This window comes from Sturnira hondurensis, unplaced genomic scaffold (assembly GCF_014824575.4).
Source record: "Sturnira hondurensis isolate 20B ecotype Veracruz unplaced genomic scaffold, ASM1482457v3 Scaffold0000780, whole genome shotgun sequence".
Taxonomy (NCBI): Eukaryota; Metazoa; Chordata; class Mammalia; order Chiroptera; family Phyllostomidae; genus Sturnira; species Sturnira hondurensis.
This window is the reverse complement of record NW_028073411.1, coordinates 4,995,332-5,139,510: the sequence shown is the minus strand read 5'-3', so window position 1 is coordinate 5,139,510 and position 144,179 is coordinate 4,995,332. Positions and strand designations below refer to the sequence as shown.

Here is a 144,179-nt window from a genome sequence, read left to right as displayed (position 1 = left end):
TGGTGGAGATGAGAGTAAATGCAATGATTATTTTTAGCCCCTTTCCAGATCTCAGAGTCACTTTATTTCTCGAAGAACATAAGAATATATTATTTGAAACTATCCAGTATATGTCTGAAAGTAAAGATCTTGAGAAAGAAATAAAAACTGCAAGGAAAAACTCTACTACATCCACGAGAAAGACAAAAATCCTTCAAAAATATGTGTGGCTCTTTACGTGATTTTTTTCAGCCTCCACACCTCAATAGCCAACTTTTTTATGCTGGCATCTTGGGGAGAGCCTTACGCATGATGTCAAACAGGAAGGGAAAGGAAAAGACAAAAGAGCAATGCTGGGCAAGCTGTGTAGGTAATCACCTAGTAATAGGGACACAGAAGAAATGTTACATCCAGAGGGAACCACAGTCTGCGTGTCCCAGTAGCCATCCCCGTTGGAACGCCACGATCCCCTGGGAGGTGTGCTAGAAAGAGCGTCATTGGAGTATCACCTCTCATCATTCAATATAGTTTTTCAACCCTTTCAAAATTGCATTGGAAAATCTATATAATGTGTGCTTAGATTAATGAACTGTTTGAATCTGGATCAATAAGCACTCGAGGCGCCGTGCCGTTGACACCTGCTGGGAACATCCAGAAGAATGCCCCACGGAGGGCAGAGCCAGGCGGCACTCTGTAGCTACAGGGGTTCCACTTAATAAACAAGCAATCTAATATGTGACCTCTGCAGATTAATTTCCTGAGAGCAAGTAAATAATCTGGATTCAAAATTTCCCTGATTATGCATATAATTACAGTATCACTTACCAATTAGCACATTGATTTAAACCTTCTTGGGGTTATGTGTTTAAGAGGAGAAAAGAGATCATTCTGTCATCACCCAAACGCTCAGAAACACTCTCGTTCTGCGAAGAATCGCAGGGAGCATCACTTTCCACCCACCTGATTTCTTTTATCAAAAGAAAAGCGATGCTGGTAAGACTATAAAGGATGCTTTAAAATATCTTCGACCATAATTATTGTCTCAGTCGCCGGACCACAATGACGCCCATTAGCAAAGGTTTGTTTGTGACATAATAACAAAGTCTTGCAGCAACTTCATCATCTCCTGAAATATTTCTGTAGAACCAGAGATTCATAAAACTGCTTCGCTAGCTTGGGTTATTATTATTTTTTAATTTACTGCAACAGCAACTAGGGCATAATTTATCCACCATTAGACAGTTACATAAATAGACAAAGATATATGGTGGAGGTTCTTCTCTACTTTAGACAAATATAATAATTAATGTTTGTTTGCTGTTTCTTGTTCCTACATAAAATTCCTCACTAAAAATGTTAATCTCTCCCTTCATAAGGCCACACGGCGATGGGGTGGGGGGAGATACAGATGAAATTGCTACATCGCATGCATACATATGTAAAAGAAGTTAAAAACAATAAATCAATATGGCAAATAAAATGAAGCCTGCTGTCCAACAGTCAAAGCCGTCAAAATGAGGTTTCATTATTAAGACCTTTATGCCCCTACTGTTCGGCTGCATAAATTCCTTCATATCGTTTGCATGCTTCCAGAGACAGAACCCACGACTGGGATTAAATTGTCTCGGTGCCACATTCCCAACTCCTTCCCTGTGTATTACTTCCCGCATAATTATTTGAACCTCCACAGAAAATGAAAGTTGACTGAAGCCAACCACAAAATAACAAGCTTTCGCATGCAGAAAACCACTCTGGTATTTTCTCTAACAGTAAATATTTCGAAAAGGAACGCTGGTGCCTTGGCAAAATAAAGATCTCACTAGTTCACACGCCAGCACTACTGTTTTCTCAGTCAGATCAGTAACACAAATAGTCATAAATGTGATTTAAAATTACAACTCTGGGGAAACACAACCAGTTAACTTGGGACGCCATGCTTACTCCTTCTGCCGGACAGGTGAAGCCCCTAATGCTTTCTGAGTCCAGGATACGTAAGGTTGACGTTATGATTGTTCCTGAGACATAATAGCTGATGAGTCAGAAGGCTAAGAAAATAAACAAATTCAGCTCCTTCCCAGCCTTACTCCCTAATTTAAAGGGGAGAGAGCTTGGCTCTGTAGGGTGGGAAGTCCCAAGTGCCATTTCCAAGTGAAAGGAACGTCTCAAATAAACCTCAATCCCCTTGACAGCATGTGAACTGAAAAACAGCAGCTACATACCAGCCTCACCCCCAAACAAAACCCGGTGAAATCACTGAGCATTTCGGCCACTGTAATCCAACTCTGTGAAGCTCTGGGGGTGTCAGCCCCTACTCAATAAAAACCAAAACTGAAAATAGTACGAAAAAGGCTCCTAGTAGCCATAATGTATACTTCTGTGGTCATTACCGGTCAGATAATAACCGGCAGTGACCTTAAAACCATACATTATGGTTTAAGTATGGTTTAGTGCTCATTGCAGATGGGGAGCTTAGCAATAAGCAATACAATCTCGCCATCAATGCTCAGACTGTTCCGAGGCTGGCTCGCAAGCATGGATCTTTCCTTCTCCGGCATTATCACACCAGGAATCTTATAATGATCTGAAAAGTATGTACCGTAGGGTAATCGTGCTATGCTGCAAAGATAAATACCCAGGCCGATGGAATCGAAAACACACGGAGAAGGCAGGTTCCTACAATGTGTTTATAATATAAAGACTCAGGAAGAACATTTTGACCTTTTCAAGCCTCAGCCTTCAGGAAAGCTGCAAGGATCTCAGTTAATGTACCACCACCCCCTCTGCGAAATGGGATAATAACAATATTCCCATTTTGCCGTCAAAACAGTGAGGTGCAGGTGAATCACGTGACCTGTGGGGGGGAGACAGGGTAATAACACTGAGAATTACCTGCTTCGTGCGGCAGGGCTGGGCTCTTGCATGAAGGTACATTCTTTACAAGTTTTAAATGCCTTCATCATAGATCGAGTTCTATGTCTTTCCTGCCTCTTGAAAAGTAGGGGATTTTGCAAATTTTTAAAAGTTCTCTTCAAATGTTCAGGGAATGATGCACCTGTTTTCTTTTTCGTAAATTTTCTGCTCAACACATTCTTTTTACCTGAAATCATCTTTGCCAATGTGTCTCTGGCCAAGCTGGAAGACTGCACAGTGTGAGAGCAAGCAAGCCCTAAAGCCTGTTCACATGTTCCATTCCAAGACTCGAGTTCCAACACCTTATCAAGAATTACCAGCTCTCCGAAGGAGCCCACTGGTTATTTCTTGGCAAAGCCATAGTGGATAAAGTACAGAAAATTGGGCACTTCTTAGAAAATAGATGAAATGAAACCAGTCATAGCAAAAAAAATTTTTTTTGAAACACAAAAGCAGGAAAACACTGACATCAGCATCCTCCTTCCTCTCTTTCTCCCCAGTGAACCAGTTCATCCGGGCACCCACCTGCCCAGGGTCCTTCACGTTGCAGCTAAACTCAGGTTCTTACCCCTCAACCACAAGTTTGCAGCCTGAAGCTGTGAAAAATCTCACTAAATAAATGTAGGGCCTTTTTTGTTCCTGTTTTTCTAACTACCAGCTTTCTTGTTCTCTCCTTGCCTGCATGGAAGACCGTTTTATTTAACTGATTTTTGGTAGGGTCTTTTCTAAAGAAGCTAAAAGTCAATGTTGTTTCAACGCTTTATTCACTTCATGTTGCAGGTACAGACCTCAGAGTCTATGATGCTAGAGGCAATCTACCCAACACCATCAGCCTCACAGCTAAACAGGCCGTAGGTAGCTGGGCAAATATCCGCCTAGGGCAGTGGTTCTCGGTGGGTGTGATGTTGGCCCTCAGAGGTTCATTGGTCAATGTCCAGTGACATTTTGAGTTGTCCTCTGGGACAGTGGGAGTGGGGGTAGTGGCATTTAATAAATAAAGGCCAAGGAACACAAGGGAAAATAACCCCACAATACAGTGATGGGGCCCTAGACACCAGCTGTGAGGAGGTTGAGAAGCTGGTCCAGACCCCTAGCTGTCCAGGACAGGCTTGCGCATGCGTGCCTGCACCTCCCTGCTGTCTGGCTGGCGCTGGGGGAGAACGGGGAAGGCAGTCTATGACAGGAGTCAGAAGACCGCCCAGTCTCTTTCTTCCTACTTTATGTTCTATTTTCTTCCATTTCTTCTCCCCGTGTCTCTTCTATTCAGCACGTCCCATTCCCTCTCTCTTGTTCTATTCTCTATTCTTTCTCTTTGCCCTCAAAAATGCTTCATTTTGAGAGTATTCCAAATTCCAAAGCAGTTAAAGCTTTGTGACCTTCACAACAACCCTATAAGGAAGTCTCATACCCCTGTTCTACACAGGGTGAAAATCAAGCTCACACAATACAAGCACCTTGTCAAAGATCACCAAAACTACTGAGTTGCTAAGGTGAAAAACCCAATGTGGGTCCAGTTGTGGGGCCAAGTGCTTTCTCGCAATAAAGGACACCCTGGGACAGTATTTGGTCATGCTGCAAGGAGGAGGCTGACTTGGCCCCTGCTCTAAGCTTACTTCCTAAATATTCATAAGTAGTGAGTAAGAATCATGTAACAGGAGGGAAAGTTAACTTCACTTTGGGACGACACTTTCCTTCTCTTCCCTTTGGTGACTGTAAGCCAAGTTCATTCAGGGGCTGGGAAATGAAAGTGTATTTATCATTACCTATACAAATGCCTTATTATAAGAGCCATAGGTCATAGGATAATCTGAGGCTTTATGAGGACCAGGCCCAACTGATCTTGGACACAATACCACAAGCCACTGACCTTATTAAGTGATGAGAGACTCAACACAAGGGCAGAGAATGTCATATGTCATCACTTCTGGCATATGACAAAGCACACACAGAATTTCACTGCAAATTCTCACCTACTTCACCTGGAACAGTGGCATTGGACACCCTGTGGCCAGTGTCTGGTCTCAGGGGCACTGGGCCAAGGTGGTGAACATATGAAAGTAAACAAAGACCTCAAAAGTGAGCGTATACACGCCTTTCTTTGAAGTGCCCTGAAACGGATGTGCATCTTCCGGTATGCACACCTGTTCTCCTACAATCCTGAGCTTTTCTGTGCACCAGGCCCCATGCTGGGGCCAATGACACAAACATGACGTGTGCTCACAGTCACCCTCCACATGGTCTAATGAGGGACACAAGACACAGCTACAAGTAAACCACATTCCAAAGAGATCACTGCCACACAGGACGATCAGAAAACTCAGGGGTCGCCTCACAGAGGAGGGGAATAAACAGCTCTGCCCGGGGAGAGTGGACATCGAAGCTGAGATGTGAAAAACGAGGAGAGGTTTGCTTCCGAAGACAAGGGCAGCACAGAACGCAGCATGGTCCAAGGCATGACCCAGACGAAGAACCAGACCCGCTTGGAGACAGGGGGGTCTTTTCTTAGACGTGATATGAGAAGCATTTTCTCGTCCTGGGCTTCTACTTAAGAACATGTTAAGGAAGACTGAGGCAAGACGGAGAAGGGACTTACATGCCAAGGAATTTAGACTGTATCTTAGGAGCCAGCAATTTTTTGTAAGTCTTCTCGTGCTGCCCAGATAAGACATACGTTTTACATCACAACTTAGTGCACACACATATGTATTTAGAACTGAAAGAAATGTTTACAAAACAACACTCACACTTTCTGAATGAAATGCATTCTGGGGTTTTCCATTTCATGTTTTTGAATGTTTGACGCAAACCCCATAAAACAATTTCATGAGCCACACATCAGCTGTCCCCTGCAGCTGTTAAGCCCTGCCGCAGGCCGCAGGGAGGCAGGAGAGTTTTTAAACTGGGAATTGACAAAATCAGAAAAACTTGGGACGATCACTTTGGCAACAAAGTGAGAGGTGGATTGGAGCTGTGAACCCTGGGGTGAGGGAAGCCTGCGAGAAACAATAGTCCATCAAAGACATGATATGAACCTGAACAAAGGCAATGACTCCAAAAATGGAAAGCAGGGCCCAGTTCTGGAGCCATCAAGTCACAGAATCCACTGCCTTGCATGACTTATTATAGCAGAGAGGAGGGTAAGGTTTCCAGATAGAGCGACGGATGGTATGATGCCAACACTACCTGGGACAGAGAACACAGAGAGTAGAACAGGTGAGAGAAGGTTGCCAGTATGGGCTTGGTAAATGTGAGGTGACTACAGGACACCCCCCGAGAAATGTCCAAGAAATGGCTAGATAGATGCTTCCAAATCTCAGAATATATGTCTGATATGGGGACGTGGATGCAGATGTAATTAGTGTAAATATGACTGTTAAAGCCTTGGGGGTGGATGTCATCTCCTAGAGGAAAAATGGAGGGAGAACAGACACGTCACCCTGGGAAGACCACATTGAAAACCCAGAAAGAAGAACCAGAGGGCCGGTCAGAGGCACTGTAAGAAAGAGCAGTGGCTGGCACCTGGAGGCTGGACCTCATGGTGGCCTCGTCACTGTCCGGCACGACACTTCATATTCACCTCCACATTTATTTACTGTCTGCCTCCTCTGCTAGAAATGACACATTTCTGTACTTTCGGAACCTAGAATAGTGTCCCCAGCACATCGTAGGATTCCATGAATCTATGCTGAGTGAGTGACCGAATAAAGGAGTGAAAGCCAAGGAAAGAAAGTATTTTACAATATGGGAGCTGTCAAAAGAGGCAATCGCTTAAAAGAATCAAGAAGGAAGAAGAAGACTGAAATAGGTCATTAGTTTTGAAAATTAGGTCATTGGTAACATTAGCAAGAGTCATTTCAATAAAGTACTCAGAAAAAAGCTAAATTGTTATGGTTTCAAAGAAAATGGGCTGAGGGCACCAGTTGCAAGGGACTCAAAGGAAATGTCAGGAGAAGGTTAATTTGGGAGAGAAGAGATGGAAGCAATCTGAGATCATGTATACATTTCCATGACTAAGGAACTGAAGACATAAAAGGGTGTGAGCAGAGGAATAAGGCCGTGAAAAGGGTGCAAAGAGTTAGTAAGTCTTTGAGTGAAGACAAGTATACAACGAAGAGGTCGTCTGAGTCTTGTTGGGCTGCTATGATAAGACACCATACACTGGGGTAGCTTATAAACAACAGAAATTTATTTCTCACAGTCCCAAAGCCTGAGAGGCAGAAGATCAAGGCACCAGCAGGTGCAGTAACTGGGGAGGACCTCCTTTCTGGTTCAGAGAGAGCAACTTCTAGCTGAGTCCTCAGTGGAAAGGGCAAGGGATCTCTCTGGTGTATCCTTTAGAAGGGCACTAATCCCATTCATGAGGGCCCCACCCCCATGACCTAATTACCTCCCAAAAGCCCCGCCTTCTAATATCATCACAGTGGGGCGGGGAGGGGGTAAAATTTCAACATATAAATTTGGGAGGGGAAATGACTCATACAGACCAAAGCAGAAGTGGACTTCAGTAAGTTCTGTGTGTAATAGAAAAAGAGGGAAGCAGGTATGGGTTGCCATGGGTAAATGGGCAGGCCTATGCCAGGAAAATGAGGGAATCCCCAAATAGAAAGACTTTTTTTTTTAAATTCTGTGAAAGATGAGGCAAGATTACTTGCAGAATACACATTTTGGATGGAAATGGTGGCTAACTCGGGGAGCTCACAGAGATTTCAAGAAGCCCCAGAGACCTAACCCAAATGGGAAACCATCACTTCAAGGTGGTGTCCCCCAGCACGGCCACGGGACTCCCTGTAGCGAGGCTGAGAGTCCAGGGCAGACGCAGGGGAAGAGATGGACTCACCACGCCTCCACCCATGGTGGTGAGAATTATCCCAAAGGGAAGCCTACCCTTGTCCTCTACCAATAAGAGCACCAGGTCCCAGTTTCAGCTCTGTTGCCCCTTCCGTGTTTCGGGGTCCTGAGCATGTCCTCCTACCTCCTTGAACCCCATCTCAGTCACTGCATCATACTAGTCGCACTGGCTGCAGTGCAGCTCCCATAAGGAGCTGTATCTGAAGGAGCTCCAATGTATCTGAATGACTTTCACCAACTCCTAAGTACCTCTCAGGTCACTCACCGTGTTTCTGCCCCCAGCCGGTCTTTTGCCCTCTTTTATAATGTGGTTCAGCAAGGACAGACCACACACCAGCTAGGCACCGGCCAGGCTCCTTCTCTCTAACTATTCTCCTTGCTCCCTGGGATTCCCATTTTTACCTGCAGCATAAGAACAATTTACAGAGGAGACCCTTACCTCATTCAGCATCTATTTAAATTACTTCCCCATGAAAAGAACTTCTGCCAACTCGAATGCCTTAGAGATGGAACCAAGGAGAGAGAAATTTGCTTTTGTTAGCAAACTCCATAATTACATGGCGATGTGTCCACCTGGGTAATAGCTAATGGGATTTTTTTAACTTTCCATATAAATATTTCAGTTTCGTACCATGCCAGATTGACTTTCTCTCAATATTAATTGCCTCCATAGTCTTAATCTATAGCAACATTTCTAACCCGCATTCCTGTACGTTTTCCTTTCTTTCCAGGAAACTGCTATGGGATGACTTAATTTAAATTTTTTAATGCCATGAATAAACAGTATCTTCCTTTGCTCTACGGGGGACAAGCAATTCTCTGGAGGGTGACTGTCAACTCTTCGACAGTTTACTTCATGAAATAGGTCACCGGGTTTCAGTTTGGCCTACAAGGTTCATAAACTGGAAACACTCCCACCTCTTTCACCCTCCGCTAATTGCCATTATCTGCAAAAGGAACCTACAAAACCCCACCTGAAACACTCCCTTCCGGGGCAAGGAGTTTATGAATGAGGTCTCTTGCCTAAAGGATTCTCGGGCAGCCTTTTGCATAACGAGTCTCCTCCTCCTGCTGATCCACAGATCCCAGACAATACCGTCACCTGGGAGGCTGCGCTGCAGCCGTAAATTATTCGTTTTTTGCATCATTAGAGCAGCTTCTCTGGCCACACAGTCCATCTCTGTCCTGCGCCAATGCAAAAGGTCAGCTTAGGCCCCTCGCTTTTTAAATAAGCTCCAACTCCTCACCGTTCCTGAGCACATGTTCCGTTCCCTGGATAGCCCGATTTTTACTGCTGAAACTCAAGAAGCTATTAAAGTCTCCTCAACCTGGCAGAGCCCCAGGACCAGATGGTGTTCTCCTGGTTCTTATAAAGCCTTTATTAACAAAATGACACCAAGCCTCACTGGCCTCTGTAATGACTGCTTTCTCCCACCCACAGAAGACCCTGGATGAGGAGGACGACCTGTTGATTGTTATTCTTGTCATCGCCGTCAAAACATTTTTCAAGCTCCAAGATGCCCTCAGTCTTCTCTTGAGTCCCTCTGACCCCTCGCAGGGTACTAATTAGAACTGCCCCCTCTCCCCTTCCCCCAAAGTACTTCAACCTACGAGAGGCATAAACAACAGACTACAGAGGGGGTTTGCGATGACCTCACCACCCTCTTTTGGGATCATGCAATGATTAAGCTCAGGCGGTCCCCTCAGGAGAGTCTGAGCTGTTGAGTGCTCGGCTGGCACTGTGAGATCTGTAGGGAGGATTCGCTTTCAGTCTAGAGTGGCTTTCCACCGTGAGCCCACGCAGCGTGCCACCCGTGACTCCAAGTGTCACAGCTGTCAGGTGGCCTGGGGGAGCTGAGGGAGTCAGTGACGGAATTGAGAATTTCTCACCTCTGGATCACTAGTTCAAATGCAAAAGGCCACGGAAAGCTGTTATCTTCTGGTGAGCTTTGGGAAAGTTTCCAGGCCATATCAGCTGCCACCCATGGCACCTGCGTGACAAATTCTAACTGCACAGTGTCTCAAGGAAAAGCTTGGAAACTCACGCTCTCTGAGGTCATGCCGTGCTTGGGAAAGCACGAGGCCGAGGGACTGAATTAGGAGCCTTTCTCCACCTGTTCTGTGACCTCCGGAGGGCAGACTTGGCCAACACCAAGCCATTCAGAAATGCAATTCCCCCTCATGAGTTCTTCAAATGACTTTTAAAGTTCGACAGTTTTCCTCACCCGCTCACCTAGCCCTTGTCTGCTTGTGACAGGCCCCTCCCTGTAATTGTGTTAGCAGTCAAAACACTTAGAATTCCCCCAAAACTCAACTACATCTTGGGGAAAGTGGGCAGAGCCCCAAAACGTTCATGTAATGAGGCGTTTTCTCAGCCCTTGAGCTTTCCAGCTCAGAACGCTTTCTTACTGAATACTTATTTCCAGAAAAATAAGTTTTATTTCCAAAGATATATGGCAGGTGACACAGAAACATCCCTTCTTGTTAATTCACTGTCCATCCTAAGATGGCTCTTTTAGATTGAACTCTTTTTCCACTTTCTTTACCCTGTTGGCTTCTCCTCCTCCTTAGAAACTTCTCCAGAAACTCAGCTTCACATCTAGAAGTCGGTTCCTGCCTTTGGAGGCAGAGCCGTTCTTCCTGCAGTGGCATGAGTAAGCCAGGGAAGCTTCCAGATCCTACCTCCCCCATCACCCAGAGCCAGCAGAGTGGCTGATAACGGTAAAAATGGCAGCACCGACCACCTGAATGAACGCTCTGCACTGCAGCTGCTCACCCACTTCACACAGAGACCGGGTCCCTCCCCACACTGGCTCTTTGTTCAAGCCGTGTCCCCTTCCCGGAAGCCCTTCCTACTTGCCATGGCTCGTGAACTCCTGTGTTTTCTTCAGCTCTCGCCTGACTCATCACTTCTCCCCCGGTCTCCCTAATGAGGGCAACTATCCCTGTCAGAGAATGGGCACTTACATTTCTGGCTTGATTATTGTCACCTGGCATCTAGACTGTGAGCCCCGACAGGGGCAAGACATCCCCGTTGTTCTTTCTGCATCTCTGAACCCAGTGCCAAGCACAGGACTGGCACGCTCTGGGCACTCGGTAGGCATGTGTCTGTCAAAGGAAGCCGTGACCTCATTGAGTGCTCACAACAACCCAATGAAGAGGTGATCTATTGAAACCTCCGTTTCACTAACGAGGATGCTGAAGCTCAAGATAAATCACTTGGCCCAAATCACACAGCTGATAAGGCCGTGAAAATCCCAAGCTCTGCTCTTCTGCCCATTTTGTGCCCCCTGTTCTCCCCAGGCTTCAGTCCGTGCTGTGCTATTCAACACTAAAGGTGGGAAATGCACTGGCCCTGACACACTGTTCTTGTCCATCAGTTAGCAGGGTGGGCACTCGGACCCCCTGCACACCACAGCTCGCACTACTGATCAATTACCCTCCCACTGAGCCAAAACAAGGCCTCCGGTTCCTTACACACTCCTTACACATTCTTGATCAACAGAAGGTTCCAGCCAGGGCCAGGGATAGGGTGGGGCAGGTGAGGCAGGAGCCTTGGGTGCAACACTGGAGAGAGCACCAAAATCTCAGTAGTCAGGACAGTAAGTGAATGCAGTAAGTTAAAAACTGGCAGAAAAAAAATGAATACACAAAATGTCAACATTTTAGGTAAAGACAGGATGGGTATTCCCATGCCTTTTCTCCTGCCTCGGGTTCCAGTGTGGCGGGGTAAGGCACTGCTCCACAGAGCTCTCACGGGCGAGCAGAGGTGGCAGACAGGCTGACGCGCATTTGCTACCCCACAGCACATCGGCCCAGCGAGAAATGTCTGCCTGGCTGGCTTTCTGGAGAACTCGGCAAAGCAGCATGAACACATGCGTATTCCGTTGACCACTATGGGATGCTATCCTTCTTCCCCAGCAGATGTGGAACTACAAATCTGAAAGTCACAAGAGCTCCCTTTCTTTAAAGACTGGGTGTTTGTTTATTCAAGCAGTAAGCAATAAACAAACATGAAAGATAATGTCAGACTGAAACAATATGAAGGAGAGAGATGTTTCAGAAATAATAAACAAACAAACAAACAAATAAATGCAAGAAAAAGAAAGAAGAGAGAAGATGCTTCATTGCAAAGCTGCACGGACCACCTCTCACCCGGCATTCTTTGTGAACCAGCGCCCCCTGGAGGAGTGGAGGCCACAGCTCTGATGATGACATGGACAGTAAGGAAGGCCCAGAGGGGCCACTTCAGCCAGGGTAGTCAGGGGGAGCTCTCCCAAAAAGAGACCTGTATCCCTGAGAACCGTGGGCATAGCCAGCTCAGTGCTGAGGGAACAGGAATGTCCTGGGCTTGGCAAGCTTTTGGTGTCTGTCTTAGCCAGCTCAGTCTGCCATAACAAAATGCCACAGACTAGGTGGCATTAAACAACAGGCATTTATTTCTCACAGTTCTGGGGGCTGAGAAGTCCAAAACCAAGGTGCTGGCTGATTTGGTTTCTGGCAAGTATGCTTTTCCTGGCTTTCAGAATGCCATCCTCTTGCTGGGTCCACACATGGCAGAGAGAGAGAGAGGGGGACGCAAGCCCTCTGGTGTCTCTTCTTATACGAAGATTAATTCCATCACGAGGACTCTACCTTCCTAATCTCCCCAAAGCCCTATCTCTGAACCCCATCACACTCAAGAGGGGGCTGAGAGCTTCAACATACAAATGAGGGAGTGTAGGGCACAATTCAGTCCATAGCGACATTCAAGTATTAGAAGGGACCCGTGAGTACATAGGCACAGTGACCCAGGGAGAGAGCTGGCCAGCCTGCAGCCTTGAGGACCACAGTGAGGAGTCTGGGTTTGACTCTTAAGGAAGGAGAAGCCACAAGAGGGCTTCAGCGGGAAGGCGGTTAATCCAATGACCCTCTGGCAAGGCTCCCTGGGGTGAAGAACTGGTTGGAAGGAGCAGTACAGGGAGCAGCCAGACAGGAGGAGGACCCTGTGGGATCCAGGGCTGAGCTTGCGGGTAGCAGAGGAGATGGAGAGGAACAAACGGGCTCCAGCTAGAATGGTAGCACTTGCTGATGGGTCTGATGTGGAGGGACAGGGGAAGAGAGGACGTCCTTGGTTCTGGCTTAAGCAACAGGAGAGCACCCCTGAGGCGACGCAAGGCTGAGGAAGACACGGGTGTGAGTCGGGGTTGGAGTGAAGGGAGCCGTGCCCACCCGCTGTGGAGCAGGTGTTCTCTGCCCGGCGTGAGGGTGGACCACCAGAGGGGAAAACGTGCCTTCCTGCTGGTACTGCCTACTGGCGGAAAGCAGTCGCCCCAAATTTCCACCTCCATCAATCCTCCCACTTGTGTCTTACTCGTGGCAATAAAGTTTATTCCCAATAATACTGCTGCAATTTTTTATTCATCATCTTGTGTTTCAGAATTACCATAGCGGTGAAATTTATATTCAACAGCATTATTACAATTTCCAGCAACTAATGAAATTATTGTTTCTGTTTGTGATGTGTTTTTGAAGCTAAAATGATAAAAATTTCCTCTCAGAAATACCACGGCAAGGTGGATGTCCTCCAAGCCTGCCATAAATGACGAATGACGGAATGCGTGTAAGCAGTTAAACTCACTTCTTGGAAACCTGGCCTTCTCGTTTCTAGCACCGACGGATCTGGGCCCTTTAGTAAAAGAGACGTGAAATACTGATAGCTGAGACTCACAGTCTAGGACAGTGACCTCCCTGTACCTCATTAGTAAAATAAAACAACAAATGGAGCACATACCCCCAGGATTAAATTATAAAGTAATGGGATATAATTATAAATCACTTCCATAGCACTAATATATACATTATCGTGTATGAACCAAAAAGAACTCAAATAGGGTGAGATTTAAAAAAAAAGAAAATGACACAGAAGTTCTAATACGGTCTTCCCTCTTTCCATGGCCCTTATATACCTGCCACCCCCCCCCCACACGCCCCACAGTTTGGAAGGAACTGGCCTTGAACTCTGTCCCCTCCCCCGACCCCCACCGTCCCCCACCTCTGATTCCCTGCAACCTTCTCATTCTTTGACAGAACTGATTGGATCATGGATTTCCAACCCCAAAGGGCTGAGGTGCAGAGGCCATGGAGGATCGTTCCATGTGTTTGGGCAATTTCTGAGTGAGAAATTCGACAGAACAAAGGGCTTTGAAGCTACCAAAATCGAGTTTGGAAATCACCACTCCACGGAGCAGCCCGGGCGCCTCACGCATTCCAGTCAGAGGCCGTCTGCATGCTCCCTTCCATCTCGGCACCGAGATGGCTTTTTCCTGTTACCTCCTTGCCTTCTTCCAGGTTCAAGCTAGAAGTCGTTAGAGCAGCCTCCAAGGACCGTTTATAAATTGCTGTTGCGCAGACTCTCCTTCCTGTGGACCACGTGGCCACTCTCCAGGTTGCTACCACAAGTGCTTTCATGTGGAAAAAAAGATTTCCAGAAGAAAATAGGAAAAATTCCAAGAGAGCATCAAACAGCTTCCAAACAGCCGGCACAGGGACTCTGGTCACTCTGTCAAGACTCCTGTCCTAACTGTTCTGATCTTTCCCATCGAAGATCCAAGACAGATACCAATCAAATGGCCCATTTACACAAACAGCACCTGGGAATCTAGGCCCAGATCTGCTGAGAATTGACTGCCCCATCACACACAAGTGACCCAACCCTCTGGGTCAGACCCCATACATCCGAAGAGACTTTTCCCCCAGAAGGAATTCTCCCAAAATAGAAGATGCCCCTGACTCTCACTCTGACCTTCTGACCTCCTTAACCAACCTGCTTGGGAGAATTTTCTCAATCCTTTGATCCTAGTTTAAATCCCTTGCCTTACATCAAACCCAAAGAGAGGTATCTCTCCCTTCTGGGAGTTCCTGTAACACTGATTATCCGTGCAATTCACTTCCCAGTTAATCATGGGAGGCCCTGTATCGTTGCTTATTTAAACACTGTGGTGGCGGCTAACTTCTCATACGTCCTTCCAGGATCCCAAGGTAGACCACAAGTATCTGTAGGGGAGGAGGTCTTTTACATCTTCCCACAGGCAATGAGATGGCATTTGGAACATAGTAGGTGCCCAACAGAGATTCGCTGACTTCAAGTTTTTTTCCAAGAGTATGGTCAGCTTTCTTTAATTCCTGTGAAAGGGAATAGCAACACCCACCCTACCAGGCTGGGCTGAGGAGGGAGGCGGCTAGTTCACGTACAACACAGGCTATGAATGACATCAGTCATAAACCACCCACCCCAGACACATTCACTGCACAGGAGTAGATGTCTGATAGTGTTAACTAATTTTTAAAAATTTTACTTCCCTGCCAGCATTTGAACACCAGGAGACTTCACACAAGTCACACTAACAAACCTGGAACACTGACTTCTGTTGAAAAACCAGGGCTCATCACTCCACATGCATTCCTCCCTGGTCACAATGGACAGGAGCTAAGAAGCCGCTGCCTCCTCTGCAGAAGCCTGGGTCTTCCTGACTCACAGTGGTCTCCTCACTTCCAAGCAATCTCATGCAATACTGGATTAAAATTTGAAACAACATAAAATTTCTTGTTCCTTAAAACATCATCCTTGTGTGTTACAGAGACACTATGGACTGGTGGGGACTGTGACAAACTGACAAGGCTACGCCCCACTCACCTCCCACCCGTCACACTTGGTTATGTGTCCCTGCCTAGCTCCTAGAGTCACCTGGGCATCTTGCCCCTGTTGTGTCGGAAACCGTGGTTTCCTGACCCACTTCCCCTGTCCTTCCATTCTTCTCACTGTGATTTATTTTGTCTCAACAGAACCTAATTGATTCTGTGTCTTTGATTTCTCTTTCAGATTTGTATTCCCCTGCCCCTTTCTGTCCACGGGATCCTGCTGGCAGGACGTTTGAATCAGACCTTACCTCATTCTCGCAGTCTAAGCTACCACAACCCGACTGCTAGGGAGCAAGTCAATGAGCAGTCCGGGCAGGGAAGCAGTACCAGCAGCACCGAATTAATTCTGCAGGCCTACGGGGCCTGGCCGCACTCTGGAACAGGCCAGGGGACACAGGAAGTAGCAGGAGGACAGCTGCCCTGAAGGCAGGCTTTGCTGCCTCAGTGCAGGGCTGGCCTCACACCTGTCATGCCCACAGCCCTGGCTATTTGCCAAAGAAAAGAAGGAAGGAGGGAAGGACTGCAGAGAGAAGGGAGGATGAGGAGCCGAGGAGAGAGGCAGAAGAGACTCCGAGATCTCAACATGTGCATCCCTGAGACAGTTCTTAGCCCGAAAGTACGGCGCTGCCTGATTGTAGCCAAGCTACAAATGCAAATTCAGCTTGTCCTTAAAATTCAGTACCACTGGGATGAAAAAGAAATGCTTCCCCAAGTTGTGACATTTAAGTGGTCATGCATTTTTCAGCATATCAGATATGCAAAGATGTTTATATCCACTCCCTCCTCCGTCATGTTTCATTTAAATGGAGTGGGGGGGGGGGGAAGTCCTCACAGAGATTAATTACATAAAATAGCATCATGGAAATCAAAGTTCACCGGAACAGACTTTAGAGGTTAAAGAAAGTAGAAACATAAACTACATAAATAATAAAAAATAAAAGCAGAAGAGTAAACTGAATAAATACTCTTGTTATCTCCACCTCGTGCTGTTCCGCCTCCAAGCGAATTTTTATCTTGTATTATATTTCTAAAAACCCAGAAAGAAAAATGTCAGTAGATGACAACATGAAAAGGTTCAGGGGATGCTGAGTTCATCTAACACCGTTAGCAGGAAGGGAAAAAATTTTTATTTAAAACAGCAGTCTCTCTTTTTAAAAAATGTGTGGCTGCATGGATAGTTTAATTCGTAATCTTACACGCGTGCAAAATGAAGTTCAAAAAGGTCTCAGAGAAACCCCAGATAAATTCGAGATCATCCATTTCCTTCTCGTGTTCATAAGGAACAGCTTTAACATATAAAACAACGACAGCCATGATAATGACCTTAACGTGGGCAATCCATTTGCTGACAGCAGGTGACAATTCGCCCTTCCTGATAGTAATCTGTTTTTTTGGCAAACAAGAGAGACGGCTACGTGCCACATACATTCATTTTTATGGGGAAGACATGTTTTATAAATCTGGAGATGGGGTGGTACAGGTGTGGAATTAATTGCCCAAGTTGCAAAATGTGTGAGAGATGGTGTGTTAAATCTATGGCACACGGTGGCCCTGACATGATTAAATGTTCACTTCTGTTAAGTAACCACAAGCCTGTATTTCCAATTATGGTGGTGAACTGCTTTCTGCTGAGTGGATTAGCTTCGTACTTCATTCTGCTGGTAGTTTTATGATCAGAGATCTTTAATTTTCCCAATTCAACTCTTAGGGCCGCAAAGACAAGCTGCCTGACTTTTAAATAATATATTTCCCTTTTAAATTTCTGCCTCCTACCATTTCCTAGGAGTGCCATTTCCTGTCACCATAATTATAATAATTTGTATGTAGTTCCTCGGATCACATTTCTAATTGAGTCCTAAATTGGTTAACCTCATGAAGTTATTAATATGCTTTTTTAACCTGCGCAAATTATATATTTGTCTGGTTGGTCAAATAATGTTCACTACTGCATACATCCCTTACCTCTCTTCCTGCAGTTTAATATCACTCTCTTGGTCCAAAAAGCATGCATTTTTTGATAATATGCTAAAAGTTACAGAACGGTTCAGAACTGGAAAGGAAGGTCGTGGTGGGGGACTAGCAAAGGCACGGTGCAATGCGAGATTACATGGCACTAGCTCTGGCTTTGGGGAGGGGAGCAGGCCGAAGCACTGAGCCCCAGGGAGTGCCTGACCGGGTCTGGGGGCGGGACCAACGAGCATGAAATTAAACCAAAGGCAGTGGGACTCTCAAAGGGCTTTTAAACAAGGGATGACCACAGCCAGATTTTTTAAAAACTTTGTTTTCAGGTGGGTCTGTTATGCATCTACTGCCCTTGCCCCCCACAAAAAAGTTGATGATGGTGTCAGCTAAAACTCTGTCCAAAGGACAGGCCAGTTGTGAGAGTTGTTTCTACCCCAAGGTAGAAACTGTCCAGGTTAGGAGATAAAACTAATGCGTGAAAACAGAGAACAATTCAAGGTCATTCATAATCGATTCACGAACTGTGTGGGTGTCAGGGGAGGTGAGAGCAGTGTAAATTAGAAAGTCAGGATTGGCCCCCGAGAGATCAGACTTGAACTTGAGAAGCGAGTCAGGAGACTGTGGCCTGGGTGAGTATTTGGTGAGCAACTGAGTGTGTGCGCCCAAGGGAAAAAGAGGGAGACATGTACTTGGGCAGCCTCACACCAACCTGATGTGACAGGGCAGTGTCCCCCGTTGAAGGCGTCAGCTCAGCCAGCCTGCCAGGCCCTCTCACAATCTCCAGAACGCACCCCAGGACTGAACAACCAGCCCTCCACAAAACGCCCGTTCATGTTACGACATACACCCCACTCATCCAGGACCCAACCCCATGCAGTCAATGGCTTTCTCAGATGTGAACATTAAATCAGATCTCAAGACCGATCGTCTGTCTGTCTTGAAGACTCATCTAATCCCCTTTCTCTGACTGGTCTTTTATTTAAATGTTTCCTAAATCATGTGTCAGGAGGCCTGTGTTGATATAAAATCGATATCTTCGCGATTCCTTTTTGTCTGTTCTGATGACGCAGCCAGCTTGTCAGTACTGGATTAGTGCGTTTTAAAAGGGCTTTGTTCAGAATACCAGCCCTGCGTCTTATTGGGATAAAATTATAGCCATTTGCATCTTTCAGATTCAGTTCTTCCAGACCTCTCAAGAAATGTGCTGGTATTTGCTAAGCTTTGACCTTAAAGCATCTCACAGGTTAAGAGCACATCTGGAACTCATCCCCAAATCTGGGAGGAGGACACAAAAACTATCAGAAAACGCCAACATTACAGATTTCTGGGTTTATTGAGCAGGAACGGATTTGCCACCTTCGCCAAATAGTATTCGGAGAATCTGGAGAACATTTTAAGGTAAAAGGTGATCATTCAACACCATTGAAATGATTCACTCCGTATTGTCACGGTCTGAATGTTTGCACCCCCCCTTCCCCACGCCTAGGTTGAGATCCTGACCTCCACATGATGATGGGGGTCAGAGGTGAGGCTTGGGGAGGAGATTAGGTCACCAGGATGAAGCACACGTGAATGGAATTAGTACCTTTATCAGAGACTCTGGAGACCTTTCTTGGGTTTGTTTTTGTTTTTGTTTTCACCACATGAGCACTCATGGAGATGGTGGCCATCGATGGAATAAGAAGCGGGCTCTCCCTAAACCTCCCATCTGCCAGCACCTTGATCTTGGACATCCAGCCTCCAGAACTGTGAGAAATAAGTGGCTATCATTTAAGTCACCACGTCTATGGGATTTGTGTTCCAGGAGTCCAAACGAAGACAGTTCAGGCAAAGCAGTTTCCTTCAGCCCACTGCCTATCACCCAACATCCCCTTGCCCTGGAACCTGGCACGCTTCAAAGGCAGATGAGAAAGGGGACGTACCTTTCTCCACATCCTCGACAACACATGTTGTCCTTTTGTTTTTGTGATGACAGCCATCCTGACAGGTGTGAGGTGACATCTAACTGTGCTTTTGATTTGCATCTCCCTGGTGATTAGTGAAGCTGAGCATCTTTTCATTTACTCGTGGGCCATCTGTGTGCCTTCTTTGGAGAAATGTCTGTTCAAGTCTTTAGCCCATTTTTAAAATCTGGTTATTGGGGGTGGGGGTTGCTATTGAGTCGTAGGTGTTCCTTATATGATTCCCTCAAAGGATGGAAAGAGAAAAAGACACTCTTCACACAAGAATCACACAGAAGGGATGCTAACGAGAAGCACGCGGGGCCAGACTGAAAAGTAAACCTCTCCCTGCACAGATAAGGTGAGGCTATGCTCTGAATCCTCGTGTGCCCTCAAAATTCATTACATAATTCTCTATGGAATGGTTTTAGCAGCTGGGACCTTAGAGAGGTAATGAGGTCATGAGGGCTCAACCCCCATGATGGGATTAGTGTATTGCCTTTATAACTGAAGAAGGCATAAGAAGTCTCTTTCAGACACGTGAGGACACACAAGAAGTTGGCCATCTGCAACCCAGAACAGGGCTGCACCAGAACCCGACCATGCTGGCACCCTGACCTCAGACTTCCAGCTCCCAGATGGAAAGAAATAACTGTCTGTTGTTTATAAGCCACCCAGTATATAACAGCCCAAACTGACTAATGCCGATGGGACAAATGTCCCCCGTTTTTGCAATACTTTACAAGCGAACATCTGACCACTGGATCTAGAACACCAGAAAGAGAAGAGCAGAAGAGCAGCCCCCCAAGCAGGTTAACCACTCACTTAGGTTAACGACTCTCCATCTTTAGCCCCGGCCTCTGCCACCTCTCTCCTGTCTCACATGAGAGCCTGCACAGGTTCATCCGGGCCCCGGATTCATTTTTGCCTCCTCCGTGAGCCCTCCACCTCAAAGCAGCCAGAAGTGACCCTTGGAAATCCTAACTCAGGCCACAACCTCAGCGCCCCTTTCACAGAGAAGAATTCTGAATTCCTTGCATTGCACCTGCAGTCTCTCGGGATCTGGGCTCCACTAGGCTCTGTCCTTATCTCCAGCCACACCCACTCACTCAACCTCTACAGAAGCTCCAACCAGACCCGCACCAGCCAGACCTGCACTGGGGGACTTTCCTTGACCACCCCGAGTCTGAACACCCCCTCTGCCTCAGGCACACCCCATCCCTGTCCCTATCGCTCTTTTTAAAATAATCTTCATAGCATGTATCACTCTCAGAAATGATCTTGTGCCTGCGTTTCATTTTATTATGTTTATTCTGTCTCCTCCTACCAGATCATGAATTCCACCAAAGCCAAGGTCTTTCTCACTCACTGTTGTCTATCCAAGTTCTCAAACAGGGGCTGGAATGTGGCAGAGCCTCCAAAAATACTTGTTGAAAGAATGATTGAGCTGCAGAGTTGCAGGTTTTCAGGTAGTTACGCTCAAAAGATTTTCTTCCCATTTATAAACCCAAAGTACTAATTTCTACCTTAACATTACTTTTCCACTGATAATAGAAATAATAGTCACCATTTGGTTTTGAAATACCACTCTATGTTAAATACCTAAGCAATTTGCATTTATTATAGGTCAACCAAAAAAGAACTGGATATTACCTCTTCTATAATTGGATTGTATTTTCTGAAGAATCATGTTATTCTGGAGTTTTGCCTTCTAATTTTCCTTGGTCTTATGTGTTTTTATTCCTTGCAAATAAATGGGTAATTTTTCCATTTTGTTTGTAAATCAGGAAAAAAATATTAAAATCTGGAGCAGACAACAAACCTTCTAGACATGACCTGACCTGTGTGCATTAGGACATAGGGCTTCCTGACAAGGAAATAAATATGTTTTCCTGAGAAAATACTTTACTGAAACTTACCTTATCACCAGTGTGATCTGTGATAACAGATCAAAAGACAACAGAGGAAAATGTGGGGACACATGGATATTACGGTTTCCCCAAAATTGTCCTGGTCAGCACCTGTTCACAATCATCACTGCAGCTTCCGAAACGCCAGGCACCTTCCCAAGCCTTTCAAATGTATCATCTCATTTAACTCTTGGAATAAACTCAGAAGGTAGTACATCAGAAGGTACTGTGTAGTGGAGACCTCCACTGTCACACAGCACTTGGGTTTTCTTCTGGAATTTCTCTACGGGTAGATTCCCACACAGAGCCGTCAAAACTTGAAAGCAACGCAGAATCCTTACACAAACCTGCCTGGGAAGATATAAATGTCTCAGAGATTCTTTTCTTCAGAGTGAAAATGGAAGAATCTGAAGCCTGGATGACACTCACTGGTAAACACGATGCCAGCATCAATAATCGTGTTGAATTCATCATTACAAGTAACCTTTCTCTCTTCCCTTGATTTCATAAACACCGCTTATTAAGTCTGGGCCAGATGCCTGCAGACATCTTTGAGGACAGTACTTCGTCATCTGAATATTTGGCCATTTGAAGAAGAGAAAAAAAAAGAGCTTTCTCCAAATTCCTCACCCTAATAAATGTTTTCAAGGCTTAATGCATGTGCAGCGCTGTGCCTATTACTGCCCCTCAGATGGCCATTCACAAAGGCCTCTTCTGTTATGAAAGACTTCCTCAGAATCCCAAAACTGTCTAAGAAAGCAATTATTTCTTTTCCTAACTCTTCTAAGTCTGCTCAAAGACAAGAAACTACAGGGAGTTTGATTAGAATCACGAATAGATCTCAGAGTGATAGTAAAGGAAAGTAACAGAGCTGCGGTAATCGGCACTTCAGCTTGGGTTCCTAATCAAATAATTATTTTCATTATTTTGTTTAATCTATAATACTCCTTCCCAGGACATGCCAGAAACTTTGACTTCCTGCCTGCATAAAAATGAATATTGTATCCGTATTTGTGTTGTATCTTATTAACTGGAATTAAGTTCACCACAAAATAAGGATTTCAAAGTTTTCTCAAACACCCAGGGCTCGTCATATTTTCCCCTCCAGCTATAGAAAATTAGATAGCTGTTCCTTTTTTGACTACTGATCAACTTTTTAAAATGCTAGCTTAATATCCGCATCCAGCAAGACCTTAAAGGTACTTTCAACAAGAGTCCCTCTTACAGATGTACATAGGTCAGTTGCTTCTTTCAGTCCAATCATTCTGCCTACATTCCAGTCATCACCCACTATGTCATGAAGTACCGCATGGGATCAAGAGAGTGGGTTATGTGGAGGTTAGTTTTATGTGTTAACCCGGCTGGGCCATAGCGTCCAGCTATTTGGTCAAACATCATTCTGGACGTTTCCATAAAGGTGTTTTTAGATGAAATGACCACTCAAATTGATAGACTTTGAGTAAAGCAGATTGCCCTCCATAAGGTGGGTGGGCCTCATCCAATCAACTGAAGGCTCGAATCGGAAAAAAGATTGATTTTCTCTGTGCAAGAATTCTGCGAGCACACGGCCTATTGACTTGAAGGGCAACTCTTCCCTTGGTCTCCGGCACACGGACAACTCTGTGCACGTTGGACTTACCAGGCCCCTGCGATTAGATGAAACAATTTCTTAAAGCATCTCTCTCTCTCTCTCCTTACATGCACAAACACCCCGTTTCTTCTGCTTTTCTGGAAAATCCCAATACAGACATTTTCTGGAAAGTCTAACGTTGCTGTCAGTTTGCAATGCAGTCTCAGCTTCTCTCTTTGGGTAACACGCCATGTTCTCATTGCACAGGTGGGTCGAAGAAGTTCCAGTCTCTGGACCACACCCCCTCAACCACTCTGCACTGGGTACGACATGATTTGAATGAGTCAAAGCGAGGATCGTCTCCCTTCCTTCCTGATGATCAGCCGAACGGCACTGGGCCATGAAATTCAATACTCTCTTCTAAAATGACAAATCCTGAAATCACTTCGTTTCTGGACAACCACCTCCCAGAGTTCATTTTACTTGTGTTTTTCATTCATTCCAATGAACCACTGTGTACTGGAGGCCTCCTGTCCTGCCTGCCGGAGACACAAAGACGAAGTGTGCCACCCTCGGAGAGTTTACAGTCTAGGAGGGAGCCGTGAAAATAATGACCAACACAGAGACGGGGGAGGCAGCGTGGAGAATCTGGTCAATAATGTCAAGGAAATGAAATACGGGGCCAGGCGGGTCCTCGGGGCAGTGAGGGGGACCGCCGTGCAGAGTGCATCGTGTTCTGGCCACTCTGCCGTACATCTGAAACTGCCCCATAATGGTATTGAATGGAAACTATGGTTGAAAAGAATGATAATTATAATGGTTTAATAAGTTATCTAGTGTCCAGTTGCTGGGGTATACACCTAAAACTAATATATATTGTATGTCAACTATAATTGAAAAACGAAAATTATTTAAAAGTAAAAATAACAGCCTTAACAAAGCTGAGCCTGAGATTTCTATCCTACCCTACCCTACAGTGTCACTATCGTATTTGGAGATGGGGTCTTTGCAGGGGTGATGAAGTTAAAATGAGGTCATTAGGGTGGGCCCTAACCCAATGCAATCTTCCTCCTTATAAGGAGAGGACATTTGGACACGGACACAAAAGAGGCAAGATGACGTGAAGGGGTGTGGAGAAAAGCCTGGAACAGATCCTTCCCTGGTGGCCTGAAAGAACCCCCACTGCTGACAGTTTGAACTCTGACTTCTAAAACTGTGCGAAAATAAATGTCTGTTGTTGATGCCGTCCCTAACAATCTAATGCAGAGATTGAGCTTAAGAATTATTTAGCCCAGTGGTTAACGACAGGAACAAATAAGCAAGTTACCACAAAGGCAAAATTGACCTGACTCAATGACTAATAGGAGTGAAAGAAGAAGGAAAGCAGCCCTGGCCACGTAGCTCAGTGGGTTGGAGCACCATGCCAAGAAACCAAAGTTGCAGGTTCGATCCTTCGTGAGGACACATAAAAGAGGCAACTGATGAATGCACGAGTAAGTGTAACAACAAATCGGTGTCTGTCTGTCCGTCTGTCTGTCTCTCTTTCCCCGAAATCAAAAAATAAAACTTGTTTTTTTTTTAAAAAAGGAAAGCCAGAGATACCAGTTGCCTTGAGTTGTGGGTGTAACAAATTAAAAGAGCAGTCATTAATTCTCTCACCAGCCACCCCCTTTCCCCACCCTGACACGCACACGCACATGCATGCCCTGTGATGTGGCCTTGCAGCTCCTCCCGTCAAATCTCTCTCTTCACCCCCTCGATCTGGGCCGCCCTTGCGATCTGCTCTGACCAACAGAATGAGACACAAGGATGCTGCCGGAGTGCCCAGCCCAGGCCTCAAGAAACTTTGCAGCCTCTTCTCTCTTGCTTTTCCTGGGAACCTGTGGTCACTACTAAGTGAATGGGCCTGGACTAGCTGGCTGGACCATGGATCCGTGAACGCATGGCTCACTCAGCCCCCTGGCCCCGGCTGACAAGCAGCCACTGCCAGATAGATTTACGACAGAGGCCTNATGTGGCCTTGCAGCTCCTCCCGTCAAATCTCTCTCTTCACCCCCTCGATCTGGGCCGCCCTTGCGATCTGCTCTGACCAACAGAATGAGACACAACGATGCTGCCGGAGTGCCCAGCCCAGGCCTCAAGAAACTTTGCAGCCTCTTCTCTCTTGCTTTTCCTGGGAACCTGTGGTCACTACTAAGTGAATGGGCCTGGACTAGCTGGCTGGACCATGGATCCATGAACACATGGCTCACTCAGCCCCCTGGCCCCAGCTGAAAAGCAGCCACTGCCAGATAGATTTACGACAGAGGCCTTCACCTGCCCGCTGACTGCAGACATAACTGAACCCAGCTGAATCCAGCAGAAGAACCGCCTGGCTTATCTCAGCCTCCATTCCTCGCCTGTATAATAGTGCACTTAGAAAGATTGTTGTAAGCCACAAAGTGTTGGTACACCGTGAAAGATAACTGATATGTAAGATGAGTACTGTCGCCTTTGCCCAGAGTGATGTTAATGGATAAGGAATTCTTTGACATAATGTGCTTGAAATACCAACGGGACTGTTAAGTAGTTGGCTGGCTAAATGGTTCTGAAGCTAAGGAAAGCAAGCTTGCTCAGAAACCCAGGTCTGAGAGACAGTCACGCGACTGATTTCTGTGCATGGGTAGATCACCGTGGAGAGCAAGAACAGAGTGAAAGAAGGAGAGATCCAGGTCGGAACCCCCGGAACAACACATTCCAAGGCAGGCAGAGCAAGAGAGTCAATGAGGGAGCAGAGCAGACACGATGAAAGACAGGAAGAGGTCACCAAGCAAAGTCAAAGAAACTTCTTAAAGAGTCAAAGTTACAGAAATGCCTCAAAAAAAAAAAAAAAAAGCGGGACTACTAAGAGTCCCCAGCACCTGGGAATTGTGAAGTCATTGCCAGAAGGATTTCACCAAAGCGAATCCTCACCTGGGAACAAGGCCAGTAGTAGACAAGGGAGCGGAGGATGGTGGACAGCGTCTGCATTACAGATATGAACAGTGGGTGAGCGTGCTGGGCCATACAAAGCTTACTGCATGGCACTGAGTTTGGGGACAATAAAATTAAAGTGGCATTCCTTGGCATGACTGGGTTTTTCCTACAGCAGGAAACAACTCGCATGCAGGAGCCAACAAAACAGTTGCTCGGACTAACCCAAGATCGGAATTTTGTGGACGGACATAGAAGGGCAACAGATTGAGTGCTTTGAGGTTTTGGCAAGAGATTGGTTAAAGTGATAAACCGTGGAGTCTGGGCAGGCTAAAAAAAGTGAGGGGAAGGGTACTGTTGATGAAGGAGGAAAGGGGGAGGGTAACACAGGGACCAAAGACATTGAAAATGAATGGGTGAGGGAACTGAAAGGCTATGGAGCTATTATACACTAGAGTTTAAGGTTCCAGAACATTCTAAAGGATGAGGCCATGGCATGGGCAATGTGACTGGGCTACCGAAACCTAGTGCAGGTGGAGTGTTGTAGCCCTTAAGCTGAAGCCACTGGGTATGTCCCCCACATGTGAATGCTGACGATCACCTGGTGAAGGGGGCTGGGCTAAAGTGGAGGATGTGAGCCAGGTGTCTCAAGTGTCTGAGCCCTCATGGGACAAGTAGAAGTGACAGGGAGATGATAAGACAGCCAGGAGGAAGGGTAGGATGTGGTCTGTGGGAATTTCAGGAGGGCTACAGGGGCCCTACCATTTTGCATGATCGTGGCAAAATAATGTTCTGGAAGCTACCAGGGCCACAGCTCCTCAAGGTCTGAGGGGTGTGAACAGTGAACAGCCGCTGCCCCCTCCCCACAAATGCACTCACTTGGGGAAGCATCAGACTACAGCACAGGCGAGACTTGGGGAAAGGGAGCGTCTGGTTAACGGACCTAGGGTCCACAGCACTGTTGGAAAGCTGCGAGGGCAACTGAGAAAGGAAGTCGGGCAAGCTGGAGAGAAGTCAGAGCTACCTTCCCTGTGAACTTGGTCGTTGTCACTTTTGTGTAAGAGTTTTCATTTTCCCACACATCTCCTAGATCTGTGGTGTCTGGGTCCAGACCAGACCTAGAATAACGACGGGGCAGTACGTAGTCCGCACGCCGCTTCCCTTGGCGTTTTCTCAGGAGCGACAAGGGATGCTGCTCAGAGTCCAGACTCACTTTGAGTTTGGAAGTTTAAGTAGTTCTGTGAGGGAAACAAGAAAGACGTTTCCCTCGGCAGACTTCACAGAACACAAGCTCGTGGGCATCTGCAGAGGTAACGTGCCCTGGAAAGAGAGGAAAGGGCTTAGCTAACGACGGGGTTAGAACTCTCCACCCGGACCGTTTGCCGGGCTCATCCGACCCACGTTTTGTTCTACAGGGCCAAAGAATTTGCAAAAACTGAAGACAAAAGAAGGTCGTCATTGTTATAAGTACGACCTCTTGCCTGATATGGCCATGAAAGAGGTTTGTTTTGAAATTTTCAAGTGGAGAAAGAAAAATACTGTAACAGGAGGATTTATTTTCTAACAGCCTCCTTGACATGTAGCTGCTGGTAGTGTAAGGTGCCAACATCTTCTCAGAGGCAATTAGCACAAAAGTCTTAAAAAGTGTTATGCCCTTTAACCGAGAAGTTCTATTATGGGGTATTATGCTAGAGAAATAATCATAGACGTGCACCACTTTAGCCGTAATCGGCAACCAGCTAAACACCCAGTAATGAGGTGGGTGGCTATGCAGATGATCCTGTAATCACACAACAGAACACCACAGAGCCATGGGAAGGAGTGTGAAGCACTGCATGGCAAGCCGGTTATGATTGATTTGTCTAAAATCACGTTCTAAAAATCCTGACATTAGAGACCGACTTTCAAATGAAATATAGCCCTGACCAGTGTGGTTCAGTTGGTTGGGTGTCCTCCTGCAAAGCAAAATGTCCAGGGTTTGATTCCCGGTCAGGGCACATGCCTGGGATGTGGGTTCGGTCCCCAGCTGGAGTGCATAGAAGAGGCAACCGACTGGTGTTTTGCTCTCACATTGACGTTTCTCTCCCTCTTTCCCCTTCTCTCTAAAGACAAATAAATAAAATCTTTCTTAAAAATGTTATATAAAAATGAAATACATAGGCCTAGAACAAAATCTGGAAGGATATATATTAAAACATTATCTGTGATTAGTTTTATGTGTTTGTATTATATATATGATTTTAATTTTCCTCTTTCTTTCTGAAATTTTCCAAGAAAAACTTCCAAAACAAAAATGTACAGCCCTGGCTGGACTGAGCACCAGCTTGCAAACCAAAAGGTCGCCAGTTCAATTCCCAGTCAGGGCACATGCCTGGGTTGGAGGCCAAGTCCCCAGTTGGGGGTGTGTGAGAGGCAACTATCCGATGCATCTCTGGCACATCGATGTTTTTCTCCCTCTCTTTCCCCCGCCCTTTCCCTCTAAAATACAAATAAATAAATTCTTTTTAAAAATGTATCATATCCGCAATAAGAAAAATTAAAATATGGTTCTATCAGTTTTTTGGCCTGTGATACTCAAAAACAGTACCCTAGAAAATCAAGCTTAAATATATTTTTAAATTAAGTAGTAAAACATAAGGAAAGTGTTTCCTGTATCTGAAAATGCAAAACAAAAGAGTCGTTGGTCCATATTTTGAGGGGAAAACTCCCTTCTCAGCAAATGTCCTTTTGATCTGATGCTTAGAGGGACACCCCGCCCTCTACATTCTAACCACTTTGGAATTAGGGACTGATATTCTTCAACTCCCAGAATGACTCAAAGGTTAGGTGTCTATTTAAATAAGCAACAAAGACTTTAGTTAGCACTTATTTTGTGCCCTATACTCCATTTAATGTTCTAGGTGATGCAAATAATGTTTTTTAAAAAGATACTTACAAACCAACTAAGACAAAAACTATAGCTATTTACTCTAAATACAGTAATAAGGCCTAAAAACCATTGATAACAACCAGCATTCAAGCAGAGCTTACTAGCTTCTTAAATACTCTTTCCACCCAAGGGTAAGAGGAGTCACTGGCCCAAAATCCCTCAGAGAAAAAAGGGATACGCAAGTGTTTTCGAAGGCTCTCGTATTACAGAATGCTCTCTAATCACCTCGTTTAAACAGCTCCGTCATGTTCGGGGGAAGACTCAGGAGCCGGGAGTGGCCTCCGTCAGTGCTGGTTTGGGTGCCCTGAGAGGCCGCTTGATAGAACGGACTCAGAGAAGGCAAGAGAGTTCACGCGGGTCTGGTCGCCGGACCTGGAGTGGGGCCCCGCAATGCAAGTGTTTACTGTCACGGTGAGGAAGCCTTTTAAAAATAACTGCCTTAAGTGAGTATAACGTCTATTTATTTAACATTTATTTTACTTCTGGGTCTGTATTCAACTCTACTATAATACAAAAATGGTCTCTTGTCAGGAGAGAAACTCTCCATTCACCATAAAGACAATGACTACGAGAGTACTTTACAGTCTTGGCTGCTGTGGCTCAGTGGATTGAGTGCTGGCCTGTGAACCAAAGAATCCCCAGTTCGATGCCCAGTCAGGGCACATGACTGGGTTGAAGGCCAGGTCCCCAGTGCGGGGCCAGTGAGAGGCAACCACACATTTATGTTTCTCTTCCTCTCTTCCTCTTTCCCTTCCCCTCTCTAAAATAAATAATATCTTTCTTCAAAAAAGTACTTTACAGTTTACAAACACTACCCCAACCTCATCATACTTGATTATACTAGTGCAAGAAAAGAATATGACCAACATTTGAGAAAATGAGTGGTATTTATTTTAATACTTGAAAACAAAGAATCAACCCACTTTTCGCTAGCAACTTGTTCTTTACAACCAGTTTGATTAGGGAAAATTATTTCTAATGCAACTGTTACCTAGCAGCATCAAAAAATCAATTACTAATGGAGTTCTACTTCCTTTTATGATTTTTTTTTTGCTCTTTTCACAAAGCAATATAACCCTTTCACTGGGACTTCTCAGAGAGAAGGAAGTAAAAGATTTCATTAGCATGGCTGTGGGGGCCCCGGAGTGTGTCCCCAACTTCAGGCGCGATTTCATTCTCCAGTTTGGGTGACTAATTTTAATCCAAAAACAGTTTAGTCATCTATCGAAGTGCAATCAAATCCAAAATAAAACTTTACATTTGATTCACTAAGTAAACTGTTCTCTGGACGCTGTCAGCAGAGCAGATTTAAATGAAGCAAAGGATGGTAACTTTCCAGTGAGTTTGAAAGCTTGCATTCTCGCTTGTGACAGACAGAACAACAGGGTGGAAAGCAACTCTGCTCCTAAATCACCCACTGCCAGGACCCCAAATCTGCCAGCTCCTTCCCCTTGGTAAGTAAGAGAGAGGGAGGCAGGCGGGTGAGAGAATCAACAGCACCAAGGGAACACTGGAGATATTCCCCTTAGAAGCTCACACTTGGAACTTTCCAAAATTGAAACCATGAGAAGGGCAGACCCTGCCCCTCACCTGTTCTGTTCTCTATACAGGTTCTTCACTTTTCCTTCCTGGCATTTCACACAGTGTAAAGGAGATCATGGTAGGTAGGTGGAGAGATAGATAGACAGACAGATGATAAGTAGGTTCGTACATGTATATGTGTGGATATAGATACAAAAAAGATTTAGCACAGCAGCCTCCACTTATCTGTGGGCTCTCTTTCAGCGGTTTCAGTTACCCGCCAACAACCAAGGTCTAAAAATAATAAATGGAAAATTCCAGAAATAAGCAATTCAATAAGCAATTTCTAAGTTTTAAATGGTGCATCATTCTAAGTAGCGTGATGAAATCCGGCACCATTGAACGGGCATGAATCATCCCTAGTCTGGTATGTCCAGGCTGTTAGTGCTCCCTATTAGTCACCTAGCGGAGAAAGCTCGCATTCACACAACTTGTAATACAGTGTATTGTTGTCATTGTTCTATTTTCTTACTGTTGCTGTTCATCTCTTACTCTGCTTAGCTGATGAGTTAAACTCTATCACAGGTGTATCGGTCTAGGAGAAAATACGGTGTGCACAGGGTCAGGTGCCATCGAGGTTTCAGACAGCCACCTCGGGACTTGGAAGGGCTGCCCCGCACGGAAGGGAGGACTGCTCAATACGTCATACATTCTTATGGCTCTCGACTAGAGTAAAGCTCCCGAGGACAAGAAGAAGCACACTGCAGGCGCTCGGTAAATCTTGCTGAGTGAAAAAGGAATCAACAACAATTTAAAAGCATGACCCTCCATAACCGCTCCTTGACAAATTCCTCCTACGCCCTCCTCTTGCCTCAGGGGCCCCCTCGGCCCCACCCCCACCCTCGCTTCCCCCTGCCCGAACCCGCCTCGCGTTCCGAAGCCCAGATCGAATGCCACCACCTTCTTAAAACCGCCTGTGACGCTTCCAGCCACAAGCAGACCCTCCTTCGCCCGCACGGTCACGGCCATGTCACCCGCTCCTTTCTTAAAGCGCACAGGGGTGGCCTGAGTAGTTCTACAGTTGTTCGTGTGGAAATAGTACACATAAATAATACAGCGATTAATAAATAGATCATACAAGAATAAAACGGGTTTCGGATACAACTGTAAACCTACTTTTGCCCACTCCCTGAGTAAGGAAGCCAACCATTTGCTAATCTCTGGCGAGACTCCACTTCAAGCTCACACCCATGTTAGAGACAAGGCATTTTATTTATCTGTGCTTCTCCTCTGCCATCCACCCACCGGAAGGCAGCCAGGCGCGTCAGTTAAAGCCCGGGCTTGGAAGCCAGACAGGATCAACACACACCCTGGCTGTCCCACTTACTGGCCCTGCGGTCGTGGTCCAGACTCTTCACCCCGCTGCACCTCCACTTGCTCCTTCGTAACTTGTTATGATAATACCAATACGAGTACCCACCGCAGAGGGCTCTTCTGATAACTGAGTTAATCCACCTAAAGCACGTAGACTGCCTTCTAGAACGTTATAGTAAGTCTTCAGTACACGAATTCTGTTATCACTGATGCAATATAATTGACTGAGAATCTACTAAGCGCCAGGCACCCCGCTGGGCTGCCATGGCGTCGGCAGGTACTCTGTAAATATTTGAGGACCCACCGAGAAGAGCTAACACTGACTCAGCCCTTTCCGCATCGATCCCAAAGGTGTTCCCAAGTCCGAGGGTCCATTGAATCCTCACAGCCTTTCTAGGGATGGGCGCCATTCCTACTTTTACGCAGGAGCAAGCAGAGCCCCGTCCCCTCCGAACCGCACACGCACGTATCCGATGGGCGAGAGTCTCCGCCGCATTCACCTCCCAAGCCCTCCAACTTCTAGAGACGTTTTCCATTCCCTCCTGCAGCTCCCCCGACTTCGCATGAGGCATCTTTTTCAGCACCTGTCCAGCCTGACTCCCGTCATTAGGTACGTTCTCATGTGTTTATAATGCACCACTGATTTGTTTCAGACCAAACTGTGGGATCTAAAAATAAAGTGATGTTGAACATATTTCTTTGCATATTAACGTTAAAGAAATAGATTAATCTTTCAAAAATAATCAAAAATGAATGACCCACTCAGCATGTAGCAGTTACCAAAAAAAATGTAAAAAATTAAAAAACCTCAGGTCCCCACTTTTTCCTGCTTTATCATTTCTGAATTTACTAATTTAAGTATATACCTCATACTTTTTTATTTTAAAAATTTAGAGGTCTAGAGAGCCTCTGGTAAACCAATCATGTTCTTCCCTGGGGACGCTTAAATGAAGGCCAGATTCATTTATTCTCCAAGTCAAATTCCCATTTGCAAAAATGACATGGCAGAATTGTGCTCATCACCCTAAGAGATGGCACAAAGAACAATACATAAAGTGAGACATACAATGTTATGAAAGTTGTTTGCTGAAATTTCAGCCATTTATCTGACACATCTGTTTGTCTACTACAGGCCCAGCAGGCTGGGGATCCCCACCAAGGCCCGCAAAGGCCTTGCCAAGCCCACTTATATTCTGTCTTGGCTGAGAGTGACCCAGGGACGCAGACAATACAAGCAAGAAGGGTCCAGGCGAGAAGAGCGTGGGGAGTGGGGAAGAGAAATTCATTCTTGCTGAAGTAAAAACATAAGGTCTACTAAATCATTTAAAATGTTCCCCCCTTCAACATATGCTCACACCTATTTTGACCACTTGCTTCTTTTCTTTCTTCGGAACCTAAAAACACTCCTGCTCATCAGCCCTTGGGTGTTTCTCTTAAGCCACCAACTAGGGTTGGCGACATCGTTTCATTCAATTTGATGCTTTCCTGTTATTCCGAAAGGGTTACATACGCAAATCAATGCACATTCTGGCTGCAACACTAAATAATGAGGCACAGTGCAGGGTATGAAATGCAGTCATTCCATGCCACATTTCATTTTGGAAGAGGGAGGGCCACAGTCAACTGTGAACAATTACCAAAATCGTCAATGGAATTCAATAAATGTTGTTTAAAAAAAAACTAATTATTTGTTACAATAACCAGCTACTACCGCCACTTTGTATTTGGAGGTTTGTAAACCACTTCCATTTGAAATGTAATTGATTCCATTTTTATCATTTGTTCAAGTTTATGTGGTTGTTCTCATCCTAAGAGATGATAACATCTATTTTCAGCAAATTATACATTATAATTCCTCATTCAAAAGCCGTAACAGAAAACAAAATGCTAATTTATGCTGTAAATGAAACTACGGAATCATAATCATTCATTGTTAACATTAGGGACTAAACTGCTACTGGAAATAATAAAATCGGAGCAAAACGTGGTAGAGCTTTTTGGTGAGAGTTTTCTTTTTCTTTGTGTCTTTTTTTTTTTTTCTGCTTGTTTCGTTTCATTGTTACACAACTAACACTCTTTCTAGCACTCTCTCAGGCAAGAGACAGCGAGATATTAGTTCTTCCCCCGGATGTGAGCCGGGCGTACACTTTGCCCCTTAGCTACTCCCTGCGGCTCTGTATTTCATACGTACAGGAAGATGCGCTCACGAAGCAATCCGAAGTGCACGCTAAAGAGGGGACGCACATTGGACGGCACACCTGCTTTTCCACGTCTCATGGCGCTTCCATTGTCCCTTCGCCTCAGCCATCAACCCCGCCCCCACCCTGAGCCTCTTCTATGTATGGGGGCCCCTCTGCCCCACCTGCTACGGCCAGCTCCCCTCTGTGTCCAACAGGAATCCAGTAACTTTAACAAATCAGGTCAACTCCTATCAAGAAAAAATACAGGGAGGTGGGGCCTGGCGCCCCGTTCTACACACCATGCCGTCCTTAGGGAACCATCTTCAAGCGCCAAGGCAGTAACATCACCTGTTGGCATTTTCTCCCGACCTTTTTTTATTTTTGAACATATAATCCAAAAGAAAGAAATATGGAAATGTAACTGCTATGCAAAAATACGAAATCTCGGAAAACACCAAAAGAATCATGCTGCCTTCTGGAGCAAATCACTTTTCCGTTGCCCTTTCCTTTCCCGCCCTGCGGGGTCCACGCGCACCGCCCCGCGGGCAGAGTGTGAGCACTGGTCTCCCACGGCCTCTCCCGAGGGGCTCTGCCTTCTGGATGGCGGCTGCTAGGGGGAGGCGCCCCCACGCGCATTCCAGTCCAAAGCCTGCACTTTCACGGCTCCGCTGGGGCCCCAGGAACGTGAAGCCAGCCAGAGACCCTTCTGCCTCTTCTTAGAGACGGTCCTGCTGTCCCTACTGACATTTACGTTTCCTTCCCCTGTAGTTTGGAAGGTCGTGTTGTGAGGGATGAACCACTACAAGGCATTAGCTCGTGAGGGGCATAAATGGTAGGTGCACGATTCAGTGCAGAAGACACAGGTTGTAACGTGGCCACGATGAGAAAGGTACATTTTGGACTAAATCCCAAGCATCAATATCCACTGTGCAGTGCAGATCCAAAATGAGGTGGGTTTGCTTATAAAATGAGGAGTGAATTTACCCGTAAATAAATATGCATATATATGATAGGGTTTTGAAGCACCTGAATGATTGTCTGTATAATTATTCTATAAATGAATCTTAAAATTGTATTTCTTCAGTAGAGTGTTATTTTACTAATAATATGTAAGCTTGGAATGAGCCTTCCACAAAGACATAATCTTTTAAAAGATTTTATTTCTTTAATTTTTAGAGACACGGAAAGGGAGGGAGAAAGACAGGGAGAGAAACATCAACATGAGAGAGAAACATCTATTGGTTGCTTCTCACAGGCAACCCGTGCCCAGAGCAGGAACAGAACCCACAGACCAGGCCCGTGCCCTCACTGGGAATCACACCAGGGACCTCTGGCCTTGTGGGACAAACCCAACCCACTGAGCCACACCAGTCAGGGAGAAATCATAATTACTTGCTGTTGGGAGCTGCCTACCAGAAGACCCTGTCTGTCTCTCAAACTGCAGCAACCAGTCAAGCCAAAAAGAACAGTACATTCAAACCTTTAGTCTATCATCAAGAAAAGAAAAGAAAGCATCAAGTAGTTACCATTGCCTCACCAAGAGAGACTTGTCCTATTCACCAGAGAATTATATTTGATTATATTAAAAACCAGGGGGAAAATGAGCAAAGTTGGTGAACAAAGGAGAGGTTCACTATTTTGTGAGGCTGGCGAATGGATGGCCCCATCACAAACTGGCTGGAAAGGCGCCTGCAGCAGTAAGATGTCTCCGTGCTGGGCTGGCGAGGCAGCAGAGCGCAGGGGAAAGAGCGAGCTTGCCCCCTGGGCTCCGCCCACACCAGGCTGCCTGGAGATTCCCCAGGCTTGCACCTCACCAGCACAGACACCCCAGGCCAGGTCCTTAACTCTCTGCGCATTATTTTCTTCATCTATGAAATGGAAATAATAATAAAACAGCCTACCCCATAGGTTGCCATGGAGATTAAATGGGTCAAGTCCATGTCAAGTGTTTGGAACATCACTTGTAAATGGTAGCCCTTGTCCCCGCTCTTTGATTCCCAAGCTTTAGGTTCACTGAACTTTATCAAGAAAAGCAAATAATATTTTTACGCCGGTGCCTTAAGGAAGGTAGCCTTACTGCACCATCCCCAGCAAACTCAAGTTATTACAAGTCTCTTTTACATTTCTGTGTTCCCAGGAGAAATCCAATATTGCTAAAATTGGGGTTAGGTGAGCTGGGTATAGAGGTAGATTTCTAAAACTTATTTAAGGCAAATAGAAATGTACCTGAGAACTGTTTTGTACTTCGTAATACATCTTCGGGAAAACAAAAATGTTTACGATGTATAAATGCCCAGTTTCTATTTCTTGAACTTCACAATATTAGCTTTCTAATAACTTTGTAAAGGGAAGGCATTCCCAAATCTTGGCTCATCTCCACAGAACCAAACACTGTTACCACTTTAGGAAGTATGAAATACCCAGGAAAGAGAGGGGAAAAAATACTAAATTCCTTCTATTCCTTGGACTGGATGGAAAAGACGTGTTCCTCGGTGGGCTACTCTCTGCTTTGGCTATCCACATTCATGAAAGCCATGCCAACCCCTGCCCCCACCCCCCAAAAAAGAGACTCAGCACAAGCTTTTAACAACTTACCCACATCCTTTAATGATTCTGCACTGAAACATCTATTCTGCTTGAAAAGATAGAGTGAGTACAAAGAATTACAGGTGCTGCCTAATGAAAGTCCAGGGCTGGATTCAACACAGATGCTGCCGGCTCTGAGAAGACAGTGTGTCTCCTGAGAAGGATGCCATTTTATACTTCCAGTCTGGGGAATTTGGTGGAGGGGCAGGGGCTTGGGGAGAGGAGAAAAAGTTAAAAAAAAAAAAAAAGCACTGTCCCATGTGTTGGTAATGTCTTTTTCACAAACGCGGGTTCAGCTCCCCCGTAAACAAAGAACCGCCCAGTCGGGTGAATCGAGTCAGAGGTTTGGCCTCACGGACACCCAAGCAGTCAGCTAATTGTCTCCATTTTCCACTTTCAGTCAACTCAGTATCGTACAGACCTGGCCTGCTTCAATGTGGGCTCACACAGTGACAACTAAGAAGGTGCCCTAGGTCCAAACGGCAAGCAGTCAGACCGCCGTGTGGTCGGCTTCGAGGTGGAGACCGGAGGCTTCAGCAACTCCAGGAGGCTCCCAGGTTGAAAAGCACAGCACGAAAAGCTAAAGCTGGGTTTGGAAGCTTGCGCTGCTGCCATCCCTAGGCGTGAAACTGTAAATTAAAGAATGGCCTGTTGTCGGCCGCACTGAGCCAAATCAGAGACATTTCACATACACATTTTAATTGGGGTTTTCATTCTAATTGAAGAAATAAATTCCACCTAAACAGATGCTTTCCCCCCCACACACACCCTCTCACTATGGTATGTTTTGCACATTGGCAAGTGGGTGCAAAACATCTACAACATGGTCTACTCAGATATAAGATGGAATTTCCCAGTTTTTTTAGATGGTAACAGATGCAGTTTCAGCTCTAATACACACTGGGCTCTCTCCCAAAACACTGCCCCAATCCCCACCACCAGCAGTTTTAATAATAAAACGTCAGAATAACTAAAAACCTCCCAGTCAACAACGAGTCACGCCTGGGTTCGGTTTTTTGTGTTTGTGTTTAGTAATGAATAAATAAATACCCGAGTTGTTCCCAAATGTCCAGGTCTCTCTATAAAGAACCCCCATCTTTATTATTTCTTTTGCTTGCTTGTTTATAACCGGAGGTGTCATAATCAAGTTTCTTGTGAAAATGAAAGTAATCAAAAATGCCTTGTGATTCCAGGAAAAGAGCTTCTTAAGGAGACATGCCTGCCCGCTATTGATGTTGTATAAAAAGGCTCCTTTTACATGGTATTAGATGTTGAGAGCACATCATATTGATCTAGAAATAAAAAGCTTGATTTTTTTTCCAGTACAGGCAACCCTTACCTTCACAAGCACTTTATACACTAGGAAGAGGGTTTTATTTTTAATTGAGGTGGAGTAAACAAATTACATTTGAAGAGCATTGCTATTTTTAGGGAACAGAGGGTTTGTAAGCTTTTTTGGCAGCAATTCAGGTAAAAATCATGAATAAGTCTCACTCTTTCAAAATTGGCCCAGGCCTCTCTCTAGCAGCCCTGCCCAGAGTCCAAGATGAGATTTAAGTGTTGCCCTTGTTTTTTTGTTGTTGTTGTTTGTTTTTTCCGTAGGAACAGTTAGGAGCAGGTTTCTCGGTCACTTGCCTGTGCTCGCAGACTGAAAATGCAAGCTGGAAATCGGGAAGAACCTGGGTCCTTACGCACATGTGTTCTTCGTCCCTGGAAACAGCGATGCGGCTACACAGGAAACCGCGAGTTCTGGTGAAGCGCACTGCCTGCTTGCATTTAGCCCCGGGGACTGAAGCTTCAGTAGCACTTGAGGGCCCCTTCCTCTAATGATGTACATCGCTCATTTGTTTCTGTACTTTATCTTAAAGTTCATACCGCACCACTGGAAGGAGAAATCAATACTTGAAATGATCTCCCTCTCCCCACCACACGATCGCACTGCACTAAGAGGAACGCACCACCCAGCACCAGCCTGCGAGCTAATCATCCTCCACAGAGCAGCGGGCGCTGCTTTATCAGGCATCCTTTCCGATTTTCTTAGCAACATGAGGCTCCCTTTCCAGATCTTGCCTTTGGGGGAAAATGCTTTTCCGAACCAAGTTTCACCAACTTTACCCGAAGAAACAGGCAGTTTTCCTCTTTCTAAAAGCTGCCCCCACCCCCCCACCCCCCCGCCCCTCCTTCGCAGGTTTTCCCCTTCCTTTACTCCAGCCTCGCCCGGAACCCCTCCCTCTCGCCCACCTCCTTCGGTTTCCAAGGAGTTTGCGCGTGATTGCCTGTCTTGGAAAATCTGGCTGCAGCCCTTCGCTTTTAAACGCTCTAAAAGACCTGTTTCCTAGCTCATTAAAGATGTTGCCAATCTTCCCATCGCTGGAAAGCTGTGTGTATCACTGCGTGCTTCCTTACACCCAAGTCTCCTTTCTGTATTCCTTTGGAGGAAAACAAAGTACCCAAGTTGCACGGCCCCTAGGTGCAGGTCGGAGATACACGCCGGGGAAACTTATCCTAACGCATCTGACTCCCGGACTGGGGGTCTGGGGGACGGGGCGCTGCCAAGGAATCCTGAATCCCCGCCGGGCTTGTGCCGGATGCGCAGCTTAAGCCTTTCCTACAGGTCTCGATCCTTAAAGGCGAGCTGGGGTAGGTTTCTGACTCATCGACAATCACACTCTCTCTCTCTCTCTCTCTCTCTCTCTCTCTCTCACACACACACACACACACACACACACACACACACACACCACAGGTGCGCGGACGCCCACTCCTGGAGAGCTGGAGTTTGCAGAACCCGAGGGGTCTTTGGCTCTGGGCAATGTGTAGCCCACACGCGGAGGCGTGAAGAGCGCCAGGGCCCCGCCAGACCCGGCAGGGTGGCCTGGAGAAAGGCCGCAGCGCGGGTCATGGGCAGCCGAAGAACTCCCCAAGCCCCCCAACTCCAGCGCCAGCGCGACCACCCTGGCATTCCAGCAAGTTTCTACTCACAGCGGGGCTTCTCGTTCCCCTGTTGCCTTGCCTGGAACCCTCATTTCACGTGCCCGAGCCGCCCTCCCGCTCCACCCGGAGCTCTGCTTCCCCAGAGCGACCCGCATACTTCCTGGGAGCGGCCCAGACACCCCCACCCGCGGCGGCGGCCGAGCGGTCTGGCCAGAGCTCGCCGCCGTCTCCCTCTGCTGCTGCCGCGGTGGCAGGAGCCTCTCCAAGGCTCTCTTGACGCCCTTATGTATTATTCACTCGGATGGCCACGGCGCTTTCTGGAGAGCCCACGCCGGAGACGCCAGGTCTTCACCCGGCAACTACTAGTTCGGCGATTTCAGTTTTTTGTTTGGGGTTTTTTTTGTTTTGTTTTTGAAAACTGGGGGTAACGCGGGAGCGGCGGAGCACATTTTTCAGCTGTTTTGCTCTGAGGGTTTGGATTTTTTGCGGAGAGCTTGCGGGAGCGCGTTGAGTCCCGGGCCGAGGAGGGAGCGCGCCCGGGCCAGGGAGTACGGCGAGCAGCCCAGCGAGCCGCTGAGGCCGGCGGGCGGGCTGGGAAGAAGAGACGCCACGGCGTCTGGGCGAGCCCGGCCTAACTGAGCTCTTTCCTCGACAACCCCCATGCCCGCCGGCCCGCTCTCCTCCGGTCGCGCGCTCCCTCAGCCCGGGAATCCCCAGCGCCCCACACTGCCCACCGAGTTGCTGTGCCTTTCACCATTGCTCCTTTACCTCTCCTCCGGCCCCAACTTTGCCCAGCCTGGACACGCGCGTGCGGGTGCGCGCACGCGTACACACACACACACACACACACACACACACATCTCCTCCCTCGACTCCAGCTCCACTTCCCCGTGTAGTTTGGGAATGACAGATGCCTGTAGACTTCCACCAAACATGCGGTGGGGGCAGCAGACTACAACAGTTATTTAATTAAAAGGCATTTTTCCTCTCTCTCTCTCTCTCTCTCTCCTCTCTCTCTCCCTCTCTCTCGTTTCTCGCTCTGACTCCCAGAATAGCTTCGGCACCCCTAGACCCTGAGCACACGCTTGCCTCTCCAGATTACCAGTGGCCCGATAACACCCATCTGCTTCCACGCCCCCCCTTTCGGAGTCTGCCCCCAGCGCCCCCGCCCCCCGTCACACCGACGTGCACACCTAGAGGCCAGCGGCGGGGAGCGTTGAGGGCACGATGCAGCCACACTGCATTGCACAGTCATCAAAGTTAAGTATGTGTGGTTGTGGGGTGCTTGTGCGCGCCGGGGGAGGCGCGGGGTCATGGGCACCGGGGCATCCACTCTGCCCTCCCCCCTCCGCGGGGTCAGGGGACGCCTCCACTTGAGATTGCAGCCATTTTAGGGAAAGAGGTGGCTCGGGGCCCAGGGGGAGTGGAGAAGGAAGAGCACGTCGCGGGAGACTCGCAGCTCCGCAGCCCCTCGGTGCAACTGGAGGGCGGGCAGGCACGGGGCGCACAGGGGCGCGGCGCCCGCGGCGACTTGGGGAAGGTTGCGCTCGAGTTCCCCGGTTTTGCCTGGAGTTGTTTGGGGTAACGTGCTGGCTCTAGCTTCTTTCTTGGGTTCCCGCTGGGCTGGGAAGGGGGGAGATGTCGGTAGCAGACTGGGCACAGGAGGGACGCAACAGACCCTGGGGACTGGAGAGCTAGTGCTGGTGGAAAGGGACACCTCCTGTCGCCGGTTGGCACCGACCCAGACAGTGCAACCCACTTGGCCCCCCCAGCCTCCCCACCCCCTCCCGAGCCTCTGCCTCCCCACCGAGTGCCAAGTGAGCACGCGGCGGGGGGCAAGGGGCGCGACGTCGCCCGGCACCGAGCCACCCCTTACCTGGTTGGAAGGGGTTTCCCAGGAGGAGCCGTAGTTGTAAAAGAAGGAAGAGAAGAAGATATCTTTCGACAGCCCGCAGCCCGCCATGCTCTGGATGCAAATAAAATGAGGAAAGGGGAGAAAAAGCACACAGAAAAAAGCAACCAAAAATTTTCAAAATCAAATAAACCAATACGCGAAGAAGAAATTCTCTCGAAAATAAAGAAAAGGAGGGGGAAGGAAACGACGAAGGGAACGGAAACTCTCAGCGGAGCTCCCTCTCCGGCTGAGGAGGGATGCTCGGGCTGCCGCCGCCACTGCCGCCTTCTCAAGACGGTACCTAGAGAGGTTCGTCCTGACTTGGGCAGCCGCCGCCGCCTGTGCCGGCTGCGTGTGTGCGCGCGTGTGTGCGTGTGCGTGTGTGGTGTGGGCGCGCAGAGCGAGAGACCGCAGGGGAAGCGAGAGGGCGAGAGAATGAGCGAGCCTGGATGGAGGGCGCAGAGGCAGAGCGGCGGGCGTGTGCGCGCGAGGGTGCGTGCGTGTGTGCGCGCGCGCGCGTGTGGCTGGGTGTGCGTCTGTTTGGGGAGCTCACCGGAGAGCCAGGACCGTCACGTGGGCGCACTGACTCCGCCGGCTGCCGGGGACAGCCTGTACTACAGCCCCGGCCACTAAATCAGCCCGCGCTGCCAGACCTTTGCAGCCCCCGCCCCCAACTCCCGGAGGCAGGCAGCCCTTCCTGCTGGGCCCCGCGCGCGCCCTGGGATGGCAGGGAGCGCGGGTGCGGCCACGGGCAGGTGGGTGAGTGGGGAGTGGGTCGCCGCCAGCTGGGACAGAGGGAAAAAGCTGCCGGCGGAGACGCGCAGGTGCCGCCTTACACCCCGTGCCCTCCTGGCGAGCCTTCCTCACACCCTCTTTGAAGATTTTTCTCTTTTTCTTAATTCCTAAAACTGCTTTTCTGTACAGAGAGACCCCTCTTCCAGCCACGGAGAAATATTTCCACGCACTTGCTACGTCTCGATTTTCTTTCGTTCCCGGTGCCCCTCATTCCCCACGCGAGCACACACGCAGGCACACGCACACCCGTGGCCACCGCCTCCCATCCCAAGTGCAGACCCACTTCCTTTCGCCAGTTGCTGTGGTTAAGCTAAGTCAATGCTACATCAAACTGGGCTGGGCTGAGAGAACTGGAAAGTGGATGTAGGGGACAACACTGCCCCAGCAGGAAGGAAGGCTCCAGTTTGGCGTTCTGTAGATTTACTAGTTAAAAACGGAAGCGGATTTTGTAGCCCTTGCACTAAAACTCAGGCCCTTGAGTCACAATTCTTTACATCGAGCTATTCTATTCAGTTTATTGTGTGTTATAAAAATGTAAACACATAATTACACACACAAGATGGTATATTAGGACCAAACCAAGCTGTCTCTGAATCTGAGTAACTGGAAGGGTTTTTTTTCCCCTGCCAAAAAAAAAAGCCATTCCTTATTTGCTCCCCCAACTCTTTACACAGATATTTATAGGAAGCAAAATTCTTTTAAAAATTGGCATATATATGTAAGATGCTCTTACAAGTATTTGATTCCTCACAAATAAACGTGAAACAGACTATTATAGGCAATTTAAATTGTTTTGTTTCCAAATCCTTTTCCAAATGTTGTCCATTTTCATTCGCACCAATTGTATTTTTCTAAGAGTTTGCACTTCCTCTTGTAAATTCCCCACGTGAGACTGAAATCCTCTGTGAAATAAACATTTCCACAGCAACCCAGTGACGTCACAAACCCCGGCCCATGGTTTGGGGCGGGGGGAATAAAGCACCTGAACAGGCTCTCTCTAGAAGACAGCTTCTGTTTTCTTGCAAATAGCATTGGTTCTAGTAAAGATTCAGAAAATATATTAGATTTTGGGCTAAATACCTTTTTTTTCTTTTTCCAAGATTGACTTGTTTTCCAAACATATGTCAAATGATCTTTAAAAAAATAATAATTCAGCATCCTCTTTTCTGGGTCTCTGAAAAATGATGCTTCAAATCAGTAGTCCCTAACCACTCTGGCCATGGTAGATTTTAATAAAAGAGGAAATGATTTTTTTTTCTAAAAAATGATGTCGGAAAGAATATTGAGAGATGTAATTTAATGTACTAACTTCAGACCCAAATAATGCTGACTGACCCGGCTTCAAACATGCAATAGTTTTTAAGTATTAGACTCACCAAAATTCGATTTCGTTGTGGACGTCAGTGCTGATCTCACCAGGATTGAGTGGAGGAGCTTCTCCCTTGTTCCTTCTATTGCTCTTCGTGCCTCTGGGCCGGGAGAAAGGGACCCATTCTGCACGCGGTCCCCCGTTTCAGCCCCACTGCAGTGCCGCTCCCGTAAATATTAATTGTAAAGAGACTGGCCGATATAAAATTAGGCCCAACACCTGGGGTGTCTTAGGCTTCCTGTCTAAATAAAGTCCTTTGGATAATGTTTATGCAAAGGACTATAGGAATGTAGTGTGTAAAGTGCCTTTTATATATAGTAGTTTAGCTCAAGTGACACTCCGTTCCTGCAGCCACCTGGCTTCGGCTCAGGGCCCACTCCCACTCGGGTGGGAGTTAATTCTGTCTCCTTTCCTGTTTGTTGAATGAACGGACTCATTTCTCAGGACAATCCTGGGAGGGTCAGGGCTCTTTATCCCCGTTTCACAGATACGGAAACAGGCTCAGAGATGATAAACAACCGGCCTCAGGTGACCCAGCTACAAAATAGTAAGAACTGGATGCAGCCTTTGCGGCCCTCCTGCCCAGAGCTGACCCAGAGCTGAGTTCATCATCGCATTCCCCTGGCACAGTCATGCCATGTCTCCCCTAAAACAGAACCGATGGGTTCACTCTCTAGCTGCCCCAAATGGTGATGAATATACGTTCGTGACATGTGTTCATTTAAAAATTGTCTGCATGTTCACTGACTCGTCTGCTCTTCAAAAGGACCCTGTTAAGAAGCTATTATTATTTCTGTGTTATAGATGACAAAACTGAGACCCCATCCTAGCAAGCGGCAGAGCTGGGTCTTGAACCAAAGACTTCTGGCTCATGACTTCTCTTCCCCTGAAAGTTGGTCTGTCCATTTCCAAACACATGGATCCCCTGAGCAGGCCCAGGGCCCCCGGCGACGACATCCAGGGAGGGAGAGGCAGGAACAGGTGGAAAGAATCCCCTCTGAGCAACAAACTGGGGAGCATTTGTATAAACCAAGCCTGGCCTCCAGCCACAAACATTTGGCTCCCCTCAAATCCCCAGCCCTCTCTTCTCTAAACAGAGGAGGCCAAAAGACAGCCACCTGGAGAGACTTCTGATAAACTGCCTTCCTCTTTGCCCAGCTTGCTCCCCTCAGGCAGCCCTTCCGTTCTGAGAGAATCCTTCCTCGGAAGCTTTGCTCACCTGGCATTAACGTAGTAACGTGGAGGTTTGTTTGCTCGTTCCCAACAACATGAAAACAAGCCACCCTCTTCTGCCCCCACGGGGACCCGGAACAGATGGAGACAATCAGCCCCTGGGGAAACCGAGGGAGCTGCTAACTCATTGAGTAAAGATCACCCCGGCCACCTTGCCAGCTCCTTGCTGTGCGGTATACGAAAGTCTGAAGATCGAAGCCCCAAATGGAGAGCTCCTGATTTCCGAATCCACTGTGGTTGGTTTTCTCAAGGCAAGGCAAACCAAACTCCCTCCTACACGCATTCCTGTCTTATTGCCAAGTCACGATTCACCACACTGGAAAATGTGTGATTTGTTGCATTGATATCATTCCATTAATGAGAAAATCCATCTTTATTCAGAAACACCCCCCCCAACATAAAATAAGTTTTGCATTAATTTCACATTGGTAATTGGTTGGTAGTCCAGCTGATGCTGGGGTGTTTTCCTTGCTTATAAATGAGGTGCATTAACACACTCATACCACTAGGGTATCATTTAGTGAATGGCTGCTCTGCTCTGCAGATGCGAGAGGCCAAATTGTTGTGGATGTGGATAAAAAATGATCGTTTTGGCTAAAACTGCAGATGGGAAGCAGATGTAATGTACAGAGGAAGTTTGATTTCATTCAGTCACTTTCCTTTATTAAAATAAAGTCTGCTAATTTGTCTTATTTTAAAAAGCCCTCCGCATACCAACTGGTGTGTGTTCATTCCAGGCCAAGTGAAAACCACCTCATTCCTGCCTTCAAGAAGGTTACAGTCTCAACAAATGTTGTTAGGTCCAGCCGTTTGCTTAGTTACCGCTTGTTCTTGGTAACTGTTTAAAACGTTGCACCCTCTCACCAAAATTGTAATCACCCTGGGGAAAGACTAATGTTAAGAAGCAGTGAGACAAGGGGAAGTGGAGAGGGGTAGGGACCAATATGGCAGACAAGGAAGATGGCCTGTGACAAGCTCAGAGGGACCAAGGTGGCCAGAAGGAGGCATCCGTTGGTGCAAAAAGAAACTAAGGAACTAAGGCAGCAAATGGACCTCAGAGTAACTGCGACAATACTAACGATAAACATGCCAGGCGTGATGTTGGCACAGGATAGTACGGCTTTCATGTTGGTTCATGGAAACCCAAAGTAATTGGGCTCTCATAAGCCAAGGATTGGAGGGCAAGATGTTAATTTGGGAGGAGATCCTAGGAAACACAGGTAAAGAAGGAAAGGAAGTGGGATAAAGAAATGAAGGAAGCATTACCATGGCAACCAGAGCTGAATCCTACTTGGGAACCACTGGGAAGCAGTGGAGAACATACTTCAAAGTTTCTCCACTCAAGGGGTGAAGAAGTGAGCAAATTGATCCTCCAACCCTGGGCTGAAGGCTGCTCCCAGGTGTTACTAACCCCCCAGCAGAGCCCACCTGAGGCAGGCAGGGACAAGGCGGGGTCTGGTAGTCAGTGGAAGTCCCTCAAGCAAGCAGGTGCCAAGGCTGATGTTAGAGTCGGGGGCCATGTATGTATACGGTAGGGGTGTGGGGAGGTGGGGAGAGCACCAAGAGCATCTGCTACCCAAACATTAACTAATTGCATTTTACAAAATCTCATGACGTGGGAACTATTATATTTCCACTCCTTCCCAAGAGAACACAGTCTAGGAGAGTAAGAAGTGGCATCTGTTGTTTTTTCCCAGTTAGCATCACTCCCCCTTCTGGGAACAGCCCCTCCTTGCCTTTTCCTTTGGGAAACATTCCGTCCCCCATCTCAGCGACCTGACCTGACTCCCCCACTCCAAGCACACAGAGGTGGCCCACGCCGACCTGAGGAGCGCTCTTCCTCGGGTTCTCCCTGGAGCTATGGGCTCTAGGTGTGCTCTCTCCGCCCGGAGCGTGGCGCTGAGAGGACAGAAGCCTGGAGCCCGTCCAGGCCGTGTCCCTCCCACGAGAATGGTCCCAGCTGCTTGAGAATGAAGCCAGCCTGAAAAACCAGCCCTGAAGAGAAGCACCATAGATTTCTGACTTACGTCTTTTGAGAAACTGGATCCAGCCTGACCTGAAGCTTGACACCTCCCTGGACTTTCCAAGTGCATAAGCCAATAAACTCCTCTTTAATTATAAGCCAGTTTGAGCTTCCTTCATGGAAGGTAAGCAACTTGGCCAAGATCACACAGCAAATGAGTGTGGGGGAGGCAGTCAAACCCAGGTAGCCCTGCTTCCCCATTTTTAACCCGTAATGCTTTACAGTGGTGATCAGCACCTACACACACGAGACAGAGCTGCAAGCCATATTACCCACCTGGGCGCCTGGCCCTCCCTTGCAGCCTCTTCCCTCCCAGAAGCCAGTTTGTTTAAGAGGATAATGGGCCCTGGCTGGCGTAGCTCAGTGGATTGAGCGCAGGCGTGCGAACCAGAGGATCGCGGTTCGATTCCCAGTCAGGGCACATGCATGGGTTGCAGGCCGGTTCCTTGCAGGCTAACTACCAGCAGGAGACGCACAAAAGGCAACCATACATTGATGTTTCTCTCCCTCTCTCCTTCCCCTCTAAAAATAAATAAAATATTTTTTAAAAAAAGAGGATAATGGGTTGGGGTGTGTCTCGGCTCTGTTTGAATTGTTTGTTCCATCAGATCATTAAGTGTGTGCATGTCTTATTGATGGTCACCTGAAGAAAGGCCAGAGTGGAAGTGACAGGAAGTTTAAAAAGAAAATAGAGAGTGAAGGCCTTCAGTTTTCTGATTCACCAATCAGGGCTATTTATGGACAACTCTTGTTTTAGTCAGAACTTGTTTGCAGGCAACAACCCCGCCTTTATTAACTAGAGGGGGAAAAAAGAGTTCCATTGGCTCACCCAACTGGAGACCAAGAATAGGGGTGTCTTCAGGGAAGGCCGGAGCTACGGGAGCTCAAAGAGCGTCGGCGCAGCCGTCTCCCCGTGGGGCCTGCCGTTGGATTGGCTTCGGTCTCCATCCCGCACGGAGCCTCCAGCAGCGGCTGGCTCACCTCCTGCCTTTTACCAGGAGGCTTGACAGACAGAGTGGATAGATGCCCCTCTGTCTCTCGGCCAAACCCCTGTGGTGCCTAACCATTGGCTCTCACTGCCCATGTGCCCATCTATACACTAGGTATGGTGGCCAACAGGCTGCAGTGCCCTGACTGCCCAGACTTGCGTCACAGGACCCTCCTTGGCTCGCTTGGTGACGTCAACCCCTCCAAAGCACATGAAAAAGATTGGAGAAGATGTGGTTCCCTGGAGGAAAACTGGGGCACAGTCTGGTAATCTCTGATTTCCAGAAGAATAATGATTGGCGGCCATCCGTGGTGGTCATTCCCACCAGTGCTGTGGTTAACAGTATAGTGAACATGACCATTCCTTCCCTTTCATGGGCTCATTCTTCATTCAGAGAACAGTAACACTACACATAGAACAGCAAGGAAAATATATAACAATAAATAAAGCTCATTACAGGTTCTGATTTGCAGGCAGTAGAATGCACTTCAATACTTTAAGCAGATAATGTGAGGTAACTCATATAATTCCCCAGAGAGCCAGAGACTGGGTTTGGGTGCCACAAACAGGAACAAGCAGCCAGGAAAGGGAGCTGTGTGACACTCACTTCTTCTCTGGAAGGACAAGAAGGCTTTGCCACCTGGTTAGCCAGAACACCTGATCCCCTGAACTTCGCAGCCACCAGACATTGCTCATTTCTGCCTTTCAGTCTGGAGCAGGTGCGTTTGTTCTTGGGGGAGCCATCACATACATGACCTTACCTGCAAAGGAGTCTGGGACATGTAGTTTTTCAGTTTTTCTGGTCCCTACACACCAAAGGATTAATGAAGAGGTGTTGCAGTGGACACTGATGAGGTCCAAAATCTGCCATGGAGCAGATTACAGGAGTTCCATGGGAGAAAAACAATAAAGGCTGGACTCGAGATCTGATTCCCGGTCACCCTGGCCTGTCTCACTTGGCCGTGACATTTACTGGGGAAAAAAACAAAAACCAAAAACATCAGAGGACCCAGATGCTGAGGGTGAGATGTCCACAGAAGCCTACTCTTCAGAGTGCTCCTGGGTCGTACCTGTAAGTGCCAGGAGCCATTTGAAGACACCGATGACAACAGCACATCGTCACCGCCTGTGGGCAGCAGCTCGGAAGAAGTCTGGACCGTGCTGTAAGAACCATCTCGGCACCTCTCCCCTTTGACACGCACATCCAGTGTGTCTTCCCCTTAAAGATGTCCATCGCCATCACCTGAGGCCAGGCCACTTTCCTCTGTTGCCAGGACCTTCCAGTAAAATCCTGACGGGTCCCTGGTAACCGTTCTTGCCCTCTACCAACCAGCCCCCACCCTGCCGACAGTATAATCTTTTCGAAGCACATGGGTAATCACGGCTGCCCTCCAATGGCCCCCCTGCTCTTGGATCCAAGCCCAAATTCTTGAAACGACCCCTTACAACTCCTCCAATCTAACTGCCAGCCCCCGCCCCAAGCTTGGCATGCTCTTCTATGGTTCTAGGTGGCCTAAGAGGTCAGAAGGCCCCTCCTGACCGGATTTGTACCATGTACCTCTCCAACCCCATCTCCAGTAACGCCCTCCTCTGCTCCTCCAGGCAGGCCTCCTGGCCCCCATGCAGCCTGAGTGCTGCAAACATGCTCCAGTTCCAGGCGCATCGGGTTCCTCCCCGGCAGCACGGCTTCTCCCCTAGAGTCTCATCTACCCGGAGTGCCTTTCCCACCCTGTCTACCTGGCAAGACCTGCTCCAGACCCAGCTGGGGGTCTCCTTTGGGGGGGAGGCCCATTGTCACTGTCCCAGAGGAAATGCCACGTGTCTCTCTCCTCCCTGTTCCCACTGCTTCTGTGGGCTGTGTCCCACAGGCCACTCTCCTTCCCCTTGATTTTCCCCACCTCACACAGGACCTACCTACTCAGTAAAAGTTGACTGAACAAGACCAAATAAACTTTAAAGAAAAAAAGCAACCCCCTACATGGAAAACAGTAATAAAGAAAACGTGTTCTACTACCACCTTGAGACCTCAATTAATGTGCTTTTCTCCTCATGAATCCAGGCTTCCAAACAAACAGCACCTGACAGCCCGAATTAAATCATTTATCTTTCTAGTTCTCTGCCTTGGCTCTAACACTGGTGAATAAACCCTGGTATTTCATCAGGAACTGGCTAAAACAGAAGCTACATTCCGGGACCTTGAGTTGACGGGGTCGTGCAGCCCACACCTGCACGTGCCCAGGAGGAGAAGGGCGCACCTCCGAGCCTTCTGCTAGTCAGGTGGGGCCAAACGCCCAGTCGCCAAAGCTGGTCGTTGTGTCTCCTCACACAAACTCTAAGGAGCCATGTCTGGGAGTGCATGCACACGCACACAACCACGCACACCAGCCATGCACACCAGNCTTGGCTCTAACACTGGTGAATAAACCCTGGTATTTCATCAGGAACTGGCTAAAACAGAAGCTACATTCCGGGACCTTGAGTTGACGGGGTCGTGCAGCCCACACCTGCACGTGCCCAGGAGGAGAAGGGCGCACCTCCGAGCCTTCTGCTAGTCAGGTGGGGCCAAACGCCCAGTCGCCAAAGCTGGTCGTTGTGTCTCCTCACACAAACTCTAAGGAGCCACGTCTGGGAGTACATGCACGCACACACAACCACGCACACCAGCCATGCACACCAGCATCAGTCAGCTCCGTACACGGATTGCACAGCGCAGACAGCCTCAGCAGGAAGGAACACAACCAGAAATGCAGAAAACTTCTGCTGACGGTTACGTTCCAGTTCTTTCTAATCCACTGTCATGCCTTTTGATTTAGAGTGACCTATGGGTTACCAACCATGGGCCAGCGAGGAAAACAAGAGCATTTCCAGCCCGCCCTGTATCATTAAATACCTAGGTGAAGTTTTCCCCGGTTCCGCTTCCAGAGCCAGACAATGCTTGTTTGCATTCCATCACCATATATAAACACCCACAGGCCAGGATAACTCACCTTTGCTGTTCTGTCGCTAAACTTTAAATCAGAGCACCCTGAACCACATTTAAGCATATCAGGAGGGCCTCTGGTTATGAAGCCTGCAGCAGTATTTATTTCTCTCTGAACAACAAACATATCCTATTTACAGTCTACCTTTCCTATTTAGAGAAGGGTAACATGGCCACAGACACCCCATTGACAATCCCCACATAGGTCTACGAATCCAAACATCTTTTTTTCCTTCAAACCTTTGTCTCGGAGCTGCTAAGTGGTCATGAGAGAGAGTGGTTTGGAGGTAGCTTTCGAGCTTCCCAGGCTGAGATGTGGACGGTGGGACCACAGCCAGGAGAAGGCATCAGAGCCAGGCACACAGGAGCCAGAGAGATAGTCGGTTGGACCAGGGCTTCTCAAGCCTGACCATGCCTTCAAACCACCCGGGGAATCTTGTCACAAAGCAGAGCCTAGGGTGGTACAGCCGAATCGGGGCCTGAGACTCTGCATTTTCTCACAAGTCCCCGGGCAGTGTTGATGCCACCGGCCTGGGGCACATAACCTGAGTGATGCGGCTTTAGACCTCCAGCTCCGGGTCGGGTAGGCCTGACGGGGAATCACCTCCTTGGTAGCTGGACGCCCCTGGACAAATTACTTGGCCTCTCTGGGCCTCAACGCCCTCATTTGTGTGACAGCAATGCTAGCACCTGCAGGCCAGCCTGCCAAGAGGATTAAAGTGTGCAGGGCATGCGAGGGGCCAAGAGCAATGCCTGGCACAGTAGAAAAACATTTGGTAAGTGGTTCCTAGCGTTCCCTGGATCAGAGGCCTGCTGCGCCGACAAACTCCGAGACTGACAGAACCGAGACCACAGCCCACCGCCCCTACCACCTGGGAAGCATGCCTTGCCCACTTCATTATTTCATTAGTATTAAGTATTAAGTATTAGTATTAAGCTTTTGGTATTAAGTTATTTTCTCATTACACAATGTGATACATGTTTGCTTAAAGAAAGAAAGGGAGGAAGACAGGGAGGGAGGTAAAGAGGGAGGGACAGAGGGAGGGAAGAAGGAACAAAATAAAAAATTCTTATCTATCAGAGAGATCACGTGATATTTAGGTCTATATACCTCCAAGTCATTTATGCACACATATTTCAAATAATTGGAGTCATACTACACATACCATTTTACAATCTTGTACTTGATACATCACAGTAACAATAGAAACAGTATCAGTGACATTGACAATGACAATAGCGCCTCTGTAGTAGGCTCTTACTGTGTGCTAGTAACCCCCTCACACACAGTAAGTGTCTGAACTCATCAATTCTCACAGCACTTTGGACTCTTGTCATCCTCATTTTACAGACGACATACCCAGGCACAGAGGATGCAATGACCCACAGCCACATAGCTGGTAAATGGGGACTCCAGGTTAAAACCAGGTGGCTGGGAAGCGCAGCCTGAACTTTCAACTTCCATATTCTGCATCCTTTGCAGGTTCATCCTGACAGGGCTTTTATCGACTGACCTCCCACACTGACCACATCAGAAATACCCCTCCCTGCCATTCCGTGTTTTGGCACAGCATCATTTTTGATGGCTGCATGGTATTCTGCTGTCTATTACTCCATTTTACAGATGAGCAAAGTGAGTCTTGAAAGCTCAACAGACTGGCAGACGCTGAGGGACACAATCACAACCTGACTGGGAGTCTTGGGCTCTGTCCACCCAACAGAGGGACCGAGCACCTGCTATGCACAGGGAATTTGCTGGTCTCTGTGGAGAATGGAAGACCAACACAATTCTTACTGTTGCTGAAGTTGCTGCCCAGTGAGTTGAGCCAGGCAAAAAGATAAATAGATATACAGGCAAGTCCAGGAACAAGGCGATGCGAGGTTTCAATACGTGTGAGAAAAACCGTCCCTCCCTGGGGCATGAATACGAGTGGCAGCGAGCATTCAGGAAGACCGTGTCAGGAGGTTAGGGTTTGGAGTGGTGTCCAAACGACAGGAAGGAGGTCATCACACAGGCCTCTCAAGTCAGATTCACTTAGAGCTCTCGTCATGGAACAAGACGGTAATCCCCGGGAATGGCACTCAGAAGTATCAGCGACCAAAAAAAGTCTCCTAAAAAACATGGGACAGAGTGCATGAGGCTCCAGAGCAGAGGCTGGAGGGCGTGACTCTGGCTCTGTCCTCTCTGTGGAATTAGACAGTCTCGGTCACCTCATCTGCAAATAGGCCTGCGAGACTCAGCTCAGAACAGGGCTGCTGCGAGCTGGCAACGGAACAGCCACGTGTGGCTCCTGCCCAGAGGACGCGGAATGGGTTGTCTGCTGTTGACACTGACCCCTGGGCTGTGGTTGGCCAGGCTGGCCAAGGGCCCAATCTGGGGACCCTTGGCGACAGCGACATTAGTTAACATCAGGACAAGGAGATTCCCGAGACCTCACAATGCACACGTGTTTGTGAGCCTGTGGGGCATGGCCACTCTGCCACCATTAAGGGGCAGATAACACTGTGGACGTCAATGCAAAGTCTGCAGCTGAGGAAATCCTCCATGATGGCTCCTGGATCCTCATTTCGTCTGTTCACTCTGAGAAACGTGAACAGATGGGCTAAGAGGGCACCCCCAGCCCCCCCAATCTTTGACGTCTCTCAGCTCCCAGGTGGCGTCACTGTTGAGGCAGAGGTCTTGACGGATTCTTCCAAGAAGATCTGTGTTCATGACAATAATACTAACAATGGCTCCTACCACGTGCCGGGCATGGGCTATGCACGTCATATCCACCCTCTAAGTTCAACCTCTGACCTCCTCTTCTCACCATTTCACAGATGAGGGGACTGAGGTTCCGACAGGTTGAGAGCTGGGCCAAGGCTACACAGCCAGGCGGGCAGCAAGCTCTATGCCTCCTGCTCAGTCCTCAACCATGTACCTGGCCCTTCTGCTGCACGCCCCGCCCCCGCACGTTGCAGGCCCCGCCCCATGTCACAGGCCCCGCCTCCACCACGCCCTTGTTCCCTGGTTGACTGTGGCCTCCTCTTCAGATCCCGTACATGTCTCTTTCTCAGTGAAATGCCCGCATTATGGGCTCACCAAGCTTTGCATTCTCCTTCCCTGCGCCTGTCTCAGCTCCAGTCACACGCTGTCTGCGCGACCACCGGCTTCCCTTACAAAGTCCAGCTCAAGAGCGCAGCTCTGACCTCAGGCCTGCTGGGTCGAACGGAGTAAGCGCCACATCTTCCCAGCTGAGCCTCTCTCCACCCGTTTCCTGGTCTGTAACCCGAGGAACATAGCAATGATGGCCTCACAGGAGGATGCTGGTGATGAGTGAATCTAATGTTGCTAACAGTTGCTTAAGGAAAGGCCCCAGCAGGTAGCTTGGGACACCGGTAGGGAGGGGCCCAAAGGCCGAGCCCCCTTACACTGTAACCTCCATGAGGACAGCTATGGTGCCAGCACAGCCCCTGGCAGAGCAGAGCTGCCACAGGCTCCTGCAGAACTCGGGGAAGTGCCATTATGATAATCACTCTCCTTTCACAAACCAGCTGTTGCGTCGCTTGCCCCAGGTCACCCAGCTGACTGAAGAGCCCAGCTGAGACTGGCTCCGTTCTTTCCTTCCTGCCTGTGTGGTGAAAACCAGTGGGAAAGGGGGCAGAGGGGTCACAGTGCACAGTGGAAACATTCCCAGGGAGATGGAAGGTCGCGTCCTCTCCCCAGCCCCTGGCACAGGAATCTGAACAGTGTTGCCTCACCGGCTGTCCTGAGCAACCGGAAACAAAGATGACCAAAGAGTGGCTGAGGACACTTGGGGTGGGAGTGAGGGGACACAGGGACCATGGTAGGCCCAGACCTCCTGAGCCAGGCAGTGGGACCGCCCTCCAGGCCCCGGGCTCCTGAGCACAGAATGAGAACAGGAGAGGGACCACCCTTCTCTGAAATACCCTGGTGTTTTCAACTTGTCCTGCATTTCCCTGGGGGACTGGCATGTGGCCTGGGCCTAATGATTTCCAGTGACAGCTTTCTGGGGGGGCTTTCCTGGGTCTCCAGCTCTTCCCGGGTGCTTTCCAGTCCAGCCAGAACAGCTCCGTCCCCCAACCTTTGCCCTCTCCGACCAGACCAACCTGGCATTTTTTCTCTCTCGAATTCCAGAGCCTTGAAGACACAAAGATCCTTTTAGCTTTGAACATATGTAATCATTTATTATTTATCTGATATTTTTGTAAATGTATTCCTCAGATGGTGCCTTTGCACCTCCCGTTTCCAATTTGCACCTACCTGACATCCTTTGCACCGCGATCCATTGATGCTCTTAAGGCAGGGCTTCCTCTGTTAACACTTCTTTATAGTCCTAATGAACTTCCATGCTTCATTTACCCGAGAAGACAGCCTTCTCCCCCTTTCACATTCTCCTGCTCACAGGCATACAAATCACATGTGTCACTAATACAGTGTTGGTTTTCCCTGCGTCGGTTCTTTTAAAAAACATGTTTGCCCTTCAGCCTGCTATTAACCAGTTTCTTCCTACTTTGAAAAACTCACTCCTTTAAATTTCATCGTTCAGTTTTTTCCTCGGGGATTTTATCCTTTATTAAGAAGTCGAAACCAATTCTGGAGCAATCCCATACACCAAACAGTCTCATGAACCTTATGTGCCCCCCCCACCACCCGCAGCTGCCGGCACGGGGTGGGCACACAGGAGAGACACAGTGAACACTGGGTGCGAGCCAGGTGGTCAGCAACAACGTTTAGGAGGGCAGAGTGGAGCCTGGTGAAGTGCCGAGGTGTGACATCGGACTGCCTGGGGCCGAATGCTGGCCGTGTCCCACATCTGCTGTGTGAGCCAAAGCCAGTTACTCAGATGCTCTGTTTCCTTTTCCTTGGCTCTACAATGGGGCCGAGAGTCATTCTGCCATCTTCCAAGGTTCACTGTAAGGATTAAATAAGTAAATAAAATGGTTCCTGGCAGAGAACTTTCTCATTAAAAGTATAAATGAAAAAACTTTTCTTATTGCTGCCTACTATTTGCAAGACCATGGATACTAGTTTGGAGATAACCTTGAGTCACAGAACCAGGCAAATCTCTCCTCCGCTCACATCTAAGAATTACAGATGACTGAGGAGGGAACAGGAGGACCTAAGTCCTGGTCATCGATGGGACATTCTGCTGTGTGGAAATGGTTCATCCATGAGTCCTGTGTCACTCTGTCACTTTTGTGTGACCTCAAGTCCAGCATCTGAAAAATGGGGATGCTCCTTTGTCTCTTGCTGGGGAGAGCACCCACCATCTCTGTGCTCAAATCTATCACCTTCATTCAAGTCATTTCTTGTCTCATTAAAGGAATTGCCCCCAGATCCATGGGAACAGTTGCTAAGCCAACAATAGAAGACATCCAGTCTTCTGTGAGGATGGACGAACTCAGATGACAGAGGCAGAACTGCCCACTAGGGGGCGAGTGCGTTCATTCCTCGTTCCCGTCGTGGCTCAGTCCCAGGACTGGGAGGGGAAGCTAGCTTACACGGGCACCTCCTCCAGCCCCCTCTGGATGTGTGCGGGAACCACCACTGCCCCAGCTCAGGAAGTGGTCTTACCTCCCTCCACATTAGACCTGAGAAAGCTGAGGCTAACCGGCCTGGGATCACAGAGCTAAGCAGAGAAAGTGCAATGGAACCCCAGTTTCTTACTCCACCAGGCTGCTGGCGGGATCCCAGGAGAGGGCAGCGCTCAGCTTTGCCTGGAGGAAGGGCAGCTGTACAGAAACCTGGTAACAAGGTGTGTCACGTGCATCTTCCCCCCAGGAGCACAGGGTTATGCCTGCATTTCCCCAAGTGTGTCCCGGGGAACATAAGTCCTTGGGCAGTGCTCTCTGACATGGGTCTTGACTCATGTGAGTCCATGAAACATGACCTTCGCGCTTCTCTCTGAAATACAACATACACGTTACTTTGTTAAAGGCCCCGGGAAGTCCTGCAGTAAGGAAACCTGTTTAAGCCTGGCCACATCCCCTCGGCCCATTTGACATCAGGGTTTTTATGTACAGAAGACATTGATTAATGTTCACTTTGAGAAATGCTGCTGGTCTTGTCAAATGAGTAACATAATGAAAGGGAAGAAAAAAATGGGACTCTACACACTCAGAGTGAATTGACACAGATGTCTCAAGGACAGGTAAAGGGATGTATGTCCAAGCAAAATATGTACAGAAAGCCCAAGTTATAAAACAAAACAGAACCAGAACCAGAGAGGAACCCATAGTCTTTACATTATAAAAAATCACTTCAGCATTCACGATGACTCCCAAATAAAATCCAGAAGACAAAATAAAATGGCAATCAAGTTGTTTTGCAGCATGGGGTACAGAATCTGCACTGTGTTAGTTCATGCTCAGAGCTAAGGTCTTAGCTTAGCTCTGGAATGCGAGTTTACTCGTGAAGTTGCTGTGCTCACTAACCTAATCGGGGTTTGCTGTGGCTGCCTTTGAATGGCTTAGAGAAGCACAGTCCATGCAGTGTTATTCACAATAGCCCAGACATGGAAACAGCCGAAGTATCCACTGACAAGTGAACGGATAAAGAAAAGGACACACACACACACACACACACACACACACAGGAATACTATTCAGACATAAAGAGGAAATCCTGGCATTTGGAACAACATAGGTGGATCTTCAGGGCATTATACTAAGTGAAATAAGTCAAACAGAGAATGGCAAATACTGTATGACCTCACTTATATGTGGGATCTTAAAAAAAACTAATATAAAAGGGATCAGATTTAAGTAAGATCACCAAAGGAGGGTGCAGGAACTGGATGAAGGAGGTCAAGAGGTACAAACTTCCAATTACAAAGTAAGTAAGTACTGGAGATGTAATGGACAACATGAGGACTTAGTCAACACTGCTCTATTTGAAAGTTGCTTAGAGAGTAATCTCTAAAAGTTCTCATCACAAGGAAAAAAATTGTGTAACTCTATGAGGTGCTGACGTTAACTAAACTTACTGTGATAATCACTTAACAATAAATAAAAGTCAAGTCATTATGCTGTACATCTTAAACTTATACACTGCTGTATGTCAACTATTGCTCAAACTGAAAAAAAAAACCCACTACTTAAAGGATTACTCAGTGAAATAAATTTAAGAGAACTATTAATAAATACATAGGTAAAAGCTACCAATGCACATATACACACACACACCAAAAGGAGGGAAGGAAAGAACAGAACAGTCCACAGGGACAGATGGTTAGACCCATGGCTGGCTCTGCATCTGCTTTCTCCAGTTCAGTGAGAGGCCATTGGAGACAAGGCAGGGAGACCAGCTGCTGATTTTCAGCTGGTGCAGCTGCAAGACTGACCCCGAGTGGACCCTTGGTCAGCACAGGAGCCTAGCAGCTGGCTCTGACCTCATGCCTCAGGATGACACCGAACAGAAGCACTTGCAGCTCCTGGCTGGGTAAAGGCAAGTGCAAACCCTCTATTTCTCCTTTCTATAGGTGCAACCTAACTTCCATCCCCCTGAATCTGAGCTGGCTTGACCAAGAAAATAAACCAGCAGTTATGTTCTGGGACTTTTGAGGCTAAGGTCATTAGATGCACTGCAGCTTCTGCAGCTTCAGACAGCTGGAGCCCAGCCAGTCTTGTGTGAGGAAGCCCAGGCATCCCCGTGAAGTGGCCACGTGGAGATCTGGTTGCACTCTGGCCACAGCCGGCACCACTTCACCAGCCACGTGAGTGCTGAAGTGGATCTGCCACTTCAGGACTTCAGTGAAGTCCTGAGGCGGATCTGCCAGTCTCCTCACACTATTGCAGCCCTGGAGTCCCAACACGCCTTCCAACCAAGCCCTCCCTCAATAACCTGACCCCACATTAAGGCGGTTGCTTTAACCCACTCAACTTGAGGTCATTTGTTAATAGTCAATAGATGGCTAGAACACAAATTGAGCATCTAGTTTATGATAGGTTCCAACACAGGTGCTTTTGTTATCTGTAGGTATTTAACCATACAGATGTGAGGATTAAATTAAGGCTTGGCATTGGGCATATTAAGAAACTCATCCACCCTGGCTGGTGTGGCTCAGTGGATTGAGCGCCGGACTGCAAAGCAAAGGGTTGCTTGTTCAATTCCCAGTCAGGACACATGCCTGGGTTGCAGATCAGGTTCCCCAGTAGGGGGCGCAGGAGAGGCAACCACACATTGATGTTTCTCTCCCTCTCTTTCTCCCTCCCTTCCCCTCTCTCTAAAAATAAATAAAATCTTTTAAAAAATGAAGGGAAAAAAGAAACCAAAAGTGACACACGAAATCTGTTTTGCCTGTCTTCAGTAGCTTTCATGACAAGGGAAACCCCCAGGGAAAGGATCGGCAAAATACGCTAGGAACACTACAAGTGGGAGAAAAGTGGAGTGAGCAGTGAGTTTGTCTGGGTACCCCTCTGATTCTGGCTGAAAACAAGAAAAGTTGTAGGAAATGGGGACATTTCATGAAAATACACTCTCCTTCTGGCTGCACTGTACCACAGCTCTGGGGCTGAACAAAAAAAGAGGGAGGTGCAACGTACATTTGTCTTCGATAAGAGGGCTCATGGATTTAGCACCTACTATGTGCTACAGTTGCTCAGGCGGGCCCAGGCACATCTCCCTACATCTGCAAGTGCTTCAGTTTACAGAGTATGCCTGCCCACATGCTCATTTCATCCTGAGAGCAGGTGCTTGTCCTGGGGAGCAAACAGAGCCAAATTAATCCACAAATAATATTTATCAGGCACCACCTATGTGACTGAGAAATAGGACTCAGTCCTGCTCCCCTGCCCCACCGCTGGCTTATTTCCCGGTGTGTTCTCTGTATTTTGCACTGTGATGGCTTAAACATGTTTCCCTCATGAGTCTCTAAGTTTCTCCCGCAAACGAAGAGCCCAAGTGCAGTGTTTCGGGCAGAATAGGCAAGTGCTCCTGGTGGGAGGGAAGGAAGGAAGGAAAGGACAGGAGGGAGGGCGAGATGGCATAGGAGAAGGGGAGAGAGAGAGACCTAAAAGGGTGAAGGAGGCAAAGGAGAGGCATTTTACGAAGAAGGAACCAGAAGGCATTACCATATTACTGGTTTATAGCTTTTGGGTAAAGTACGTGATACAAGTTGTATTCGTTTCCTGTTGTTGCTATGACAAACTACTGCAATTTAGTGCCATAAAATATAACAAATGGACTATCTTACAGTTCTGGAAGCCAGGTCTAAAATGGGTCTCACAGGCTAAAACCAAGGTGTCAACAGACTGGTGTTCCTGGAGCGTAAACTGTTTCCTTACCTCCAGATTCTAAAAGCTGCCTGCGGTCCTTGGCTCAGGCCCCTTCCTGGAATCATTCCGACCTCTCTATGTTTCGGTGATTGATCATGTTCCCTCCTCTTTGCACCTTCTGCCTCCCTCTTATAAGGACCCTTATGGTTGCATGGGACTGAATAACCCAGAATAATCTCACCTCAAAAGCCTTAACCACGTCTGTGAGAACCCCACTGGAATGTAAGGTAATACATCCACAGGTTCTAGCAACTTACTAGGTGCTTTATCTTGGCTACGGTCTATGCTCTTCTGCACAAGTTGCATATTTCTATACTTAATACAAACGTACAGGGGAGATACTAATACGATCCCCATTTTACTGATGGCAAAAGTAACATGTTAGGCAACATCCTCAGTGGACCCAGAATTTGAATCCGAGCCTGTCTATCTCATCAGCAAGAGCCCTTCTTTTAACCCACTGGTTCTGAATCCTAGACGGGACTTAGAACCAAACAGGGAGTTCCAAAGAGAAAAATTCTTATGTTTGGACCCCGAACATACAGATTTTGACTGATTTGGTCTGAGGTGGGGGCCAGGTTGAGGACCACTGTTCTACCCGTATTATAAAATAGCCTCCCGTCAAAAACTGGCAGACTCTCTCATTCCGCACCGTGCACAGAAATGCACAAAGATGAATTACTAGAGCTGTGCAACAAACTAAAATAAGATGGCTGGCTTTGCAGTGTGTGGGAAATGATGACATTCTTAGGCAATTAGATGTCAATCTCAGTTATTCATACTATTTTATATTGAGGGCAATTCTTTAAAATCTGAATTTGAAAGGTGTAGCATTCTGATAACATCATTTTGGGCTGCTATTTTTTCTAAGATATAATATAAATTGGGGAGAATGAATCAAGTAATAAAAACAGAGAGCTCCGGTAAAAAGAAGTTTAGCCAACATTCCCAGTCGAACAGGAATAAGTTAACTTCCAAATTGCTAGGGGTGGCCACTGATGAGTTAGGGGCTTTGTTATGTTGAAGTTTATGTCAGAGTGACTTTTTACAAGGCCAAGGTCACTGAGAAGGCTCAAGGAATAATGGAGAAGACCTATGTTTTCCCTTTTAAATTCGGAGTAAGAGTAATTAAGCCTTAAGCTGGGCCACTCCTTCAGCAAGCAGGAACTATACTCCTAGCGTCTCTAGGTTTAAGCTGAAATTGTCACTGTACATTGAAGAAGCATCCCATGCCCTGTGAAGTAACTCTCTCCTCTGCTCGCTAGATAGCTGTGTGACCTGGGACATTTAACATCTCTCAGGCTTACTTTCTGCACTGAGCAATAGAAATCATACCTGGGGTTCTTCCCAGTGAGGTTGTTGGGACTGACTGAGCTCCTCTGTGCAAGTACGTCCAGCGCACAGTCCCAGGATCAGAGAGAGGGCTCACTAAATAGCAACTTTCCGCCTTTTCTATGAATTCTTGTTACATTAGTATAAATAGGGCATGATTCAAACATATTCCTTGAAGGATCTTGGAGTTTTTTTCTGTGAAGAGTTCGAAGGTATTAGTTTTACATAATGTATTCAAATGGTACCTTCACCATAAGCCTTGTTGATTGGCTTAGGCCCCGAGTCAAAGAGCACAAGGCACGTGAGATCTGTATGTGCTGCATGTACATCAGTCAGGATGGGCTAAGTCATACTGTCCTTACGAACATCCCCAAACCTCAGCAGCCTCTACAACAGGTCAGCTGGGAGACCTGCATCACCGGACGGTTGCCACCGCAGGAGAGGGAGCTCGGAACTGACGCTGACTCACCACTTCCACTCAGATGGGTCCCTGCCTCCTCTGCGCCATCCCACTGGCCTCAAGCCAGTCACATGGCCACACTCAACTTCAAGGAGAATGTGAAAACTCACCACGTGCCTGGAACCAGAAATAGTTGGGCGATTGCGACAACCACAGGGACCTTACAGTTTCATTTACAAAGCATTTGCCACAATGATTATCCAGTGTAATTCTCACAATATCCAAGACAGCAATTAATTAAATGTGGTAATTCAATTATAAGGTGTCAGCGAACACCAACAAAAACACAAAACCCAATATAAACAGTTTGAATAACTCTGCCCACTATTCTGAAAGCACCTTGAGTGCATGAACTAGGTGTGAATTTGCTGTTTGCTCAGTATTTGCCTGCCTCTTGAAGAGTCTTTCTTCTGAGAAGTCTCGTTTTGCTAATTTTTTTTTGTAAAATGGCTTCTGAGCGAAGGCCAATTTTACTGATACTCAGCTTAAATATTGTGATCTCTCAATACTGAAAGTAAAACCGGCCATGCTTCTTGTGGTTTTGTTTCCCTGGAAAGAGCCAGGCATGCATCTCTAACACGTCACCTTCTTTGGAAGATCTAATGTGGACTACAGAATGATGTTTGCCGTAAGGACTGACCTTGGGGTCCGACCCCTCGGAGAAAGGTCAGGCTCTACCTCCATCCTGTAGGTGAGGAAGTTCAACAGTCAGGTAACGAGGACTTACAGCAAGAAAGTGGCTCAAATTTCCATCTCCTCCAGGCAAGCACCTGTGAAGAGGTAGCTTAGATTCAGATTGATCTCAGGCCCGTGCGGCTCCCCGCAGCTGCTCCTGGCTGAGGGTTGCAGCCTCTTCCTTCCACAGCAGAAATGGAAGTGTGAGGAAGGGGCCAAGCACAGTCTACACTCTTCTTCGTTAACCTGGGCAAGGGTGTTTCAGTTTCAAAGCCTGATGGCTGGGTGTCAGGGTTTGGGGGCGGGGCAAGCAAACAGAGATGGTTTGTCATATCCACCAAATTGTGCCAACAGAACCCAAGCAAGATTTGTTCAAGGCTCAAAAATTAGATGTCCCATGCATGTCAATGTCAGGGAAAGCCTACTAAACTTCCACTCAACTGATTATATCAATATTTATCTTTTCTCCATCTGTGCAAATAATTCATGAGACAGCAGTGATGTGACCTCAATACTTTCTCTTGATGTAAAGATGAAGGGGGAGTGGTTGAATTCTAGATCCAGCAATTCTAGAGGCAAATAACCTACAAGCTTCCTGCAACAAAAAAACCTGGAAATGCAGGGGGAAATATACACAAGGTCTGGCACGAATAACGCTTTCTTTACTGCAGAATCTTACTACAAAATCATAAGCATGTAGTTCTGTAACATCACACTCAAGCACACATTTCAGGTGAAATGTTCAAAATAAAACTAAGTTACTACAGGCCTTACTTCGGCCAGACCTTGTCCGTAAGTAGAGAGACAGACCTGAGCAAATCAGAAAAAATAGGGGAAACTCCCAGGATGGGAGTGGGAGGACTGAACATTTAAATGTGAATGTGACTGGTTGTGCTTTGCCAAACCCAGCAAGGAAGGGGCAGGAGGAGTGGGGCAAAGGGGTGCAGTAGAACTGCAATTCCTACATAAACCCTGGGCCTTCAGAAGAGCACCTCCCAGGCAGCACAGACAGGGCAATGAAGTTCAGCATTGCAGGACGTGGGGGTGGGGCAAGGTGGATTAAAAAAATACTGTGGTTCTAGAGATAAGCTGGCTTTGGGGCCGGCTCTCCCCACCCTCCACCCCCACCTTCAAAATTTCAAAACCGGCTCTCACTTACTAGTCCTAGACCTTACTCAGGTTCTGTAACCTCTGAGCGCCCCACGTGCTGTGGTTGTGCTGTTGAGAAGAATTGGTAAATTTAGTGCGTATTAATACATGCTTAATCGGCACAGTACCTGGTATATAAAAGTAGTGTTCAAAAATGAAAATACGTTTTCAAAACATGAAACGCAAATCAAAACACGTTTTTCTTCCACAATTCAGATTTTTCCTCATGAAAGTCAAAAATGGTACACATTATCTGAAATTTTAATGAATAAGAGATACACTTTATCTTTAGTTGTAATAAACCAAGATTTCACACCCCTAGCAGATGCTAATCAAACGAAGAGATAAACGTCTGAAATTACCAAAGGATAAAATTCCCTCCACAGGTTAATCACTGCAATAACGTGGGCACACACACGCAAAACATTTCAGTTAACTAGTGTCCTAATTCTCTTAATGCCACTGCGGTAGTTCAGTTTATTCTTCTCTTGTGGAAAGCTGGAATTATAATAAATCCACAATGTATATAACTGCACAGGGGGAACAGGGACCGTTAGAGAGAGACAAAATAACAAACTGAATGACCTTGAAGAGAACGCCTTATCTGGGGCCATTTTCTTCAAAAATGAGGGTCTGGATCCACAACTTGAGGTCCCGCCCAGGCGGCTCTGGTTTCACTCACAACAGCTGTGCAAAGGCAACAGGAGCCCTCCCTCCCTTTGCCCCGCCTCCTTCTTCCAGGGAAGGACACTCAGTACCAGTTTAAGAGCCAAAGTTTCGTTTAGAATTTTAAAGTGCTGCATGACTGCTAAGGTGAAAACACTTCTTTTTCAAAAATCCAAAAGATTGAATCATCAGGGTACACCGGTCACCACTGCAAACCAAAGTGGGTTTTTTCCCACCTCGTAGAAAATCTCAACTGACAAAGCATGCAAGTAGCGGCAGCCTTCCTCTGAGTGGGAAGGCTCTGTGGCTGCAGGGTTCGCCGTTTCCGCTGCAGGGAGTGGGGAGGCTGCGCGTGTGAATGTGATATGCCTGGAAACTGGAAGTCTCCCTTTAACAAGGGAGGAGTCTTCCTCAAGGAGAACTAAGAACTAAAAACTACTCATTCTTAATCTGAATTGTCTTCATAGGATTATTATTTGTGGGGGGTGGTGCATGAGGATAAACCACAACTGTCAGTTGTGCTGGCAAAATTCCGATTTTTTACACTCCTGGAGTTATATCCGTTTACAGAGGATCCTTCCCCATGCACACATACAGTGGAAGACATTGTCCAAATAACTACTGACGTGAAGCGGAACTTGGAAAACTCACTTCAGAAGTCGAATCTCAGAGAATGTTAATACTTGATCCACGGCATGCACACGTCCCAAAGGCTTATCTAACAGAGGCGGTGCAATTAAATCGCCTTCACTCAGAAGGGTGTCAGGAGGCAACGACCCTATTTACCAGCCACTGATAAGTTATGACAACACTATTTCACAGCCTGTCACTGTATTTCTTTTAACCTCCAGGCACTAGGATTCAGGATTTCCTCAACACTAAGGACTTATCTCAAATGCTTTAGTGCAGAATGTTTAAAAAAGAAAAAAAATCGGGGTTGCAATGCCACATTCAGAAACGAGACGACTTGGGAATCAAAAGTGTGGAAGTGATGAGCTGCCACTTACCAGTTTTTCTAAGTTTCCTGTTTTTTAATAAAGAACAAAACTTAAAACTCAAAACACAAATCTAGTAGGCCCAGAAATTCCAAGGGAAACCCCCAAACTCTGGAAAACTTTTAGCTCACTTTGAGCAGATCTTTGTCTTTTTCAGATATAATAAAAATATTGAATATGTTGTATGACCAAGTGGTTATATTTGCTAACCAGATAAATTTGGAAATAGACACCTAATATTGCATTTCACAATGAAAATGAGTTTTGACAAAACAAGTCTCTAGATATCGTACCTATGCAAACACTATCAGTATTACATTTTAATATGAAATATAACACCTGAATGTCCTTATGTCATTGAATTGTTTTTCTCTCTTCCCTATGGGACTGGAGTAAGAGGCTGCAGAACAGTTGTCTCTCCAAACACTTCTAAACACCTTGCTGCTCCTGCATGCCTAGCTGTGTCTGAATCCCATCAGGAAACTAAAACGGGTCCAAACAAGGCAGGCCACTCCCTGGAAACTGCAACTGGCCCGGCAGAGCACGGAGCACCCAAGTCTCCCCACAGACAAGGGCGGGGGTCAACCCCTTGTCATCAGGCAGACACTGCCCTCCGCAGGTCACAGCACAGCCTCTCCTAACTCCATCACAGACAGCCTACTGCCAACTCACAGGCACCACACGGGTTACCCAGGGAAACCCACACTCCTTAGGACACACTCCTTCTGGAAACTTCCCTGCAAGTCTCCCTGACACATGATCTGGGAAGTGTGACCTGACACACTCAGGTCATTTAAACCTTGTCATTTTCATAGCAGCACTGATTGATGTTCACCCAGGAGAATGTCTTTCCAGGTGACTTAAACTAAGAATCTGAAGAGGGAGGGATTAAGTAAGACAGACCTCCAGGAGGAGGTCCCAATACATTTTTCCAAGTCCAAGTAAAGAATGGGCTTTAGTCAGGCCCCAGGAAATAATCTACTTCATCGTATTTGTAACAGTGAAATAGGAAACACTACCACTTATGGGTATCCACTGGACCAGGTATTACCTATGTATTATTTCATTTAGTGAAGTCAATTTTTTTGGCCACATCTTAAAATCAACCCTTCCTTTACAAATGAGGAAGCGGGTTAGGTAAGCCACAAACCCACCACCTAACCAATGGATAAGGGCAGCTGGGATTTAAAACCAGTCTGTTTACAAAGCTCAACACATCACATTCCTACCTCACTCCTTGGACAACCTGGTTTCTGGCCTCCTGGGTAAAAGGACCACCAGTGAGAAAGGAAACGGCGCTACTGAAAAGAGAACACAAAACCCCACAGCTGTCATATCCTTCAAGCATCCGCTGAGCAGTTGTACACCAGGCCCAGTGTCAGGTGCAAGGGACACAGGACCTGGCTCCAGCCCTTAATAGGGAGCTCAGCCTACCAGAGCCTTAGATATTTAGACTCCAACGACAGGAAAGGAAAAGACCATCAGTCACCATGATGGCTCCAAGTCATAGGGGAAGAGCATTTAGTGTGAAGAAGATGTGAAATTCATTTTGGTTCGGAAATATTTCTCATCCTAAAACCGAACAAGTGACTTTTGGACTTGGCTCGCTTCTCACTAATGTATCACCGATCCATTTGAAAGACACAAGCAAGAAATGGCCGCCCTGAAAATCCACAGTTTCAAAGAAGCAAGCCACACTATCACATGCCCGCAGTACCACGCAAGGAGAACCTGAATGCAGTCGCGTTCCCCTTCCCATTTCCTTGTGAACAGAATGGAACACCACACTCACCTCACTCAGCTGCCCATTATGTACTGTGGATAAAATGTTCTGAACGGATGAGGAGGAAATGAAGGACTCCAACCAGCCCTTTCACATGCAACTCCCCAAACACAGCCCAGGGAGCGCACATGGAGCCGCCCCGGGGGTGGAGAGGGCTGGAGGGCGGACAGCAGCTGTGACGAAGAACAGCCACATGACCTTCGACCTCGGTACTTCTGGGAAAAACGGGAATAATGCAATTTACCCCGGAGTTACGAGCTTCAGCTCTGTTCAAGGACTCTGAACAGAGTGCCTATAAGTTATTTTAAAAGTTGCTATTGCTTGCTTTCTCGTCTTCCCCAGGCCCGATCATTTTTACTGCCTTCAGTCTGCCTACCATACTGTTTTACTTGGAGAAAACAAGACTGGACTACAACTGTCCAAGAGCTATCTGTTCATTTAACAGTCCTCTGTACTAAAAGATACCAGCATTATACTTAAAGTAATAACACAAAAACTGAGGGGAAACTTGAGTTTCAAAGACTTTTCTTACCTCTGAAGAACGAAATACCTTGTACAAAAACCGCCACAAGCAGATCCTGACATTTCTTTAGGGAGACCCATCTAAAGCAGTCAGCACTTCTGTACAAACTCCTGTTTCTTTAAGGTAATTAAATGTCTCTAGAAAGGAAATGTCTAAGTACAGACCTAGACATTCACAGGTTAAAAAAAAAAACACCTTTAACACTAAAAGCCCTTTTAAATGTTAAAAGCTAAACAGCACCAAAACAAAATGTAAAGTGTATTTTAAATTACAAAACACTCATTAGTATAATCTTTGTGTAACAATTACACAAAAACCACCAAACATAAAGCTTTAAGAATGTCCAAGCAAACTTTCCCCAAGTCTTGTTGGTTTTTGTACTAAGCAGAACTGAGACTGCACAATGAAAAGCAAATAATGTTAAGCACTACTGCAATGCAGAGATGACTTCCTAATCACTTCTCTTACAATCTCCTGCAAAAAGTTTTATTGTTCTTTAAAAACTTCCAAAGACTTTACCACTTTTCTCCATGCCTACTATACTCACCCTCAACCTGGGCTCCGTTTTCAGCTTGCCCTACTCATTTCCAAGGCCATGACCACCAAGCTTGGCCTGAAGCCCAATCTCTCCTAAGACACTGGTCCAAGTTTTGCCTAAATACCTTGTAAGGTGGTTCCCTTCTTTAAGTTTCCCTCTCGATCTCCATTGTAACCAGGCAGCTCCTTGTAAAAAGCAGCCTTTGAGAGCTTTCCCCCAAATCTAGCACTCAATGCCTACAGAGGGCACCTGGCAAACTGAAGAACGGGTGCCTGCTTCTGCTTCCAGGGCACAGCCCCTACCACAGTGCAGACTAGGCCTGCCCTTACCAGACCTATGGATATTTTAAAGCCTATGTGATACCTCGCATTTTTAATCAATGGCTCAAAGGGATTTAAAACACCCCATGTGGGTCACATAAAACAGATGGTCAGACTACATCTGGATCTTTTATCTGCTTGCACTCTATAACTGTAAACCTACAGGAGGAGCTGGCTGAAGATCAAACTACCAAATGCCAACAGCCTTCCCTAGTCACAATTCTCACCCATTGCATCTATATGCAACATGAAACTGCAATGTTTTAATGGTTTTATGCCTTTGTCTCCCGTTCACCTCTCCCTGATTCAAGGTCCTATACTTGTGATCTTTGCCATTTTTTTCCCAGGTGGCAACTGGGATCTCAGTAACATGATCCGAAGCCCAGACTCACAGTTCACACACCAAGCCATTCATTCACACACACACCCTAAACCAGCTCCTTCTGACAACTCCTTTGCTTCATAGCACTTCATCTCTTTCCCTCACTCATATTCTGCTCAGGTTCATTCTCATGTCCTTGGTTATAATTTCTTCAAGTGGCTTCAGTGCACCCCTCCCACTTACAATCTATCCTCTACATTGAATGTTGATCCACTCCTACCTTAGCCTTCAAAGCCCCCCATAGGTCTGTCTCAACCTCAATTCAAGCCTCATGTTCCTCACTGTGTCAGACTGTCACAATAAATACCTGGGCCCAAGAGGGAGCCACCCGGCCCAGGGTGCCACATCAGTAAACCAAACGTAGAAAACTGCATTCCTGTAAATACTGCAGAGTCAGCCAATCCCCAAATGCCAATCAGGTACTTTCTTTTTTTGTCTCTTCCTTGTTCTTCATTCTTGAACTCATATAAGCTTTTTGCCTTCCACCCCAGTTTGCAGTACTCCGAAAGACCACCCATATTATGAACTGTTGAATAAAAGTTGTTTGTACCACGTATATTGTCATCTTTATTAAGTTTAGACATCATGTGTCAAACTGGACTCCCTGCTGCTTCCTTAAACATGCCATCAGAACCGGACTTAAATTGGCAAAAGCACAAACCATAAAAGAAAAGCCAACAAGACAAGCAACAGAGTGGGAAAACATTTGTAAAACACATACCTTATTAAGGACCTGGATCCAGAATACATCAAGAACTCTTGAATTCAACAACAAAAGTAACTGTAAGAAGGGCTAAGGATGCTACTGTCACTTTACTGAAGAGGTGTGAATGGTACCCAGGCACATGAAAAAATGCTCAGTACCGCTGAAGATAAATCACTGGTGACATGCAAACTGAAGCCATAGTGAAGCAAAATGATGTTCCTAGGAAAATGACTACAATTTTATCTTTAAAAGATCTTATGTATTTTTAGAAAGGGGGAAGGGAAGGAGAGAGGAAAACATCAATGTGTGGTTGCTTCTCATACGTCCCCTGCTGGGAACTGGCCTGCAACCCAGGCATGTGCCCTGACTAGGAATCAAACCAGCAACCCTTTGGTTCACTCACAAGCCTGCGCTCATTCCACTGAGCTACACCAGCCAGGGCAAATGACTAAAATTTTAAATCAAAGTTGATAACCATGACCACGATGAAGATGCAGAGAAACTTACAACATATACATTGCTGGTGGGACAGGAAAAGTGTAGCACTTTGAAAAACTGACAGTTTCTCAGTAAAATGTGTACTCATTACAAACCCTAGCAACCTGATTCTTAAGTACTTAACCAAAAGCAGTACGAACCTATATTCACATAAAGGCAAGTACGCAAATCACTCAGTTGTACTAGCCAAAGGCTAGAAACACCAACTTTCTAAGAGGTAAATTCAGAAACAAACATGGCACACACACAACGGACTACAATTCAGCAATAGAAAGGAAGGTACTAATACACGGCACATGGATAAACCTTAAAGCATTACACCCAACAAAAGAAACCAGACACAAAACACTAGACAGAATGATTCCATTTACGATCTTTAAAAGAAAAAAAAAACTAATAAAAGAACAAAGTTTAGTGGCTGTCAATCACTTGGAAAGGGGGAAGGAGATTAGCTACAACAAGACAGGGGGAACCCCTTGGGGTGATGAAAATGTTACATATTGATTGTGATGATTATACAACTGTATAAATTTGTCAAACTTAAAACTGTGGATCTAAAAGGGTACAGTTTATTGTATGTGTACCTCAATTAAAGCCAAACTTTGAAAACTGCCACAGCCTGAAATGCTCTTAATTGTCCACGAAATTGTTAAATGCTGTTGTAATCCCAGTATGTTTTGAGCTCCAAACTAAACCTCCCCAAAATTATCTGAATGCAAAATAGAATTCCTATAATCTAGCCAGCGTAGACCAAAAGAATTAAGTCACTGCAGCAAGAAATGCTCAATAAACTCGTTGCCTTGACAATGGCCAGACAAATGAGCCCACTTGTGCAATGGCCATCCACAAGGCTGTTCTGCCCACAGGTCCAGTACGAGAGCACCACCAAAAAGGGTGAGAGCAGAACAGAACCCCCGCCCACACACACACTTTCTGTAATATTAAAAGGAACTATAAAATTTAAATCTATGTCTAGGTATGTACCTAATCTGTCCACTTTGAGATTCAATATTGATAAAAAGCAGATCTGAAAAGAACCTGGTTAGTTTCTCACTATAAACTATGTATAATGAAGACATTCCTATCTCAATTACTTTTTAAATGTCTTTGATATTTTAAATGTTATCTGATGAGCTGTGGATGCATTTAAAATGTGGGGAGTCTCTGAAGATTAACGTTGTCCATGGTCTGTAAGGGTCTATTCTCAGCCCTGAGCCACATCTAAAACTGTCATATAATAATCAGAGGCCTTAAGATTAATGAGCCAAGGGCATGCGGTGCTTGCCGGTAAAGTTAATGTAAATCATTTTGTTATGAACCATCAATATGATGTTCACCACAAACTGCATTAACAGAAGCAAGGGCCATGTCTGGCCCCCTAGGAATTACAAGTTCCACCACACAAAGTTCTATTCACTAAAGTTCTAAAGTTCGTGCACTTTAGACCGAGGTATGGAACACAATCCAAGTAACACCTGGCTGAGGTAAAGCAGTAGTAACGTTCAAGATATCTAAAAACCGTGTCAAAGAGCAAGACTGGGGGGAAAACGGCCACCTAGCCTCAATAATAAAGGAGGCAGTCAACCCAAAAGGCATTGTGGAGCAGTCTTATGGTCTTCTATAAAGTACCTGAGCAGAGGGGTGGCCATTAAAATGACCGAGAAGAGAACCCACGTGTTTGTAGGCATCTTCCATACCCTACATGCCAGCACTGGGAAAGCTGAGTATAGAATGCTTTCCGGCTTTTGGGGCTCTGGCAAAAGAAACTGGTTACAGGACTTATTTCCCCGTCCTCTTCTCCCCCTAAGTCGTGTTCACTTCCTCAATTCCCACAGTCCAAGGTTCTACTGCATTCGCAGAAGGCCTTCTTTCCCGATCCCCGTTTGCAACAAAAGCAGTTCTACTATTTTAAGTTGCAAGAGAGAGACTTCTTCAGAAAATCTTCAAGAAAAAATGTGCCAAACATTATAGACAAAATTTCCACCTTCTTGTTCTTGCATTACATCACAGGACTCGTTCCGTGGTTGGGACACCGTGCGAACAAGGGAAACTACAACCACTGCAGCATTCGGTTGCCAAATCTATGAAACAAAAGGGCTGAAGAAAACAAGTTTTAAAAACTTGATAACATCAAGTTTAAGAAATAACATCAATGATTAAGAAACTACCAGCCTCAACAGCTGCCTTTTTGGTGAAGAAGTCTGACCACATACCTTTCTTAACATAACTCCAAAAAACAAGCAGATCATGTCAGCGACACTTAATATAGGATAAACATTTAACCAATTTAAATGTAACCTAAAATATCGATTCAGCATATAAATTAGTCCACAGGAACAAAATTGGATACTTATAGGAGCACATGAACCCCTTAAAGCTACTAGGCACCATTTAGTAACATCTACATTAAACACGTCAGTAGCCTGAAATACTCTTTAATTTGCCCAATTAACTCTCCTAAGTCACATAATACTAGAAATATACTTCAAAGTATATTTAAATCCCAACTACACACATGTAAATTTCCTTTAGTGTTTAAATACTTTTAAAGAAGCAGTGGTGGAAGAAGGGTGTCCAGACATTAATGAGTACAGTATTTAGTCTTCAAATGAAACGAAGTAATTTATTACAGGCCCTTTGATGGGTCACACCAAACATTTCATTTATGGATTAGAAAGGGTTTTTAACTTGTCTACTGCTGCCTATTACAGGAAATGGAAAGTCAAATGCACATTCTAACACACTATACCAGTTGCTTTTGTACACTGCCTAAAACATCCAATACTGAAATCAAGACCAAGATGTACAATATAACATCACTCCCCACTATCTATTCAATACAAAGAAACATTTGTTTCAGAGACCAGAGTGCTTAGAATACTTGTGGTTTAACCATTACCAGCCTTCTGAAATGAACTTTAGGATGAAGCTCTGCTTTCATTAGTCTGTTTTTTGGGATCCAATTTTGAATCAAATCTACACACTTTATCCCATTAGATCATTCTGATTAACCTAACAAAGTGCTAAGCTGGGTTTTTTAAAATAGGCTTTGCTGACTACTTTATCTAAGGAACAGTTCTGTAGGAAGATACTAAATATGTAACCAGAGTATACTTACAATTAAAAAACAAAAAATCCCCATAGCTGGGAAGAGAAGACGACTTAAAGAGACTAGAACAAAGATATCGAAGTGCTTTGGCCAAAATTAGTATAAATAGACTTTATTGAAGTCAGTGCCTCTGTACTGAGACAGAAGATTGTGTCTACATAAGCACAAGTTGTAACATTTCACAACTTCTAAAAGGAATGTCAACAATTACAACGATCATGCATACCATGGTCGATAATCACATTTTAGAAGCATTTTCAACCATTTCTAAAGAAATGCTTAAACATTGTTATATATAGAACTACTTTCAATAAACTGCAAAACATTGATCGACTTTTCCAGTATGAGCTACAGTGTCAACACAAAAGGGAGGCATAAATGTTTAATTTATGAAATCAGAATGGAATATTTACTGTAAAGAAAAATTAAAAAGCTTTCAAATAAAGGCCATTATTGAACCAACGTGAAGAGCACAACTTGAACTTTTCAGTTCGTTCATCTTTTAAAGCTGTCCTCTGAGTAAGTTCAGTTCTAAGCACTGAATTCAGTACTGTGAATACTCCTTGGACTGAAGTTTGGCAATGATGCGGTCCAACTGTCTCTTTGCTTCACACTGTGGGAAATTGCTCATGTCATAATATTGAGGGGCAATTTTCACCAACCTGTCCAGGAGGGAAAAAATTACCAAATTAACATTTAATTAAAGTTCTGGAGCTGCTAATAGGATTGGCATTACTCATTAATAAACTGAATAAACTGTGTGGCTAACACAAACCTACAAATCCAAATCAACATTAAAATTACAAATGCCTAACCCCTGTAAACACTGTTAGCAATGTATAATTGTAATAAGCTATAAATTTTCTGATGTTGGACTTTCCATAAACTTAAACTCAAAAATGCATAAAACCCTTTATTTACATTAATATAAAATCATTAACATAAACTTATTTACTCTAGAACATCATTCTGACCAATCTTTCCAAGGTTATAGAGTAATACAGGTTATATTAAGAAACATCTTGGTTTTCAAATGATTGGATCTTCTCATTTTAAAGTTTAATAACTATAACTCTATACCCTAAAGCATACACTTGACTGAAAATGAAACCTTTTTAATGTTTAGCCATACGATTTTTTCTCAACAAAGCATGTAAGATAAAATGGTAATGTCCTATACAATTTGTGTCAAAAGTCATAAATCAGTGTAGGAAAGAAGCCTCACGATATACAGCAAGTGACATCAACTAAATAAGTGCTTTCAGCCCCATCGTTCTCGGCTGATATGCCCCATCCTAAGTTACTGAATGGATTCTTGGTGGGGGTGGGGAGGGCACCACACACAAAGGGTTGGGAAGAGCTAATTTTGCTTAAAATAACAACCAGTTCTATTACATTTTGTAAAATCAAATATGCTAAGATACAAAGACAGGCATAATTTTTATGCTTGTTTAGCTCCCAAAGCACCAACATATAAATAATAAATAGTTGAGAGCCTATTATAATGGAACAGACAGAATATAAAGCCTGACTTCTGAAACCAGGGAATTTGAGTTAATCACAACAGCAAGAGAATGACTCCAAGAAGCACTCTCGATGCTAGGCATTGTAGTTTTATATATTTGGTCCCAAATCCTGCCCATGCTCACACCAACAATCGCATTGTCCTCTTGGCAAAGCAAAGATTGTAAGAAATCAATCATACCATCAGGTCAAAGCCCCGTAAGTTCACATGGAAGTACATAGAATACCAAGTTCCTCCGTGAGGGAAAGGAAGAATGCCTATCCTGTAACAAAGATTCCATTCTGAGCAAAATTCTAACAAAGACTGATGAACAAAAGATGTTGCTTACCATTCTGGCTTGATATCTGTACACGTCCGAATGTAATTCTTTGTTGTAAGAACAAACTCATTATAAAGCACCCATTCGGGCTTGTGGTCAAGAACAGTTGAGGGATGCAACTGAACCACCTGGTTATCTTTCACAGTTAGGTAATGCCCTGTTCGTTCTAAATGTGCCACCTGAAACCAAAACCAAGTTGAGTTAATGCAATGCTTCTGATGCGCTAGTTACAAAAGAGGAGTGGTGTAATGCTACCTACACATATAATTAGGAATGCGCAGGCCCCGCCTTTTGCTTTGTAGTCTCTGGCTATACTTACTTCTCACTGCCTGGCAAGAAGCAGAGATGACTGAAGTATTACAGACCAATTCCAACTCACTATCTGTGCTTGTGAGGCTTGTCAGACAAGAATGGTTTATACATCTTTAAATGACTGGGGGAGAGGGTAATAAAAAAAATTTGGTACTAAATAAAAATCACATAAAGTTCAAATCTCAGTGTCCCTAAGTAATGTTTTATTGGGCCACACATTTGTCCAAGGTTGCTTTTGCACTAAACAGGCAGGCAGAGTTGAGCAGTTTCAACAAGGACCCAATGGGCCCACAAAGCCTGATATACTGGTAAATACTATCTGGTCCTTTCCCTGCCTTAGACTATTTCAGTGGGCTCTTTAACACCAGGTGACAACTATGAAATAAATGAACAATTACTAGAAGATTCATATTTAAGATAGGAAAATAAAGGGCAAAAAATCTAAAAGGCAGAAAGTATTTAAAAGGTGCATATGCATCTTGTCTATATTTATCTATAATCAACCACATCGATGGCGCTCATCTAATATTTTAATTAACAAATGCTAAAGCAGATAACCACATAACCTTTCTAATATTCTAGTAACATAAAAAGTATATGTAAATAGCCCTGGCTGGTGTGGCTTAGTGGCTTGTGTGCCAGCCTGCAAACCCCAAGGTGGCTGGTTTAATTGTGGTCAGGACACATGTCTGGGTCGCACGGCAGATCCCTGGTTAGGGTTGTGCGAGAGGCAACCAACAGAGTTTTCTCTCACACATCAATGTTTCTCTCCTTTTTTATCCACCCCCTCTCTAAAAATAAGTAGATAAGAAATCTTTTTTAAAAAATGTGTGTAAATAATAAAAATGATTAACAATTACTGATAATAAAAAATGAACTCAATGTCAACCAAATATTTAGTAAGCAACTACTAAGTGCCGGGTACTAGTATCCATGCCCATTTTCCAACAATCTTCAACCTTGAAGAATTTGAAATCCATAATTTACTGAGTATGGCTTTGTTCATCTTTGAACTATAAAAGCAAATTTAAGATTAAAAAAACCCCCAAAACCTACCGTACCCTAGTACATAAGAATATAGTCAGGAATCTAGAGAACTTTCATAGTTTACTATTTACCTAGTTCTAATAAGCATAAGACCTTATAAGAAAATGGTGCAATAAATATTTCTATAAAATTTCAATATTTCAATATTCTTAGTTGCTTTGATTACAAATACAAACAAGGCACCAATCTGTTAACTTTTATTTTGACTCTGCATTTAGGTCCATTCTATTTACTGAGCTCATAATAGTCTTAAGGCCAGCCACATCTTGCTAAACAGACACAAAAAAGAGAATGAACAAGCAAGCAGGATATGGAAGGATGATTAAAATCAAACCTACACCAAGTAATAAGCTGATTTTTCATATTTATCACTAAAAAATTTGAGTTTCTTAAAACAATTTTAAATCCCTTAAAAGTTGAAACTTCAATCCCTATAGCATCCAATGTAACAACACACTTAAAACTAAGTAAAACATTTAAAAATTGTTTTTCATCTTTGTTCTTTTAGCTCAAAAAACATTTTTGGCCTTTATAACACTCAACTCACTTATACATACCAAAGACCCCTACAGAAAACTGAATGAAATATAGCTGAATATTTGGATTTGGGGTGATTAGATTCTACGTGGAGGATTCACCCAGACAACTACTTCCTTTTAGTTGTCTGCTATGATTTTCTGTCTCTAATAATAAAGGTCTAGATTTGAGGAAACACTAATCCATTTATCAAAAGTGTTAAGAGTTAGAACTTACATTGAGGAAATAGCTGCTAATCCCACCCCAAATTGGCCAACATATTCATTTGGTATAAAAAACACTCCATTAATAAGAAAGTAATCCTAAAATTGATTTCTATCTAACTGAATTGGTAAGTTGTCATTTACGCACTTTGTTATTCATTAGACACATAAATGTCTTAGTATATTAGTTCATTCAAGAATCTAGATACAACATTTAAGATCAACATTCACAGGCTTTATTAAACTGACTTTTATGTTCTAATGGATTCAAAGGGCTGTTATAGGAAGCAAACAGTTTCATAGAAATATTTATTATGCATTTCTGTGTTATCCACATACCTGCATAAAATACCCAGTAACCAAAGCTTTTCGTATATTAATATAATAGTCCCTGCTTGTAAAGTCAGTACTCCGACGAGGCAGATTAAATCTGTCCATAATTCGTGATAGCTGCTGGCGTACATTGTCTGCCGACATCAGAGACCTGTAGTTAATGAAGTTGTCATAACACCACTGAACCGATTCATGATCTACGAAGTTGAAGAAGGGGGGGAAAAAGGGGGACATGAATCATCCAAACAGGTGTTATCATCCAATTAAAAAGGAAAACTGTTATAAGACTAAGCTAAATAATCCAGAAAAGGGATTTATGCAAATCATCCCAATAAATGAATCACAATGTTAAACAACTTTCCCAAAAATCTGTAGTGAGGACCAAAATAGGCAATAACACTAGGGTTTCAAAACCATGACTCTGAATAAACTATTTTTTATGACTTATTTTACCCATAAACATTCACCTGATTATTTTCAATTGCTGGTCCAAGGAGAGGCGGGTGAAAGAACTTTAGTACAACGCCGTGTCTCTTATCTTCAAACAAAAGACATCCTTAGATCAGCAATTTTCAACCTTTCCCACCTCATGGCACACATAAACTATTTACTAAAATTCTGTAACCCAACAAACTACTTTTTTTCTGACCTGACTAAAATATATATATGTATAATTCATTCACACTTGGTGGCCACTGTGTTTGCTGTTACCATTTTTTACTTTGACCATCTAAAAGGAAAGAGGTCAGTGACCCTGACTAAATAGCCAAGTATTGCATGTTTTAAAAATTTACAGCACACAGGTTGAAAATCATTGTCTTAAATTATCCAACTCAATTTAAAAGTTACAACTGTCACCCTGGCTGGTGTGGCTCAGTGGATTGAGCGCTGAACTAAAGGGTTGCCAGTATGACTCCCAGTCAGGGCACATGTCAGGGTTGCGGGCCAGGCCCCCACTGCAGGTCGTGGGGGGAGGGGGGGCGGGGTGCAAGAGACAACCACACATTGATGTTCCTCTGCCTGTCTCCCCACCCTCTAAAAATGAAATATTAAAAAAATAAAATAAAATAATAAAAGTTACAACAGTGCATTTTAAATGAATACGGTGTATTTTTCTTTAATTATGCCTGAGGTAGAGCAACCAAAACTTAAAAGTATTTCCAGTTTTACTGTTACCCACATGCACCTTAGTGGCAGACAAATCCAAGTGACAAATTTTACAAGGATGTCTTGAAACCCTACTCATATGTTTGAATAAAGCCTATATTTAAGCATTTCCAAATAACTTTACTACAGATACTGACTATCAAAGCAATCTCTCCACTGATAAATCCTTGACAAGACTCCCACTAACCTAGTGTTGCTACTCTAAGAGCTCAAACTGGAGCATAATGCTTTATGTACAAGGAGACCCTTTGAAAAACAAATCTAAGAGGGTCATTGTGAAATGGGGGGAAAGGCCTCCTCCTGCTACTATGATATACGTTAACCTTTGGCATGTCTTTCTTCTTGGTTTTAGAATTCTACCAATTATAATGTCTTTTTTCAGTAGGTTTTCAGAGGAACAACAGCTATCTTAATAAATGTTGACCAATTATAAAATGAAGCCACATTTTATAAACAGAATGGGTAGGTACTTGGGGTACTAAAATGAACCTTTAAATTGAAGAATTGATGTGTTAAAGGCATCATTAACACACCTAAAATGAAAAATGAAAGGTACCCATCTGAACTTACATTTAAAACAAAGCACTGAATTATCTTCAAGAGGTGAAACAGAGAAGTATGCTTTAGAGGTAGTTTTGCTTATGCTGATGCTCTTTAAAAAGCTGAAAGGCAATGAGAATGTCGAAACTGACAATAAAAATGGGAACTTTTGGAGTGAAGCTTTTCTGAGGTTTTCAAGTTTTATAATACACCAAAGAGTACCAAAGAACACAACAAGTTTAAGTTGTCAAGACAGAACCACCAGACATTATTTATGTAAATTTGTGAGAAATAATTTCATAAATGGGAGAAATAAAAATCCAAAACCTGAAACACTGCATTAAAGTCATTCTAGGTACGCACTGACTACCATGGCTCAGTTGGCACCCCGCCCACAAAGCGAGTGGGAGCTGCTTGTTTCCAGGGGGAAAGCAGGAGAGGCAACCAAGTGATGCTTCTCTTCCATATCAATGTCTCACTCCCTCTCTCTTTCTCCTTCCCTCCCTCCCCATCTCTATAAAAATAAGTAAGTCAATGAATAAATGACTAAAATAAACAAATATCCTAGGTATGTATTTCTCACTAACACAGTAAACTACACTTAAAATCTAAAGCCAATCAATTTTAGATTGAAAATTAAGGCACTGCGAAATAACTCAAGTCTACTTGATTTTCACGTATGAAATGAATAGGATTAAGATAAATATTAGCCTTTAATGTAATTAATCATTATTTTCTAATGAAATTTATCCTCCTGACTAATCAACAATGTACTTGCTGTTTTCAAATATACTTATTATTTCAATTAATAACAACATAGTATCATTTAGAAATCAGTCGTGAAAACATTCCAGATTCAACTGGGATATGAAATGTCCAAATACATCTAGAGGTTTGATCTTAGTGCCAGTGACTAGACAGCATCATTCTACTAATGCCCAAAACTTTCTCTTACTGCTAGTCCTATTTAAGAGTAGGATAAAGCTTTTGTAGATATCTACTGATCAGTATTCTCACAGGAAGCTCCAAAGTATAAATATGTGCAAAAAGAACAAGCATTATTTAGTAATGTTGTCAAAATCTTAAGTTCCTAACTTCAAACAATGAACTGTTACATTTTTATTTAAAATCAGTCCCAACATCAATCCTACATCATATTTAATACAGTCCCAACACCAATACTAGATTTCATTTTGTAACAAGTTTGAAATGCAAATATACTGCTGTGCTAGTTATCAAAAGCTTCAATGACAATACAATACAATCTCTAATTTAAAAAATTAAAAATGTCTTATAAGAGTAATGGTTTAAAGAAACCACCTGCTCCTTTAGAAATCTCAATTTCCACTTAAAACAGTATTTAATGCTACCAAAGGACTTTGGGAACCAAGATGGAAGTGAGCCTGCACTTCTCAAGGCCTTACTCTTTACAGCAGTCGTCAGCCTGTGAGTCAGTGATGTGTCTGATGGTCAAACACAGTATAAAACCAGTGTGACACAGTTTGGCACACAACAGGAACAGAGTTCCCAAACTGTCCTAGGCTAGCAAGGACAGTCTTTAATATTATGCATTTCCAATACACAAGGCCTAAGAGGGGTAAAATAAATGTTCTGAAGCAAACTATGTATGACCTTCATCTCACACCAATCACTTTTCACTCACCTCCCTTATCTGCCCCAAATTTGTTCTACCTTGGCAGAGAAGGGTCTCACACCCTTTCTCACCTGGTATCATTGATTCTACTTAAATTCAGACCAGGATTCACAGGTAGTACCCAGGTGTGCAATACCTTGGTTGCTATGGTCTTTGTTCCACATACTGGCCCTCTAGCACTTTTTGGGTGGACCCTGAGATGGACCAAGTCACCACCACTCCTATAGAGACATGTCAAAGGACTATTTTAGAAGTCTAAGTAGAACTTTTATGAGATAATAGAAATGAGTTACAAACAAACCAAAAGGTGCAAAATGTGAACAGCAATGTTATAAATTTAAAAACTTACTAGAAGAAACCACAAACTTAAGAGTGAGGACCCCACATTTCTGGTGAAGGCAATGATAATGTGGGGCTGTCTTTGACTCTACTGTTATCCATCAGGTTAGCATACAGATATGTGGAAATCAAAGACTTGCAGAAACCATTACATGTAGTTCTTCATTTTTTCTCGTAAGTTTTCCTCTCTCTTAATTTTATAAACAGTGCATTTCAACAACAGCATCTAGCGAGAACTTGATTATTACTCTTTCCTTAATTTCAAACAACTGAAAAATGCTTTTAGGTTATTCAATATTGGGTGAAAATGTGATTCAAAGCTACAATATCATGTAGCTGTAGCATAAATCACTGAATTATCTTTCTACTGGTAGGTTATTTAGGTAGTTTCCCTTCTTTAAAAAAACCATAAAAAATAAATCTGGAATGAAAATCCTTAATCACATCTGTGTCCACAAAATACTAAAAGATAACTTCTGGGTGAAAAGGTGTATTTGTAAGGTTCTTGGTAACATAAATTCTACTGCTTTTCACAAAGGCAACAATTTAAATTCCCACCTCTGTTGTATGACTGTTCCACTAAACCAAATTGCACACACAGGTGACTTTGTTCAATTACATAGGTAGGAAAATGTTAACTCTCAGTAACAATGCATTTCTTGAAAAGGTGGACTTTGCCCCTCTTGGGAATTTACAGACCCCTTGTAGCTTGACTAAAGAACAGTCATTTACATTTTTTGCCTGTTTTTCTATTTTGTTAGTACCTGATATTTATTATTTGATTATGTAAAAGCTGTTTATTAGTAAAAGTAGTAAAAACCTTACAAGTGACACAAAACTATTCATTAAAAAACACAAAATGTGTGAATATAAACAGAAGGAAATATTTAAAAATTTGTATTTTAGAGTTAAATTTCATTACAAATTTTTTTTTCATTTACTGATTTTAGAGAGAGAAGAGAGACTGATGAAACAGGGAAGCAGGGAGGACAGCGAGAGCAGGGGAGAGGTCGATTTAGCTGTTCCATTTATTTATGCATTCACTGGTTGATTCTTCTATGAGCCCTGACCGGAGATCAAACTTGCAACCTTGGTGTATCCAGATAACACTTAACCAACTGAGCTACCAGGCCAGGGACAAGTTTTTCATTTCTCTTGCCCCATATTTTCCAGCTTTCTATAATTGGTGCCCTCTCTTCATTATAAAAGCAAAACTAAAAAAAAAAAATCAATTTCTATCTTAAATGCTACTCAGGAGTTTTTTCTAAAAAGACCTCCTGGCTTTCTAGTGTGCAGTCACAAGTAAATGAAAGTGAGATCATGATGCATGTGACATTCAGACAAAAGAATGCCATCCATCTGTTTCACACTTACTTTGTTTAAAAGCATGGTAGACATTCAGCAGTGTCAGATGATCTCCATCTATGTGGGCAAATCTCATCTTGGCCTCATCCGCAGCTTTCTTGGCCTCCGTGGGGCGAACAAAACACTGTGGGACTAAACAAGGTTGGTATGGGCCCAACACAAACGCCCATATCGATGAGTCACGCATTCACAGATAGAGGAACAAGGCCTAGCTAGGTCAGTTCACAGAGCATAGGGCAGGGCAGGATGGCCTCCAACTGCATCTTGGACTGTTTACTACCTTGATTTGGTACATCAACACCTAACCACATCTGTAAGACAAGAGGGTTTCAAAGCTACACAGTACCTGATTATTTTAACTAGGTCTGAAAGTAGGCATCAAAACAGCTATTCTGAAGGCCATCAAGATACTAGAAAGCTCGACTTATTTCAAAAACCAGTGCTGATAGCTCTACCAATAACCAGAATTACGGTGTCAATAGCCTGTTAGCTGTATGCAATTTTCCAAAAGGCCATCCACTAAATCCACTGAATGGCTATAAAAGTTATGAAGCTACACCTGACCCCTGCGGGGCTCGAAACAACTTTCCAACCAGTCTGCTGCCACATTTCTACTGTAATTTTTTCCCTAGTGATGTGGCTATTACCAACTGGTGGGTATCACTATTAGCACCGGTGAGCAGAAGCATATGTAAACATAAAAAATATCATGAAATCTTGGGTTTTGATGATAGCAGTAGTGGTGGAAGGTTAAACCGCCTCTGGGTTAAGAAAATTCATAAAGGCTGAGGCTATTCAGCCCAGTTTTCCAGCATTTTAATAAAAAGATTAGTAAATAAAGTCCCAAGTTAAAAAACAACAACAAAAAACTGTTGTTAAAATCAAAACCTCAATATAAAAGCAAAATCCAGTATTTAAAAAGTTGACAATTAGTCTGAAACAGTTATTATTTCAAGGGTCATAAAAATATTTAACTACAGTATTTGTTTAGAGCCTCAATATTAATTCACATAAAACTTTAAGTTGTTACAAAGCGTGCACTACATTTTTTGAAATACAACTTTCCTTAATTCACTTTTAGCAATTCCATAGTCACAAAAGCAGTATGAAAATAAAAATACTTAACAGCTTGGGACTTTGTCAACACATTTTAAAGCTGTTAAAACCTTGTCAATTCAAAAAGTCATAAATTATCAGTCCAAGTAGAAAATAATGGGAATAATCGACAATGAAATCATATACAGTATCGAATTACTTTCCCATACAGTTTCCCCTTTAAAAAAAATGCCAAAGAAGCCAAAGAGAGACAATGACACATGATCACAGTAAATATTAAGTCTTACTTAATGTAACTGAGGCAAAGTAATTTCATTAAAGTACAGAAACCTCTCACAGTTGTAGAAGTTAATGTGAACTAGCTACCAGTTAGTGGGAATAAGTAGCACTCCATGTGACCTCCGATTTATACTATAAATCACAAACTATTTAAGAGGAAAACATTCCAACCACAGCAATCTTTTTGTTCCATGACTTCCTCGCCTATCAACATTTCCCCCCATAAATGGCATGCTCAGTAACTGCTGCACATAAATATTTACTCCCTTAACATGCTGAAGACGATGACCAGTAAACCCTGTTTTCAGAACTCCTATTACAAATAAGACATGTAGTTTTAGAAGATTTCAACTGCATCGCAATGACCAATTTTTTAAGGGACTAGTATTCCCAAACAATGGTAATTGTATGCCTGACAAGAGAACTAGGAAAAATAAAAACTGGATAGATAACAAATAAACACACATAATCTGTTAACTCTTGCCCTATATATTCTTTAAAAACTAAATTCTTGACATAAGCACACTGGGAGAATCTAACAAACAACATAATAACAAAGGCAGACAACAACCTACCACCACCTCCGCAAGTAAGACTACAATTTAATTAAAATGATTCGATACACTGCCCTGCCCATCTGCTCTGAGTCTGATCAGTCATAACTCTGCAAAAAAACATTTTAGCTAGTTCGTAGATTTTTTTTAAAAAAATCACACCATTAAAATATATACCATACATCTAAACTAGGCCAAAAATTTTTTTATTTAGAAAACTTTCAATTTATTCTTTGATTCCATAAGATTTTGAGTTACTTGAGGCATTAAATTATAATTAAGACTGATAAACCATTCTGCGACTGAAAGTCAAATTCTCCCCAGTACTAAAACTAGTATTATAGAGTACTTCAATGGTCAATAAAAACTTTTGTTTCGCTAAAAGAATCAGGGTACATTTTTGTATGTTAACAATATTTCTTCTTTCTGGAAAATGTAATTTCCAAGTTACTACTTCATTTGTGCATTAAGTTTTTCTGCTACTGAACAGCACTACTTATTCAGCTTAATTTCTAATTTTCAACATCAGCAATTTTCTCTTATGTGTGTTTCTGTTATCAAATGTCTGTCTTCCATGGTAAAAGAATTATCAGGTTAAATTTTAAGCCTAACATTATATACTACTACTTCTATTTCTTTGATACTAAGCTTGAAATTCATCTCTGGCTGTCACTGGAACATATTTACATGCGCAGAAAAGGCCTACGTTCAATGACAGTTTGGGTTTAGCTCATGCTGACCTAATACTGCAAAGTGCCAGAACAAAGTTCTTCTCATACTGTCAGTAATACACCGCAAAACTGATGGGCCTGCCAAAAACGCAGTTACAGCTGTGTTCAGACTTATTTTTTCTTATTTCAATTTTTATTTGTACTGAAGAAAGCCAATGTTCTTATTATATTTTGTGCACAATGACGAATTTGACTTTTCTAAATACTATGTCATTATGAAGCTATTTACAAGATATTTAGGAAACAAAATGAATTCCTTAAAACCAGCTATAATATCTACTACCATACTAAATATTAAAAAGCAAAACCAAAAGCGAAGTCCACCCAAACTTTGAAGAGCTGGGTTTTTTTTAGTTCTTTTCCCTCTATTACCTGACAACATAGCAGTAATAGATAGGACCTCATTAGAACAGTTGTAGTCACAACTTGCAATAACCATTTTAGCGAGCTGTGGGTCTAGAGGAAACTCTGCCATCATGGATCCCAATTCAGTCAGATCTCCATCATCATTTAGAGCAGCCAGATAATTCAAAAGTTCTAGAGCTCGCATCAGAGTTTCAGGAGCTGGGGGGAGAAGGCAATCTATTAGACAAGCTGCCTCCAGTGAGCAACGATCTGGCGCAATACAATTACAAGAGACCTCACTCTTCAGTCCAGTGGAACAAACCAAAACGCAAACTGTCACCAAATTCAATTAGATAGCTAGCAAACAATGACCCATACAGAATTACAAAAACTTCCTGTGTAGTAGTTAAAGTGGTCATCTTCGTAACTGTTAATTCAACAACGTGTTGAGCCAACGTTTTCCCCCCTCTAATTCCTCACATTTTCATCAATTACCAGAAAATTGTAGTTATTCTGAAGGGGAAAATTTGATTGACATAAATGACACTCTTCTAGTTTTAATGTTAACACACAGGATTTATTTTGATGTTTACTGGAAGAAAAAAGTTAAATGTTTTAAATATGTACTAAATAGGAGAAAGACAGCCAATTTTGGTTAAAACGTTTGACAAAATATGCTGAGAATTCATACCTGGTGGATCCATAAAATCAAAATGCACCAAATCATCAATACCAAGTTTCTTCAACTGTAACACAACTGATCCTAAATTAGAACGCAAAATCTCAGGATAGGTGTTATCCTAGCAAAAAACAAAAAATGTCTGTTGTGTTAAATATTCCTTAATCCTCTTGCTCCACAAAACAAAATATAGCTGGTTCTCTGCCTCTTTAGCTAGTTACTTTGGCATTACTTCTTAATCACTGACTCAGATGAGAAAAAAACATGTAGAACAAACTTGAAAGGAATCAAACACTTTCTGTGAACCGTCTCCGCAGAGTTCTAAGTGGTACTGCCTGGTCCACCTCAACTTCAAACTGCACTGGCAGATTACACCATAATCTGATCAGGAAAAAACTAAGGAGCTTATGGTGCCAAAAGGCAGTATGAAATAAAGCAATTTTCTTCTGGTAACAAATTCAGTTTAACCTTCCAAACACACAGGAAAGATACAGTAATCCCTTACCTGCATTTCTGTCTTATAAGCTTTCTCTGTGTAAAGTCTGAAGCATTTCCCAGGTCTGGTACGCCCAGCTCGACCAGCCCTTTGTTGGGCTGAAGCTTTACTAATAGCTGTCACCAAAAGGGACTCAACTCTGATTCGAGGATTGTACACCTATTAAAATAAAAATAACAAAATGACTTTTTCTTCAATTAAACACAAAACTGTGATTCACCAGAAGCACCCAAAGCCCACAGTTAATCCCCAAATAAACACAGTACTGATAACCACAAATCACGCTACTACAGAAACAGAATCTATCATTCTATGCCTTAACTTTATTTCAGATGTTCTGAGTCCATCATTCTGAAAAACTCAAGGTAACATGGGAAAGCTCTTGCTTTAACACACAGATAATCTTTACTCTTTCTAATTTAAAATAATTTCAGTTCTACCACTTTTACCTTAAAATTTTATATAGTGAATAGTGCTAAAGACTTTTGCCTGAAAAGAACCTGTTAATTCCAACACCTCATGTTCAGAGTGGGACTCAAGAAAAATATTTCAAAATTGGTCCAGAAATCAGTAACATGCTTTCAGTTTCAAGGGAAAGCTTCCCATCAAAAACAGGAATACTATGTACAACAAATTCTTTCAATCATACCTATAAAATATAAACAAAGAACTCTGAATAATAAAACATATTAACTGAGCAGTCACCTCACTTGGCAAAAGTGCTTGCTATTCAGTACTGTTAAACTAGAGGTTCACATAATGCCTTTTTTCAAATACTGGACTGAGTGCCACCTAATAATAACACTAATGTAGTTGGATAAGTAACTGATCTGCAGGGATGGTAATCCTGTACTATTATTACTACTCCCATATTCCTTAAATAAACATACAAACTAAAACGATCACCGGTATTATATACAAACAAAGAAAATATAACCTTAAAAAGAGATAAAGAAAAAAAGGTCAAAGATTAAACATTAAACATGGCTTTAATTTGTGAGAGCCAGCTACAACACAAAGGGTTCATATCGCCGAGCTCTAAAAATGGTAACAGAAAAGTAATTCTAAAAAGTACAGTTCAGCCGATAAATGAGTAGGTGGTAACTACTGTTAAACTAACACTAATTTATAAATTACGTGACTATCATATTAAAATACGTACCTTTTGTTTCGCAAATCCAGGATCAATCACAAATACCACACCATCTATTGTCAAAGATGTTTCCGCAATGTTAGTTGACACAACTACCTGTTTAGAAATAAACAGTATGAAAATTATATTACAAGTAAAATTCAAATGACAGAAAGATTAACTACTAACTGTCACTAACACTAAATTTCAATCCAATAAATTAACCTAAAATAAGGCTTGATCTCAATGGCCATAAAAGACTAATATTTAAGAAAGCAAAATTTCATTTACCTCATCATAGCACCTTCCTTTTTCAATAAAATCTAGTCCATTTTGATTACTCAGAGAAGAATAACATAAAAAATATATCAATAAAGCAATATAAGCTTACCTTACAGAATACCTCCCTGACAAAACACTCGTTTCATACCCAACTCCACACATGTACATCTTCCAGTGTTTTCAAATGAAAATTTTCTATCACTGAACTCAAATATATTAAATAAAACAACACATGACTTGGGATGCAGGGGAATCTCAACTTATAATCCAAGAAGAACAGGCAGACATGAGAATCTAACATAGGTGTTTTGCAAAGTGTAAAAATCTCAAGGATGACATATAACATGTCACTGCACAAAGAAATTATAAAGAATCTGTCGAATTTTTTAATTGACAGGGAATAATGTTTACATACTAATATAGCTTGCTTTTATGTGTTTTATTATTATTTTAGATGTTTTGGGAAATAGGTTAGAAACTTGTGAATAACATGTTACATATTTTTTCCTTTTTTAAACCATGGGAAAAATACGGCCCTCATTAGCATTTTTTACCTAGAACATCTGATTTTCAGGAACAGATTACGGTCATTAAGTGGGAGATGCCTGTATATGCAAGCATTTGACACAGAAGATAAATCTGATACAGAGTCTGCTCTTACAGCTTTTACAGTGTGTAAAGGAAGATTAGACATGGATAAAAAGTTTAAATGATACCAAAGATGCCACATGAGATTTAAAAAGGTTTTACTTCCACAGCAAAGACAAGAAAAGCTTACTGAGAAAAGGGCATTTAGGAGAGATACTGAAGGTAAGGTGGGACCAACCCACAAGAGAGAAAGGAAGAGCACTAGCAAGATCAGGTTCGGCTTAAATAAGGACACCACAGGCAAGAAAGCCACATGTAAGAAACAAAAGGACTCATACTGTCAGGAAATTGTGGAAGATTTAAAAACTTACTGAAGAATCACTAACGGGATGTTATTTTAAAATCATTTACATGTCTAAAACCAAAATGCTTCCTTTTTGCACTATTCAGTTGAAAAGACTGGTAATTATAAAATGGGTAAGAAACCAGAGGTGATTAATGTTACTAAAATTCATTTTTCAAGACATTTAGATGACACTTAGGTAAACATGAAATGGTATTAAATATTGCCTAGAACCGAAATGGTAACAAGGTATATAAAGTTGACAGATGAATGTGAATATAACCTGAGTTTAAATATTCTTCTAAAAAGTCAGTGTGCTGTAGCAGAAAAAGCAATAAATTTAGCAATAGAGGTGGCAAAGCCAGGAATCAAGCGTAAGTAGTTAATAGTGGAAAGGTTTTAAAACCACCAAGCTCCAATTTTATAACTTTCACTTACTATAACTTCCTAGCTAAAACAGGGCTGTAAAAAAAAATTCGACAATGAATGTGGAATTATAAACTATACAGAACTTACTACATGCCTGTGATTCTACAAGAGGGCTTCCAGTTGGAGTAAAAACTATTATAGCTCTGAACAGATCTTTAGAACAGCAAAGAAAATTACTTTTTAAAAAATACATTAACTTTTTCTAGAATAGAATAAGAATTTTTGATGTGATCAACTCTGTTGTTACTTAAAAATAAGCCAATTTCTCTCCACAAAATAATTATTTGATATGCATGTGTTTTCTTTGTGTGTTTATCAAATACTTATGAGGTGGTATGAATATGTAATTCCAAAAGTGTTTGAAATCGGGTGATTATGCCAACTTGGCAAGCCCCGTCACTGACAAATGTTCTGTCACCCAGAAGTCAAACTCTAAAATACAAAGTGTTAAAAATGTCCTTAAAGAAGTGTGCTATTTGTTTTTTTCTGAAAGACTAAAATTAAATTCATTATAAGCTTTAAGGTAATACAAAAATTTAAGGTTACAAAAAATTTTGAGTAGGATATATTCACCACACTGATTTGACAATTAGTACAGCACCTACTACCATTAAAAAGGAGGCAGGGTTCTAAAACTACAAAAGGTAGGTTTGGGGACAAAGACAAAGGGAAACACATGACAAACTGCACAACGCTGAGGGAACGCCTTCTAACGACTCTACCACTGGAGCGGAGGAATGGTACTAAGGTGAAGTGAAACACAAGCATGTACACAAATGCCTAAGAACACACAGGGAAATTAGATGACGAACATTATCCAGCTGCCCTGAACCCAAGCAGGGGGGAGAGGCAAGCCCTAGGAGTATGTTCCCGATGTGGTACATGAACTAACTAGAAACTGGTCGTAACACAAAGTAACCCTAAATCTGTCAAGGGACTTACCCATAACGGCCGATAGAAATACATATATAAATTGTGCCAGCTTTCTAGATTGTAACTTGGCAGTAAGTGTTCAAAAGGCCTTCAAGTGTTCACACCTCATTACCAAGTAGCTAACCCTAAATAAAGAATAAACTCTAAAACAAAAGTTTGACATGCTTGCAAATTTTATCTTTTCCTGTATCAAGTGTGCTAAGAATAAACTTTCATACAGATATGCCCCATTCTAATGCTACGCCAGGGATGTCAAACTCATTGTTACCAGGGGCCACATCGGCCTCACTGTTGCCTTCAAAGGGCAGAGGGTAATTTTAGGACTGTGTAACTGGAACTACTCCTTAACTTGGGGAGCGAGCTCAGTGCTGCTGCTAGGCCAGATCAAACAAGGTGGAGAGCTGGATTTGGCCGGAGGGCCTTATGTTAGTCACCTATGTGCTAAGGCCTTCTAATGGGGTTCCTTTTGATTTGTTTCAACAATTCCACTTCAAAGTATTAGAACTCAGCATACTTGAGTTTGCTCCACTTGAATTGTATTTGGACACATTAACACATTTAAGTTAAACTAGTTTGGATTTTTAGGACCCCGAGAACTCTGGGGAGTGGGGCTGTCTCCATCTCAGTATGAACATTATCTTTGGTAGACATCCCAGCAGCACTACACCAAGTTATAGCCAGACAGTGGATCATTCAGGGTGTTTACAATTACAGAACCATCTCCACAAGGCCATTTCTCTTTTTTATTGAACAACGTATGCTCCAAGAAAGTTCATTAGCAAACTGTAACATAAGTTCCATTCCCGGTCAGGGCACATGCCTGGGTTTTGCAGGCTGGGACCCTGGCTGGGAGCATGAGAGAGGCAACTGATCAGTGTTTCTCTCCCTTTCTCCCTCCCTTACCCTCTCTATAAAAAAAAAAAAATTTTTTTGTTAGTTTGCCACAAATTATAAACTTTATTTTGCATAAATACAATGAGGAATAACAAATAAGGCACTGCTTTACAAAAGGTACCACCAAATATAAAGTAATACAGAATTACAATTACTTTGGTAGAATTTTAAAAGCTGTATTAAGTATACTTTGTTCCAAACCATTCAATATTTATTATAGTCTACGCTATTACCCTTGTATCAGAACAAAGTACATAAGCAATTTAACAACAAAAAGGTTCAGATTGTATTTTGTTTTAAACAAGTAAAAGCAGAAAGTAAATCCCTACATGTCCTAACCTAAATTAATTGTGAATCCCTATCAGTGACAGTTAACACTCTTGAATCAAAGCATCATTCTAGTAACTGGCACAGTGATGCTTAACTAGTAAATTCATGACAGAGAATCAAGCACTGGCCTCTCTCTAGGCCTTTGTTTTATAAGGTAGACAGGATGTTATCTAAGTTGTGACATTTGTTAAGGTTTTTCCTATTGTGGTATCCACCCACTTTCCCTCATAGAATCTGTGTGAGCCTTGATTCCTATCCTTCCTCCTTCCCCAGAGTCCCCCCAACCCTTCTCCCCTCCTAACTGGGCCAACCAAGCCCCGGGTCTCACAGTCCTCTGCTAATCTTGCATGCCAGCCGGTACCTGACCAGTGTGCTTCAGCTATCTCGAGTTCTCAGCTGGCATTCCTACCTCCTTCCGATGCTACTCAGCATCAAAACATATGGCTTAATGACCACATCTTCCTTTATGAACCAGCCTTCTATAATACTTTTTCATTTGTCCTTAAAATATGGGCTTCAAAGTGTTCTTCCTCAAAATAAGAATGATGTATCGATTGCCAAAGAAGTCCTCCCTCCCTCTCTACCACCAAGGGAGGCTGACTGTGCTCTTCTTCACCTCTAAGAAGAAGCTGACTTGTGCCAATAGAGAACATGATCTCCCAGGAAGAGGGCCTGGTGCTCTAGCTGAACGAAGCACGATCAGTGTACGATGAAGTGACACCATGGCCCTTCACTTTCATTGTGAAGTTTCGAAAAGCAAAGGTAAGCCCGAGCCCTGGGTACTCCAGTGGTTCCCCACCATTTATATTACAACCAGCTGCTGAAGAATCTGTCTTCAGTGAAAAATATTCTTCAGTATTCCGAGGATTTACTAGAAAACAAAGTGTTAAAAAAACAACCACCAATTCTATTCCATGGGTTTAATTTAAGTTGTAGATTCTACAAAATGTATCATATACCGAACTGGGACCTCAATTAACAGTGCAAAGAAAGGCTCACATGTAAAATTAAGATTAGTAAATGTGGATCCATACTTCTCAAAGTAACTAAAAAATGTAAATACATAAAAAGACAAGCAGTAAATCTTGCTGTATGCCAATTTTACACAATGATAAATAAGAACACGATTGGAAAACTAAAACAAATGCAGACATTATCAAACGCACACATTTCCCAAAAAAGTAAATCCTTTGCATGGAGGGCACATTAACATCTATTTCCTACAGAAATGTTTACTTACATCTGTTGATACAGAATCAAGCTAAAAACTTCACTGGAATTAGTACTTTTCAGTCAACAAATCAACTTGAAAACTGTATACTATACATATCCCTTAAAACTTCAGGTTTTCTCCAAAGTTCAAGGTGCACATAAAGTTAAAAAAGAAAACTATTTTAAACATGTTCTAGAGAACTCTATGACAATAATTGTAAAGTTCAAAATAATGAAACTAGGATCAGACTATTTTTTAACATCACTGACCACTCTTGCCAATCAATGAAAAACTCAAAATATTGGGTGTGTGCCATCCCCCCCACCCACCAATTTCTTGTTAATTTATATTCTACCAGGCTTGTGTTGCACCATTCAGTGAAGTAAATTTGAAAAGTGTTTCTGGTTCATTTAATTTTTATACAGCCATGTTAAAGAATTAGCCATGAAAATAGTTATATATCTTTATTAATTTGTAATTTTTCAACAGTCACTAAAAATATTAGCATAAAGATTTAAAAATGTAGCAAGTTGTGGATCTGGTAGTTCTGAATAGAGAAGAAAAGCAAGAGATTCCAAATTTGACTGACAAGTACATTACAAATGAGTAATATTTCAAGTAAGATGTTTTCTACACTAATAATAAGCTCAAGAAATTTACAGTGGATACTAGGAGGACTTAGTTTGTTCTTGATAAGTAGGTACCTATATACACCAAGCTCAATCCTTGACAATCATCTGCCAAGGTGATGAAGGTAATGATACCAACTTTAAAAAATGAAAACTTTAAAACAAGAGACTTAAGGGTCTTACTAAAATTCACACATTGCTTATTATATAACTTAATGACTGGGCTTTAAAAAAAGTCAACCCCATTCTTCTAGTAATTTTCAACCCTTTTCAAACACTACAACATCTTATTTTTCCAAGAATCTATTAGAACCACCATCTATTTAAAAATGAATGGCTACACTGTTTTGCACTGGAACTCGGATCCCTTTCCCATCCCCAATAAAGCACCCAGAAACAGGTTTGGAAAACCCATGCTCCCTTCTTCTGCCAGGGGCACACATCCACACCAAAAAGATCCATAGTCCCTGCTTTCAAGAAACTTATGCAATGTAATTTGTGCTATTATTAGCAATCTGTGCAGTCAACATTTCATTCCTATGGACGTGACATTTGGTTAGATCTTGAAAAAAATTCTAAGCAGAAGTCAAGGCACTGCTTTTTTACCATGTGACTTAACGGGGAGAAAAAGCACTTGGCCATATTCCTCTTTTCTTAACTCACCCTAGCCAAACTTCCCTTTGCCAAGGGGGGGACACTTCTTGCTAATGGGTAGAAAGTAGTATCTGCTTACTCTATAGTCAAAAGATATACAAAACTGCGCCCAACTACATTTTTTTCTATTTACTTAAAAAAAAAAAAATCCTCACCAGAGCACACACTTATAGATTTCAGAGCAGGGTTGTAGGGGAAACACTGATGTGGGAGAGAATCACCAAAGCAGCTGGCTCTCTCTTAAGCACCCCGACCTGGGACCAAACTTGGGCTAGCATCCTAACTGGGTATGGGACCTGAGAACTTTCAGTTCATGGGACTACACTTCAACCAACTGAGCGGCACTGGCCAGGACTTTATTTACTTTTGAAATACGTATTATTTTGTACTGTACAAACCAATCATAATCACTATTACTTTGCCCTTTGTAATTCAATACACTTTGACATCTGAAAGCTGATTCTTAACAGTACACACAAAATATTTATACAGAACATTTCTATGCTACCTTTCTTCCAATTGCTCCATTCTGTTTTTTTGGAGGTGGAGGTTCAAAAATGCGTTGCTGCTGCTGAGGTGGGAGTGTAGAGTACAATGGAATGATTTTAATGTCACCAACTTCAGGGCCCAAATCATCAACCTCACGTTTTATTCTTTTACAGGCTTCATCAATTTCCTACAAGATAAAAGTTTGAGTCTGAAAACAAAATGAATATACACTGAAACATTTTAAGTATCATAACTCTAGTTCTATGTGACATATTTTCAAATTAGTAATCAAAACTAATTTAGCAAATTTCACTGGGATTTCCAAAATAATTTTGAAACTTTGACTTCTGTAGTCAAACACACTGCATCCCTCTTCTTAGAGTTGGATACCCTAATTAATTCTCAACCAATTGCACTAACATTGAATTTTTCACCCAGGAATATTTAACTGCAGTCATAACCTTTTCAATTTTGATAATCTGCAAGAAATTGACGTGCTAGATTTTTAAAGAAGGCAATTAGGCTTTAATGTCCTGTTATCACCAGAGCAATTATAAGAAGATTTGCTTCATTGTTCCTAATGAGAACAAACACCTTTACAGTATCAACATATTTAAGAACTAGACTAACCCAAATATCTTAGAGCACCATCAAATATATCCCTCCAACAGAAAACTACTTCAATACAACACTTGCATTCCAATCCAGGATTAAAGAGAGGACACACAATGAAACTCAGTGTTAAGAGACAGAGAGGTAATAGATGGAGGCTCTAGCAACTGGCAAAAAATCAGGAGTGAAATAAACTTTAAATTTCACTAAAGCATTAATTCAGCTAAACTTAGAAATATATTAAAATAGATAACTTGCAATCTGTCCAGTGAAGGACTCAACCATCAGCTATCCTTATCAAAAAATTCTTTTATTCAGAAGACAATTTTTTAAAAATATTTATTTATTTATTTTTAGAGGAGAAGGGAAGGAGAGAGGAAGAGGAACATCAATGTATGGTTGCTTCTCATGCATCCCCTGCTGGGAAATGGCCCCTGCTGGAAACTGGCCTGCAACCTAGGAATGTGCCCTGACTCGGAATCGAACTGCGATCCTCTGGTTCGCAGGCCTGCGCTCAATCCACTGAGCTACACCAGCCAGGGCCAGAAGACAATTTTTGAATAAAAAGAAAAACCTTATTGGGTGAACTTATTCTCTATTTTTATTTCAAACTAAAATTTTCCTTGAAATTATTTTAAATCAAAGCACAACATTTTTTTTGTGTGTGGTTCAAGAATGCAAAGTTTCTGGGAAATTAAACAGTGTTTTTTGGGTCATTTTATGTATCAAACATACTAGTTTTCTTAAAACAACAGGTATGGTCTTGAAAATTATGACACAGAAAAGTACTATTGAAGATTCGATGGTAATAGTTCCCTTTGAGACCCACACTTTCTAAAATATACATATAAATGTTATTCACTGAAAAAATATGTATAAAACAAATGAATCACAGACTTTTGAAAAAAAGTGATTTCAAACATTGTACCTAGATTAGAATGTCCCCTACTGGTATGCAATAAAAAAATAAGTATCTTCAAAATCAAAAAATGCAAAACTAGGTTTTCCAGAACAAAAGAAAAATGGCTGCCAATATTCAGAATATTCAATTTTATTAATTTAAGCATGTAATTAGCGAGAAAATGGTTAGAAGTCACCAAGCATCCATATATCAGTGTTAAATAAACTAAGTGACCCAAATGTACATTTGCAGATTCCAGAATTTTAACAAGAAGATAATTCAACTTTACTTGGGACTAGACTATCCAATCTGCTAAGCATATCAAGCTAAAACGAAGTCATTTCATAGAATATAAAGACATCTCCAAACACCACTTACGTTTTTATATAAACAAGATTCTAATGACTAAGGTTTAAAACTGTGCAACAAAATGTCCCCCTAAAGCTAACGCAACTTTCATAATGTTGTCACAGTTCAGAAGACCACAGACAGGACTCACAGACCATCATCAGCACAAAGTAACCATCTTGCTCAGTCTTCGGCAATACTGAGAATTCAGAAAATTCGGGAGTTTCTGGTTTGGAACTTGCAGTTCCAAAGGTATCGAATCTGTGAGTAAATTAATTTGGACCTCAATGATTTAAATCATCTGAAGTCTCTATATGTGGAAAAGACATTGTACTCAGCAAAATTAAAGATAAAACAATGCTGCTTGGAGAATGAAGGGTTTCAACACCTTCAAATGTTCATTTACAATTGACTGTTTCTATTACATTCCTATCCAATTCAGTATTATAGCTCCCCTAAGGACTCCGTAAGTTCAGATTTTAAGTATTAGCATAAAACAAAATACATTTCGGAATTCCAATCTTTCCCAACCTTTCCCCAATCGAAACTGGTCTCTCCCAAATTAAGTCAGATGACTAAAGAGACACTATTAGGTGGTCAAAATGGTGATAATTATGTGGTCTTAAAATTTCATAAGGTAACTAAATTTTATGGATGCTATTCAATTTATGAGCAATGAATTCCCAGAATCTGTGGTTTAACTAAGAAAAAAATAACAAAAGGTCAAAGACACGAGAAACAGTAATTATTTTCCCTATCTTTAAATCTGTGCTACTACACGCAACCAATGAAACAAAGTACACCAGGTTCTCCGCTACCTCCTCCCCTAAGGTCTTCAAATTCAAGACTAGTCACCTAAAAAGAACTCAAAAACCTATTTGGACACTTATAAATCTAACTCACAATTACCATGACACTTTATTGAAAGACATATTATACTCCCCCGATGGCACATGTATGAAAAACCATGAGGCTTACTCCCTTCCCTTCCCCAGCTAAGTGAAAGTTGCTAAAATACCAACTCATACAAAAGCCTTTCAGGTCCTCACTATGAGGACATCCAGTATTTCTGATAGAACTCTAATATGCTTGGTTATCTGAAAATAGTAACTATTTTAAATAGCCACTTAAAAATATACCGTGCCTTTTGGAGGAAGCGAGAAACTATAAAGACCAGACACAAAAGGACAAAATGAATCCCTGAACACTGCATTACAGGAGGGTAAATATGGTTTGCGTGCCACCAGAAAAGCATGGAGCACTCTTGCTTACAGTACAGTATACAAAAATTCTGTCATTCAAAATGCATAGAAAAGACTAGTATCAACAGAGGTTTATGTGTAAAATGGAATTTGCAATATATCTTATTTCCCCAAAGAACAAGTATTACATGATTCAATCTTTACTGAGAATGATTTGAACCCCCAGGGGACATCTGACAATGTTCATAAACATTTCTGGTTGTAACAACCAGGGGCAAGAGTGTTACCACATCTAATGAGTAAAAGCAAGAGATGTAAACACTCTACAACACTCAGAGCACCCCACAACAAAGAATTAACTGGCCTAAAGCATAGTGTTGAGTGTGAAACCCTTGCTGTAAAGAAAACAAACTTTAGCCAATGGAGTACAAATTATAAATTACAGACAATACTGAAGAAATGGACCAAAAAAGTACTCAAATATTATACACCAAGCATCCCTGTCGAATCTGACCACAAAATATGAGTTCACATTCTTGTGTGGGCTAATAACACAGTAATAACACAGCAGACCTTGAGAAAACCAACTACAGCAATTTCCCACAGCACTGTTTAAGTTGGTGGCAGTACTGCACCACAGGCACTAAAACATTCCTCTAGCGCAGAGAACTTTAAACTTAAGAAAATATAAAAATGGCCTGAGGAACTTGTGAAGATGCAGATTACTACACTTCTCCCTCAAATTTCACATGTTTCAGCAAGTCCAGAACAGGGTCAAGAACCTGCTTTGTTTTTGCAAGCTCTTCTCTCCTGGGCAGGCAATCCACCGACCACACCTGAGAAAACATGTTCTTGAGCAAGGGTCAGATCTTTCACTATAAAGGGCCAAAATATTTCAGACTCTGCACTCATATCCCATCCATACTGCACATTTTTTTAATTTATAAACCTTTAAAAATGTAAAAGCAAGTCTTAACTAGTGAACACACAGGCGGGCAGGCAGCACATGTAGCTATTTTAAATTAACTAAAATTCTCTAAAATTAAAACGCAGTCCCTCCTCTCACCAGCCACATTTCAAATACTAAAAAGCCAAATGTCATTGGTGGCCTAGTGAACACCACAGATAAGAACACTGCCGGCAACGCTCGCAGACAGTTCTAAGGAACAGCACTGCTGGCTCTTGAGCCTTGTTGGTTATCCCTTGAGAAGTGCAATGTTTCTTGGAACCTTGTTAATACATAATCTCAGATCACCCCTGACCTTTGAATCAGAATGTACAAGATTTCTAAGTGATCTTCATGCACAGTAGTTTGAGAAGCATCTAGAAAATTCACAAAGCCCACTAGAGTAAACAACATGCTCTAAGAAAAACCTTTCTTAAAAGGCTTTATAAAAGCTTTTACCCAGATAGCTTTTCCTCATCTTGTGTAGCCACTTAAGGATTTCACAGCACACCTAGAAACATCTTGCTGGAAATAAGTCTGGAAAAATGAGTTTGCTGCACCAGAGAATAAAATTTGTATCTTAAGATAATTTCTGAGGAATTCCAGTGATTCCTTCTGATCCTCACTGAGCATGGGAAATAAGACAAAAACAAAACACAAACACTCACTGATGACGAATGGATACCGGAGTTAACCGAGCTCACTCACAAGCTTCAATAACTGTGATAACCTTACTTCACAACTGCTGTGATTCAGCCTCATATCTCAGCAAAACTGCCAGTTACACACACCAGTGACCACCTGAGCCTCTCCCAAACAGAGACGAAACTGCTCAATCTTGAACTTCCAAAAAGCATCGAACATTCTTAAGATAATTAACTAGAACACAAACACTGCTGATATAACTAGGCATTCCTAGAGTACATGGATAATAAGGTTTATATTATTTGGTATATAAATACAATCAGGTTGAAGAAAAACTTTAAATGTTGGGGTAAAAAAATGGTTACTATATGTAAAGTTTAAAGTTGTTGCATATAGAAATAATACACCAACAGCTAAATAACGAAGCAAATAATGACAATACCTCTTGACCAGTTAAGAAAAGTAGAAGATCTCCCTCTTCTTCTTCACACATGTGAATCTGGATCACCGTTCTAATTGCTGCTTCAAGGTAATCTCTTTCTGGTTCAGGAGTATAAAAGATCTCAACAGGATGTGTACGTCCAGGAATAGTTAAGAGAGGACAGTTATCAAAATAAATCTGGAATTTTCCTGCATCTAGAGTGGCACTCATAACTATAACCTAGGGGGGTGAAAAAAGTAAATTATATGAAGTTGCCTTTAAGGATTAACTAGTATTAATGAAGGGAAAAAAGGGAATATTTACTGTTAATATGTATGTTATTTTTTTAAAAAGCCTACAAGTCTTCTCACTAATACATTGTGATCAAAAAAGTAAATATAGAAAGACTGAGTGGCAGTAAGTTATTTACATTTAACAAAATTAGAAATAAACCTGACATCAAATAGAGTACAATTTGAACTTCATAAAATACCTTAAAAACCAAAGCTCATAAGATCACATTTAATGCAAAAGATTAGTAAAAGATACCGTTAATGTGCATTATGATTACTGCTCCCATTACTAAAACATATACACACGAACACTGCACATGGGGAAAAACAGAAAGAATCAATGACACTGGTAAGAACTTTCTCCCTTCTTCCAAATCACCTTTAATAAACATGATTTCTTTAGAAAGATTCCTGGGGTAGGGGGGGAGGGGATTGGTTTCCTTTTTAAAAAAGACACAACTACAAAAGGTTGTTTTGTTCAGGTGTAGGGCTGCATGATTGTGCAATTACCCTCCTTCTATGTAAATCATACATTATCTAACCCATTAAAAGTTTACTTAAATAACCCTGGCTGGTGTAGCTCAGTGGATTGAGCTCCAGCCTGTGAACCAAAGGGGGTTGCCAGTTCAATTCCCAGTCAGGGCATGTGCCTGGGTTGCTGTGGGCCAGGTCCCCAGTGGGGGACATGCAAGAGGCAATCACACATTGATGTTCCTTTCCCTCTCTCCTTTCCTTCCCCTTTCTCTAAAAATAAAGAAATACAATATTTAAAAAAAGAAATAAAGAGGGAAAGACTAAAAAAATTTACATAACAGGGCTCCCCCCCACAAAACACTGAGTCATTAATTCCTACTTTGACTTTTCCCCTAAAACTTCAACAGCTCAAAAAGCTTAATTAATAAGGGTAGTACTCATATAGTTCTTCAAAGGCATAATTTGTTTTTATAAATATATACTTAGACATAAAAAAAGATTAGTCAGGTTTAAGTTCCTATCAACAGTTATAATAGTCAACTGGTTATGAGAGAAGGGAAAAAAAACTTAGGATAAGCAAATGTATTTCTAAGATGTAGACTGTTCTCAGTATAGCTATTCCCACTCACCAGCATTATGAATTATAATAGGTATATTTATGTTGGGACAAGGACAAAGATTTGATCCTTACAGGCCCCTGTACATAATATAGGGCAAGGTGAACAGAAGGTTTACAAAACTACTGGATGTGTAAGAAATGGAAAAGATCTGGCTTAAAAATACAGTACTCAGAATTATAAATAAAGTCAAACAGACACAGCAGAACAGATCAGGAAGGAAAACACCAATGTAGGTAACTTAGTGGTTGCTTCTCTTACAGTTGATTTTTTAAAAAGTTATTAGCAGAGCCCTGGCTGGTGTAGCTCAGTGGATTGAGGGCGGGCCTGCGTGCGAACCAGAGGATCGCAGTTCGATTCCCAGTCAGGGCACTTGCCTGGGTGGCAGGTAAGTTCCCCGCAGGGGCCAGTTCCCAGCAGGAGATGCACGAGAAGCAACCATACATTGATGTTTCTCTTCCTCTCTCCTTCCCTTCCCTTCTAAAGATAAATAAATAAAATATTTTTAAAAAAAGTTATTAGCAACCAGTATGTGTTCTCTTTTTTATATGTATAAATGTTTATGAACGAAGTAAGTGAAAGAAATTACCTCACCTTTAAATCTGATCTCTGTCTTACAACTTCCTTCAGAACACCCATGAGAATATCTGTAGCTAAAGTCCTTTCATGAGCCTCATCAAGAATTATCACACCATAACGTTCCAGGAGAGGATCATTCATGGCTTCACGAAGTAACATCCCATCAGTCATGTACCTATATTCACAAAGAATGTGTTGGTCAAGTTTCTTTTAGAGATTATAAAACTAAATTTTATGACATAAAAATGAAATGCAAAACATCATACAAGTCAAAAATTTGCCCCAAAGCTCTACCCGAACAAACTGCTTTATACTATTTTATTTTGTACTATTGTTTTATAATCATTTGCAAAATTAAACTTTAGAGCATATATCAAACATGCTACACATGATCAAATCTAGTCAAGTACGACTGCAATATTAAAATGCACCAAGAAAAGTCTGATACAAAATATAATGATCACATGATTTCACACAAATACCAAAGCAAAATTTGACATACAAATAATCGACTTGTAAAACAAACTAAGAAATCATTTTAAGTTGCTTTATAACATCACATCACTAAAACGTTACCGAATGCAAACATGCATTTCTATAAAGCCCTAATAATCCTTTACTTGAGCTACAACAGGTTCCTGGTTCGAAAGGGCTAAGAGAGCAGATGGGTTTACCATCTCCCTTTCCTCCGCCCCACCCAATTCAATGAAATGATCATAAAGAATGACACACACAAATACATTCATGAAATGAGGAACAGCATTAGTAATGAAGAAATGCTGACAGAAATACACCAAGAGAAAAGCCACATGATAGCAGCCAGATCAATGAACCCAAGAGAGGGAAACTCAAGGAAAGTCGGCTAATTTGGAATCCAGGCACCTGTTGAAAAGTGGTTTGCAGAATGGTTGTCTAAGTCAGCCATCTCCTGTCCATTAATTCTGGCTACTACTGTCACTACTACAAAACTATCCTTACTTTGGCACCTGGACAAAACAAAGTCTGCCTGCAAATACTGAAGTCACAGCTCATTTCGTTAAATACAAAATCCATGATTTTATTTACAGATTTAAAAGCGGTATAAAATCTGAGGTCATCATTTATGACTTCACTATTTTGGCTCTATTTTTCACAAATTAGTCTAACCTAATCTTTCAGGGACCAACTTGATACTTTTAGCTAATGCCATCTGTTGGAGCAGTAAGTTCAACAAATTGACAGTGTACAAGAGAAATAAATCCTCTATTTCACCTGAACACATTTCTGGAATAGACACAGAATTATCTGCAAGACTGTTTTATATTAAGACCGTGAAAGAAAAAAATGTGTCAATTAAACTATGACTCAATACCATAACGATACTGTAGCACAGTGCATGAATCAGGTACATAATAGCTTCTAGTTGCTCTGAAATGTCTTTGATCTATTTGAGGGCATTTGGTAATTTCTCCTGCCTTTAGATGTTAGTTAATACTGACAGGAGACAGGCAAACTTTTTGCACATTATCTTAATTGCAAAACATAAGTAGTTGCATCTTCTTGTGGGTAAGCACCTTAGATTCCACAAAGCTCTTGCCTGTTCCTTTATATGGCAAAAAAAGAAAAAAAATAAGGAAAAAGAATTTCACTCTTCCAACAACAAATATTTATTTAAATACTATCAAATTTACAGCCCGCTGCTCAGCTTCCAAGCCTACTCACTTTAATATGGAATCCTAATGTTGTATTTTTAAGGCATTTCAATGAGCTCAACACATAGTTCCAAAAATGTACATTACTTGATTGAAGTGACAATATGTAAAATTAGATCAAGTTTAAGAATTCACAGGCACCCAACTGCCACCCTCAGATTGTGAAATGCATACAAATTTCCAATGTTAAAAAATGTAAGAAATTCATAACTGATAAAGTTATCAGACTTTAACTTGAAAAATCCTTAATAGAGATTTTAGAAAAGCAACTCTTTCCTTTGACCTTTTACCTCCTAACATTCCCCAAGGTTCAGATGACCACAATACAGAAGTATTCAAATGCAGAGCAGACCCAAATACTCATTCTTTCGTATTTTTCTAAGAGGGGAAATGTTACAAATGGCAGACTGTAAATACTGTAAATCAAGACTAATGAAACTATTATTTGTCTTGCTTTATTAACAACTATGTATATTAAATTTATTAAGTTAAATGGTCAACTAAGCCCAAATTCTCTTACTTCTAGGTTCCAGAGACAGACTCCAGGGATAAGCAGTTAACTTTTCTAGCAACTCAAAACCAGTTTAACAGCTTACCAACACTAGGTATCAGTGTACCAATTCCAATCCTAGGCCCCTCCTACACTAACACTTCCCCCAGAGTCCCAGATCAGTGTGTGTGTCTGTGTGTGTGTAGATGCTATGACCCTTTTCCTAAAAAAAAAAAAGAAAAAAAAAAGTAACCTGACTCAGCACAGAAAAGGCAGAATTGGATACTGGTGCTCCTGCAACAACTATAGCCTTTTTTCTTTACCTAAGTCAACTTGTACTACATTTTATAGTAGTAATGAAATATTTACTCAGGCTAAGGGGTGGATCACAAGAATAGGGTGTTATAATAATAAAATTGTGATTATACAGTTTTGAAGTTTCAATAATAAAGTATTAAACAAAAATTGCATAGGAGAGCCAAAGTCCGAATTTTACCAAGTACCTTCCCTATTATCCAGTGTTTTCCTGTTTTGGGACTAGGACCCACATGAAAGTCATCCACATCACCTGGGAAAAGGAGGAATGTAGCAATCTGTGCTCTATCAATAAAGTGTTCATGCGATTCTGCCCCAGCTGCTGTGGCTCAGTGGATTGAATGCCAGCCTGCGAGCCAAAGGTCCACCGGTTTGATTCCCAGTCAGGGCACATGCCTGAATTGTTGTGGGCATGTGCCCAGTGGGGGGTGCCGGGTGCTTGAGAAGCAACCCCACACTGATATTACTTTCCCTCTCTTTCTCCTTCCCCTCTGTATAAATAAATAAACAAATAAAATATTAAAAACGAAAGCTTTCATGTGATTGACACTTGTTAAAGTGTGAGAAACACTAGTGTGAATTAATCAAGTTAAACAAGAGGTAGAAAAGGGTCAATTAAGCAAAGCAGGTGACTAAAGCAGCAAAAACATCCTTGGAGGAAGTTAGAAAGTTTCTATTTCCAAATAAAATAAAAAACAAAAATGCCAGAGTGCTGAATAGTATCAACTTAGCCTAACTATTTTTGCAATGGGCACACACAGGCAGCATAGTACAACTAGAAGCCAACAACCAACTCTGACCCCAGTCAACATCACCAACTGGGATACAAACAAAGTATGCATGGCAAAACATTATGGACTGCAAACACATTATTGGTTTATAGTTTTGTGTTTACCTACATTTATGTATAATTTTTTGAAGCATGTCAAGTTGTCTGGTTCCTAAAAATATCACAAAAGACCCACAGAACAGTAAAAAATGTTTTCCAAAATACCGTAAAAAAATATTTAAGCAAACTATGTATTATTCATAACTTTAAAAAACATCACTAATGTTCAAGTTATGAATGCAACCCCCAATAACTCACTGTTATCTGGGGTGGTGTGTATGGTGATGGAGGGAGAAATGGGGGGGGGAGTAGAGAGCCTTCCTAAATTCCTATCTTGAACTTCATCCCACCTCCCAAAGGTCTGATTAATCAAAGGTGTTCCAAACAAAAACAAAACAAAAAAACCTGTACTAGAACACAGGGATTAAGCTATTTTTAAAAAACTTTGGCAGGATATGATGCACAATCTAATGTTTTTAAAAAGTTGTTAATTAAACACCTGAAAAAAACATAAGGTTTCTTCATGGCATGAAGTACTGGTGTGATAAAAAAAATAGGTTAATAAAAAACACAATAATTTAATAAATATATAACCCAAGAAAAACCTCACATACAACTGCAAACTTCTTTGGCCAACCCCTGTATTACAAACAAAGCAAAGACATAGCAAACTACACAAAAACTTCATCTTATACCCAAAATGCTAATTTTGTTTAAAAAGCTCCTACAAATCAGTGACAGGCAAATATGAACAATGCAGGGGGGGGGGGGGATTGGGACAAGTGTAATAGCATAAAATAAAATTCAAAACAATATGACCAGGTATCAAATCCCATCAATCCGATAACATTGTATATTTCTTTCCAATTTACCTTCTGTTACTGGGATGCATTTTAAGTAGTATCTTACAAATGACTGTCAACCAGGTAGTGATACTTCTTGAAAGAAAGCCTCAGATTCCAGAAAGAAATACAAATGGCTCATAAACACATGTAAAGATGCTCCATTTCATACAAAAGAAACGCAAATTAAAACCATGATGAGATTCCATTTCTCACTTACAATACTGACAAAGAAGAAAGAAGGTCCACAACACAGTGCTGGCAAGGGTATGAAAACACACCATTTGCTCATTCTTTACTGGTCAGAGTAGATAAAATCTCTATGGAGTGCAATCTGGCAACAGCTAATGAAATTCAAACATACCTTTTGACCCTGACAATTTCATTTGTAGGAAACTTATTTCACAGTTATACACCTGTGCACATGTGAAAAAAGTGTGTGTACAAAGCTGTAAGAGGGTATTAAGGGCAGCAGCAATTTTTAATAACCAGCAAATCTGTGTTTCCATCAATAGAATTAAATAGTCTACGCAGCCATTATAAAGAATGAGGCAATGTTGTTCTACAACCCCAAAATTCAATGTCAGTGAAACCAGTAGCCCTGTGTCTTGAAACATCCCTGCTATAAATGTTAAAAGTTAACTTGTTCTGAAAATCCTATTTTTGAAGTACTATTCCAACATTGTTAGGATTTGATTACCTTTCAAATTATGGGTGTTATCCTGCCATAACTAAATATGCAAATAAATCAAAACCACATTTGTAAATAATCCAAAATTGACTCAGCATGACCCAAAGAAATTCTTAATATCTGTTTCAAGGAGTACCTATTATAAATGACTGGCATTGCTGAATCTGAGTAACTCAATTTGCTGCTTTTCCTATTACTTAGGACAGATTTACAAATATTTACACATAGAAATTTACATGGAGACATGAGGAATGAGGATGGAAATAATATGCAATGGTTAAGAACACATTCTTACTGCAAGACAAGCCTACATTCAAGTTTCTACTTTCTTAGTAGTGTCTGACACTTTGAACAAGTTCAACTTCTCTGATGCCCCATTTGTAAAATGAAAACTTGGTAGCTAGTGTTTTAAGTTAAACAAAACAATGTATATGAACTCCTGGCACTTGGAAATTATTCGATATTAAATTCATACTACACTCTAAACTTTCACCTGATAAATTGGGATCATCTTACCCTCTATAAAACATACACTATTACAGCCATGAATCTGTTCCTACCAGTTGGATTAATTATATTTGACATGAAATGATAAACTCTTAGCACAAAGAGCGGTATACAGGTATCCTAAGTTGTGTGCTTCACAAAAGTGTGAAAAAGATGAGTCTCTCTGTCTCACACACACATGCACACAAACGATCAAATGGAGGAGGGGACTGTAAAAGACTGAAAAGTATCTAGAATTCCACATTTCTCAAAAGACTAAATTCTCTTGAATTCCAGAAAAACAACACCTGTGTATTTTGCAAGTATTTGACGTTTAAACTCCACCTTAAGTGGATATTTTACTACATAATAGACCTCAAAGGCCCCATATTCAGGGAAATGGCACTGGTCCTACATTAATCATGATACATGAATGTATAGGTTTGAAGTAAAAATAAAATAAAAGCCACCCACATTAAAATGCCTACACAAACAGGATGGTATATAGTAATTTCTTCAACATTAAAATAGATTAAGACTTCTGAAAGAGACTGTGATCAAAAGAAATATTCTTTTATTCTCCTTACCACGTAACATATTGCTCCTTGTAGCTCCAATTAGAACACTTTTTGAATGACAACAGTAAGGAACAGAGGAACAAAAACACTAAAAACAGCTTTCACTTATCAAGAAGTATTTTAAAAGACACACTATATATAGTATAATGACTTTAAAAACATAGCTCTCTTCACTACTAAATATGGTGAGAATAAATACCCTAACCATCCTTCACAATGTCAACACTATAAAACGATTGGTTACCAAAAAAAGAAAACAATTTTTAAACATGCCCACAGTGAATGCTATTAGACTTTTTCAATAACTACAGATAAAAACCATCAAATTACCTTCATTCATCTAAATAATTCTTTCCAATATTAATTACTTTAGTACACCAAAGAAACAAAAAAAATTGCTCTAAGTATACATGTCAACTTAAAACGAAGTTATTTACCTCTTTTAAGTGATCTATTTTTGGATTCAAAATGGCTAGCACTTACATGTATTTCTCAATTATATAGGCACATGAAGGTACGACAATTTCACAAACCTAATCCATGTAAACACAGCAGCTTAAAGAAACAAAGCATTCTGTAGTTCAATATTAAGATCTCCTCAAGGACAATTTACGTATAAACCCCCAGCACAATCTGAGTTCAGATTACTGTATAATAATCTCAACATCTCTCTGTACAGCCACGCACTGCACATTGATGTTAACAGGCTGCATATACAAGTAGTGTAACATATAGCCTAGGTGTGTGGCAAGCTGGGTTTGTGTAAGTACAGTCTATGATGTTTGCACAACAACAAAATCATCTAGTGACACATTTCTTGGAATGTATCCCTGACTTCCAGTGGCACTTATAATGGTGGTTAAGAATGAAATTAGTCTTTTTTTCTTTCAATTTATGTGTGGTATTTGTTTAAAAAGCTACTAAGTTATTAGAACATAAATTCTTAGGTTGTTAGGACTGAACTACTAAATAAAAGAAATTTTGAATTATCTCTTTAGAGCAAGAGTACCACCAAAAAAATTCACCCAGACAATAAGCATGCCGTAAACCAAGATAGCACTGTAACATCTACTCTCTTGAAAACCTATTCTTCCTATCCAAGTCTCTCTACCCTTCTCAGCTCAGATAAAATACCCCCTCCAATGCACGTGACACTCAAATTTCCTTCTTAATGCTTCATAGCTTAATTCCCCAACCAAGTCAAAGAGCCAGTGACACTAGCAACAGTTCTTTTATATACTTAATGTTCTTTTCAATGGTAAAGGAATAAACAAAGATTTATACAGGCTCCAGTTCAATTTGATGTATTCTTAGTAGAACCATTACACAGTATGAGGCAACGCTAACCTAACTATAATGATAACAGCACTGTAGCACAGCACTGATTACAGTAAGAACAAACTAGCAGATGCAGAGTCACACAGAAAGGCTCCACACAGTAATTCAAACAAACTGGAATCTAAAATGTTTTAATGCATTCCTAATACCCAAAAAAGGGGACAACAAATCAAACCCTATTTATGGTATGTACCACCCCATGATTCTTAGCTGAATCATCAGCAGCCAAAGCACACAACTTTATTTCTGTATGTTTCAGTTAGAATAATTTGTTTTCAAAACGCACTATCCATTTCTCAAATTTTTCAGATTTTGAATGAAATGCTTTACCATCCTCACAACAGAATTTACTGAAAGCTAGGATCAATGTGTACATTGTTTTTACATTTTTAAGGATATTGGAACTGTAAACAAAGGGCCTTTTATAACTAGTACCTTGCAAGTGCTTATATAATAATGTATGGAAGCCTCAGCTTTCCGTAAATTAACAAAAGCCAGTGGAATTCTAATTCTAGAGTGGTAACAGTAACTTTTCTGCTAAGAACTGTAAGTGGTGAATAACCATTTATTCTTTATTCCCAAACCCTTTCTAAATATCCAGTAAAACTGCCTTTGCCTAACTTCAGTGCTACACCTAAGTTAGAACAAAGCCTACCAAATAACAGATGTTCAATAATTTAGCTTATAATATTTGTATAATTAATGATCTCTAACATACCAAAGCCTGTTTCCACATCTTACTTCCAACGTTAAAAAGAATTTGCATGCACTCACTCATTTCATAGGGACAAGTAATGTCAAGATTGAATTCAAGTCAAAACCCCAAAATGTGATTCACTTGTGTTAAAAGGAATTTCCTTGAATTGGTTTAATAACCTGAGTTAATGGTAATAAGGATCCAATAATTTTCCAAAATGGCCATTTACCACCACCACCACCAGCAGCAGAACCAAGAGTAGTAATGTTGACTTAGCACTTGCTGGCTGTCTGGAATTACTCTAAGGGCTATACACAAATCAACTTATTTGATGTCAGAACAACCCCGAGACACAGTTATTAGCTCCATCTTCTGAATGTTAGAACAACTGTGGGACTTACTAGCTCCATCTTCTGAAAAAAGCACTAAGCCCAGGGAAGTTTATTAAGGTAGCCAAGATCACAGCTAGTAAGTGGCAGAGCTTGCATGCAACCAGACACTGTAATCCTGGAGTCTGTGTTCTAGAATCCATTTCCTTTTGATTCTCTTCTCAAGTCATCTATTTTTAAACAATTGCTGCATTGGAAACCACTCTGGAATCTCAGCATAGGCCTTATGCACTGGTGCTTCGAACTGTTATTTCCACGAGCCCCAAAGAATCTGCTATGCCAATACCTGCTAAATCCTTCCCTGATGTCAACCTTAAAGGTTCTGTACCAGCCAGTTCCTTACTGTAGCAGTGTTTGCCCTGGGTTCTTATATTTTTTAATTCCTTCTACCTTCTTGCCTAGACTGGCTTTTGGAGATAAAAAATTGTTAGTTTCAAATCCAAATCCATAGCATTTCTTTGGCTGATTTGTTCAACATCTCTTTCCCTCAAGCTTTATAACAGACTTATCATGCCTTGAAATCACCTTGAAACCCAAGAATATTCATCCCTCATTGTCAATTATATAGAATCTAACCACATCTTGTCTTTAAAATTTCTTGATTACCTAAGCAGCTTGTCCCAAAGTTACATATAAAAACATGCGCCCTCTGAGAATGCTGTAACATTGTGCTTCATAAACACTGCCCTAGCTTGGGTCCTTAGCCTTGTGACATATTCCAAAATTGAAATGAATGTGATATCCAAAAGCAAAACATTCAGAATAAAAGGCAAATTATGTACACCAAAGCACCCTGTCACTATACCCTCTCTACCAAGAGAAGTTTTAACATATCAGGGAAAATAAATTCCTATAAAAAATTCCTACCACTTTCCCACAATCATACTGAAAAACGGATAAATTTCAGTGTTACCCCTTTCATTCTCCTCTGATTTTTTTTTTTAAAAAGGATTCCATGCACAAAGCAAGTATACACATAAAGACACAGTCTCTGTTCCCAGTTTATACTCCAACCAGGCAGGAGAAATAAATCAACCTGTGATCATCCACACTGTCCAAAAACCAGCCCTAACACCTCAAGTGATATGGAATAGATCGCTGACTTACACCAATCAGTTGGATACTTTAAATATGCAGACATTGCCTTCTCAAATAAAAAGATTTTACCCTGCAGCAAAAGGAGTTTTTAAAAATGCTGTTCTATCTACCTAGGAAGATCTGCACCCTGTTAGCATAACCTGAAATCTAGCAAACCGTTACTTTAAATTCAGGCCTTGACTTAAATTCTCCTTCTCTTCTCCAACCTAAATTGAGTTTTCAAATCATGCCTTCATATAAACCCCAATGTTCTCTTTCAGAAGCCCAATCACAATGTGAAATTTTACATTTACTTTTTATGTTTTTATGGTGACAGAGACCAGATTTACTTTTTACTACTATACCTAGCACTACAATACAATAGCACTCAGTTATTATTTGACTAAAAGACTAAGTATTACTTGTGTCAATTACTGGGTTCCCTCAAAATCAAACTAGATCAGTAATTGCCGGGGGGGGGGGGGCAGACAACAAAAAGGAACCAGGAACCATCACCCAAAATAACAGTGAAATTAGCTATCAAATTAAGGATGTCAAAAAATTGAGATTCAAGACTATCAACTATTTCATTCACTTAAAAAAAAAAGGATGAATTTACTCCAACTACAAAGCGCTTCTTAAAATCCACTGCAAAAACAAGTTTATCAACCTGTAACTTCAATATAAATACATCAAAAGATACGCAGATAGTTTTCTCAGACGAGTCACAAATTTGGCAGCTATCTTTCAGTAACAGGTCTTGCTCTTCTTCAGCTACTCATTGTGTTTTTCATTCTTTCCCCTCCTCCCCATCATTTCCAGGATGGCACAAAGAACACTTCAGGCAGAAGATGAGAGCAGGTAAGTATATCACAAAACTTAAAAGCCATTTAGCGGTGGTGGTTCTACAAATTAACCTGCCTAACTAAGGGACTGGCTAGCTATTTAAGGCTGGTCTAACAGAGTGTGCACTAATTTATGCTAAACCCAATCCTCTGAAAATGACACAATATTCCACCTAGAACCTAAAATTTATGTATAGTGTCCCCAAAGAATTGGGGACACTATCTTTGGACACTTTATCTGTATAGACATGCTGTAACGAATTTAGCTAAAGTACTCTCAAACAAACTTCTATCTCTCCTCAACCTCGACTGAAGTCCCTTGGGCAGAAACTTCAGAAGTTAGTCTTCTTTACCATCTTCCTATGGTGAAAAATTAAAGACATCTGGCTACACAATGGACACATAAACATTTGAAATCTATATATGAAAATAGTGGAAAATATCGACAGCTGTCTGATGTATTCACTCTTCCTAGCCAATTAATTATGTAGCTGATCCTCATTTAGTTAAGGCTTTAATTCATTTTAACATCTATGTTCTGAAGACAGGAGTTGAAGTGATGATGCAAAATACAGGGTCCAGCACAAATAACATCCCTTTTGGCTACAAAATCATAAGCATGTAATTCTGCAAAATAACAATGTCAAGCTTAAGCATACCATATGACATTTTAGTTGAAATGTTAAAGCTGTAAATTGTTACACCTATGTTATTACAGCACCAACCACACTCAAGCAGGCATTACTTCTGCTGGACCCTGTAGATATCTAGGCTTTCATACAACACTTTCTTTTTTTTTTTTTTTTTAGGATTTTATTTATTTATTTTTTGGGGGGGGGAGAAAGAGGAAAGAGAAACATCAATGTGTTGTTGCCTCACACAATGTTCTTTTTAATGGAGCACCCCCCTTAGTTAAAACTATCACTAGCCCAGTACTATTAAATAGGACTTACCACTTAAAGATGATACTGGGTTAGCTTCTAACTCTTCAGAAGATTCTAGAACAAATCCCAACACCCTCACCCTGTCTGGAATAAGTTTAGGAGACTTACTTCCAAGGAAACCCTGGTTTCCTCTGGAAACCATTTCATTAAAATATATCTATATATTTGAAAAAATAATGAAGGAGAACTTCCACAATTTGGTAAAAGAAATAGACTTCTAGGAAGTCCAGGAAGCTCAGAGTCTCCCAAAGAAGCACACACCAAGGCACAAAACAAATTACATTACCCAAGATCAAAGATAAGGAGAGAACCTTGAAAGTAACAACAGAAAGGGAGACAGTCACCTACAAAGGAGTTCCCATAAGACTATCAGCTGATTTCTCAAAAGAGATCTTACAGGCAAGACAGGGCTGGAAAGAAGTACTCAAAGTCATGAAAAGGCAAGGTCCTACATCCAAGATCGCTCTATCCAGCAAAGCTATCATTTAGAATGAGGGCAGATAAAGTGCTTCCCAGACAAGGTCAAATTCAAGGAGTTCATCATCACCAAGTCCTTATTATCCGAAATGTTAAAGGGACTTAATCTAAGAAAAAGATGACAACCAAAAATATGAACAGTAGTAAAATAACAAACTTACAACTATCAACAGCTGACACCCCCCCCAAAAAAGTACACTAGGAAAACAACTAGAACAGGAACAGAGTCACAGAAACGGACATCATATGGAGGGTTATCAACAGGAAAAGGAAGGGGGGAGAATGGGGGAAAAGGTACAGGGAACAAGAAGCATAAATGGTAGGTACAAAATAGAAGGGGGAGGTTAAGAATAGTACAGGAAATGGAGAGGCCAAAGGACTTGTATATATGACCCATGGATGTGAACTAAGAGGGGGAAATGCTGGTGGGAGGAGGAGGTGCAGGACGGAGGGAAATAAAGGGGAGAGAAAAAATGAGACAACTGTAATATGTAATGAATAAAAATATCAAAAGTATTTTTAATCTAATGCCCAAAATATCTTCATTTTGAGTTATCACATCTACTTGTTACTCCCTAGTAACTGAACCAAAATCTTTCACAAGCATACATCTTTTAAAAGCCTACCACTCCCTATTACACAGTCCCAATACTGCATATATTAACTTTCTTGTTGTCCAATTTTCCAAATTCTCTTCTCCCTGATCAACTGTGACTTACCAAGAAAAGTTCAATGCATACTGAATCAAATGTCAGAGTATGATTTCTGCTAAACATGAATAAAACCTGCCCTTCATTCTCCTCAAATCTTTGGTATTACTGCATTTTAAAGTAATATAAAACCACAAGGTATGATTTTGTTTAAGTAATTATTTTGTCAATTACACTATAATTACAACCAATGTGATTATCACTAAAAAAAAAAGTATCCAATGAAGAGTACACTTTAAGCCAAAAACATGCCTGAAGCAAACATAAGTTCAACTGCTATTAAATATGATACTAAATTCATTCACCTGAAGTTCTAATAAAAATGAAATGAGGACCAAAGAAAGTAGAAAAGAATAACATACAACTTGAAGATAACTGGGTATGTATTTTGAATAAGAAAAAGTTTAAGTTATGGTATCAGTTATATTTTAAAACCTTATCTGAGAGATATACACTGAAATATTTTCCGATGAAAGTATAATGTCTAGGATTTGCTTCAAATTATGACACAGGGAAAAGGGTGGGATCTGGACGAAAAAGACTGGTGATGGTTAAAGATACATAATAAACATGTAGAGGTTCACTGCACTACTCTACTTCTGCACACACTAAACATTTTCTATAAAATGTCGTTTCCCTGCACAACGCTGCATACACAATTCTGCCATCAAAGGCACATTACTACCCATGTAACATTGTGTTCCAAAATTGTCTTTTAGAAACAACCTCTGGGGGAGGCCTGCATGGTGACAAAAAAATCATTTTTAGAAAATGATTTAAATGTCCCATCTATACAGAATAAACAGGAGCAACAAAAGGGAAAGCTTTTCAAAAGAAGTACCATCAGGTAACATATATCACTACTTACACAGAATACAAGTTTAAGATAAAGATAAAAATTTTTCGGAGCTAAATAAAATGTTACAAAGCTCAATACGGTTGTCAATCGTGTGTGCCACACTACAGTGAAAAGGAATGAGGACTCTGATGAGACTCCAAGAGTATATTACAGAACAAAAGATTCTCCTTTTAGCATATAACATGTGTGGTAACAGCTGTATAATTAACACTAAAAGGCCTCTCCCCCAAATAAATCACATCACATCCCACACATCATTCTTTCTAAAAGTAACTGTCTTATTAAGATGTCACTTTACTTTTACATCAAATTTAAATTACACATTTCACCTAAGATTCATCACCAAGTAACTAAAATGTGACCTTTGAACTTCAATGCCTACTGTATATGTATATATTACTACCAAGAAACAATTCAAAATAAAATGTTATCCAGTAAGTTTAAGATGGTCTACTCTGGGCTATTCTAAAGTTGGGTAACTTGAGACTCCAACAGCAAAGTTCCCTGTCTAGTGGCAGAAAACAAAAAAAGAAAATGTCCATGTTTAAACATAATACTTACTTAAGAATGGTTTTTGCGCTACTGCAGTCTTCAAATCGAATGGAATAGCCAACTTCCTGGCCCAACATCACATCCATTTCATCAGCAACTCTCTGAGCCACACTCATTGCAGCCACTCTCCTGGGCTGGGTACAGGCAACTCCTCTCTTGGGTCCTGGTAAGGATCGCATGTACTCCACACACCACTGTGGAATCTATCAAATAATTTCACATTTACATTAATTCTACTCTGCCTTCATACCAGGTATATTTAACATATTTTATCACATTTTAATAACTGAACAAAAATTCAATCAGGCACACCACAAATTATATATGACTCAAAGTCTCAACAGTACCAGCACTCTAAGACGAGGGAGGGTCATGTACAACAATGACATGACATAACTGCATTCTTGAGTGGGCTAAGTCCACCAAGGCTTTGCTGAATATGCTCTACACTGTATGCACTGGGGAAAAAACCCAACTTACAAAAAATTCTACTTAATAACAAACTGTCCTATCAGATTCAACAGGACCTAGAGAAGCAGCAGCACTTCCACCAAGTAAAGGAGGGCAGCCAAGGGGAAAGGAAAACCAATGAGCACAAGTTGAATGACTGCCATGACAACGGGGCATTTCCTCCCTATTTTATTATCAATAAAAGCTAATAGATGCTCTAATATCACGGTTCCTCACTACCCGAGGGGGGGGGGGACCCATGGGAAAAAATCTAAGTGCTTACTACATTAAATGAGAATCCACTGATACAAAAACATGAGGAAAAAACCACACATTTGGGGGAATTTTGTTTTGGTACAGAATTTGCACACAGATACTCAAGAAAATTGATTGCTATACCATTACTACATTTTAGTTAGGTTACTTCTGTAATTTGGGGATGTATTGTCACTGACAAATACCAGAAAGGAGGGAACAATTCTCTAAGAACACAACAGTGAGTATCTTTAAAGGATTTTAAATGAACAAAAATACTCAACTTTTCAGAGAATGAAAAGTCACTCTCTAGGTATGTAAACCCACAGGCCAAAGTTTAGGTGATTTTCTTGCAAGCCTTTATAGCCTTTATATGTATCTTCATTTCAGCATGCCTCTCACAAATGCATAGTGTACTTTGTAAGACCAAATAGAATGAAGTTTAAAAAAAATACAAAACACTCACTAGTCAATAAAAGCTATTTAAAATGAGTTTGTAATTCTCAAGGCAAGAAGGCTCACAGATTTATAAATTCAATCTAGTGATATGGAGAGCTTACTTCCACTTAAAAACAATGTAACAGCTTTGGCTAATTCAGCAGTTTTGACTCTTGATCTCTGAAACTCTTTATACTCTTAAAATAACTTAGGATGCCGAACTAATAGATTTACTGAAGTACAACATCAAAACTGAAACATTTAAAAAATTAATTACTAACAAAAATTCATCAAACATTAACATAAACATTTTCTATTAAAAAAACTATTTTCCAAAGCAAAAATAATTTAGCAACAGTACATTAATACTTCTACTTATCTCTAATGTCTGCTTTAATAGAAGACAGCTGATTCTTTTATCTGCTATTTTGAATGTGTTGCAATATTTGTTTTGTTTGTTAAGTGCACAAATAAAATTCCAGCAACTCTGAACCAGTTTCAAGGACTTTCAAGGATTCCAAAACAATATTTGGAGTACCACTTAGTCAATCCATCTATTCATACTTCTAAGAATAGCACTGAGAAAGGAAGTAGGTCCTGAAATACGCAGCCTTTGGCTATTCACATCAGGGATCAGATTTTCTAAAGCTATTCCTCTTTCAGCTTCTTCCCTTCCTCCATTTGTGGCTATTTTCCTAAAAACTGATTCTCTATTCTCTAAGCCTTCTTGTTTTATATTGAGCAGTCTTATTCTTATAGTACCTATATTGAATGTCAGTCCTAACTCTACTTCCAACCCCTAACCTAGTAGTCACTTCTACTTGAAGAATGGTATCCTAAAGTTCAACACCAAAACTATTGCTCACCTTCCTCCAAATATTTATTAATTCCTCCCAAGCCCCAGACTTAGTAAGTGAACACCCTAAATCCAATCTATCCTTTATTCTACTGTCCTGTATTTTATAACCTCCTGCATAGTCTATCATCAATATTCTCACCAAACAGGACATTTTATAAAAACCCTTGTCATTCACCTCCAATTAAAAAGCTCTATGGGCCCTAGCCAGGCGGCTCAGCTGGCTGAACACCATGCCATACAACAAATCATTGCTAGTTCGATTCCTGGTCAGGGCGTACATACATATGGAAGGCAAGCAACTGATGTTTGTTTCTGACATTGATATTTTTCTCTCTAAAATCCATAAACACATCCACAGGTGAGGATTTAAAAAAAAAAAACAAACAAAAAAACCACAGCACCACCTCTGATGGCTTCCCAATCTGCAGTGAGGTATATTAAGGCCCAACCTACTGTTCCAGCCTCCTCTCCTCTACCTCACCACCTCACTCTTCCTGTACAGCCTACACACTGTACAGGGCACACAATGCTTTGCCTTCTCTCAACCTGTGCCCTTGCTCCTACCGTCCCTTGGCTAACTAGCTTTAGTTTCTTGTATATGGGCACCACATGTACGTATCAAGTTGCAACATGAAGTGTCTTTACTGAGTCTCAGTCAAAAGTTAGTCATTACTTGATACTGCTTGGAGAATTTCATTTTTCTTTTTTGTAAATGTATAGGTTACAAAGCATCTTAAAATTTTTAATTTATTTATTTATATTTAGAGAGAGGGAGAGAAATAGCAGTATGTGAGAAAAACACCCATTGGTCACCTCTAGTATGCCCCCCGGGGACCTGTGTATGTGCCTCTACTGGGAACTGAATCTGTGACCTTTCGGTCCACAGAACGACACCCAACCCACTAAGTCACACTAGTTAGGGCAAGGATTTCATTTTTTGATAAGCACAAAAAGATAACCAAAAATTGGCTTAGTAATTTTGAGTTCAAGTTTACTAACACTATGCCAAAATTCAGGTGGGTGAAATCCACTATTTAACTGTTTAGTTTCCCTTTGAGTCCCCCAAATGCTCTGCAATCCTAAGTATCTAAGTATCTCAAATATCCAAACAACCCAAATAATCATAAATCTCTTGTTTTGAGTTGACTGGGCCTTCCTCTACACTAACTACTACTAAATAAACTCATCTCTGAAATAAAGTTAACTGTAAGATCACAGAATAACAGTATGAAATAAATACTAGTTTTGGCTGTGAGACAAAGGGGAAAAGCTAAATATTGAGCCCACCTAAATCTACTATGCAACCCAGGAACATTCACAAAACCCAATATTCTTTAAATCTAAGCCTCATTTTGACCATCTGTAAAATGGTGACTAACAACTTCCTTGCTGAAATGTTGAAAAATTAAATACATACCAAGCGCACAGTGCCTAGCTTTACCCAATTAGAATGGGTGTTGTTAGTACTATCCAAATGAGATACACTAGTTGACATAATTATTATGAAACACTATGACATTAGTTACGTTTTAGTTGTATCTTTTTAAAGGTTTTACTTATTTATTTGTAGAGAACAGGGGAAGGAGGGAAAAAAGAGAGAAACACTGATGTGAGATCAATTGCTTTCCGTCATGCCTGGACCAGGACCAAACCCACAATCCAGGCATGTGCCCTGACTGGGAAATGAACTAGCGACCTTTCACTTTGTGGGACTACTAAGTGCAACCTAGTCACGTGGGTAGGGCCATATATTCACTTCTTTAAATTCCTGTCAGGTAATAAAAATAAAAACAGTTCCAGTCCTAACACCAACACTTAAGTTTTCCTTCACTTGAAAAGAAAAATCGTACCAAGGATCAGACCTGCAAATATAAACATGTATCATAGGTACATTAACATGGAACGCAGGACAGTAGGAAACAACATATTAATAATTATTTCTGCATGATAAACAATCATTACATTCGACATGTCCCCGAACTTTCCAAATTGTGTACAACGGCCAGGGACTGCCACTTATGTAATCTCCAAGAAATTTTTAACTCATGGGTCTGGCTCAAGCATAAGAGAATATGGTTAACCTCAGTCATAGCAAGAAAATGCAAATTAAAATTACACTAAAATACTACTTTTCACTATCAGATTTGTAAAAATTCAAGTCCAGCAGTACATGCTAATGGTTTTCCACATATGCTTTCAGGCATGCTCATGGAAAGGTAAACCAGTATGTTACCTATGATAAGGTATTTGGCTAAATGTATCACAATTACAAACAACCCTCTGACCCAGAAATTTCCATTTCTACTGATTTATCCTACCCATATACTTGCTCATGCAAAATAACCATTAGGAGCAGCCTAGATGTCTATAACATGGACCAAGCAAATAATGGCTCATCACACTTGAAAAATATTCTGGAGAGGGGTGGTGGGGGAGAGGGCCAAGGGGGGGGAAATCAGAACAACTGTAATGGTATAATCATTAAAATAATTTTAAAAAGCAAGAGCCCTGCCTAGTGTAGCTCAGCGGATTGTGTGTTGGGCTGTGAACCAAAGGTTCACCCATTAGGTTCCCAATCAGGGCATATGTCTGGGTTGATGGAGGGGTCCTCAGTAAAGCCAGGGGGCAGGGATGGGTCAGTGGGCACTGGAGGCAACCACACATTGATGTCTCCTTCTCCTTCTCCGGCCCTTCCCCCTCTAAAAATAAATAAAATCCTTTTTTTAAAAAAGAAAGAAAAATCTCCTGGATATATTACTAACAAGATACTAGTGTTTAATTGTGACTATGTGTAGGAGGTACCTAGATGAAGTCACAAGCAGACACTTTATTTAGCTCTTCCATTTTCAAAAGATAATATCCACATGGTTCAAAGCAAATCAAAATAAGAAAGAATGACAAAAATGAGAACCACTCCAGTGGTTCAGATGTCTCCACCCGAGCACTGGAAAACAAACATCAGAGCCCCAATTTTGCACTACCTCCAGAGTCAAAGTGGGAGGGAGAGCATTACTCTGCCAACCATAATGTGACAAAGCCAGAAAACCAGCACTACTCCCCCTACCAACTCAGGAAAATAGGTGCTCCCTACTGGACTCCCACTCTGAAAGTCACTAAATGGTGCCAACACCAAAGCAGCTATTTTTTAAGATGTGCTATCAGGAAGCAGACAATGAGATTGATCGCCAGCATCAAATAAGGAACACTTAATAAACTTTAATAAAATCTGTAGCATGGCATACAGTAACTCACCTGTGTTGTTTTACCAGATCCAGTCTCACCAACCAGTACAAAGGACTGATGTCTAACCAGGATATCTGTAAACCTATCCTTATATTCCCAAACAGGGAGCTGAAGCCGTTTCTTTAAAATATCATAGTATCGAGGAGTATGGGGTAAGTTGGTAAATGGATTGATGCACTGTGGAAGTGATGTGTGTCCTGTATGTCCGGTGTGTGTTGAATGGGCAGAATGTGTTGAATGTGTTGAGTGTGCAGAGTGGGTTGAGTGAGCTGAATGGGAAGCTTTTAAAGGTGGTAATCCAGCACTGATAAGCATAGCATTAGTAGAAGCTCGCAATTCCTTCTCCTTTTCTTTCTCCCTCTCCCGCTCTCTGTCTCCTCTATCACGTTCTCGGTCACGATCTTTAGACCGATCTTCACGATCCCTGTCCCGATCTCGATCCTTCCTAAAAACAAACAAACACACAAACAAATGAACAAGTTAAAATTTAGAATTATGATGCTGAACTTTATGCAAACTGTTCACAGCAACATTTTCGCCACAAAGAAAGTAAATGTCCAACAACCAAATGAATTAACTGATATAAAGTTCAATGAATTACGTAAGTACCAGAAATAATGAAAATAACTTACAATCAAAGATTCTCCATGCCTCACCCATAAATATTCTTCGCTTTCTTGATGAGGCCTCAAATTCTGTTAAGGGACTATCTGTCTCTTTCTACAACCTTTAAAACCACCAGATAACACAAGAATTCGGCCTTTTTCTACAAGTAAAATCTCTTCCTACTTAGAAGCTAAATACTGAAGGCATAGTAGGGAAAAGGTAGAACCAAATCAGGCCAAAAAAAAAGAAAAGAAAATTGGGGGGGGGGGGGATGGCATACAGACTTTCTTAGAGTCTCCTTTCAAGTTATGTAAAAAGTATTTTTTGCATGTTACATTCAAAATTTACCAAAAACACTGCTTCTAGACAAAGACAATTCCACCTTACCTCATAATAATGAGTTAAAGGATTACAGGTGGATTTTCTTAGGTTCTACTTTCGTAATTTTGTTGAATAACATACATTGCTGTATAAGAAAAACTAAAATTAAAACACTTTTACTCTTTGGTTTCATTTACTCTTGCACGATATCCTTAACAGCACTAGTAAAACACTGAAAGTATTTCTTTAAATCTATGAACACTTTGGTTGCCCATTAAAGGGCTTCACCGAACACTATTCCCAGCTGTTAAAATTACTCAAGACATGAACTATATTAAACCTAGGCCAATTTTAAGTAGTCAATTCTAGTACCTACTTCTAGTTACTACAGACGATCCCTAACACAGTAAAATTTTTAAATAGTTCAGGCTTATTCATTCTACTAATCCAGTTTACTTCAGATCAAGTCCTAAAGCAGAAAAACCAGCCACAAGGTTTTTGGACCTAGACTTGAAATAGACAACGTGGAGCTATAACACAAGCCACAAGACAGGTCACTGTTCCTTATTCATAACACAAGAAGACATACAAATTTCCCAACACCTTGATCATCAGTAGCAGAGTGGGAAAGAGTATTCATTATCTGTAACAGCATGTTAGCTGTGCAACAGTAACTCCCCTTGGTAAAATACAGCTAAAATGCTAAACCCAGCATTAGGAAGGATAGTTCCCCAATCACAGAAATAAGCTAACCAGTTACATTTGATCTTGTCCTTTCCCAAAAATATAATTCTATTCCTTCAGAATTTACTTAAAAATAAAAGCCTTATTATATATACATTTTACATATATACGCTTTTATATATATTCATCTCAATAATCACTTTCTATAGAACCGCAGAACATACAAGGTAGGATGGAAGTCTCTCATCCATTAGCATAAAAAGGAAAAAGAACAAAGGATTACCCAATAAACTTACAAAATGAATTCTCACAATTCAAAACTTGAGCTTCCTAGCCTATCTTTGAAACATGACTTCAGTCATCCTTTCTCATTCTGCCCCTGGTCTAAGGTGTCCATTAATTAAATAAGTATTTAGACTGCCCCAAATGTGAATGAGGAAGTTTACAATAGGGTAGACAGAAATGTACCCAGCAAAGTACTGTAGCCACAAATGGATCAAAGACTAGATAGCTTTAAAGATCACAGAACATAAAAGAACTTTTAAAAACCATCTGATCTAAAGAAAAAAAATTACATTTCCAGCACTGCACCATAGGGGCAGGACATGGCACACAAAGTGACCAAAATTTAACTGACTTCTATACTTCTAGCACTTAACGTTAGGGACTTAACCTTTCCGGGTTATAAATATGGGAGACAGAAGAATGGACAAAGTAAATCATATTATCACCTTGCTTTGTTACAGTAAAACCTATACTAACAATGGTGTTTTTCAAGGGCCCATGAAGCATAAAATGCATTCTCAAGACACTAAGATTATCTGCTGACCATGAAATGGGGGTAATTGTGACATAAAAGTAAAAGAAACACTGAGTTGCGTAACCAGCAAGGTATTCAGTTGGCCAAAAAGTTCATTCTGTTTTAAAATAAAACTACAACATTTTTCATTTTCATCAGTAACTTTATTGAATGATGTATTCACCACTTTGTTCCACCACCTTCTGCCATCTTTCAGGCAACTTCATAATTCCATCTTCCCAAACTTTATCTTTTGGAGCAAAGAACTGTTGTAGGTGCCTTTGCAGTCTTCCAAAGAATCAAAATAATTTTTTATTAAGAAAATCAAGCCCAATTTACTAATCTGTGAAATGAAAAGTATTCATAAATAAACTCTTAAGAGTAAAATAAGAAAACAACAGGAAGGATGCAGAAGGCAAATTAAATCACCTCAAAATTTTGCTTATAATTCAAACTGTCTACCATCAACAGGGAAGGGAAAATAAAAACTAAAGGTCAGTTAAGGAAGGTGCAAAGCCAGTTTCAGAAATGTGTAGGCTTGTGCACATGCAATTTTTTTTTTAAAAAAAAATAGGTACTTTTATTATAAAAGAGCTTTGTTATGAAGACATACTATTTGAGGTACAATGCTTAAAAACCATCAAAGCTGTGTTTTACAATCAACCACAATAATGCCAGGAGAGACGATATGACAGCTGTTGAACACGTGGTTCTGTGCTCTCCAGGCTCAATCCTAGCTCAGCACATAAGCTCACCAGAGGACCACAGTTATTTCTTTCCTTATCTACAAAACATGGCTCCTTGTATGCCCTGTGGGGTAGTCCAAGAATTAAATGAGGTATTATTCACCATTCAAGGTTTTTAAAAAATTGACAATACCAGGTTAAAATTCCACACAGAATAACATGAACTAAAATACTACTAATAAAAATGTAAACTGGGAATGTGGGGGAGGGGATGTGCAGGGTGGAGGGGCGTGAAGGGGGGGAATGGGACAACCATAATAGCATAATCAATAAAATATATTTTTAAAGAAATGTAAATTGGTCATCAAAATCAGAGTATTTTACACACACATTGCTTTTTATTGGGCAATCTCCCTTCCAGGAACTTCTCTTAAAGATGTAGGTATGCTAATATGCACACACAGGATGTTCACTTCCCACTTAGAAATTAATGAAGTCTAGGAAACTACCACAGCATCCACTGAACAGGAAATTGGTTAAAAAAAGTTACAACACCCCTCTATAAGTGAAATGCTATGCAGCCAATAAAAAGGACAGCGCATAACTATTTTATAGCTTGACATTATTTCTGAGTGAATAGATATAAAACACCCTGAAACATCCCCACATTAAATATTAGAAAGCTGTTCATACTTGTGAACAAATATTCAGAGATCTAAATAAAAGGTTCATCAAAGGATTAAAGACAGGGATGAAATTTTCATGAAATGTTCTGCTTTTTTATTTATATTTTCATGTGTGGACATTCTTGTGTTCCCCAGGGCAAGTTACTTAACCCCACCTACATCAGTGGACTGTATTGAAGACATGCTTATACATACAAAGCACCTAAAACAGTCTCAGGAGTACAGTACGTGCTCTACAGATGTTGTATGATTAGCATATTTATTTCACCATCTCCACAATTTAATAAGAAAAGCTCTCATTAGGAAGCAATATTGGAAACTAACATCAAAGTGAAAAATGTTTCTACTTTCAAAAGTTTTTTCCCATAGTTCAACAGTAGGTTGTCTTTGGCAGTAATTATATACATAAAAAATTGTGGGATGATGGAAAAAGAAATGAGATAATGTTGTAACTGAAACCTTTTAACGTCTATATGAGACCCCAAATTAAAATACACTAGCAGTAAATAGTTATACAGGATGGGCAAAAGTAGATGTACAGTTGTTCTTTATGGAAAACACAATAATTAATAAATAATACAAGAACGGACTTCGTGCTGTGCATACTCACCACTGTAAACCTACTTTTGCCCCTCTCTGAGTATAGTTTAAGAGCTCGAATGTGAAATCTCCCGCTCTGCACTGGAGAAATGATAAAGCCACGTTTGGCAGTGAAATTTACAAAACTGACAAGCCTATCCTCTCGAATAAAACCACTTCCTAACTACCAAGGCTTAAAATAGTAACTTGCAAGATTGCATGACAATTAACAAAAGTGACTTTTTGAGTTATAAAATACAGAGGGAAAAAAACCCCAAGCATTAATAAACATGGTAAGCACACTGCTAAAGAAAATTAGTTTTATGAAAAGTGATATTCAGGTGACTTAAAAACGACAATATAAAAGTCCCTCAAGTAGCTGAGAACTTGAGCTTTATTAAAGGTAGATGTCAGACAATAAATAACCAAGAAAATTGTAAGACCACCACCACAGATCCAGAAAACTCAAATTTTAAATATCTGTTTTGCAAGAGAAAGGGAGTAACCCACATACATATCATGGGAACACTTGTAAGCCCAAGAAAAGCATTTAAACGTTGGACATACACACAAATAGAATAACTCATTCCCTCCCAGGGTGTTTTGTTCCAAACTGAACTCCTGAGAGACATCAATTCCATCTTAACTAGATAACTTATTTTTACTTCACAGGACCCAGGAACCAAGTGTTCCCTACTTTACCAACCCTTTAAACATGCCATTAAAATAGGCTGTAATGACTCTTAACTACAGTGATAGTATGTCTGCTATAATAGAAAAAGCGAGACTACGAGTGAAAATGAAAAGATCAAGGTTCCAAATCCAGCTGTGAAGTGCGTAAGGTCGCACAAGCCACCTAACAACTCTGGATCTCCCCTTTTCATCCGTTAGGTAGAGTTGACTACACTCTTTCAAAGTCTCTTCCAGCTCTAAACTGTGTGACAAGTAACTCTATACTCTCAGGTTCTGGCAGAGTGGGACTTGTAGCCGAAAAAGAGAGAGAACCCAAGTCTAACATGGTAAACTAAAAACTTTACAAAATTAAAATTTTACATGCTTCTGCTTCTCAAATTCAATAAACGTACACCCTAAGCTATCCCAGCTTATACTCCAAACACAGGTATCTGTAAATCAGTAAGGGGCTCTGGGGGAAGAAAAATTCACCTAAGTTATACAGATGGCCTGACACACTGATTCTGAACACGCACACACACACAAATGATAAAATTATGCAAAGTATTTGGATATTCAAACTTCGGTGCTTTGCCTGAATTATCCAAATAAATTATCTCTACTTCAGGAATGAAAACTCACACTGGACAAGAAATGATTTCTATGCAATTGTTACATTCATCTCTACCTTTAAAGACATGCAAAGGTAAGAATCTGAAACTTCACGAGTCTTCGTGTATTTCGACTCTCAATCTCCCCAAGGGCGATATTTTGCCATAAATACTAAAACACATTTTTTGAAAAGGGTCTTGACTTGTTTCAAAAGCTATTTATGAAGGAAGGCTGTAGGGGTAGAAATCAAGAACTTACTGGAATTTTTTTTAAAAAGCCTTCTGATTCCCCGCCCAGGAATGCCCAATTAACCACTGTTTTGGCCAAAGCAGAAAATAAAGGAGATGGCGGGAGCATGGGCAGAGGGCGGAAGTTTGCCTAGTGTCTACTTTGAAGTGTTTGAATGGACGGAGGCCTGCGCTCTCGCGCCAAAGTATAAACGCAGAGGCTCCAAAACACCAGCCTTCCTGTCTACCAGGTATACTCCACATTTTCCTTTCTCCCGGCAGGCGCTCGACTCTCCCTTCCCCCGAGAACTCCTCGTCTGCACGCCTCACCCCATTCCCGCCACCCCCATACCAGACAGCAAGAATCCACGCGCTTCTCTGGCTTTCCGCCCTCCTCCCTTCTCCCGACTAGGCACCCAACCGCCCCCAAGGCCCTTTCCCCGGCCCCTCTGCCAGGGAAGTACCTGCCACCCGCCGAAGGTAACACTCCCGCCGCGCCCTCCCTTATCCCCTCCCCCAGCCCTAGGCCTCACCCGGGAATCCAGGTGGCCACGAGGTCCTCGGTTTCCTCCTGCCCGCTCCCCTAGAAGTGCCTCTTCCTTGGCTCAGTCGGCGGAGGAGGCGTCCGCGTGGCCACGACAGGCCTCTCCACCCTCCTGACTGGGCCGGGCGGAGGCCGCGCAACACCATCTCCCCGCGCCCTTGCCCGGCCTCACGCCGGAGTGGCGCCACTCTCCCCGACCCGCCGCTAGTGAACCGAGCCCAAAGGGAAACAAAGGGTCGGACTACAAGCCCCGCTCCGCCGGGCCGGCCCTGGCCCGCTCCCCGCCGGAACTCCAACAAAGCCCGAGCCGCTGCCTCGCGCCCCCGGCCTGGCTTACCCATCGGTCCCCGCACGCTTCTTGCTGGAGGGGTAATCCTCCCCCAGGTCCAACCGGTGCCGCTTGGACATCTTCGAGACGGCGATTATGAAGGAAGAAAAGCGGCCTTACCGGTGGAGTCAACGGCAGCTACTTAACTCTGGAGGACCCCCACCCCTCCCGCTACAACAGCCTACACCGTGCGGCCAGAACCGGGAGCTAAAATGGCGGCGGCGACGAGGGCTGGGCCTGCGCGCGCGCGCGCTTCCGCAACGTGATGTGAGTGCGTGCCTAGTGAGCGCGCACGCATTGGAGGCGGGAATTCCAGGCCCGCCCTACTTCCTTCCCGCCGGCGCTTTACGGCGTCCGAGTGACTGCGAAACTGAGTGATCCCGTAGCTCTCACGCGCTTTTGATTGAGGAAACGGAGAGAGGAAAGTGATCAGTCTTAGTTAGGAGATACTCATCATCTGTACTACTCTGGCATTAGGAGAGTCCCAGACTAAGAGAGTTGGAGAAACCAGTAAAGATCTCCCCGCTGAGAAGGGGCAGAGCCGAGATTGGAACCCAACTATTTGACTACTCCAGTTCTAGAACTTGAAGTCACTGACCAGACACTCTCAGTCACAGTGAGGAAACTGATGGAGACAAATACCAAAGCTTGATGTGGTCTGTTGTTCTCTTTTTTTACCCAATCCGAACATGCACGCACCCTATTAATGTTTTTAAAATTAATATGCAATGGAGAAAATTGGCAGTAAGGACATAATTAACTTTCCCCCACCCCCCGTGTGCTCTTTTTATACACTTCCACGGTGTTAACTCTAGCTCTATACGCATTCTTACAGCAACCCTGCAAGATAGGTATTATTTTATAGATGTGACCTCTAAGGCAGAAAGAGGTCAAGTAAACAGAGTCATTAGGGCTGTCCCTAAAGCCATAACAAATTTGGGGGGTTATATGACTCATGACTGTTGTGGATCTTTCCCTGAGACCCTATCTGCTGGCCCAGTTGCATTCATCTCCAGAAGAAATGCACAAGAAAGATCTGTGGGCCAGTCAAGCTGGGTGATCTCCGTTGTATGAGAAATGGATGTACGGATGCCTAGGAAGACCGTGGTCAGGTTCTTATCCAATCCACAAAACTGCAATTGCTACAGTTAAATATAACCTTAATATTGAAGCTGATGAAGAGGGTTTTTTAAAATAAATCTTTGTACCAAATCTACATTCCAAGTCAGCACAAAGAAAAGTGAATTATCTTCACTTAAAAAAATATACAAGTTTCTACCCTAAATGTATATTAACCGTATATTGACTTTTATCAGAGGTTATGATACATTAATCATTGAGTTTTAAATCTAGAAAAGAATTTCAAGCTGGTTTTCTCTTTTTATGTCATTTTAAAATGATTAAACCTGACCCCTAGGTCATGCCCAAGTTCATACAGGCAGTTAGTGTCGACGTCAATTAAAATCCAGATTTCACTCCAAGTATTCCAGTATCAGGCTTCCAGGAACAGGTTCACAACTATAAAGTATCCTAAAATTTTGGAGAAATGAGGGGAAAGGTTAGAGTTCTGCCTACAGAAGTCTTCTAACCTTGGAAGCCTCAGTGGCAAACCATCACTTGCCTCTTACAAGTGGCAAAGAGACAGTGAAGAAGGAATCAAAATCAAGGTGATGAGACTTTTTCCTTGGGCTAAGTGTATATCTAAAGAAAACTGGAAACTAATCAGTTGTGTTGTAACCTCAAAGACTGAAGAGAAGCTATATCTACCAAAGATGAGTGGTCTTTCTGGAATCTACAAGGGGAACAAAGGGCCAGGATCTTTCAGGATGTTCACATTCCCTCTGATGAGGGGCAGAGTTCTGGGTCTAGGTGATCCACCCTAGATTTTCACATACAATGCTCCCCAAAGTAGACAAGAGCCATCCACCAGCCCCTCTACAGCATCGCAGTCCAGTTTTTCCTTCTGTCTGATCCTCCTTTCAGGTTTCTCCTCTGGTGTTGAGCCTAAATCCTCCTAGATAAACTCCCTGTGCACTAATCCTTGCTTCAGAGTCTACTTTTCATGCAACCTAACACTAAAAGACTTACTGCCAGAAATGGTCCAAGAAAGCAGGGCAATTGTTAAAATTCCACCCAAGGTACACTGGGAAAGAGCATGCAATGTTGTCCGTGTATGGAGGAAATAATAACTAGAAGAACATTGGCATTTGGTTGGGTCTTGCTAAATGGGCTTGACACTGGAGAGAGAGATCATGTAAGTCTGAGAGTGATTAACTTGCTGTTCAAAGCTAAGTGTGAAAGCCAGAAGACCTTCCAGTAAGCATACAAACAGGCTCTCATATCCTGCCCGGGGAAGGCAGAGAAAACGGATGGCCGTTCCCAGGACTTAAATACAACAGTAGCAGAAGGCCAAGTGAAAACTTCCAAGGAAGATTAAATTATCTGCAAGGTTAGGGCCCTGGCTGGAAAAGAGTGGGCCCAGAGGCCCACACATGGGATAAGGGGCACTTACATTTACAAACTTGAAAAATTCCTAAATCCCCTTCTACCTGGTGAGCCTGTCAAAAGGTAGTGGGGGCTAGTTCTGCTTCCTAGTGAGATAATCAGGCCTCCTCTCTGTGGGATAACTTGTACCTTTCTCAGAATACTCCCCAACTTCCCTTGCTGGCCACTAGGCAATAATTAGGCTTGAGTCACAACATAGTTATTCCAAGGACTCCTTAGGGCTGATAGTATTGAAAAATGACCACAAAGAAGTTGTAGGACAGCCCTGATTGGTGTGGCTTAGTTGGTTGGCATCTGGCAGTCCTGCAAAGCAAAAGGTCGCCGGTTCAATTCCTGGTCAGGGCACGTGCCTGGGTTGTATGTTTGCTCCCTCATGGGGGCATGGACAAGAGGCGAGCGATTGACATTTCTCTCTCACATTAATGTTTTTCTCCCTCTCTTTCTCCTTCCCTTCCCCCTCTCTAAATAAATAAAATCAAAAGAAGGAGGGGGAGGGAGAGAAGCAGAAGGACCTTGCCAAGAGGTACCAGCAGGAGCCAGGAAAATATGCATGGGACTAGATTCCGAAGGTTCTGGGTAAAGAAGGGAGGAGGGAGGTGAAACACAAAGTTAAATAAGGAACAATTTATTATTTTGTGGGTTCTACTGATTCAAGATTTAACATACACAAGAAACCCAGGCAATGGCATGAACACACTTAGGATGTCATTGAAAAGTGTGGCAAACACAATGGCCCACAACATACCAAGTTGGGTAGAAATGCCAGAACTGCGGTGGTAAAGGGGATTAAATAGCTCAAAGAAATGAACGTGCTAAAGTGGAAATATTTACATAAAGGTGGAAAACCCAGCAGATAAATAAATTCTACAAGGAAAGTTCAGAAGATGTACCACTTAGCAAATCAGTAAGGAATTTGCTGGTAAGGGAGGTCAGAAATTCACTCAGCAATTCAGCGGTGGCTCTCCCTCTACTTCGGGGCTAAAGATAGAAGATGCCATTTCAGACCTGGGCTGCTTGAGCGCAGCAGAGGTGACAGAATTCTGTAACACAGAGGTCATACAGTGGCATTTAAACATCAGAAGCCAAGTGGATGCTATGAAGTGTCAGGGAGGTCTGACCCACTGAGGTAATAGAGATGGTAAATAGAACATGGTCTCCAGGGCAAAAGGAATGGGCAACCACCAAAGCAAGTCCTCTATCTGAACCACCAAAATAAGTCAAAAGTAGCTGACCAAAAGTTCGAGAGCAATTTTCCCAGTGAAAACTTGCGCAGTTTCTAGACTTGAACCATGACAAAAACCAAACTGTACACTGGCTAAAACAAAGCAAAAGAATGCATGAATTGCAAGGATTTTGAACTGCAAACTGGGAAACTCATGGTTCCTGGAGCGATGACTTCTGAGTTACTAAAAGACTAATAAAGGGTTTTATGGGGAAAATGCAGGAGTTACTTGGCCTTTAGTTGATTGGTTGCCCAGTGATCTCCTTCCTTATTTGACTCAGGGCAGATGAGTCAAGGAACAAGAAGGTCCAGAGATGGTGTGAATAGACTTCACATTTGGAAATTGGCTGGAGTCCTTTGCTGGTCTCTGAGAAGAGTTCTAAATTCCTGCAATTTAGGTAAAGTTGAGCTTTATTTTTCTGTAATACACCTGCATGGGCCAACTCCATTGTGTCCCCAACATAAGTGACTCCATTTTGGTTTTGGTTCTACGACTGGTTTTTGGATCTGGAATTTACTGATTAAAGGAGAAGCCATGTTCCTAGGAGCAAGGAATCTGCAACACCACAACACTTTCCCTCCCCTCTCCTCACCACTGCACCACTAGGGATCCGGTATAATAACAGTGGATTACAGCTGAAAGGGTTCTAAGATGCAGACGATACTCTGAGGAAGAATTCCTCAGCTTCAACACAGGGTACTGAACAGGATACGAGAGGAATTTAAAAACTCCAGCACCTACAGCTACAGCAAATGTTAAGCACAGCCCACCTGCCAACCAGATTGAAATAAAACCTCATTAACATAAAGCCCACGACCTTGCCTTCGGTTTCTATTGCCCAATTCATTCTGCAAGCTTTCAAAAAAAATTACAAGGCAGTGTAAAAGACAAGAGAAAATCCAGTCTGAAGGACGAAGCAAGTAGTAGAATCAGACTCAGATATGACACAGACTTTGGAATTAGGAGTCAGATTCCTAATTCCAAAGCAAATGTCAATCAATCGATTTGGAATTGGAATCAAACAGAAGATTTGAAATAACTATGATTAATATGCCAAGGGCTCTAGTGGACAAAGTAGATAAGGTACGAGAGAAGATGGGCAATATAAGTAGAGGGATTGAAACTTAAAAAGAAATCAAAAGCAAATGTTAGAACTTTAAAACATTGTAACAGAAATGAGGAATGCCTTGAAAACTATGAAAAGAAGTTATTTAGGAAAAAGAAAGTGATATGGGTCAGAAATCTACAAGTAGAAAGGAAGAGCTTTGGAAAAGGAATAAATGAAGGTGAGATAAAATCTTCTATTTTTCTTTTTTTTAATTTAATTTAATTTTATTTTATTTTTAAATATATTTTATTGATTATACCATTACAGTTGTTCTATTCCCCTCCTTCAGTCCCCTCCACCCGCACCCTCCCTCCCCCACCATTCTCGCCCCCTTAGTTTATAACCACGTGTCTCAAGTTCTTTGGATTCTATATTTCCCCCACTATTCTCGCTCTCCCCCCTATCTATTTTCTACTTACCATCTATGCTATTTTCTGTGCCTTCTCCCCCCTTCTCCCCCTCCCACCCCCCTGTTTCTAACCCTCCATGTGTTCTTCATTTATATGGTTCCACTCCTGGTCTAGCTGTCCTCTTGGTTTGCTTTTGTTTTAGGTGTGGTTGTTATTAACTGTGTTTGCTGTCCTTTCACTGTTAATATTTTTCATCTTCTTTTTTTTTATATAAGTCCCTTTAGCATTTCATATAATAAGGGCTTGGTGCTGATGAACTCCTTGAACTTGACCTTATCTGAGAAGCACTTTATCTGTCCTTCCATTCTAAATGAAAGTTTTGCTGGATAAAGCAATCTTGGCTGTAGGTCTTTGGATTTCATGACTTGGAATACTTCTTTCCAGCCCCTTCTTGCCTGTAAGGTCTCTTTTGAGAAATCCGCTGACAGTCTGATGGGTACTCCTTTGTAGGTGACTGTCCCCTTATCCCTTGCTGCTTCTAGGATTCTCTCCTTCATTTTAGTCTTGGCTAATGTAATTATGATGTGCCTTGGTGTGTTCCTTCTTGGGTCCAACTTCTTTGGCACTCTCTGAGCTTCCTGGATTTCCTGGAAGTCTATTTCCTTTGCCAGACTGGGGAAGTTCTCCTTTATTATTTGTTCAAATACGTTTTCCACTCGTGGCTGTTTCTTTCCCCCTTCTGGTACCCCTATAATTCGGATGTTGGAATGTTTAAAGATGTCCTGGAGGTTCCTAAGCCTCTCCTCATTTTTTTGAATTCTCTTTTCTTCATTCCTTTCTCATGGGATGTTTTGTTCTTCCTTCTAGTCCATTCCATTGATTTGTGTCCCCGTTTCCTTTCCATCACTATTAGTTTCCTGTGCATCTCCCTTCATTTTAATTAGTTTAGCCTTCATATGTTCCTCTAATTTGTGACTTTGTTCCTCTAATTTATGACTATAATCTACCAGTTCTGTGAGCATCCTGATAAATAGTGTCCTGAATTGTGCTTCTGAGAGGCTGGCAATTTCTCGGTCGCTTAGAGTTATTGGTCTGGGACTTTGAGTTCTTCTTGCGCCATCTTTCAGGTTGTTCGTGCCTGTTCCATAGCAGGATCAGAGCCCTAAGCCTAAGGTGTTCACTAGAACAGGGCAGCTAAGTCGCTGGGTTGTGACATTGTATGTGGGGGCAGGGTCAAAGAGGGACAATGGCTGTCACTGGTATTGCAGGGCAACTAAGTCGCTGAGTTGTGATGCTGTATGTGGGGGCAGGGTCAAAGAGGGACTATGGCGTCCTGTCTGCCACCTGCCGCCACGGCCCTCACCGGTGCCGCAGTTGCTGCCGTCACCAGGCCCACACGTTTCGTCCCACTGCACTCGAGTGTGCCACCACCGTCAGCCCTCGCCCCCTGGGTCTTGCGTGGTCTGTCTCACTGTGCACGAATATGTGCCCGTGGTCTGCCCCGCACCCCAACTGGTTCCTGTCTGCCTGCGCGCCTGGGTCAGGGGCCCTGTCCTGCCCGACCCTGCTTGCTGCTGGCTCCGCCCCTCTTACCGTCCCCGTTGAACGGTTAGATGTAGTCGGACTTCCGTATAATTCAATTTTCTGTCCTTTGGTTGTGTCTTTGTTTCTCTAAACCTTTGTTGTATTCAAACTTGGTTGTGGGAGAAGGCACAGTGTTTCCACCTATGCCTCCATCTTGTAAAATCTTCTATTTTTCTTATTCTTAAGAATTTCTTATTCTTATCTAACACATAACAGTTTATTGCTAAAGTAATAATGGAATAATATATTGAGTGATTATAGGAAATGGATAAGGGGAATGAATGACAGCAATGTCTTAAGGGATAAATGGGAGACAAGAATTCGGATATTCTAAGTTACCTGTATAGCATTATTTAAAGGTGGACTTAGATAAGTCCAAGTATAAGACAATCACTAATTTTTTAGAGTATAATTGATATGCTATGAGAAGAGATAGGATGGAATCATATCAGATGCTCAATTAAAACCAGGGGGAGGCAGGAAAAAAGTGAAAGAAGAAATAAAGAACAAATACAATGTATAGAAAACAGTTGCAAAATCAACCTAGGGAAACAAGCAAAACACAAACAACTCACTTATAAAAATGGATAAAGGATTTGAATAGACATTTCTCCAAAGAAGATGCACAGATGGCCAACACACACATGAACAGATAGTCAATGTCACAATCATTAGGGAAATACAAAGCCAGACCACAGGGAGAAACCATTTTCCCACTCATTGGGATGACTCTTATAAAGACAGACTGTAAGTGTTGGTAAGGATATGGAGAAGTTGGAACATGAGTGCATTGCTGTTATGGATATGAAGTGGTATTGCCACAATGAGAAGCAGTATGATGAGTCCTCAAAAATTAAATATAGAATTCCTATATGACTCAGCAATTCCACCTTTGAGTGTGAAGCCGAAAGGATTGAAACGGGAACCTGAACAGGCATTTGTACACCTATGTTCATAACAGCATAATTCACAACAGCTGAAAGGTGGAAACAACTAAAATGGCCTCTACAGAGGAATAGATAAAGAAGATGTGCTCTGAGCCCTGGCTGGTGTAGCTCAGTGGATTGAGCACGGGCTTGCGAACCAGACTATCACGGTTCAATTCCCAGTTAGGGCACATGCTTGGGTTGCAGGCCAGTTTCCGGCAGGGGCCAGTTCTCTGCAGGGGATGCATGAGAAGCAACCATACATTGATGTTTCCTTCCTCTCTCCTTCCCTTCCCCTGTAAAGAGAAATAAATAAAAAATATATATAAAAAAGAAGATGTGCTCTGTACATACAGTGGAACATTATTTAAACTTAATGAGGGCATGTGCAGCACAGATGAGCCTTGAAGATGTTGTGCTGAGCGGAATGAGACACTATGAGTTCTGGAGATGGATGGTGGTGAGGGCGGCCCAACAACACAGACATACTTAGAGCACTGGACTGTGTACTCAAAATGGCTAAAATGGGAAATTTTATGTCATCTATATTTACCACATTAAAAAATGGAGGAAAGTGCTGGCTGGTGTAGCTCAGTGGATTGAGTGCAGGCCGGCGAACCACACGATCGCGGTTCGATTCCCAGTCAGGGCACATGCCTGGGTTGCAGGCCAGTTCCCGGCAGGGGACACTCCAGAGGCAACCATACATTGATGTTTCTCTCCCTCTCTCCTTCTCTTCCCCTTTAAAGATAAATAAATAAAATCTTTAAAAAATCATTATAAAAAATATGGAGGAAAGGTAAAATCAGTTGCCGCCCATAAGATCTAAAAGATGGATGGTGGTAGTCCCCATCGTACCTCCACTTAGTTGACCAGTTTGGCCTCTATTAAATCCAGACAGATCCTGGAGGAGGCAATGGACTATCAAAAACCTAGCCAAGCAGTGTTCCCAGTTGCAGCTGCTGTGTCAGGTGTGCTCTCTCTGCTAGAGCAGAATAGTACGAACTCACACATGAACATGGCCAATGATCCTGCAAATCCACTCTTTTTCTGTCCCTAGTCCAAAAGAGAATTTGAAACATTTCTTTCGATTGTACAACACTATCCATTTATAGTCTTGCCCCAGAGCTAGGTTACCTCTGTTGTCCTCTGTCACGACAGAGTCCGAAGAGACATGGACCCACTGGACAGCCCTCAAATATCACACTGGTCCAGTAAAATGATGACATCATGCTAGATGGACTAAATGAACAAGAAGTTGCTAGGAAGTTGGAGGCCTTGCTCTCTTGCAAGAGATAAACCTTAAAAGATTCAGATGTAACTTTTTAGAGTCCAGCGAACTTGGGTATGCTAGAACAGCCCATCAAAGTAAAGGAGAAATTACTGCATCTTGCAGCTCCCATCATGAGCGAGGCAGCACACTGCCTGCACACAGGTTTCATCCAGTCCTGGAAGCAACATCTCCCGGAAGTACCGCTCCAACTCACATAGCAGGTGACGCAGAAGGGTGCTGTTTTTCAGTGGGGTCTATAGCAGGAAAGGACTCTGCAGCAGGTCTAGGCTGCAAGGCAGATGGCTGGCTCCTTGTATACAGCCCAGAAAACCCTACAGTATTTCGGGTATCAGCAGTAGAAAAAGATGACATGTGGATTTTTATGCAAGTCCCAGTAGGAGAATCCCGGTGTAGATCCAGGGGGTTCAAAACCATACCAACTCTAACAGAGGATTAACCACTTTCAAAAAACAGCTCTTAAGAGAACCAAGTGTATGGGAAAACATATTTGCCAATGATACCTCAGACAAGGGTTTAATCTCCAAAATATACAAAGAACTTACACAACTCCACTCTGAGAAGACAAGCAACCCAATTAAAAAATGGGCAAAGGACTTGAACAGACACTTCTCCAAGGAGGACATACAAGGGATCCAGAGACACATGAAAAGATGCTAAATATCACTAGCCATCAGAGAGATGCAGATTAAAACCACAGTGAGATACCACAGGTAAGAATGGCTATCATAAACAAAGCAACGAACAACAAATGTTGGAGAGGTTGTGGGGAAAGGGGGACCCTAGTTCACTGTTGGTAGGATTGTAGACTGGTATAGCCATTATGGAAAACACTATGGAATTTTCTAAGAAAACTAAAAATGAATATGCCTTTTGACCCAGCAATTCCACTGCTAGGATTATATCCTAAGAAGCCTGAAATACCAATCCGAAAGAACCTATGTACCCCAATGTTCATAGTAGCACAATTTACAATAGCCAAGAGTTGGAAGCAACCTAGGTGCCCATCAGTAAATGAATGGATCCAAAAACTATGGTACATTTACACAATGGAATTCTATGCAGCAGAAAGAAAGAAGGAGCTCCTACCCTTTGCAACAGCATGGATGGAACTGGAAAGCATTATGCTGAGTGAAATAAGCCAGACAGTGAAAGACAAATATCATATGACCTCACCTTTAACAGGAACCTAAACAACAAAACAAAGAAGCAAGCAGAATATAACCAAAGACACTGAAATAGAGAACAGGCTGACAGGGATCAGAGGGGAGAGGGGAGAGAATTTCAGGGAAAAAGGGGAAGGATTCACAGGGACAAGTATAAAGTACACATGGACAAAAACTAACAGAGGTGGAAATGGGAGGGAGGTGGGGAGCACTGGGGGGGGGGCTGGGATGGGAGTAAAAGACAGAAAATTGTACTAGAACAATAATTAAATAAATTTTAAAAATTAAAAAAAAAAAACAGCTCTTAGAGTATTACCAGGCCCTGAGAGAGACCAATGCCTCATCATGGGCCACCAACTGACCATGACGCCAGAAGTACCCCTCATATGCTATGTTCTATCACACCCTCCAGGCCATAATGTGGGGGTAGGCTCAGATGGAAGAGGTGCACCCAGGATGGAATATCAGTAAGACCAGAGGCACAAGCAAGCTTCGAGCACAGATAGTGTGCAGGTAGCTCATATCACCCACCACTGTTGCACAGCACCTCTCAGCTCTAGCGGTGGGCTCGAGCCAGCTCATGAGAACTCATTGCTAAATCTTCAGGATGTTGACATCATGTTAGTAGTTTGAAATTGACCACAGTGGAAGTATTTACACCATGAAAACTAGCAAATGTTACAAATTAGACATTTTTCTCCTTTTCAGAAAACTGGTTGTTAATTATTTACCTGTATGTTACCACTCAGCTCCTACTGCATGGGGAGATCCTTGGTAAGCAGTTGATGTAACAGGAAAACCCTTTTGTGAACTTGATTCACAAGTGGCTCAACATGTGAATGTTGAGCCACTTGGTTTGCTGGTGTAGCCAAGAAAGGGGTGACGGCTGCTTGGCTGCCCCTCTCGGCTGGGCCTTGAAAGACAGTGGTAAGAGGAGCTCCTCCCTCCTGGTCAGCCACTTTGTGTAGAGAGAGAAGTGCCCTGAAATTAGAAGACCCGGGGACTCATGGGCAGTGCTGAATGGCTTGGCCATCTGGTCAAGGGTCTTGAAAGATTGGGGAACAATGAAGACGAGGGGAAAAACATGTGTGTGACCCTATGGAAGTTGGTGTAGAGCGTGAAGATCTTTACTTCACATATTAATGACTATCAGAGAGCATCCACTGTAGAAGAGGCACTAAAAAACCACATGTCATTCAGTTGAAACAAGCCACCCTCTGCCATGAGCCACTCTGGGGTTTTCATGACAGTCACACGAATGGAGCTCCATTAGCAGGTGGAATGGAGACTAGATATTGATGCAAAAGCATGGATCCCACTTAACAAGGTGGTCTAGCTCTGCCGTCACTGATTGTCCAAGCTGCTAGTAACAGAAATCCATGCCAGGTACCCGACATGACACAATTGCTTGGAGACATCAAGCAACCACTTGGTGATGAATTAACTGCATCAGATACCATCTACCCTGGAAGGGGTAGCCATTCACTATGACAAGCATGAACACATTTTCTATGGATTTGCCTTTTCTGCCTGCAGGGCTTCGGCCACTTCCATTATCCAGGAACATATAAAATGTTTAACCTCCTGGTGTGAAATTCCACATACGATTGTGTCAGAGAAAGGGACTTAACATTAAAGGAAGTGCTGGAACAGGCACATGACCGTACGACACGCTGTTCATACCACGCACTGCAGAAGAAGTAGCCTGACAGAAGAACCAGCTCGGAGACAAGACCTGAGGAAGATGACGTGCCCACCCTCCATTATACAGCACACGTTCTGAACAAACGACCGCCATACAGCCCTGTTTTCCCAGTCAGTAGAATACATACATATGGGGATCGAGAGGTGGAAGCAGAAATACTTTCATTTTTCTTCACTTTTAATGATCCATTTTGGGAATAGGTGCTTTCCCTTCCAGAAACTCTGGGTTCTCAATAGTTAGGAGTCAACCTGCTTCTTAAAAGGGAATAAATACCACCACCATGGCTGCCAATGGCTCTTTAAGCTCCTCATGCTAAGTGACAAGCATAAGAAGAGGAATCACCATCCTGGCAGAAGTAATTAACCCTGGTCATGAGGTGGAGGTAAAGCTGTGGTTATACAATGGTGAGGAAGGGGCGGGGAATAATGTGTTCTCCACATAGATGATCCATCTGAACATCTCTTAATACTCCCTTGTGCAGTTTTCACAGATACACACAAGTCACAACTCTACCCTGACAGTAGCATAGTAACCAGGGACTCAGACCCTCAAAAGCTGAGGGTCTGGGTTACTCTACAAGGGAAGTGACCAGGAGCACCAGAGGTGCTGGCTGAGTGCAGGGGTAAAATAGACGGCTAGTTGGGAAGGGAGATGCTGAGTGTCAAGTGAAGTACTGACATGTGTCGGCTGTGTCTGTGGATGGTCCCCACGACACACCTCCTCCCCAGGGCAGCCTGTTTGTGATGACTGACCATCATGGGGGTACAAATTCTGTCTCATCGTTCATAATCTAGGCCAGATTGAAAGGGCCATTGGGACTGACTTAGGCCTTTGGGGGGACTGTCACAGCCAGCCTTTCCTCTGCCCAATTCTATTTTCTCCTCTTGCCTTCCACTGGCATTGAGCCCTGGAGCATTCCCTAATCAACTTCCTGTAGGTTAACCTCAGTGTCAGAGTCTGCTTCCCAGGACACTCAATTTAGGAAGTACGGTTGGTTTCTTTATTTTCAATATCAACCACCTCCAGAGAAATTCTTGGTGAACTGTCAGGAAGTTTGAGCATTTACTGTATACATTCATGCATGCATTCATACAACAACTATTTATTTAGCACCAACTGTATATCAAGAATTATTCTAGATCCTAAGACTACTGCAGTGAACAAAATAGGAAAGGTTCCTGACCTTGTGGCATCTGCACTCTAGTGGAGGGTAACAAACAAGAAGTATGAAACAAATAAGATAATTTCAAATATTGGTGAGTGCCACTAAGAAAATAACACCAGATAGTATGACAGAGTGACAAGAGGTGCTGAAGGTGTGAGGTGACGTGGATAAGCTGGTTAGGGAAGGTTTCTCTTAGAAGCTGGCATTTGAGCCAAGATAAGAGGAAATCAGCCTTTTAAAAACTGGGGGGAAATATTTCAGGCAGAGAAAAGAGCATGTGTGAGGAAGGAAGTGAGTATGAGTGTGAACAATAAATAAATAGAAGAAAGACCAGAGTGGGTAGAGGTGGTGAACAGCAGGGCGTGAGCTAAATCAGGGTCAGTGAGCTAGACAGGGGCCAGATTGTGTGGGGCCCACAGGTCATTCCAAGTAGTCTGGACTTATATTAATCTTGGTAAAAGTCCACTGGAAGATTTTAAACAAGAGAGCAATGTTATGTGTTTTACTTTTTAGTAAATCACTTCAATTGCTGTTGGAGACTCAGTTGTGGGGGGAAAAGGCAAAAGTGGGAGCAGAGACACTGGTATGGAAGCTGCTGATGTAGCCCAGGTGAGAAGTGACGTGACTAAACCTGGGATGGTGGCAATAAAGCAGGTAAGATATAGTTGGCTTTGGGTTATATTTCAGAGGCAGAGCCAATAGGACATGCTAATGGGTTGTCTAGCAGAAGTTCAGAATAGCAGAGAGAAAGGAGAAGAATGTAGGGTGTCTGGTCCACTGGGTGGATGTTTATTAAGATGAGAGGACTGTGGTGGCTGGTTTGGAGTGAATGAATCAAGAGCTCTATTTTGGTCATGCTAAGTTTGAGATGCTTATTAGACATCCAAATGGAGATATCACGCAGGCAGCTGAACAAGTATCTAGAACTTAGAACTGGGATATATATTTAGGAGTCATTGGCATAGAGATGTTATTTAAAAACATGCAACTAGGTGAGATCACTTCGTGCGTATTAGGAAGAAGAGTGAGGACCAGGCCCTGGTGTCCTCCCAGTGTCTTTCCACTTGCCAGTAATAGCAACTAGGAAGAACCAACCATCACAACCAGGTCTCTTGCCCCAGCTGGTGTGGCTCAGTGGATTGAGTGCTGGCCTACAGAGCAAAGGGTCACTGGTTTGATTCCCAGTCAGGGCACATGCCTGGGTTGCAGGCCAGTTCCCAACAGGAAATGCACGAGAAGCAACCATACATTGATATTTCTTTCCCTCTCTCCTTCCCTTTCCCTCTAAAGATAAATAAATAAAATCTAGAAGAATAAATAAAATTATGTTTAAAAAAAACCCAGGTCTCCTAAGCCAAGAATAATTAGCATATCAAGAAGAAATTGTTAGTGACTTCTGGTCAAGATGGAAGCCCAGGTAGACACTCTTTGCCTCCTTGTACAACCAAGAGAGAATTGCAACAATGTCTCAAAACAAATGACAACTGGAACTGTCAGAAAATTGAGCTGTATGGAAGTCTGACAACCCAGGATTTAGAGAAGCCACATCCACCCAGGTGGGTAGGAGGACTGAAGTCATGGAGACAGGCGGACAGGCGTGGAGATGCGGTATAACACAGACAGGCAGTGGTGGTGGAACAGGTGTTCCCACACTTAATGGGTGGTGAACAAAAATCAGAAGGAACACCTTGGGAGTGAGTGATCCCAGCCCTAGTTCAGACTGTACAGCCCAGGGTTCCAGCTCCAGGAAGACAAATCCCCATAACTTCTAGCTGAAAAAAAAACAGTGGGTGCTGGGGTGGTGGAAGGAACTGCTGGATTTTCAGGAGAGCCCATTTAAAGGGGCCTCACAGACTTAGAACATATGCAAACCCACCCACTCTGGGATTCACCACCAGGGCAACCGCTGGAAGGAGGCCAGTCATATACGGGAAGTGGCTGAAGTAACTAGAGATGGGGCAAGTGCCAGGCAACCCTCCAGAACCCAGGCAGTGGCACCGTCCCCTCTCTGAGCCCTCCCTATACACAGAGCCACCAAGCGGTGAAGCGAGTTGCCCCACCCTGGTGATTACCTAAAGCTCCATCCTACACAATTTACAGATGCCTTTTCTAAGACAGGGAGTCCAGGCAGCTCTACCCAGTACACAGAAACAAACACAGGGAGGCTGCAAATTGGGTAGACAGACACATGGCCCAAATGAAAGTGCAGAATAAGACCTCAGAAAAAGAACTAAATGAAATGGAGATAACAGACCTATCAGATGCAGAGTTCAAAATACTGGTGATCAGGATGCTCAGCGAAAACATAAGGGAGGAAATAAAGGTTACGGTAAGTGTAATAAAGAAAAATCTACAGGGAACCAACAGTGGAGAAGATGAAGCTGAGAATCAAATCAATGGTTTGGAACACAAGGAAGGAAAAAGCATTCAATCAGAACTGCAGGAAGAAAAATAATAATAAAAAAAAACGAGGATAGACTTAGGAACATCTGAGACAACTTTAAATGTACAAACATCCAAATCATAGGGATGCCAGCAAAAGAAGAGGAAGAGCAAGAAATTGAAAACTTATTTGACAAAATAATGAAAGAAAATTTCCCTAATTTGGTGAAGAAAATAGACATACAAGTACAGAAAACATAGAGAGTCCCAAGCAAGTTGGGCCCAAAAAGGATGACACCGAGACGCGCCATAATTAAAATGCTAGAGGTTACAGATAAGGAGAGGATCTTAAAAGCAGCAAGAGAAACACAGAAAGTTACCTGCAAAGAAGTTTCCAGAAATCTATCAGCTGATTTCTCAAAAGAAACTTTGCAGGTGAGAAGGGACTGGCCAGAAGTACTCAGAGTCACAAAAAGCAAGAACCTATAACCTAGATTACTCTATCCAGCAAAGCTATCATTTAGAATGGAAGGGCAGATAAAGTGCTTCCCAGATAAAGTAAAGCTAAAGGAGTTCATCATCACCAAGCCACTATTACATGAAATGTTAAAAGGACTTATTTAAGAAAAAGAAGAACATCAAAACTAAGAACATTAAAATGGTAACAAACTCATAACTCTCAGAAACTGAATCTAAAAAAAAACAGAAAAACAAGGAAACAACCAAAACAGGAACAGAATCATAGGTATGGTGATCACATGGAGTGCTATCAGTTGGGAGGCGGAAGGGGAAGAATGGGGGAAAAGCTGCAAGAATTAAGAAGCATATCTGGTAGGTACAAAATAGACGGGGGAGGTTAAGATAGTATATGAAATGCAGAAGCCAAAGGACTTGTATGTACACCCATGGACATGAACTAAGTGGAGGGGAGGACAGCCAGAGGGAAGAAGGGTGCCGGGGGGGGGGCGCGGAGGCAAAGGGGGAAAATTGGGGAACCTGTAATAGCATAACCAATAAAATATATTTTAAAATAAAATTTAAAAAATGGCAAAATTAAAACAAAAAAGGGGGAATGTGAAATGTTCCTAAGAAGCCCAGTGTAGTGGGCAAGATTTCAGTTCCCTGATCTCCCCTAATGTTTCACCTGTATCTGTTCCCTTATGTGGCAAAAGATACCGGTGCTTTGTAGGTGGAATTAAGTTTACAGCCTTTAAAACACAGAGATTATCCTGGCTTATGCTGGCAGGCCCAATGTAATCCCATGGACCTTAAAAAATGGTTCAGGGAGGCAGAATGGTCAGCCAGATTGATGCAGAGGAAGAAGAGGTAGGGGGGTTTCAAAGCATGAGAGGGCCTCAACCTACCCTTGCTGGCTCTGAAGGTGGAGGAAGAGTACCACGAGTGAAGAAATGGACGTGCCCTCTAGACGTTGAGAACAACCTTTAACTGATAGCTAGCAAAAGAAACAATTTTTAGCCCCAAGAATCTGAATTCTGCCAATGACCTGAATGAGCAAGGGAGCAGATTCTTCCCTGGAGTCTCCAGAAAGGTTTTTATTTTAGCCTGGT

At 42.5% G+C, this 144,179-nt stretch overlaps 1 protein-coding gene across 1 annotated transcript; it reads right to left on the bottom strand.

The window, feature by feature from the left end:
- Positions 1–73,054: 73,054 nt before the first annotated feature.
- On the bottom strand, positions 73,055–127,437 carry DHX15 (DEAH-box helicase 15). Its single transcript, XM_037044925.1, has 14 exons — positions 127,216–127,437; positions 120,472–120,907; positions 115,227–115,420; positions 101,423–101,582; positions 99,466–99,684; positions 94,389–94,556; positions 87,616–87,702; positions 86,463–86,612; positions 85,970–86,078; positions 85,306–85,497; positions 82,323–82,445; positions 77,255–77,445; positions 74,826–74,995; positions 73,055–73,634 (listed from the first exon to the last, which is right to left on the bottom strand). The coding sequence occupies exons 1-14, from the start codon at positions 127,284–127,286 to the stop codon at positions 73,517–73,519; spliced, it is 2,388 nt and encodes a 795-aa protein (XP_036900820.1). The 5' UTR covers positions 127,287–127,437; the 3' UTR covers positions 73,055–73,516.
- Positions 127,438–144,179: the final 16,742 nt, after the last annotated feature.

Bases quoted from the DNA above. Each gene is read 5' to 3' on its own strand.
- DHX15 (XM_037044925.1), bottom strand. From the start codon at position 127,286: ATGTCCAAGCGGCACCGGTTGGACCTGGGGGAGGATTACCCCTCCAGC. The intron at 77,446-82,322 runs GTAAGTGTGAAA...TCAACTTCGTAG, and splicing joins CTACCATGCTTTTAAACAAA to ATCATGAATCGGTTCAGTGG. The intron at 74,996-77,254 runs GTATGTGGATAA...TTTTGGTTTCAG, and splicing joins TTACTGGGTATTTTATGCAG to GTGGCACATTTAGAACGAAC.